The sequence below is a fragment of the Rhinolophus sinicus genome, chromosome X, assembly GCF_036562045.2.
Source record: "Rhinolophus sinicus isolate RSC01 chromosome X, ASM3656204v1, whole genome shotgun sequence".
Taxonomy (NCBI): domain Eukaryota; kingdom Metazoa; phylum Chordata; class Mammalia; order Chiroptera; family Rhinolophidae; genus Rhinolophus; species Rhinolophus sinicus.
Window position 1 is genome coordinate 97,893,390 of NC_133768.1, and position 144,179 is coordinate 98,037,568.

A 144,179-nucleotide genomic window follows, 5' to 3' on the forward strand; every position below is an offset into this window, starting at 1 on the left:
TTCATGCTCGGGAGAGCAATCTCATGACGTGCTGTGAGCCACAAAAAGAGGATCTGCCCTGGTCAATAAGCCCCATAAAGCAAAGAGCAGAGACGCTGGTTTGATCCAGAACAGGAGGTGACTGAGGCATGGCCAGCAAATAATGAGCCTGCTGCTTTTCACTCGTTCCATTTCACATCAAACCTAGGGGTTTAGAGACCAGATCTGCTTATTTGTAAAGCAAACTCTTCTTCTGGATCCCACAGTGACACGGAGGTGGGAAGTTAAAGGAATCCAATTCTCAGGTGAGTGCCTTTCTTCTTCTCTTCCTCCCTTTCTCCCATCCTTTCTGCTTCCCTCCCTCCCTCTTTCCTTCCTTCCTTTATTTTTTTAAATTATAAAAGTAACAAATAGTCATCATAAAAGGGCCAAATTGCATATAATTGTATGAGGTATAATATAAAAGTTCTTAATCTTTACTCTCCTTTCTCTATTTCTTTCTTTTCCTCCTGTCCTTATTTCTTTCATTTCTGAAAAATTATAAAAGGAATGCATGCTCATTGTAAAATAATCAAACAGTACAGAATGGTATGAGGTGTAAAGGAAACTTATTTAATTCCCATCCTTCCTTCCTATGTTTCTTGTCCCCTTCCTTACTGCCTTCTGTCCCCTCTTCCAGCCCTCCCTTTCTTCCTTTCTTTCATTTTTAAAAAATTACATAGGTAACATATGATAATTTTAAAATAATCAAGAAATAGAGAATTGCACGGCACAAAAATGAAAGATCCTCAGTACCCACCCCCTTCCTCAATCCACCTTTTCATGCCTGACAGGCATATAGATTTACCTTATTCCTTTTAATGGCTGCATAATATTCTGTAGTGTGAATGCCCCATGATTTATTTATTAAGTGCCAGGTAACTTTTTGAAACATACCTTGGAATTGTTATAAAAGTTTAGAGAAAATGCAAGAAAATGTAAGTTGGATCGTTTGCTGCTGAAAATCCCATTTTATAGATAGTAATCATATCCATTTCTATAGCACTTTATACTTTGAAAATTACCTTTGAAATCACCTCATTCGATCCTCTTCTATAGCAGTTCTGGGAAATAGGCAGATTATTATCTCCATTTTTACAGATAAGGAAACTGAGGCCCAGGGAAATGAAGAAACAGAAATACAGTCTCAAAGCTAGTTACGGATTCTCACTCTGGCCCTCTTACAGCACTGTAAATTTAAGTTGCATTTCATCTTGCAACTCGCAAAAGATTTAGACATCCCCTTACTTTTAAGCTTGTAGTTTAGAAAATCCATCCACGTCATACAAATTCCCTTATTATTCTAATGAGAATGGCAGTTGAAGGCTTGGTAAACGTGAAGAGCCTTATTAATCGCTGGAGCTCATAGCTAGTGTAAGATTCATTTGGTTTCCTAATTGGCTTCTGTTACTTTAAATGTAAAGTGAGTCTATTCACTCCAAATCTCACTTAGAAGTGGAAAGAAATACAATATGTTGCATTATCCTATAGGAAAAGAAATGTTTAAATCAGTAGCAAATCATTCAGAAGTATATTTTATTTAAAATCAGAAAATGCCCATTAGCACCCTACTGCCAAGCTTCTGTAATATATTTCCATCAGATTTGGAGTTTAAACACTGCTTTGGATAGAGAAAGGGGGATTTGCAGTGTGTTTCGCAAATAAGCAGCTTTAGTTACAACTATTTAAGGGGAGAAGCTGGGTGAATGTAATGTGTTGGTCAGGTTTCTCTAAACAGATCTGCTTTAAAAATAGAATAATTTGATGAGTTAGTTTTACCAATAAGGTCTTCTTGCATAGCGCTTCCTTAAAAAAGTTTAGGATAATTAAAACCAAAAGTTGTTGAATTGAACTTGTGTGCATTAAGGTTGAATGCATCACATTTTGTAATTATGCATTTAATATTTGTCTTCCCTTCTGGGCTAACTGCCCCATGAGGGCAGGTATCTCTGTCTGGTCTTCCCAGCACTGTATTCCCAGTGTGTAACACAGTGTCTTTCACATAGTAGTCAGTCAATAAAATTTGTTGGACAGATACGCAAATAAATCAATCAGTGAGGTTTCACCCAGGCTGCATAACTCACTCAAGTGTCTAGGTTATGGCTGGCTGACATGGCTTTAAGAATAGCAAAAAACCTTGAGTGAAATGTGAAGGAGAAGTATGGTCACATACACTTAGAAATTGTTTGTTCTGAATCTGAGCTGGGAATATTTCTGACTTCTTGAATACAGGTTTAGACAATGAAAGGACATATCATATACCAGAGGCTTTACGGATTGATTCTCATGTCAAGTTTTATCTTTTTCTCAGGTAAGAAAATGTGTTCTTATTATCTTTCAATGTCTCATGTACAGTAGGTTACAGAAATAACCCATTTGAAAAATTGCTGGGCTGCCTCTCAATGACTTCCTTTTGGTCAATATGGCTGTAGGACAAGCTGGAGCTTCAGTAAATGAATCCATTCACTCAGTACTATGCATGACTGATGGAGAGCTGGCCTCAAGTAGACTGTAGTAGCTTGGACTACTGTTTTTGACATTTCTCTCAATCTCTCTCTCTCTCTCTCTCTCTCTCTCTCTCTCTCTCTCTCTCTCTCTCTCTTTCTTTCTTTTTTTAAGGAGGGCACATCTCAGATTGGCCCATGCGGGGATCGAACCGGTAACCTTGGTGTTGTTAGCACCAAGCTCTAACCAACTGAGCAAACCGGCCACCCCTGTTTTTTGACATTTATTAATGCAACTCTGAATTGCAATTTGGTGGTTAATGCACACCTAACAGAAGCTTTGGGTTTTCTTTTGGGCCACTTTCTTTCATGCATAATGCTTTATTTAAAGCTCCCTGGAACATTATGCGACCATCTTTCTGTTTCCATTATACGTATATGACAACAATCACAGAATATAGACGCGGAAACTGAGGTGTGCCAAACACTGGTCACTGATTCACAGTGACACACAGGCATGTGTTCTGGGGAGGTCCAGACCTTACTTTGACTCTGTGACAGGTATGGAGATAGATTCTGTCTTTGTTTTGATTCTGCAGCAAACAGATGATTAAAACAGTTCAACTGAAGTAGCTGGTAATTTGGAGACTTAAGGAAAATGTTGTCTTGGAAAACTGCAATTTCATCCATATTAAGTAAACTCAGTTCTTATCATTGCTTATTTAGCTTATCAGTCTTTAGCTAAAAGGTCATCCACGCCAGTGAGTGACAATTCGTGATGAAATAGATCTGGGGTTTAATTTGAACAGCTCTCAGATTTGAGAGCTAATCTTCTGCAAAAATACCAACTCATCATCACCATCAACAACAAACACTGACTGGCTTCCTGCTGTGTGCAGGGCCTGATGGGAGACGATGTTTCTTACACTAAAGCTTGAAATGGGACTTATGGGGCACACTGGCAACTCTGTCACCTGGCCTTGACTACCCACTAAGATGTTGATTTATCTTTTCCCTGTCTGTTTCCTCAAAGGCAAGAAACTGTGTTTACTCCATTTCTTTATCCAAAACATCCAGCATAGGTCTTGACACACAGGTTAGGCATTCAGTACATATTTGCTGATTTAATAAATTAATTTAATTTGCAATTATAAAACTTTTTAAATTAAAGATTATTGGGGTGACAATGGTTAGTAAAGTTACATAGATTTCAGGTGTACAATTCTGTAATACATCGTCTATATATGACATTGTGTGTTCACTCCCAGAGTCAGTTCTCCTTCCATCACCGTATATTTGATCTTTAAACACCTGTATGGTGGTGGTGGTGTATGTGACATAAACTCTAAGTGTGTTTTTTTTATGTGTGTGTTTGTGTGTGAGGGGTCATGGGTCATGGAATAAAGGGATCTAGGAATAGGGGGATCTAGGTGTCTTCAGTAGTCATGGAAGAAAAAGTGGAAGAGTCTGTGATATTGGGAAGTTGGAATGGGTTTTGTGAGGAATGCTGTTGGTGAGTGAAAATTATGATAGAGGTGTAGATTTTAGCCCTGCAGAGGTCACTTTAAAGCAGTCACAAGGTTTTCCAGACTCAGTTTTAAATCCATGAGTCAAAGTAATGATTCTTTTAGGTAATCAGTTCGTTCTAATTGTCCTTCAGTTGATGAGAAATTCATCATTTTCTTCTTGGAAAAAATATTCTATCCTTGAAACAATGGTTCAGCCCTCTTTAGGCTCTAGACAAGTCCCCAGCCTCCCAACTGTGTGGGTCATTGTGGTAGAGGGGACTGGGGCCAAGCCTAGATTAGGCAGAGGGTGATTCAGATCTTCTAACTGGAGGGAGCCATGCACAAAACCATGTGCATGGAAGAATACTAAGGGTGAAACAGAAGAAACCAAATCTGTTATAAGGTCTAAGGGGTGAGAGTGGAGCTAGCAAGAAGGAGTGAAGACTGAGGTCAGGAACTGAATAGTTGTAGAATGGAGCAGGAGGTAAGGAATAAAGCAAAAATAGCCTCCTAATTGGTCTCCCTGCTTCCACTCTTGCTCTGTATAGCCTGTTCCAACACAGCAGCCAGAGCAGTCCTTTAATGGATTAAGTCAGATCATTCACTCTTGCCAATAAGTTTCCATCACAATTAGAATACAAATCCAAATGCTTTAATAAAACCCCAAAAATACTGCATAATCTAGTATCCCACTTCCTCGTGGGCCTCATTTACTACCATGCTTTCTCTCTTTCACTCCACCCTAGACACTCTGGCTTTCTTCCTATTCCTTAGACATGCCAAGCACAGTCCTACCTCAAGGCCTTTGCACATGCTATTACCTATGTCTGAGTCAGTCTTTCTCCACATCTCTGTAACCCTGATCTTTTTCATCTCCTAGGACTAAGTTAAAATGGTTCTTCCTCAGAGCGGCCTTCCTTAACTATGTTATCTAATGTAAACATTCCCATCTCTCCCATCCCTATCCCTCCCATCATTTAGCTCATCAGCCTGTTAATTTCCTTTAGAGCACTTTTCACAATTTGTAATTCTTTTCATTGCTTATTGACTGCCTTTCTCTCTGGAATGCAAACTAACTAAGGCCAGGGACCTGGTGTGAACATGAGTTCACTCTATGACTGTATTCTAGCACGCATAGTCAGTACTCAATGACCACCATTGTCGAGTAAGTGAATTTTCCAGGGTGCTTCTGGATTTATGATTAAGGACATCCATTTTGTTGGATAAGACGTGGGCCTTGAACCCAATATTTGAAAGAACAATCACATTACCTATATGAGGGTAATTCCTCTGCCTCCGATTTTAAGAAGGGCTGTTGGCAGGCATAGGTCCAGCATAGGTCCACATACATGGTCAGCAGCCTGGGTACTGGAGAAAGGAATGTGTTGGATAACTCTGTGGCTCATGACTGGTGACAGAAACAAGGCTCAAAGTTGGATATATGGAAGATCTGGTTTATCTAAAGATTAGTTGGTTACTCACAAGACCAGTGGGAATTGTAGGCAGTGGGTGACAGATAGTAACTCCGGTTCTCTGTGGTTGTCCATATTATGTCCCAGTGATGTGGGTAATGGAGCTCCCCTGTGTCAAGCACCTATCTATCTGTTCAGACTTAGTCTACAAAGGTTTTGAATGTTCCTAAACACTTATTTGCAAGATTTTGTGATACTAAGAGCCAGAAGAGCCCTTACTGAGGTAAAGCTTTCATAGACTATGGGAATGAGTATCTTCCTTCTTCTCTTTTCTGAGTGAGTAGTGACATTCCCAGTTGAGGCAGGCATGCTGTATCCTCACTTTCAGAGTGGCTAAATTCTCCATAGTATAGACACAGCCAATGCCTCTGGTGGGCCCCTTACACCAAATCTGTTTTGCCTCCTCTCCCTCCACTGATAGGAGGTATTGCCAGGTGGTTAACTGGACCTTGAGCCTCATGTAGTATTATGAGTTGAATTGTATCCCCACAAACGTCATGTATTGAAGTCTTAACCCTCAGCACCTCAGAATGTGACCATATTTGGATATAAGGTCATTACAAATGTAATTAGTTAAGTAAAGATAAGGTCATACTGGAGTAAGGTGGGCCCTTAATCTAATATGACTAGTGTCCTTATAAAAGGGGCAAATTTGGACACTGACACACACACAGGGAGCAGGCACACAGGTAGAGATTGAGATGATGCAGCAGAAGGCATGGAACACCAAATATTATAAATAAATAATCAGAATCTAAGAAAGAGGCGTGGAACAGATTTTTCCCTCAGAAAGAAACAACGCTGCCAACACTTTATCTCAGATTTCTAGCCTCCAGAACTGTGAGACAATCAATTTCTGTTGTTTAAGCCACCCAGTTGTTCTTTGTTATAGCACCTTAGTAACTAATATACTCAGACACGGATGGTTGGTCAGGTGCTCTGGATCAGAAGTCTTGGGTACGGTAGAGGAAAGCAGGTCATGTTATGGGGAAGAACCAGTGACCAGGTCATGCCCACACTGCCTGAACTTCATTTTTCTACTCTTCCTAAGATGCCTAGGATCTTAGTTCCCTAACCTTTGAAACACTTCAGCATTTCAAGGAAAAATTTTGCCAAGACAAAAACAAACAAACACACACAGAAACCAAGTACAGAATATATCTGATGATTACTTAATGCTGTCTTCAGAAAATAAAGGGAAAAATCATTCAGAGTTTCTATCTCTTACAGCTCTAAACCTTTTACTCACTGACTTTTAAAATAAGTGTATTTATTACTTTTGGGGCTTGACAGAAAGAGGGAACTCTCACCTGATCTTTCGCCAAAAGTTCTCTAAAACAGAGGGCAGGGCACAAGTTCAGTCTGCAGTTTAGAATTTCTCATTCTATACCAAATGCTTCACCCACACCCCTGATACTTTTGCACAAGGGACAGCCCTCCATCTGCCCACCCATTGGCTTCCAACTCAGTGCCCTAATACATTTATTCAGTTAATAGCTGTAAAGGACCTACTATGTGCCAATCATTATGCCGGGCACTGGAAATGGACAGTAGGCACCAAGACTCTGGTCTTACCATTGTCCTGAAAATCAGATAATACAAAAGTTGGAGCATTCTGGGGAAAAACTGTCATTGTTCAATGCTCAATAAATTCAATTCTGCTTAAAAGCTGCTTAAACATGGCATCACCAGGCAAAACATCTTTGGAACTTAGCAAAAAGCAATATAAAACTATATATATCAAAAAACCCATTGTGGCTAAAGTTTTATTTCCCCCCAGGCTATGTCAGAGGAAGACGTGGGGCACAATGTCTTGCTCTATCAATCTGCTAGAAAGTTAAAAAATGGTAGGTGGCAGACAAAGACATCACCAGCAAAGGAAACTACAGACTAATATCTTTTTTTTTTTAATTTTACTGGGGTGACAATTGTTAGTAAAATTACATAGATTTCAGGTGTACAATTCTGTATAGACTAATATCTTTTATGAATATAAATGCAAAAATTTTCAACAAAGTACTAGCGGACTGAGTCTGGCAGTATATTAATTAATCCAGCAGTCTATATGCCCTGACCAAGTGGAATTTATTCCAGGAATGCAACGGTGGTTCAACATATAAAAACTGATCAGGGGAGCCAGGTTCAAGATGGCTGAGTAGGTGAATGCTCTGCTTGCCTCCTCTTACGACCATGTCAAAACTTCAACTAAACTATAGAACTACCATCATTGAGAATCACCTGAAGTCTAGCTGAATAGAAGTCCTATAACTAAGGATATACAGGAGAGGCCATCTCGAGACCAGTAGGAGGGGTGGAGAGGCAGAACATGCTGGCCCCATACCCATGTATGGTGGATAAAAAAAATTCAGAGGGATATCTCAGCTGTGGAGACCCCCTCCCCGGGAGTGAGGGGTCCCAGCCCCAAACTAGGCACCCCACCCAGGGTTCCAGTGCTGGGAAATCTCCACAACTTCTGGCTGTGAAAGCAGTGGAGATTGTAGCTGAGTGAGACAGAGGGCTGATGTACTCCCAGGCATTCTTATTAAAGGGCCAGAGAATGAACATACTCGCTGATGGACTCACTGACTCTGAGCCCGAGTGTGGGAGCAGCAGCTCGAAAGTCACCAGGGAAATACGGGGAGGAACTGAATTGTCTGGCTTTAGGGCAAGGGCAGGAGAGGTAGCTTTCTCCCAGACAGATGTGCTGGCAGAAGCCATAGTTTCTTTGTTGAGCGCTCCCCACACCCAGTCTGCAGACACAAGCAGCCACCATATCTGAGTCTCCATCAACCTAACTAACAGCATTGGCCCTGCCCTGCCCTGGAGATTCTCTGAGAACCTGCCCCACCCAACTTGTGGGCCTATCAGTGGCTTTTCCACAAAAATGGCCTGCTGTGGACTGTCCTAAAACCTCTCAAAAATTCACAAACCCCAAACAAGTGTCATCTGCCCTCACCATGCTCCATACCTCTTGCTAAGCAACCCCAAGCTCAGCACTAGCAGCAGCTGGCTTAGGATCTCAGCATAGCCACTCCCAGGCACTTCTAAGCCCAGCACAAGTGGCAACCATCTGCAGATCACTTTATAACTCATACCAAGTGGTCCCTGGCAGGGCACAAGCAGCAGCTGACTTGGCCTGCAATAGCCTCCCCCCCCAAGAAGCCCCAGAATCAACCCACCTGGTGTCCAGCTTCAGACCACACCAGAGCACCACCTTTAACTGACACACCCAAAGGGCAGACTGGGCAGGCACCAGAGCCCCATTAAAGTGAATCCTGCTTGGTAGAGTCAGCTGCTGCACACCGGCTCCCCTACTGTAGTCACAGCCAGTCCTCAAAACCAATCAGCCTGAAGGTCAGGCCCTCCGAGTGATGTGCAAGCCTCAACCAAGGCTCAACTTCAACAGGAAGGCACACACAACCCACACAAGGGACATACCTGGAGCAGCCTGCTCAGGTAATAAGGGAGACTGTGCCATTGGGCCCCATAGGAAACCTACTACATAAGGCCACTCTACTAAGACTGGGAAACATAGCAGCCCTACTTAATACATAGAAACAAACACAGGGAAGCAGCCCAAATGGAGAGACAAAGAAACATGTCCCAAATAAAAGAATAGAACAAAGCTCAAAAAAAAAAAAAAAAAAAAAAAAAAAGAACTAAACAAAATGGAGACAAACAATCTACCAGATGTAGAGTTCAAAACACTGGTTATAAGGATGCTCTATGATCTCAGGGAGATCTTCAACAAAGAGATGGGAAACATAAAATGGAGATAGAAAACATAAAAAAGATCCAGTCAGAGATGGAGAATACAATAACCGAAATAAAGAATACATTAGATTATTCTTTAGGGAATAATTAGGGAACCAATAGTAGATTAGATGAAGCAGAGGATCGAATCAGCAACATAGAAGATAAGGTAGCAGAAAACACCCAATGAGAATAGCAAAAAGAAAAAAGAATCCAACAAAATTAGGAGAGTTTAAGGGGCCTCTGGAAAAACGTTAAGTGTACAAATATTTACTTCATAGGGGTACCAGAAGAAGAGAGTGAGCAAGGAATTAACCTGTTTGAAGAAACAATGATGGAAAACTTCCCTAACTTGATGAAGGTAATAGACATACAAGCCCAGGAAGTGCAGAGAATCCCGAACAAGATGAACCCAAGGAGGCCCACACTAAGACACATCATGATTAAAATGCCAAAGGTTAAAGTCAATGAGAGACTCTTAAAAGCAGCAAGAGAAAAGTAGTTATCTACAAGGGAGTTCTCATAAGACTGTCAGCTGACTTAAGAAGAAAAAAAAGTTCAAAACCATGAATAATAAAATGGCAATAACTACATATCTATCAACAGTTTCTTTAAATGTAAATGGATTAAATGTTCCAATTAAAAAGCATAGGAGGGCTGAATGGATAAGAAAACAAAACCCTTACATATACTGCCTACAAGAGTCTCTTCAGATCCAAAGACATGTATAGACTGAAAGTAAAGGGATGGAAAAAGACATTTCATGAAAATGGAAATGACACACACACAAAAAAATCTGGGATAATAATAGTTATACCAGACAAAACAGACTTTAAAACAAAGGCCATAAGAAGTGACAAAGAAGGACTCAGTAATCATACTTCTGGGTAGTTATCCAAAGAAACCCAAAACACTGCTCTCAGGGGACATGTGCATCCATATGTTCATTGCAGCATTATTTACAATAACGAAGATATGGAAGCAACCTTGGTGTCCATCAATGGATGAATGGACAAAGAAGAGGTGGTGCATATACATAATGGAATATTACTCAGTCATAAAAAAGGAATGAAATCTTGCCATCTGCACCAACGTGGATTGACCTAGAGGGTACTGTGTTGAGTGGAGCAAGTCAGACAGGGAAAGAGAAATGCCGTATGATTTCACTTATATGTGGAATCTAAAAAACAAAATAAATGAACAGACAAAACAGAAACAAACTCATAGATACAGAGAACATTTTAATGATTGCCAGATGGGAAGGGGTTGGGGGACAGGTGGAAAAGGGGAAGGGATTAAGAAGTACAAATTGGTAGTTACAAAATAGTCATTTGGATGTAAAGCATAGCATAAGGAATATAGTCAATAATATTGTAATAACTATGTATGGTGTCACATGTGTACTAGATTTATTGAGGTGATCAGTTTGTAAGTTGTATAAATATCTACTCACTATGTTGTAGAAACTAATATAATATTGTATGTCAACTGTAATTGAAAAATAAAAATAGTTAAAAAAATTGATCAACCAATGTAATACACATTAATAGATTGATGGGGAAAATACAAATGTATATCTCAGTTGATGCAGAAAACGCATTTGACAAAATCCAACACCTTTTCATGATAAAAACACTCAACACACTAGAAATAGAAGGGAACTTCCTCAGCCTGATAAAGGGCATCTACGAAAAACCAGCCGTGAATATCACACTTAATAGTGAAAGTCTGAAAGCTTCCCTCTAAGATCAGGAACAAGACCAGAATGACCACTTTCATCACTTCTACTTAACATTACACTGAAAGTTCTTGCCAGAACAATTTGGCAAGAACAAGAAATAAAAGGCATTGAAACTGTGTGTGTGCGTGGGGGGGGGGGGAGTAAAACTCTCTCTATGCACAGATGATACAATCTGACATAAAAACATCCTAAAGAATCTGCAAAAAAGATAGTTAAGTTAATAAACAAATTCAGCAAAGTTGCAGAATACAAGATCATCACACAAAAGTTAGTGGTATTTATATGCACTAGTAATGAAAAATCTGAAATTAAGTTAAGAAAGCAATTTTATTTATACATAATAACATCTAAAAGAATAAGATCTAAGAATAAATTTAACCAAGTAGGTGAAAGACTTCTACACTCAAACTACAAACATTGCTTAAAGAAATTAAAGAAGACCTAAATAAATGGGAAAGATTCTGTTCCTAGATTTAATATTAAGATAGCAAGATTTAATAATTCATATGGAATTGCAAGGGACCCTGAATAGCCAAAATAATCTTGAAAAAGAACAAAGTTGGAGGATTCACACATTCCAATTTCAAAACTTACTACAAGGCTACAGCAATCAAAACAGTGTGTTTTTGGCATAAGGATAGATATAGATTAATGAAACAGAACTGAGAGTCCAGGAAGAAACCCATAGAAGTATAGTCAATTAATTTTCTACAAGGGTGACAAGACCATTCAATGGGGGAAAAATAGTCTCTTCAACAAATGGTGTTGGGACAGCTAGTTATGTACACACATATCCATGTATCCACGTGTACATATGTACACATGTAAACACATGTAAAAAATGAAGTTGGACCTTCACTTCTCATCATATACAAAGATTAACAAAATGGATGAAAAACCTAAATATAAGAACTGTAACTATAAAACTCTTAGAAGAAAGCATAGAGGTAAATCTTAATGACTTTGAATTTGGCAATAGATTCTTAGAAATGACACGAAAGAATAAGCAGCAAATGAAAAAATAGATAAAGTGTACTTTATCAAAGTTAAAAACTTTTGTACATTAAAAACACTATCAAGATAGTGAAAAACAGCCTACAGAATGGGAGAAAATATTTGCAGGTCATATATCTCATAAGGTCCTATATCCAGAATATATAAAGAATTATATATTCTACTCAACAACAAAAAGACAAGCAGCCCAATAAAAAAATGGGCAGAGGACTTGAATAGACATTTTTCTAAGGAAGATATGCAAATGGCCAACATGCTCATGAAAAGATGTGCAAAGTCTTTAGTCATTAGGAAAACACAAATCAAGATCTCGATGAGATATCACTCCACACCCTCTAAGATGGTTACTAATTTTTAGAAAAAGGGTTTGAAGAGGAGGTAGAGAAATTGGAACCCTCATACATTGCTGGTGGGAATGTAAAATGGAGCAGCCACTGTGGAAAACAGTTTGGCTGTTACTCAATAAGTTAAACATAGAATTACTGTATGACTCACTCCTAGGTATATACCCAAAAGAAATGAAAACATGTTCAAATAAACAGAATGGCACAAATGTTCATAGCAGCACTGTTCATAATAGCCAAAGGGTAGAAACAACCCAAATATTCATTAGCAGATGACTCAATAAACAAAATGTGGTATACCGGTATCCATAAGATGGAATATTATTCAGCCATAGAAAGGATTAAAGTACTGACACATACTATAGCATGCATGAACCTTGAAAACATTATGCTAAGTGGAAGCCAGACACCAAAAACCACACAGTGTATGGTTTAATTTATATGAAATGTCAGAATAGGCAAATCCACAGAGACATAAAGCAGATCAGTGGTTGCTAAGGGCTGGGGAGAGGGGCAAATGGGGGAATGACTGCTTAATGGGTACAGGGTTTCCTTTGGGGTTGATAAAAATATTCTGTAACTAGATAATGGTGATGGCCATACCCCATTGTGAATGTACTGAATGCCACTGAATTGTATGCTTTAAAATGATGAAAATGGTGTCTTTTATGTTATATAAATTTTCTCAATACAAATAAAATGGTGCCTGGCATTCTTGGGCCTGTAACATAGGCATTTTTTTTTATTTGTTGGGGTGACAGTGGTTAGTAAAATTACATAGATTTCAGGTGTACAATTCTGTATTACATCATCTATAAATCCCATTGTGTGTTCATCACCCAGAGTCAGTTCTCCTTCCATCACCATGTATTTGATCCCCTTTACCCTCATCTCCCACCTCCCACCCCCCTTACCCTCTGGTAACCACTAAACTATTGTCTGTGTCTATGAATTTTTGTTTCTCATTTGTTTGTCTTGTTCTTTTGTTGTTTTTGGTTTATACACTACATATCAGTGAAATCATATGGTTCTCTGCTTTTTCTGTCTGACTTATTTCGCTTAGCATTATACTCTCAAGATCCATCCATGTTGTCACAAATGTTCCCATTTCATCTTTTCTTACTGCTGAATAGTATTCCATTGTGTATATATACCACAACTTCTTTATCCATTCATCTATCGAAGGACATTTTAGTTGTTTCCACGTCTTGGCCACCGTAAACAAAGCTGCAATGAACATTGGAGCACACATGTCTTTATGTATAAATGTTTTCAGATTTTTTGGGTAGATACCCAGGAGAGGGATTGCTGGGTCATATGGTGATTCTATTCGTAATTTTTTGAGGAACCTCCACCCTGCCTTCCATAACGGCTGCACCAATCTGCATTCCCACCAACAGTGTATGAGGGTTCCTTTTTCTCCACAGCCTCTCCAACACTGTAACATAGCCATTTAAATGAGGTTTATGGTAAGTTTTTTCTAACATGGAAAACACTTATGTCATAATGTTAAGTGAGAAAAGCAGGATACCCCATTTTTTGTACAGTATGGTTTTAGCTACATAGAAACAAGCAAAACCCATGCACAGGAAAAAAAAAAAGCCAAAGGAAATATACCAAAATGTTAATGGTGGTTGTCTCTGGGTGGGAGGACTCTGGCTGACTTTGTTCTCATCTTTTTACTTTCTAGTACTTTCACTTCTTCTTCTAAAAAGCATGTACAGTATCACTTTTATAAAGGAAAAAAAACATTTCTTTTTTTAAGTGGGGAAAACAATAAATGTAATTAAAAATAAAAGGAAACAGGATAGAGGCAAAGAGACACAGAGGAGACAAATCAAGAAAGAACACGCTTCAGTGGAGCAATCATGCAATTTGGACTTAAAAATTGCCAGGGAACAGGTGGTAGCATCCAAGCAGATATCTGCAATGGATAGTTAAATCATATGCAAAGACACAAGTCGTCTTTGAAGCAGACCTTAGAGAGGCCCGTCTGAGAGCGCAGCTTGCCTGGCCAAACAGAAGGGCAAAGCCACTGCTGTCCTGCCTCATCACTGTGCAGCCTCCTCCGAGCCCGGGGGGGGGGGGGCTGGTGGCTGCAGCAGGGTTCAGTGCAGACGTGCTTGCATGTATGAGGGTGCAAAAGAGTTTGTGGGAGAAGAAAGAGGCTTCTAAGAATGACTATGGCAAACATGGCAGCCGACATTTACATGGGGCTTTACAGTTTATAAACACTCACACATACATAACCTAAACGTGAGAGATTATTGCATCATCTTTCCTAACCGCCCTATAAGGTAGGTAATTATTATTCCTGTCTTACCATGGAGGAACGAGACACAGAGAGAAGTGACGTGAGTTTATTTATTTAACATTCATATAGTGCTCACTATATGCCAGACACTGCCCTAAAAGGTTTTCATGCATTAATTGTTCATGTTCACACAGCTAGTAAGGGGCAGAACTGAGATTCAAATATTGATTTTTGGACTCCACTACACCACACTTCTGCTCATATCTAAGCAGAGCTCACAGATATGCCCGCAGAATCTCAAGTATAGCCACAAGTGGATCTATCTATCTATCTATGTATCTATGTATCTATGTATCTATCTATCTAATCTATCTATTTTTTCTGGTTGTAAGTGTAACACATGATTGTATCAAAATGCAAATATTACTGAAATAAGTAACACAGAAAGTAAAAATCCTCCTAAATCTCACACGTAAAGATACTCATTCTTAACTGTTTGATGTTTGTTCTACCAGATTTTTTCTATACATATGCTAACACACATATTTTTCTCTTATTTTAAAAAATAGGATAATACTATATCTACACTTATATAACCCCCATTTCATGTAATATAAAGACTTGCAAATCTCTCCATAACTATATAGATCTACCTTGTTTGTTTTAATATTCCATTGTATAGAGGTAACGATTGCTTAACTAGTCACTTATTGATAGACATACAGATTTTCCTATTTTCTCAATTATAAACAATGCTGCAATAAATAGCCTCTACTTGTATCTATGTATACATGTACTTTAGTTTAGAATGAAGTAATATAAATGGAATTGCTGTATAAAGTATATATGCAGTTATACACAATTAAAATTTTCATAAATATTGGCAAATTGCCCTTCAAAAAAAGAGAGACTGTACTAATTGGTACTCCCACCAGCAGTGTATTAAAATGACTTGTTTTCCCACAGGCCCATCAAAACTTCCTATTCTGTCCAAAATGTTGTCACTTTAAAAGGCAATAATGGTGTCTTACTGTTGTTCTAACTTGTATTTTAAAAATAGTGAGAGGCCGTCGTTTTATATTTCTGATTTTGTAAGTTGCTGTTCATGTCCTTTGGCAACTGGTTTTGTATTAATATTTTATATTGCAGAGAGGAAGGGCCTTTGTAGACCACATAAAATTATGGTACATTCTCTTTTAAGGGACAAATAAGTCCTGGAGATTTATGGTAACCATAAAACTCATTGTTAAATGTTGTACTTGACGTCATTTTGGAGGGCTGAACAGAAAAACAATATTAACATAATCAAGACTTGGGTTTCACAGCAATTGTTGCTTTGTGGGATTAACTCTTGATTTATTAGCCACATGAAAGATGATAATATAATCATATAAGCCAGAGACAGAAATAAGCATTTGCTCATCCACCATGGGCAGTTCAGAAATAGCACCCTGGCAGGTGGATTGTATGAGTTCTGGCACATAGGAGTGTGTGTGTGTGTGTGTGTGTGTGTGTGTGTGTGTGCACGCAGGCGCATACTTGTTTGCTTTTGGAAGATGTTCAGTGGAGGAATAGAGGGAGAGAATACTGTAGGGCTAGAGAATATCTAGAAGTTTTTATTTGCGAACATCTCCCGGAAGCAAGGAAGTTGTCATTGTCATTCCCTGCCAACCTCTCTAGTGTGCTGTATGGCTGTGAGTTTTAGAGTGGTGGTCTTAATGTTACACTCCTTTTTTTTTTTTTTTTTTTTTTTTTTCTAGATTTCTTATTATTATTTTTTTTTTTTATTAAATTTATTGAGGTGACAGTTGTTAGTAAAATTACATAGATTTCAGGTGTACAATTCTATAATACATCATCTATAAATCCCGTTGTGTGTTCATCACCCAGAGTCAGTTCTCCTTCCATCACCATATATTCGATCCCCCTTACCCTCATCTCCCACTCCCCACCCCCGTTACCCTCTGGCAACCACCAAACCATTGTCTGTGTCTAAGAGTTTCTGTTTCTCATTTTTTTGTCTGGTTCTTTTGTCGTGTTGGTTTATATACCACGTATTAGTGAAATCATGAAATCACATGATTCTCTGCTTTTTCTGTCTGACTTATTTCTCTCAGCATTACACTCTCAAGATCCATCCATGTTGTCACAAATGTTCCTATATCATCTTTTCTTACCGCCGAATAGTATTCCATTGTGTATATATACCACAACTTCTTCATCCATTCATCTATCGAAGGATATTTTGGTTGTTTCCATGGCTTGGCCACTGTAAACAAAGCTGCAATGAACATTGGAGCACACGTGTCTCTATGTATAAATGTTTTCAGATTTTTTGGGTAGATACCCAGGAGAGGGATTGCTGGGTCATATGGCAATTCTATTCGTAATTTTTGAGGAACCTCCACACTGCCTTCCATAAGGGCTGCACCAGTCTGCATTCCCACCAACAGTGTATGAGGGTTCGTTTTCCTCCACAGCCTCTCCAACATTTGTTACTATTTGTCTTGTTGATGATGGCCATTCTGACTGGGGTGAGGTGATATCTCATTGTGGTTTTGATTTGCATTTCTCTGATGATTAGTGATGTTGAGCATTTTTCATATGTCTATTTGCCATTTGTATGTCCTCTTTGGAGAAATGTCTCTTCAAGTCCTCTGCCCATTTTTCAATTGGGTTGTTTGTTTTTTTGTTGTTGAGTTGCATGAGTTCCTTGTATATTCTGGATACTAGCCCCTTATCGGAGGCACTGTTTGCAAAAATCTTCTCCCATTCAGTTGGTGGCCTCTTTATTTTGTCAATGGTTTCTTTTGCTGTGCAGAAGCTTTTAAGTTTCATACACTCCTAATTCAGAGAGTTCCGTTCTGCCATAAAGCTTTCTTGTTTTTCTTTTCTTTCTTTCTTCCTTTTTCTTCTTCTTCTTCTTCTTCTTCTTCTTCTTCTTCTTCTTCTTCTTCTTTTTTTTTTTTGACTTAGGCTGTGTGGGGACTGGAATTAGGCTGATGTTCAGCAATCATGAAGTTTAACTATTGGCCTGGGTGTGAGGTTTGTAATGATGACAGTATCGTGATTAATGAATAGCTTCCTATGAAACAAAGGATGTACTCAATTTAAATCTTCATAGATATTGTCGAATTGCCCACCAAAAAACTGTACCAATGGACATGTCTTTCAGCAATGTTTGAGGGGGCTTTGCATCCATCATCTTTAAATACTTAATCTTCAAACAGTCTGGTAAGTTTAGTAGGTAGGGGTATCACCTGGCATAGACTGTAATGTGAATGGTGGCCCCTAGAGTTGTGCACGCATATAACACTGTGGCCCTGAATCCCCATTTTACTGAAGCAAACATTGAGGCATCAAGAGGTTAAGTTACTTGCTCAAAGTCACACAGCTGATGAGTGTCAGAGCTGAGATTCCAACCCAGGCTGCGTGACTCCATAGCCAGTGATATGAGGGTCCATGGCCGTCTAGGGCCTCTTAAAGCTGCTGCAGCCCCCTTTGAGGAGATGGAAGGAGGGAATCAGGATACACTCAGGGAAGTGCCATTTGTCCCATTTTAGAGTGCAAACAGAAGCCCTGGCACTTTTGTATTGTCCAGCTGGTCATCCATCAGGCCCCTGTCACTGTCTTCCGTAAGAAACAGCTTTCAGAGACAGAAAAATGAATCAGGTATTAGATTGTTGCAAAAGTAATTGTTTTTGCAATTATTTTTAACCTTTTAAACCGCAATTACTTTTGCACCAACCTAATAATTTGGCTCAGGGAAAAGCACTGGAGGAATAAATTGCTGTTGCACCAGAAATATAATGAAGCAGTTAGGTAGATGGAAATAGTTATCTTTTGATTATATGATTCGGGATCATGTGCAGTAAATTTTAAGTCCAAGCTGCCTTCTCCTTGGCTTCCCCCCCCCCACAACCACACATTTCTAACTGCCTCCTCAAACTGTTCAACTTGTGTGTCCTCGGGGAACACTAATCTAAGTTTTTATATCAGCCCAGGCAAAATAGAATTAGGAAGAAACTTCTGCCAAAATAGTCACACGCCAATGTCAAATAGAGATGACTTTTGTATGCCTACTATTTGGCTTATTTGTACCAGTATTGACTCATAATAGTATTGCATAATCTGGATTTGACTATATGGCTAATGAAGACGACAATTTTTTTTTGTGTGTGTGTGTGTCACTGAAATTTCACTTGTTTTCTCTTTCCTCTTCCCAAAATTTGGGCAGATGCACTTTCACTAAAAGGAAAAAGGCTGGATTTTTATGGAAGAGCTGACACATATGTAAGCCTGACCAACATCATTCCTGAACTCAGTCAATTCACAGCATGCATTGACCTCATATTTGTGGATGACAAATCAAGTGATTGGATGGCCTTCTCCTATGTTACTGATAACACCTTCCTGGGCAGAGAAGACATAGACCTTGGACTTGCAGGAGACCATCAGCATCTGATACTACACAACTTGGGCAAGACCTTTTATATCCGTTACCACCTGACTCCATTTCAATGGCATACAGTATGCTTGATATGGGATGGTATGAAGGGCAGATTAGAGCTCTTCCTGAATAAGGAAAGGATACTGGTAATGAGGGATCAACCACAAAACCTGACACCTAATGGGACTCTGGTTCTAGGACATTTTCTCAAGAACAGGGACAGCCAGTTTAAAAGCGTGTTGCCTCGCTTCATTGGCAGCTTGTACTACTTTCAACTCTGGGACCGCATCCTGGAAAATGAGGAGTTTATGAAGTGTTTGGATGGAAACGTAGTTAGTTGGGAAGAAGATGTTTGGCTCGTTAACAAGATCATTCCAACTTTTGACATGAGACTGCGCTGCTGTGAGTAACTTATGAATTGTCCTCCTTAGCAAGGGTAGCAACGATGCAGTACTCTTTCGCTCACTACTCCAATAACCCACTTCAAGGTCAAGGTTCGGTCTTCCTCAGAGGGGCCTAAGGTTGTCACAGTTTATATTTTATTTTATTGGGGAACATTGGGGAACAGTGTGTTTCTCCAGGGCCCATCAGCTCCAAGTCATTGTCCTTCAACCTAGTTGTGCAGGGCGCAGCTAAGCTCCAAGTCCAGTCACTATTTTCAAACTTACTTGCAGGGGTGCAGCCCACCATCCCATGTGGGAATTGAACCGGCAACCTTGTTGTTCAGAGCTCATGCTTTAACCAACTGAGCCATCCAGCCACCCCCGGTTGTCACAGTTTTGTCATTTACTTTTTAATGTAGAGCAAATACTAATTTCTTTTGTCTTTTATTTTGATATGATTTCAGACTTACAGAAAAATTGCAAGAATAGAACATAGAACTTCTATGTATTCTTTACCCAAATTCACCAACTGTTATATTTTCTTCATATGTTTTGTGATTCTCCCTCTCTTCTCTTTCACCCTCCCTCCTCCTACACACACACACGCACACACACACACACACACACAATTTATTTCTTAATGATTGGAAAGTAAGTTGCAGGCATAATGCCTCATTATCCCTAAATATTACCCATAAATATCTCAGTGTGCATTTCCTAAGAATAAGTCCACTCTCTTACATAACCACAGTGTGATGATCAAAATCAGGAAATTTAACATTGATATAATACTAATGTCTAATTCATAGTTCATGTTCAAATTTAGCCAATCATCTTAATAATTTCCTTTATAGCTATTTTTTGCTTGGTCTAAGATCCAGTTCAAGATCATGCATTGAATTTAGTTATCACGTTTCATTAGATTCTAATATGGAACAGAATCTTAGTCTTTCCTTGTCTTTCATGGTGTCAATTTGTCCCATTACTAGTGATGATAACTTTGATCACTTGATTCTGATTGCTAGATTTCTCCACTATATAGTTACTATTTTATTCTTTGTAATTAATAAGTAATTTCTGGGGAAACATTTGGAGGCTATGTAAATATTCTGTCCTTATCAAACTTCCACCCAGAGTAGTTTTACATTTATTGATGACTCTGGCCTCAATCACTTATTACTATGATGGTTGCAAAATGATGATTTTAAAAAAATATCTTTATTTCACCTTCATTCTTTTTTTTGGGGGGAAGGGAACAGCACTTTTATTGGGGAACAGTGTATACTTCCAGGACTTTTGCAAGTCAAGTTGTTGTCCTTTCAATCTTAGTTGTGGAGGGTGCAGCTCAGCTCCAGGTCCAGTTGCCGTTGTTAGTTGCAGGGGTGCAGCCCACCATCCCTTGCGGGAGTCGAAGAATAGAACCAGCAACCTTGTGGTTGAGAGCTCACGCTCCAACCAACTGAACCATCTGGCCACCCAGGAGCTGAGTGGCAGCTCATTGACTTCATTGTAGATGCAGAGGGTGCAGCACGCTGGCCCATGTGGGAATTGAACTGGCAGCCCCGTTGCCCAGAGCTTGCGCACTCTAACCAACTGAGCCACCCATCTGCCCCAAAATGATGATTTTTAAAACTCAAGTTTTTCTACACTTATTAGTTAGTATTCTGTTGTAAGGAAGAGTGTTCTCTTCTTCCACATTTACTTATTTTTTCAGTTGTTTATGTGTTTATATCAGCATGAACTCTTGGGTTCTTACTTTATTCAATGGGTCACAATCTGTTGCTGTCATTTATTTTGATATTCAAATTGGTCTAGGTGTGGCCATTGGGGGTCCTTTGCTCTGGCTCCTGTGTCCTTTTAAGGTGTTCCCATCATTTTTTGAGCACTTTCTTACTTTCCAGCACAACAAGATGTTACAGGATCATGCTGTACTTTCTCTGCTCAGTCCAAGAGTGGGCCATTTTATTAAAGACCCTTGGTTCCCTTTAGTGGGGAATGGTACTTATAAGTCAATTCATTTTTCTTTTGAGAGTAATAATGATGTTGGAGAACTGCTTGAATGGAGTTCTTGTAAGAAAACTGGCTTTTTGGAATTCCACATGTATTTGTCCCCTTCTTTCCAGTTTTGAAGAAGAAATATATCATTGTTTTTCTCTGTAGAACCCTACTGTCCACGCAAATTCAATCTTCTCCACCATCAATAGCAGCAGACCTAAACTGGGTAAAGTCAATGTAACAGCATCAAGATAGAATTTTTTTTCTCATTTCCTGAAATGTTCAGTATTCTTAGATGAGTATTATTTACTACTCTTATGGATTTGGGGTGGGAGGATTAGTGAAGGAATGGGGGCTAGATCCATGGCTAATAGTACTCTCACAGAATATAGAGATATATTTTCACCAACAGTCTGATTGTTTGAGTTAATGGTACAGGCACATTCTAGGAGGTTTCGGTGTTTCTTTGAGACCTGACTAATGCAAAGGAACAGGACAGCTATTCCTTTGAGTTACCACGTGAAGGCATTTGTTTTTTCTCTTCTTTGAATCCTTGAAAATAAAAGAGAATGGTCCTAGCTGGCTCTGATTACAAAACCAAACTAGGGACAAATAGGTTAAGCCTGAACAGCTCACACAAAGCAGTTTAAACTAACTCTATCTTTTTAAAAAAGTTTTTTACTTATTTAATTTTTCAATTATAATTGACATTCAATATTATTTTATATTAGTTTCAGATGTACAGCACAATGATTAGACACTTATACAATTTATGAAGTGATCCCCTTGATTAGTCTAGTACCCACCTGGCATTGTGATATAGTTATTACAAAATTATTGACTATATTCCATATGTTGTACTTTATATCCTCATGACTATTTTGTAACTACCAACTTGTACTTCTTAATCCCTTCACCTTTTTCAGCCAGCTTCCCAACCCCACTCCAATCTGGCAACCCTGTATCTATGAGTCTTTCTGTTTTATTTGTTCATTTATTTTGTTCTTTAGAGCCCACATATAAGTGAAATCATGTGGTATTTGTCATTCTCTGTCTGATTTACTTCACTTGGCATAATACCCTCTGGGTCCATCCATGTTGTCACAAGTGGTAAGATTTTATTCTTTTTTATGGCTGAGCAACATTCCATTGAATATATGTACCACATATTCTCTATCCAATCATCTATTGATGGGCACTTAGGTTGCTTCCACAACCTGGCCACTATAAACAATGCTGCAATGAAATAGGGGTGCAAATATCTTTTCGAATTAGTGTTTTGGATTTCTTAGGATAAATATCCAGAAGGGAAATTGCTGGGTCATAAGGTAGTTCTATTTTTTTTATGTTTTTGAGGAACTTCCACACTGTTTTCCATAGTCACTGGACCAATTTGCAATCCCACCAACAGTTTATGAAGGTTCCCTTTTCTCCGTGTCCTGGCCAACCCTTGTTGTTTGTTGATTTGTTGATGACAGCCATTCTGACAGGTGTCAGGAGGTGACATCTCATTGTGGTTTTAATTTGCATTTCTCTAATGATTAGTGATGTTGAGTATCTTTTCATATGTCTATTGGCCATGTGTATGTCCTCTTTGGAGAAATGTGTATTCAGGTCCTTTGCCCATTTTTTTATTATGCTGTTTGTTTTATGGGTGTTGCGTTGTATTATTTCTTCATAAATTTTGGATATTAATCCCTTATCAGATGTATCACTGGAGGGTATCTTCTCCCATTCAGTAGGTTGTTTTTTCATTTTGTTGGTGGTTTCCTTTGCTGTGCAAAACTTTTTATTTATTTTGTAACTACCCATTTGTTTATTTTTCTTTTGTTTCCCTTGCCCAAGGAGATAGATCAGACAAAAATATTACCGATTAAGAGCTCCAAGATGGCACAATAGATAAACACTATGCCTGTGTCCTTCTGTTAACACATTAAAATTACAACTGACTTACAGAACAGTCAACCTGGAGAACCATCTGAAGTCTAGCTGAACAGAAGTCCTGTAACTAAAAACAAAGAAAAAACCACGTCGCTGGGTAGGAGGAGTGGAGTTGCAGAAGGGTCCCCAAACCTCTATGTGCTGGTTGAGAATCAGGAGGATATCTTAACCATGGAAGTTCCCCCCAGAGGAGGGAGGGACACCAGCCCCATACCAGGCTCCCCAGCCTGGAGTACTGGTGCTGGGAAGAAGAGCCCCCACAACATCTGACAGTGAAAAACAGTGGGTATTCTGACCATGTGGGTGGGACAGAAAGCTGCAGGAAACCCAGACGTACTCTTCAATGTCCTGTGCACAGATGCACTCACTTGCAGGCACTCACCCTGGGCTCCAGTGGAGTGATGGGGACTTGGGGGTGTTGGAGGCATACGGAGGGAAGACTGAGGTGTGTGGTTTCGGTGTGAGGGCTAGAGGACAGTTGCCATTTTCCCTGTGAGGAGTCTGCCTCCCATGCAACTGGGAGGCAGGCACCATTTTCCTGTGTTGAACTCTCCTCCACAGGCCAAATATGAATCTGAATTGGTCTGGTGAGCTCCACTGGGACCCCACCCTACCCAACTTCCCCAACACCAGAGGCACTTTCTTCGTGAGCAGCCAGCCCCACCCACACTGCACTCTTTCTTGGAAAACTATTGGAGTCTGGCAGGCTCCAGGTGGGTGGTGACTGGCCTCAGTGTGCTCTGAGACTTTTGCTCAGTCTGTCCAGGCTCAGCACTGGTACCAAACCAGAGTTTGCTTTAACCTGGAGACCACAACTCTTGCCGCTCTAATGACTCCTTGAGACCTGCCTCACCCAACTTGCATACCTCATGAGGCTCTATCAGTGGCTGAACCTTAAGGGAGCCCGCAGGTGGCAGCAGATCTCTGGGTGTCCTGGCTTTTTGTGGAGATATCCCAGGCCCAATACTGGTGGCAGACATCTTTGGATTGCAGTGTGGCCTCTCCCACATGCCTCCAGATTTAGCACAGGCAGCAAACAACTGCAGATCACTTTGTAGCTCCTATCAGGTAGCCGCTAGCCATTCACAGGCAGTGGCTGAACTGGGTCTGCACTGGAGCCCCTCCCAAGGGGCCTCAGAACCAAAATACTTGGAGGATGGCTTCAGACCACAGCAGAGCACCACCCAATTAGCCCCACAGGTGGCATACACAAAGGGCAGTCACAAGAGGCACCAGAGCCTGCTGGGGCAAATTCCACTCTGTGACGTAACCCTCCCCATACAGCAGACCTTAAACTGTGGATATGACCAAATTCCACAGCCAATCAGCCTCAGGGTCAATCCCACCCACTGATGTGCCAATATCAATCAAGTCTCAACTATAATAAGAGGGTACACACAACCCACACAAGGGACACTCCTGGAATATCCAGAGAAAGTGACCAGGGAGACTGTGCCAGGGCCCCACAGGGCAGCTGCTACATAAGGCCACCTGTCCAAGACTGGAGACAAAACAGATCTACCTAATACATAGAAACAAACATAGAGAGGCAGCCAAAATGAAGAAACAAAAAATGCATCTCAAATGAAAAAAAAAGGAGAAAGCTCCAGAAAAATAACTAAACAAAATTGAGGCAAGCAAACTACCAGAGACAGCATTCAAAACAATGGTTATAAGGATGCTCAAGGAACTTAGTGAGAACTTCAACAAAGACATAGCAAGCATAAAACAGAACAGAGAAACCATTAAAAAGAACCAGTCAGAAATGAAGAATACAATGACAGAAATGAAGAATGCACTAGAAGGAATCACCAGCAGACAAGATGAAGCATAAAATCAGCGATTTGGAAGACAAGGTAGCAGAAAACACCCAATTGGAACAGCAAAAAGAATCCAAAAATTAGGATAGGTCAGGAGACCTCTGGGACAACAACAGTCTGTACAACATTTGCATCATAAGGGTACCAGAAGGAGAAGAGGGAAAGCAAGGGATTGAGAACTTATTTGAAGAAATAATGACTGAAAACTTCTGTAACCTGGTGAAGGAAATAGACTTACAAGTCCAGGAAGTGCAGAGAGTCCCAAACAAGATGAACCCAAACAGGCCCTCACCAAGACATATTATAATTAAAAATGGCAAAGGTTAAAGACAAAGAGAAAATCCTAAAAGCAGCAAGAGAATGGCAACTAGTAACTTATAAGAGAGCTCCTATAAGACTGTCAGCTGATTTCTCAACAAAATGTTTGCAGGCTGGAATGGACTGGCACAAGATATTCAACATGATAAAAAGCAAGGACTTACAACCAAAGATACCATTTAAAATCAAAGGACAGGTAAAGAGCTTTCCAAATAAGAAAAAGTTAAAGGAGTTCATCACCATGAAATCAGTATTGCAAGCAATGCTAGAAGGACTCTTTTAAGATGAAAAAAAAAAACCCCAAAATTATGGGTAATAAGATGGCAATAGCTACATATCTATCAACGATCACTTTCAATGAAAATGGATTAAATGCTCCAGTCAAAAGATTTAGGAGGGCTGAATGGATAAGAAAACAAAACCCTTACATACGTTGCTTACAACGTATGACTCACTTCAGATTGAAAGACACACACAGACAGAAAGTAAAGGGATGGAAAAAGATATTTCATGAAAATGGAAACAAACAAACAATCAAAAAGTTAGGGTAGCAATACTTATACCAGACAAAATAGAATTCAAAACAAAGGCTATAGCAAGAGACAATGAAGGACCCAGTAATCCTAATTCTGGGTATTTATCTGAAGAAACCCAAAACTCTACTTTGAGAGGACATGGGCAACCATGTATTCATTGCAGCTTGTTTACAGTGCCATAGGTGTGGAGGCGGCCTGGGTGGCCATCGATGAAAGAATGGATAAAGAGGAGATGATCCATATATACAATGAAATGTTGTACAGCTATGGATGGGAATGGGTTCTTGCCATCTTTGGAGGCATGGATGGACCTGGAAGCTATTGTGCTGACAGACAGAGAAAGGCAGAAGCAATGTGATTTTGCTTATATGTGGAATCTAAAGAACAAAATGAACAAGTGAAACAGAAATAAACTCATAGATACAGAAAACATTTTAATGGTTGCCAGATGGGAAAGGCATTGGACTGTGGATAAAAAAAGGGAAGAGATGAAGAAGTACAAATTGATTGCCAAAAAGTGGTTATGGGGATGTAGGGAATATAGTCAATAATATTGTAATAACTATGTATGGTGTCAGGTGGGTACTAGATTTGTTGAGGTGATACATGGAACAGGGTTGGGGGCAGGGTGAAAAAGGTGAAAGGATTAAGAAGTACACATTGGTAGTTACAAAATAGTCATGGGATGTAAAGTAAAGCATAGGGAATATAGTCAATGATATGGTAATAACTATATATAGTGGCTAGGTGTGTACTAGACTAGTCAGGGGGAATCACTTCTTAAATTATGTAAATGTCTAACCACTGTGCTGTACATCTAAAATTAATATAAAATAACACTGAATGTCACCTGTAATTGAAAAATTAAAAAAAGAAAGAGAAAATGAAGGGGAATAAGAGGTCCAAATTTCCAAGTGTAAAACAAATAAGTCATGGGGATGTAATGTACAGCATGGAGAATATAGTCAATAACATTGTGATAGTGTGGTACGGTGTCAGATTGTTGCTGGACTTATCATGGACTTCTTTAGATGTATAAATGTTGATAACTATGATATGCCTTTGAAACTTATATAATATTATCTGTTAGCTATATCTTTAATTAAAATCTTTAAAAAATAAAATAAAGTTTTATTGGAAAAATATTACAAAGAGCAATGACAGAGAGTTTACTGCCAATGTTTTCTTGTAGAAGTTTTATAGTTTCAGGTCTTATATTTAAGTCTTTAATCCATTTTGAGTTTATTCTTGTATATGGTGTAAGAAGGTCGTCTGTTTCATTTTTTTGTGTATCTGTCCAGTTTTCCAAACACCATTTCTTGAATAGATTGTCTTTACCCCACTGTGTATATTCTTGCCGCCTTTGTCATGGATTAAATGACCATATAGGCATAGGTTTATTTCTGGGCTCTCTATTCTGTTCCATTGATCTATGTGTCTGTTTTCTGGCCAGCACTATGCTATTTTGATTACTATGGGCTTGTAGTATAATTTGATATCAGGTAGTGTGATACCTCCAACTTTGTTCTTCTTTCTCAAGATTGCCATGGGTATTCAGGGTCTTTTATGGTTTCACATAAATTTTAGGATTATTTGTTCTAGTACTGTGAAAAATCCCATTGGTATTTTGATAGGGAATGCATTGAATCTATAGATTACTCTGAGTAGTACGGACATTTTAATGATGTTAATTCTTCCTATCCATGAGCACAGTATATGCTTCCATTTATTTGTATCGTCTTCAATTTCTTTCTTCAGTGTCTTATGGTTTTCCAAGTACAGGTATTCTACCTCCTTGGTTAAGTTTATTCAAAGGTATTTCATTTCTTTTGATACAATTGTAAATGGGATTGTTTTCTCAATTTCTCTGTCTGATAGCTTGTTATTGGTGTATTAAAATGCAATTGATTTCTGAATATTAATTTTGTATCCTGCTACTTTACTGAATTCATTTATCAGTTCTAATTTTTTTTTTTTGGGTGAAATCTTTGGGGTTCTCTCTATAGAGTATCATGTCATCTGCAGATAATGACAGTTTTAGTTTTTTCCTTTCCAATTTGGATGCATTTTATTTCTTTTTCCTGTTTGAATGCTGTGGCTAGGACTTCTGATACTAGGTTGAATCAAAGTGGTGATAATGGATATCATTTTCTTGTTCATGATCTTAAGGAGAACACTTTTAGCCTTTCCCCCATTGATTGTGATATTAGTGTGGGTTTGTCATATATGGCCTTTATTATGTTGAGATATGTTCCTGCTCTTCCCACTTTGCTGAGAGTTTTTATTATAAATGGATGCTGGATTTTGCCAAATGCTTTTACTGCGTCTATTGGTATGATCATATGACTTTTGTCTTTCATTTTGTTTATATGGTGTATCACATTAATTGCTTTGCAGATATTGAATCAACCTTGATCAAGTGGGAATATATTCCACTTGATCATGATGTATGATCTTTCTCATGTATTGCTGAATTCAGTTTGCTAATATTTTGTTGAAGATTTTTGCGTGTATGTTAGCCAGGGATATCGGCCCATAATTTTCTTGTTTTGTAATGTCTTTGTCTGGTTTTGAAATCAGGGCAATGCTGGCCTTGTAAAATGAGCTTGAGAGCCTTCCCACCTCTTGAATTTCTTTGAGTAATTTGAGAAGGATAAGTGGTAATTCTTCTTTGACTGTTTGGTAAAATTCACCTGTGAAGCCATCTGGTCCAGGACTTTTGTTTGTTGGGAGTTTTTTGCTTACTGATTTGATTTTGTTAGTAGTAATCAGTCTGTTCAGATTTTCTGTTTCTTCTTGATTCAGTCTTGGAAGATTGTATCCAATAGATAAATGGAATTTATCCATTTCTTCCAGGTTGTTCAATTTGTTGGCATATAATTGTTTGTAATATTTTCTTATAATTCTTTGTATTTTTGTGGTGTTACTTGTCACTTCTCCTCTTTTACTTCTGATTGTATTTATTTGGGTTTCCTCTCTTGCTTTTTTAATGAGTCTGGTTAAAGGCTTATCAATTTTGTTTATCTTTTCAAAGAACCAACTCTTGGTTTTATTGATCTTTTGTATTTTTTTAAAGACTCACTTACTTACGTTCTGATGTTTATTATTTCCTACCTTCTACTCACTTTGGGCTTTGTTTGCTGTTCTTTTTCTAGTTCCTTTAAGTGTAAGGTTAGATTGTTTATTTGAGATTTTTCTTGTTTCGTGAGGTAGGTGTGTATTGTTATGAGTTTCCCTCTTAGAAGTGCTTTTGCTGTGTCCCATAGATTTTGGGTCATTGTGTTCTCATTTTCATTTGTCTCAAGCTACATTTTGAGTTCTTCCTTGATCTCATTGTTGACCCATTCATTATTTAGTAGCACATTATTTATCTTCCAAGTGTTTGTATGTTTTTCAGTTTTTTTCTTGTAATTGATTTCTTGTTTCATACCATTGTGGTCGGAGAAGACACTTGAAATGATTTCAATCTTCTTAAATTTATTGAGACTTCTTTTGTGTCCTAACATGTGGTCTATTTTGGAAAATGTTCCATGTGCACTTGAAAAGAATGTTTATTCTGCTGTTTTGGGTGAAATGCTCTGAAAATATCAATTAAATTTATCTGGCCTAATCTATCACTTAAAGCTGCTGTTTCCTTGTTGATTTTCTGTCTAGAAGATCTTTCCATTGGTTTCAACACGGTGTCTATTCCCCTACCATGACTGTTACTGCTGATCTCTCCCTTTATGTCAGTCAACATTTACTTTATATATTTAGGTGCTCCTATGTTGGGTGCATAAGTGTTTACAAGCATTATGTCCTCTTGTTGGATTGACTCTTTTATCATTAGGAAATGTCCTTCTTTGTCTCCTGTTATATTGCCTTTGTTTTAAAGTCTATTTTGTCTGTTATAAATATTGCTAGCCCAGCTTTATTTTCATTGCCATTTGTATGAAATACCTATTTCTTTCCCTTTACTTTCAGTCTGTGTATGTCTTTTTTTTTTTTTAAGGAGGGTGCAGTTCACAGTGGCCCATGCGGGCATGGAACTGGCAACCTTGGTGCTACCAGCACCATGTTCTAACTAGCTGAGCTAACTGGCCACCCCTGTGTGTGTCTTTTGATCTGAAGTGGGTCTCTTGTAGACAGTGTAAGTATGGATCTTGTTTTCTTATCCATTCAGCTACCCTTATTCTTTTGATCAAAGTATTTAATCCATTCACATTTAAAGTGATTACGAAGTATGTAGTTATTGCCATTTTGTATTCATAATTACATTTTTTTCCTTCTTGTTCTTAAAGAAGTTTCTTTAACAGTTCTTGTAATACTGGCTTCGTGGTGATGAACTCCTTTAGCTTTTTCATGTCTGGGAAGCTCTTCAGCTCTCCTCTATTTTTTTTTATTAATTAAAAAAAAATTTATTGGGGTGACAATTGTTAGTAAAATTACATAGATTTCAGGTGTACAATTCTGTTTAGTTCTCCTCTAATTTTAAATGATAACTTTGCTGGGTAGAGTAGTCTTGGTTGCAGGTCCTTGCTTTTCATCTAAAGTAACTTTATCTTTGATCTAAGGAACTGAAAGCATGGCTCTACTGAATTTATATGTTTAGCAGTGGTCTTTGATAACCTAATTTGCCCAGTGAATTGCCATAACCTTTCCTACCACTTTGCTGGTAATGTGCTAGATCTAACTTTGTGTTAAAGTGTTAGATAACACTTGTTTATTTTGCTCTTTTGTCTACTTCTTAATTTACAATCTATCCTCTTGGTCTGATTAAGTCCTGGTGGGCATAATACACAAATAATACTACCAAACAAAAAAGTAAAAGAAAATACAACCTGAAATGACGATCAACAAAAGGAGTAGAAAATGTTACTCCTACTATTCTAGTTTCTTCTAATGTTCTTTCCAGACCTTAGGCCAGTGGCTCCTCACCTGATGTCCAAAATGGCCTTAATGGGTGGGCAAAGCCCTTGAAATTGTATGCAACATCTTAAAAACGCAAGGTGGATTTTTTCCCCTGAGGATAGAGTCTGTAGTTTCCATCCGATTCTAAAATAATATGATAATTGCTACCTTTTACTAAGTTCTTGCCATGTGTCAGGCATTTTATAGATGAGGAAAGAGAGGCTCAGAGAGGTTAAGTAAATTGCTTAAGTTCACCCATCAAATAAGTAGTGGAGCTGGGATTTGAGGAAAGATTTGTCTAGTTGCAAAGCCCATGTTCTTTTTCACACCCACATCATCAAGACTACCTTTAGGGAGTCTGCGGTTCACCTAAAAGGTTATGAATCACTGTCTTAGAAGCTGGTACTGATAACCTATCTGGGGAAATTAGGCTGCCAACTGCAGTCACTGCTTGCTCACCACTGAAGGAACTGTAACACCATAGAATTTCTTCTACCTCCATCTTGTCTGTATGACATCTGAGAAAATGGGGGCAATTATATGAATCAATAGGAGTGATTACAACATATCTAGCTTCAGCTTTTCCCTAATAAATTGTTATTTATGGTCCATAGAAAGATTATGAAAATAAATTTTAATGAGCACATTACTAGGTTACAAATCTCAATAAATCTATTTACACATAAATTATATATGTATGTATTTATATATTTATGAGAACAAAGCTTTTGGGGAACATTTGCTGAAAACTATGAAACCCTACCTGGGTTTACTAAACAAGTATTCACTATAGTTGGAGTTGTCTCAGGAATATTTAAATAGCACAATGATAAATAATAGTAAGAGCTTTGACAAAGAAGCTAAAAACATACAATGAATGGAGCAAAGACAGCCTCTTCAATAAATGGTGCTGGGAGAACTGGATAGCCACGTGCAAAAGAATGAAACTGGACTGCTATTTGTCACCATGTACCAAAGTTAATTCAAAATGGATCAAAGACTTAAGCATAAGACCTGACACAATAAACTGCATAGAAGAAAACATAGGTACTAAACTTATGGACCTTGGGTTCAAAGAGCATTTTATGAACTTGACTCCAAAGGCAATGGAAGTAAAAGCTAAAATAAACAAATGGGACTATATCAAACTTAAAAGCTTCTGCACAGCAAAAGAAACCATTGACAAAATAAAGAGGCCACCAACTGAATGGGAGAAGATTTTTGCGAACAGTGCCTCCGATAAGGGGCTAGTATCCAGAATATACAAGGAACTCATGCAACTCAACAACAAAAAAACAAACAACCCAATTGAAAAATGGGCAGAGGACTTGAAGAGACATTTCTCCAAAGAGGACATACAAATGGCGAACAGACATATGAAAAAATGCTCAACATCACTAATCATCAGAGAAATGCAAATCAAAACCACAATGAGATATCACCTCACCCCAGTCAGAATGGCTATCATCAACAAGACAAATAGTAACAAATGTTGGAGAGGCTGTGGAGAAAAAGGGACCCTCATACACTGTTGGTGGGAATGCAGACTGGTGCAGCCATTATGGAAGGCAGTGTGGAGGTTCCTCAAAAAATTACGAATAGAATTGCCATATGACCCAGCAATCCCTCTCCTGGGTATCTACCCAAAATCTGAAAACATTTAGAGATAAAGACACGTGTGCTCAATGTTCATTGCAGCTTTGTTTACGGTGGCCAAGACATGGAAACAACCAAAATGTCCTTCGATAGATGAATGGATAAAGAAGTTGTGGTATATATACACAATGGAATACTATTAATGATGAAAAGATGATATAGGAACATTTGTGACAACATGGATGGATCTTGAGAGAGTAATGCTGAAGCGAAATAAGTCAGACAGAAAAAGCAGAGAACCATGTGATTTCACTGATATGTGGTATATAAACCAAAAACAAAATAATATGTGCATAAACACATATTGTTCTACAATTTGGTTTGTTTTAATTTTTTTTTTAAATTAAATTTATTGGGGTGACAATTGTTAGTAAAATTACATAGATTTCAGGTGTACAATTCTGTATTACATCATCTATAAATCCCATTGTGTGTTCATCACCCAGAGTCAGTTCTCCTTCCATCACCATATATTCGATCCCCCTTACCCTCATCTCCACCCCCACCCCCCCCCCTTACCCTCTGGCAACCACTAAACTATTGTCTGTGTCTATGAGTTTCTGTTTCTCATTTGTTTGTCTTGTTCTTTTGTTGTTTTTTGGTTTATATACCACATATCAGTGAAATCACATGGTTCTCTGCTTTTCTGTCTGACTTGTTTGCTCAGCATTACTCTCTCAAGATCCATCCATGTTGTCACAAATGTTCCTATATCATCTTTTCTTACTGCGAATAGTATTCCATTGTGTATATATACCACAACTTCTTTATCCATTCATCTATCGAAGGACATTTTGGTTGTTTCCATGTCTTGGCCACGTAAACAAAGCTGCAATGAACATTGGAGCACGTGTCTTTATCTCTAAATGTTTTCAGATTTTTGGGTAGATACCCAGGAGAGGGATTGCTGGGTCATATGGCAATTCTATTCGTAATTTTTGAGGAACCTCCACACTGCCTTCCATAACGGCTGCACCAGTCTGCATTCCCACCAACAGTGTATGAGGGTTCCTTTTCTCCACAGCCTCTCCAACATTTGTTATTATTTGTCTTGTTGATGATAGCCATTCTGACTGGGGTGAGGTGATATCTCATTGTGGTTTTGATTTGCATTTCTCTGATGATTAGTGATGTTGAGCATTTTTCATATGTCTATTTGCCATTTGTATGTCCTCTTTGGAGAAATGTCTCTTCAAGTCCTCTGCCCATTTTTCAATTGGGTTGTTTGTTTTTTGTTGTTGAGTTGCATGAGTTCCTTGTATATTCTGGATACTAGCCCTTATCGGAGGCACTGTTTGCAAAAATCTTCTCCCATTCAGTTGGTGGCCTCTTTATTTTGTCAATGGTTTCTTTTGCTGTGCAGAAGCTTTTAAGTTTCATATAGTCCCATTCGTTTATTTTAGCTTTTACTTCCATTGCCTTTGGAGTCAAGTTCATAAAATGCTCTTTGAACCCAAGGTCCATAAGTTTAGTACCTATGTTTTCTTCTATGCAGTTTATTGTGTCAGGTCTTATGCTTAAGTCTTTGATCCATTTTGAATTAACTTTGGTACATGGTGACAAATAGCAGTCCAGTTTCATTCTTTTGCACGTGGCTATCCAATTCTCCCAGCACCATTTATTGAAGAGGCTGTCTTTGCTCCATTGTATGTTTTAGCTTCTTTGTCAAAATTATCTGTCCATATTTATGTGGTTTTATTTCTGGGTTCTCAATTCTATTCCATTGGTCTATGTGTCTGTTTTCTGCCAATACCATGCTGTTTTGATTATTGTAGCCCTGTAGTACAAGCCAAAGTCAGGAAGTGTGATACCTCCATTATTGTTCTTTTTCTTAAGATTGCTTTGGCTATTCGGGGTCTTTTGTGGTTCCAAACAAATCTGATGATTTTTGTTCTATTTCTTTAAAATATGCCATTGGGATTTTGATGGGGATTGCATTGAATCTGTATATTGCTTTGGGTAATATGGCCATTTTAACTATGTTGATTCTTCCAATCCATGAGCACGGAATGTCTTTCCATTTCTTTGTCTCTTCTTCAATTTTTGGAAGAGTTTGTGCAGAATTGGTATTAGATCCTCTTTGAAGGTTTGGTAGAATTCACTAGTGAAGCCATCTGGTCCCGAACTTTTGCTTTTCGGAAGGTTTTGGATGACTGATTCAATTTTGTTACTGGTGATCAGTCTGTTTATATTTTCCAGTTCTTCATGGTTCAGCCTTGGAAGGCTATATGTTTCTAAGAACTTGTCCATTTCTTCTAGGTTGTTGAATTTGGTGGCATATAGTCCTTCATAGTATTCTTGGATGATCCTTTGTATTTCTGTGGTGTCCGTGATAACTTCCCCTTTTACGTTTCTGATTTTGTTAATCAGTGTCTTCTCTCTTTTATCTTAGTAAGTCTAGCCAAACGTTTGTCAATTTTGTTAATCTTTTCAAAGAACCAGCTCTTTGTCATATTAATTTTTCTATTGTCTTTTTGTTCTCTATTTCATTTAGTTCTGCTCTAATTTTTGTTATTTCCTTTCTTCTGCTGACCTTGGATTTTACTTGTTCTTCTTTTCTAGTTCTTTAAGGTGTAACATGAGGTTATTTATTTGGGAGTTTTCTTGTTTCTTGAGATAGGCCTGTAATGAGATAAATTTCCCTCTTAAAACTGCTTTCGCTGCATCCCAAAAATTTTGGTAGGATGTATTTTCATTGTCATTTGTTTCTATGTATCTTTTGATCTCTCCTCTAATTTCTTCTTTGACCCAGTCCTTCTTTAAAAGTATGTTGTTTAGTCTCCATGTATTTGTGTTTATTTGCGCTTTCTTTTTACAGTTGATATCCAATTTCAAAGCCTTGTGATCAGAGAATATGCATGGTATGATTTCAATCTTCTTAAATTTGTTGAGACTGATTTTATGTCCCAATATATGGTCTATCCTTGAGAATGTTCCATGTACACTAGAAAAGAATGTATAGTCTGATGTTTTAGGATGAAGTGCTCTATAAATGTCAATTATGTCCATTTCATCTAATGTGTCATTTAGGGCTACTATTTCGTTATTTATTTTCTGTTTGGATGATCTATCCATAGCTGTCAATGATGTATTTAAGTCCCCTAGTATAATTGTGTTTTGGTCAATTTCTCCCTTTAGTTCTGTTAGTAGTTGCTTGGTGTATTTGGTGCTCCCTGATTGGGGGCATAAATATTGATGACTGTTATGTCTTCTTGTTGTACAGTCCCTTCACCATTATGAAATGTCCATCTTTGTCTCTTGTTATCTTTTTCACCTTGAAGTCTGTTTCATCTGATATCATTATGGCTACACCTGATTTTCTCTGGGTACCATTTGCTTGGAGTGTCAATTTCCACCCTTTCACTTTGAGTCTATGCTTGTCCTTGTAGCTGAGATGTGTCTCTTGGAGACAGCATATGGTTGGGTTTAGTTTTTTGATCCAATCTGCTACTCTGTGCCTTTTTATTGGTGAGTTCAGTCCATTTACATTTAGGGTGATTATTGATATGTGAGGATTTCCTGTCATTCTATCCTTAGTTTTCTGGTAAGGTTGTGTCTCCATTGTTTCTTTGCCTTTTTGTTGTTGTCTATTATTTCTGTGTGGTGGTATTCTATGATGTTTCCCTCTGTTTCTTCTTTTATTTCAGTATATATTTCAATTCTGGATTTATTTTGAGTGGTTACCCTTAAGTTTATGTAAAAGAAAGTTTGATATTTAGAGTATTCCATTTTCTTCAGCACGCTTACTTTCTCCATTCCCATATTCTGGTTCAGGCCTTTACTCTCCTCCTTTTTGAGTTTTGGTTGCCACAAATTGTCCCTGTTGATGGTGGTCGAATAGCCTCCTTTAGTATTTCTTGTAGTGCAGGTCGTGTATTAGAAAATTCCCTCAGCTTCTGTATGTCTGGAAAGGTCTTTATTCCTCCTTCATATCTAAAGGATATCTTTGCTGGATATATTATTCTTGGCTTATGGTTTCTCTCTTTCAATAGTTTGAATATTTGGTTCCACTCCTCCTGGCTTGTAGAGTTTCTGCTGAAAAATCTGATGATAATCTAATGGGCTTTCCTTTGTAAGTTACCGTCTTCTTTTCCCTGGCTGCCTTGAGGATTCTTTCTTTGTCGTTGATTTTAGACAGCTTCAATACAATGTGCCTTGGAGAAGGTCTGTTGGGATTGAGGTAACTAGGTGTTCTATTTGCTTCTTGGATTCGAGGGTCCAGTTCTGTCCACAAATTTGGGAAGTTCTCATCGACAATTTGTTTGAATATATTCTCTGTTCCTTCTCTCTTTCTTCTCCTTCTGGTATGCCCATTATTCTTATATTGCTCTTTCTGATGGAGTCAGAAAGTTCTTGTAGAGTTCTTTCATTTCTTTTAAGTCTCAAGTCTCTTTCTTCTTCAATTTGTGTCATTTCCAGGTTTCTATCTTCGATGTCACTGATTCTTTGCTCCATCTGGTCAACTCTACTACCTAAGCTGGTTATTTCATTCTTAATTTCTTCTATTGAGTTCTTAATCTCCAGAAATTCTATTTGGTTCTTTTTAAGATTTCAATCTCTTTCGTAAAATGCTCATGCTGTTCTTTGATTGAGTTTCTGAGTTCCTTTAACTGCCTATCTGTGTTTTCTTGTATCTCGTTGAGTTTTTCAGAACTGCAATCTTGAATTCTCTGTCATTTAAGTCACATATTTCTGTATCTTTAAGTGCCTTCTCTGGAGATTTTTCACTTTCTTTCTGAGCTATCTTGTTGCCTTGGTTATTCATGGCGATTACTGGTTTACTATTTCTCTTCCTAGACATCTACAGGAGTGACTTCTGCAACAGGTTGATAGAAAGCGGTCTTTCTTTTGTTTGCCAGTACTTGTTGGTAGAATGTTTTATTATTTCTCCAACTGCAACTTATTCTTCTTCTCCCACACAGTAGTGCTATGTTTTCTCTGCACTATTCCAACTTCTCACACAATGGGGGGATTCCCTGGGAGACGGGCTTCTCCTCTGTTAATAGTTCGTCTAGGTCACAGGGCGCAGTGTCCCAGTGGGTATGCGGAGAGCTTTTGATGTTCGAAAGCTCTTCCAGCTGCTGATTCAGAGCCTGTATATTTCAGCAGTTCTGTTTACTCCTGCAGGATCCGCCCAGATAGGTGGGGTCAGGGGGGGAGTGAGTTGTGAGAGGTGGCCCAGAGCAATGGCGGCGACCACCACCACAGCCGGTCCTGCTTCCACAGGTCTCTCCCCTTTGCCGGAACTAGTTGGGCTGTGAATTTGTGTTTGCGGTCCACAGATCTCAAAACAGCAAATTTTCTGTTGTTTTGATCTGACACTGCTACTGTTTCGCTTTAGCACCGGGCAGGAGGGGGCGGGGCGAGCTTTGGGAGGGGAGGGAGGGGGCGGCTAGTATCAGTACCTAAGGCTCCGTTCTCTGCTCGGCAGTGCGGGCTTAAACCACCGTTTTCAGCCTTTTTCCCTCAGTCTTTTCTCCGAGGTCTCTGCCGTGAGCGTTGGGTTCAGCCGTGTTATATGCTGTCCCCTCAGCCCTGTGGAGCCCTGGCGGAGCCCTAGCAGTCCGATCTCCCACAGCTGCGGTAGTTCCGGGAAGCAGCGAGCTCGGCACACTGAGCTAGGTCTGCGTCCTGCGCCCTCGCGGTTCCGTCTCCGCGCGCTTCTCACTTTCCTCCTCCCCCCGCTCGCGCGCGCGAATCTCCCACCTGTAAGTGATTTCAGTCGGTAGTGGGCCTCTTCATCTTGCTTGTCTGCTGTGCAGGGAGTCCTTTGTGGAGTTTTTGTTGTTCGATTCTTTGTAAATTCCAGGGGAGCTTTACAGAGGCTCACCTCACTCCGCCATTTTTCCGGAAGTCCGGTTTGTTTTAATTTAATATTATCATGGACACATCAGTACATATAGCTCCACCTCATCCATTTTGGGGGCTGCATTTATCCATTGTAGAGATGTACTATAATTTATTTAACTAACTCACCATTAATAGGCATTTATGTCGCTTTCAATTTTTTGCAGTTATAAACAATACTACAATAAATTTCCTTGTCATCTATATAGATGATGTAATCCAGAATTGTACACCTGAAATCTATGTAATTTTACTAACAATTGTCACCCCAATAAATTTAATTAAAAAAAAAATTTCCTTGTACACACATCTTGGTGTCTGTAGACATGTAATTTCATAGGACACATCCCTTTTCATGGGAAAAGGATATGAGCTTTTACAAGTTAGATTGATTTACCATTATTACTAGTTATTTTATTAATTTAACTATTCATTAAGAATTGATTTATTTTTAAGTTAAAAGTTATAGATACACATGGTAAAAGTTCAACCAATGCATAAAGATATAAATTAAAGGTAAAATATTTTCTCTTCAGCCCCTTACTTGACTCTCTCTAAAAGTAATGATAGTTAATAATTTCTTATGCATCCTTGTAGAAACAATTTAAAACTTGCATTTACATGTACATGTTCTTTGTTTTCCTTTTTCACAATTGGAGTCATCATTACTATATGCATAGTCTTCTGCATCTTTTCTTTACATTTAATTATATATTTTAGAGATATTTCCATATCAGAAAATACAGAGATGTTTATTGGAGTGATGCTGATTAGTATGCTAGAATAAGGGTACACTATAATTTATTCAACACACTCAATTTGAAGGACTTTTGTTTCTTTTTCCAGTTTTTAGCTGTGACTAAATTCTACAGTATTATTAAAAGGAATGCATGGTGGTAGCAATTTCTTGAAGTAACTGTCAGGGACTGATCATGAGCTAAAATTCTTCTCTATGTATGTTGAACATAATTTCCTAATCTCAGCTCAGACACATGATACAACAAAGGATTTGTTCTGACTTGTGAATGTATGAAGATGAAGAGTCTTCCTAAAGATATGCAGATTAAATTATTCTTAGTTGTATATCTACTGTGTTTCCCCGAAAATAAGACCTCGCCAGACAATCATCTCTAATGCATCTTTTGGAGCAAAAATTAATATAAGACTGGGTATTATATTATATTATATTATACCCGGTCTTACACTATAGTAAAATAAGACCGGGTATTATATTATATTATATTACATTATATTATATTACATTACATTATATTATATTATATTAAAGACCTGGTCTTAAGTTATAGTAAAATAAGACCGGGTCTTATATTAGTTTTTGCTCCAAAAGACACATTAGAGCTGATGGTCCGGCTAGGTCTTATTTTCGGGGAAACACGGTAAGAAATCCCCTCTTTGAAAAGAATGAAATAACATGAATTGAATCCATCCTGAGAAATCTATTATACAATATATCAAACCACAGGGTCCCTCTATCTGTGGAGCTATTGATTTGCTAAGATTTATTAATTGAGCTAATCCTCCAGCTGCTTTGAATTACTTTATGAACTCAACATTTAAAAAATGTATAGAGATTGATTACATAGTTTATGTACTCTCTAAGGCCTTTGGTCCACTATTAAGCCCTCTATCCAATTATCAGCTCTGACAGGAAAGGTTTGAAAAAAATTTTTCTCATCGTTTTAAAGATGCTCATTTCATATTTCTTCTATCCCACAGGCAGATCTGTCTGTGGCGTTTTCTGGTCACCATTATCTCTTATAAATCTAATAAACACACTCTGAATTATATTTACAGAGGTCGTGATTGAAAGAAAAACCAGATGTGATATGTAGGCGAGAAAAACACAAAGATTTCATATGAGGTGATATACCCAAATCACAAGCAGAATTTGGTACCTTAGCAAATGTTCTACTTAATATTCTGCTGGCAGGTACATCTGCAACAAAATGCCTCATAAATATTCAACTACTCTATACCTCTGTTCTCTAGCTCCCAATGATTGCAATAATACAATTTTGTCTAGAGTGAAGGAGCAAATGGCAATTAAGCCCATAGGCCCCTGTGAATTAGCATGGATTATCCCCACTTTAAAATACAGAGACAGTAAAGCTCATGCAAATCATTTGTGCAAGTGATCACTTGTTCACAAATGGGAACAGACTGAATGTTACGAAACATGTTTGTGAGCCCTTCAAAAATGGAGACCAGATTCCATGGCTTCTGTGGTCCCTCCAGTAGGAATGGACACTTAGTTGTTGCTCAACTACCTACAAAGTGTGGGCTTTTGCATTTGCTTTTTTAAATTGAATTTTTATTGAGATCATTGTAGGTACACATGCAGCTGGAAATCCATTGTACACTTTGCCCAGTTTCCACCAATGATAACATTTAATAAAGCTAGAGTATGACAATCAGAATATTGACATTGATAACATTCACCAATCTTATTCAGATTTCTGTAGTTTTACTTATAGTCATTTATGTGTGTGTATTAAGTTCCATACAATTTTCCCATCTGTGAAGGTATTTGTGTCTCCACCACCACAGTCAACATAGTGAACAGTTTAAACACCACAATGATTCCTCATTTTGCCCTTTTATTAACATACCCACATCCATTCTATCCTTTCCCCCACTCTACTCTGCTCCCCACATCCTAACTCTTGACAACCACTAATCTGTCCTCCATTTCTAAAATTTTGTCATTTCAAAAATGTTAATAAGTAGAATCATACAGTATGTAACCTTTTTGGATTGGCTTTCTTTTTACTCAAGCATAATTCTCTGGAGATCCAACTGGGTTGCTGCTTGCATCAGTAGTTTATTCCTTTCTATTGCTGACTGGTATTCCATGGTATGGATAAACTACAGTTCGTTTAGCCATTCACCTGTTAAAAGACATCTGGTTGATTCCAATTCTTGGCTATTAAAAAGAAAACCTGCTATGAACATTTTTGTACAGAATTTTGTGCGGACATAAGTTTTCATTTCTCTGGAACAAATGTCCAGGAGTGCAGTTGCTGGGCCATATGGTAGTTGCACATCTAGTGTTATGTAAAACTGTCTGTTTTCCCAAGTGGCTGTACCATTTTATATTCCCAGCAGCAATGGATGAGTGATCTAGCTTCTCTGAATCCTTGTTAGCATTTGGTGTTGCCACTATTTTTTATTTTAGCCATTTTGGTAAGTGTATAGTGATCTTCCATTGTGGTTTCAATCTGCATTTTCCTGATGCTTCGTGGTGTTGAACTTCGTTTCCTGTGATTATTTGCCATCCATATATCCTCATTAGTGAACTGTCTATTCATGTCATTTGCCCATTACAAAAAAAATACTGTTAAGTCTTGAGAGTTCTTTATATATTCCAGTCCTTTGTTGGATGTATGTTTTGCAAATATTTTGTCCTAGTCTGTAGATTGCTTTTTTTCCCTGATTTCATACAGGAATATTTATTGGAGTGTTGGGAGAAGGAAGTATTAAACTTGCTTCTGGCCCTTAAAGACAGTAAAAAATATTACTATTGTTTTTAATAAAAAATTTAACAACAAAAAAAAGACCTTAAAAATTTCCAACTTCAAGTATTAGTAAGGATTTCTATATCATTATAAGTAAAATAATTCAGGGAACAACAAGGAAAAGTATGAAAGAAAATCATTTGTCTTAGAAAGACATTCTTCCTTTTTTAAAAATTCAAGTTTATTGGCATGACAATTGTTAGTAAAGTTACATAGGTTTCAAGTGTACAATTCCGTAATACATCATCTATATATCATGTTGTGTGTTCACTGACTCTGGGTGGTATAGATTGCTTTTTATCTTTTTCACATGGACTTTCATGGAGCAGAAGCTTTTAGGTTTGATGAAGTCCAATTTATGAATTTTTCTTTTTGTGGATCATGCTTTTGGTGTCAAGTCTTAGAACTCTTTGCTTAGTGTTAATTTTGTATCCTCTAACTTTTGCTGAACTCACTTTTAAGTTCTAGGAGATGTTTGTTTTTATTTGTTTGTTTTTAGATTCTTTGAGATTTTCTTTTTTCAAAAATTTGTCATGACTTACTTATTTTCAAAAAGTAATAATATGAGGGAAAACTACGAATACGTATTTCATGCATTCATGCCATTTACATTTATAATTATGTGTATATAATGTATAACGTGAAATTATATCAAATTTCGGGAATTATTTTACAAACTTTGGTAAATACCTTATATTGTACTCACTTTTCAGAAAATAAGGCTTCAAACAACACAGTGAGAGGAGAAGCAGCAAATCGCAAGAAACATTTTTTTCTTGGAATTTTGTCATTGTAGCAATCTCTTATGAGTGCTGCTTTCACTATAGTGCAAATTAATACAGTATCAAACCATCCAAAGTTTTTTTTATTAGTTTCAGGTGTACAAAGCAATGTAATAATTAGATATTTACAACCCTCACAAAGTGATAACCCCTCTGACATCGTATATAGCTGTTACAATAACATTGACTATATTCCCTATGCTGTACTCCACCTCCTGTGAATATATATATAGCTAATTATACATGGAATTCAACATTATTCAACTTCAGCTTCAGGTGTATAGCGCAGTGGTTAGGCATCTACACAGTCTATGAAGTGATCTTGGGATTTGATACATGGACACTATGTAATCTGTAATGCCTTTTATTTCGTTGTCTTTCCTTACTGAAGTGCTTCTAACTTCTAGTACTATGTTGGATAAGAGTGGTGAGAGTGTACATCCTTGCCTAGTTCCCATCTTTAGTGGGAAGACATTCAATCTCTCATAATTATGGTTGATGTTAGCTGCAGGTTTCTTGGTGATGTTCTTTATCAAGTTCATATAAATACCTTCTATTCCTAACTTGCTTAGAGATTTTATCATGAGTGAACATGAGATATTGTCAGATGTCTTTTCTGTATCAATTGAACATGTTTGCTAACCCATTGTAATTCATTGCAGATTTAAGGTTTGAAAGAATCCTTAATTCTTATGGAGCCTGGTTACAAAGTTACTGACATTTGATTGATTGCCTATATTTAGGACATGGATGATTCTTTAAGGCAAATTTTGTTTTAGGGCATAGCTGTAATTTGGGATTCCCATTGGGCTTCAATCCTTAGGCTTCCAAGGGCACCTTCATATTTTGGTATAGCACTGTGATGCTCTCCTCTAAAGTTTATGTCTCATTATTTTGGGTGTTTGTTTTTTGTCAAGCTGTTCAGCATTTGTAGAACTTGATTTTTATTATCTAGGCTTGTCTCTCATTGGTTCTTTTAGGTAGAGTCTCTTCATTCTCCTGGGTTTTTGGTGATTCTGTGTAAATTGAGGGCATGCACTTATGGGTACTAGATAACTGAGGCACTGGCACACATTGTCATATTTCTTTTCTACATATTTTACCTGTGGAAATCTCATCTTCTCAACACTGCACTTCTCTGGGCCTCATCTCTAAATGAGGGGTCTGAATACAATCTCCAAGACTTAGTTCTAAAATTCTGTGATTTTAATTAAGGGAGACTTTTTATTAATAAAGACTTTAGAGGAAAAACTTGACACACTAATCCCTCTGGAAAAAAAAACAAAACCTTTCCTCTGAAAGATTCAATGGGAGGTTTGCTGAAATATATAAATCCAAGCTTCAGTTTAAAATGAAGCAATGTAAATTGCATTATTTCCGAAAAGATATCTGGTACTTAAAATATCACCTGCTTGCAATTTTTTTCTACTCATTCGTTTTTCTAAATCTTATGCTTCCTTTTGACATGCTTACTGGAAGTGTTAATAACAATTAACATCTATAGCTCAGCCCTCTCTAGATAAAAATATCATGCCTAACTCTGATCTTTTGTGTTCTAGAAGAGTTTCCCATTACTGATTAGGATTCTTCTAACAGTGTTCTTTGAATGCTGCATCAAAGAAGATAACTTAGCCTTTTGTGGTACTTAGTGTTTTATTGTTTTCCTATAAAGTGAATGCAGCTCAATCAATCATTTGTAAAGGAGACGGAATTGTGAACTCTTCTCTCAACAATTAGTGCATTCATAGAAAGCGATTCAGGCTGTAGGATGCCACACTCCTCCAATGTGATATAAGTGACATTTTAACAGGTTTGCTAAGCCAATTGGCTGTGATAAAACCATCTGCAAAAATGGAAACCAAGATCGTGACAATTTTTCTTTTACTTGTAGTTATGGACAAATTTGAAAGCAGAAAGCTTGAAATAAATATTATGCTGCTGAAATATACATTTCTTGATAAGGCCTAATATGAAGTGAACCGTTGATAATTGAAACAATGTTGTAAAATTAAATGAAAAATACTTCTTATATAACTTTGACTTTTCTCCTTATAATGTGTGTACTTTTGTCAACTCATCTACACAATTAGTGGTAGGCTTCTGGTTGTCACTCATTTTATTTGCTAATGACCACAAAATCCTAAAAAAAAAATCTACAAAAAGAGTGGGGATTCTGACCATCTGGGTGATACGGAAGACTGCAGGAAACCCAGACGTCCTCTTAAAGGGCCCATACACAGACTCACTTGCTGAAGGGACTCACCCTGGGCCCTGGTAGAGCAAAGGCTATTTGTGAGTTATCAGAGATATACAGGGAGAGATTGGGTTGTGTGGCTGCAGAGCAAGGACTGGAGGGAAAGTCGCCGTTTTCCCTGTGCAGAATTTTTGTCTCATGCAACTAGCAGGCAGACACCATCTTTCCTGTGTTGAGCCCTCCCCCACACAGCCAAGTCAGAATCTGCACTGGCCTGGTGAACTCTGCTCTCTCTACCCTGGTGACTCCCTGAGACCCTGCCCCATCCAACTCGCACAACGAGGGAGGCTCTTTTTCAGCCAGTAGCCAGCCCCAACCATGTTGTGCTCTTTCTTGGACAACTCTCAGGTGTCCGTGGGCCCCAGTCAGGCAGCAGCAGACCTCAGTGTACTCTGAGACTTTTGCTGAGTAGCTCTAGGCTCAGTACTGGCATCAAACCAGAATCTATATTAACCTGGTGAACACCACTCGTCCTACCCTGGTGACTCCCTGAGACCCCACCTCACCTAACTCGCATGACACATTAGGCTCTAAAGAAAAAAAATAAATGAACATACAAAGCAGAAACAAACTCATAGATACAGAGAATAAGCTGATGGTTGTCAGATGTGAGGGGGGTTGGGACACTGGAAAAGGTGAAGGGTATTAAGAAGTCCAAGTTAGTAGTTACAAAATAGTTATAGGGATGCAAAGTACAGCATAGGGAATATAGTCAATAATGTGGTAATAACTATGTATAGAGCCAGGTAGGTACTAGAATAATGGGTGGGGGGGAATCACTTCATAAATTGTGTAAATGTCTAACTACTGTGCTGTACACCTGAAACTAACATAAATAACATTGAACATCAACTGTTAGTGGAAAAATAAATAATTAATTATAAAAAAAGAATAGAAAAACATTTGATAGGATTTGACATTTAGAAGAATAGCACACACCCCCACCACCACGGTGGGTCTTCTGCCTCTCAGTTATTAACTAAATATTGGAATTCTTTTTTTATTTATTTAATTTTTAAATGTATTGGGGTGACAATTGTTAGTAAAATTACATAGATTTTGGGTGTACAATTCTGTATTACATCATCTATAAATCCCATTGTGTGTTTACCACCCAGAGTCAGTTCTCCTTCTATCACCATATATTTGATCCTAAATATTGGAATTCTTGTTTCAAAATCTTTTGCTTTGAGTTTCTCCTTCTCAAACTTGACTAAGTAAAAATGTAATGTTTGGGGTTTTGGAGACCAATAAATAACACTTTTCTTTTCCCCAAAAGAAAATTCTACACACGTCTCAGTATTTCTATACATGAAGTTAAAAGTAATTTTAGTGTGAAACAACTTAGTAGATTATCCACTGTTACTAGCATTCGGGTTCTTGGGTTTCTCAAGATAGAACCTGAGAGGAAGCCCCAGAAGAATTTCCAGACAAATTTTATTAATTTATGCTCTATCACAAGTAAGACAGCACAGAGGAAAGGAAGGTCCTCTGAACCGACTCTGGGACTGCTTTTATAGGTTGGCGACAAAGCATGTTTGCATGAAAAGGCAGGCTTTTTGAAAGTGGTGGGCTCTTTGAAAAAGGCAGGCTTTCTTTACAGGCTGCATTGCCTGGTAACTGTATTTGCACCTGCACTGTGGGAGCAAGATGGCAGACTCTTCATTATCACCACCCGAGGAAGATTTAAAGTGGACAAACCTTGATCAACTGCACATGCACAACAGTGGTTTAGACTCTTATATGGAAGTAAACTGGTAGAAGGGAGATAACAATCAGCTACTTATGCATTTTTGTGTAGAGAGTGATGGGGTGGTGGTATTCTTGTGGTTAGCTTATCCAGCATTCCCCAAGGCCATCTGGGCCCTGGGCCCAAGTCCCTATGCTGTCTCACTACCACCATAATTATTTCTACATGGTAGGTAATATGCACCCCAGGTAGATAAATTCAAAATGTTAATTTCCCAATGGTAACCATACATGATTTCATTTTTGGTGATTTGAACTGGAGAAAAATTATGACTCAGTCTTGAATTTTACTACCTATGCACAATTTTCATTTGGATGTTCTACCATTACCCCAAATTCCCCTTATCCAATTCTGAACTGGATGTTTTTCTTAGTGAGACTGTCTTTCCAATTTTCCTATATTCATGAATATTGCCACCATTTGCCAAGTTGCCTAAAAGCAAAATTTGAGTTCTGTCTTCTTTATCTCTTAAACCTCTTTGTTACCATATCCTGTCAATTCTTCTTTTCCAATATCTATAGGATTCCACTCATCTCATTCCAAGCCCTTATCCTTTCCACTTATTCAGTTAGCCTACAAATATTTATTGGGTATCTATCATGTGCCAGGCCCTGTGCTAAGCACTGGGGATACAATGGTGAGCAAAGAAAGATGAGATCAATGCCCATACATTGTAGTGAGGAAAGCCGACATTAATAAGCACACACAAATGTAAAACTGCAGTTGTGACAAGTACTATGACAAAGAGGTATAAGGTGTCATAAGCACCTAGAGTAGATTGGTTTGACCTAGTTATGGAAACCGAGGAAAGTAGGCTTTTCTGAGGAAGTGATGTATGAGTTGAGATCTGAAACATGAGTTAAAGAGACGAAGAAATATGGGAAGAATATTCTATGTAGAGGTAACATATGCAGTGAGTGGCCTTGTGGTGGGAAAGAGAGTGCCAAGTGTTGAAGGACTGAAGCCCAGAAAACAAGGGAGACACTGCACAAATTAAAGCTGGAAAGGAAGGTAGTGACAAAACTATGACTATATTTATGGGCTCTGTTAAGAAAATTGTTTGTTTGTTTTTTAAATCCTATGAATAATGGAAGGCCACTAAGGGGAGCTGGGTGTAAATGTGTGAGTGACATGATCAAATTTATATTTCAAAAAGATCATTCTGATTTCATTATGGAACAGATTGGAGGGGGCCCAAGAGTAGAGGAAGAGTCCATTGGGAGGTTACTGCAGTAGTCCAGGTGAGAAATTGATAGTAACTTGATCATGGTGGTAAGTGATAGAGATGATAGAAGCAGACAAAATCAAGAGACATTTAGGATATAAGATCCAAAGGACATTATGGGTTGGCTATGGCCAGTGAAAGAGAAAATGAAGGAGACAAAGGGAGAAGATTTTGGCTTGTATAACTGAATGTATGATAGTGCCATTCACTGAGGGAATACTAAAAGAGGACCCAGTTTGGAGAGAAGATAATAAGTTCAGTTGGGGTACATTGAGTTTGAGGTGTTAATGAGATATCCAAGAGATTATATGAAATAAAGAGTTGATTGTATAAATGTGGAGCTCAGAATAGAGATCTGGTCTAGAGATATAACTTTGAGATTCATCCGTGTAAAGGTGTAAATTGGAATTCTAGATGTGGAGAAACTATAGAGTGAGAAGAGAAGAAGTGCTGGGACCAAGCGTTGGGGGACTTTAATATTCAGTAGCCAGGTAAAATAGAATGAGTCTGCAAAGGAGATAAAGGAGTGGCCAGAGAAGTAGGAGAAAACCCAATAGCACATTATGTCATGGAAATAAACAAAAAGAGTATTTAAAGAAGGATGGAGTGGCCAACGTTATCAAAAGTTGTTGAGAGGTTAAGTAAGATGAGGACTTAAAGTATCCGTAGTATTTGTCTATATGGAAGGCATTGGTGGTCTTAGTGAGGGCTGTGTCATTGAATGATGACGGCAGAAGCCAAAAGAATGGGATAGGGGAGCAGGGAGACAACTAGTATAGATAAACTTTCTTTAAATAAGTTTGGGTGCAATGGCGAAAAGAGAGGTAGGGCAGTACCTGCAGAGGAATGTGGGGTTATTTATTTATTTATTTTTATTGCAGGAGATTGGAATATGTTTCAAATCAGGAGGGAAAGGCTCCTTGGGGAAAGGAGAGATAGATGACTGCTGATGTAAGATTTCTGAGACAGTAGCACAGCTAAATTTCTATCCATGGACTTGAATTATTTTTTCCTATGAAGTAAGAGGCATGGTTACTTGATAAACATTTGGGGGTAGAATTTGGAATGGGGAAGGTTTTTAAATAGTTAGTGCAGATAGTAGGAGCATAAATTGACCAGAGAAAAGTGGTAGGATATTAGGGTAGTGTGAAAAGTTTATTTGAGGTTGGTGACCATGAATTTATAGAAATATTAGTTCATCCTCTTGTGTGACTATGTCCGTCAGTACTTGACTTCTCAAGTGCAGGTATGAAGACGATGGAACGTTGGGTTGATCCAGAGTTAGCGGGAGTGAGGCAGGTAGAATAACTCTACCAGCCCCCTAAAAGGACTCCTTGCCTTAATTCTCCCCCATTCCTACCCATCCTGTACACTGCCACAAAATGTATTTTCCTTAAAGCTACTTTTTATCAACTCATTTTCCTTGCTCAAGAATCTATACCCTTCCAAATGGTGTAGTGGTGAAGAGCACAGATGATAGACCTTGGTTTGAACTCCAAGTGTGAACTTGAGCAATTCATGTAAAGTTTCCGACATTCTGTTTCTTCAACTCTGAAATGGGCGTAATTGTAATATCTATCTTACAAGTTTGTTAGGTGCATAAAATAAGATAGCATGCCTAGTCTGACATTCTTTCTCACCCCTATCCATCATGTTCCCTCCCAGCTAGACATTTTTTCACTGCCTCCATACTTACTGCCACGTGCCTTTGCTTCTCTACCCAAACCTCATAATTTCTCAAAGGCCTGCATCTTCTTCTTCTTTTTTTTTTTTAAATTTTATTTTATTAAATTTATTGGGGTGACTCTTCTAAGAGAAAGATTCCTCATTAACTTGAAGCCAGTGTTGCTCTCTCACCCCAATGATCTCCCATTGATTTCACTTTAGAGATATTTGGATTCCGATTGCATTCTACAGTTCACTTTATTATAAATGGTATTATTATTTATTGTGTTTTCATTGTTTTGTTTTAAAAATATTATGTGACATTTTGTCTAAGATATTTCAGTACTATAAGACTTTTCCAATAAGAATATCAGCTTTTTTGAGGGAAGAAATCATGTCATAAACTATACATTTCTCACAGGACCTAGAATAGTATTCATAATATTTGTTAAATTTAATTGACTTGAATTGAGACATAAGGTAGGCCCCAGTGGTCTTCAAAGTGGAATTCACAATTCTAGGAGGTACACAGACAATACATTAGAGTGCAGGAAGAAAATATTGTAAAACTTCTGTTTATACTTATTTTTATCGTATCCTTTGACATTTCTATTTTTGTGTATGTTTATAATGTACATAATACAAATTTATTATATATATACATTATTGATAAATAAATATATATACATAAGTGGTGCACGTTAAAGAAATTTTAATCTTGGGGTTCCTGATCAAAGCATTTTTAATCTATAGTATTTAGATGAATAATAGAAATTTGATCAAGAGTAAAATAGCAAGCCTTAAAAAAAGTAATAAATAAATAAGTAAATAAAATAGCAAGCCTTTACTCACAACAGTTAATTATTTTTGAGTACTTAATGTTTGCCTGGTACTATGCTATGTGTTTTACATGCATTAACTCAATTCTCAAAACTTTTATAAGGTAGGTGTTATTATCTCACATTACAGAGGAGGAAATTGAAGTACGGAGAGGTTAAGTAATTAATCCAAGGCTACATAATGAGAAAGTGATGGAGCCAGGATTTAAAACTACATCTATGTGAATCAAAGCTGGTCCTATTTTTTGGAAGATTTTGAACCACACAATTCAATTTCTTTAGTAGACATAGGACTACTCAAGTTATCTCTTTCTTCTTAAGTGAATTTTGGTAACTTGTGTCTTTCAAGAAATTGGTCCATTTCCCAAGCTAATCCTCTTAATCAGTACACTACTCTAGCATGTATACCACTTTCAGGAGTGCCTAGACATTTTTATGGAGACTCTATGGAATGGACGTCCTCCTACTTGTTGCTTAACCAGGGCATTATGAGTATGATGTATGTTTTAGAAAGTAGAAAATCCTCATAAGTAATTAAGTGATTTGATTATATCTGATACTTACCTCCTTTTAAAAATATGAGAAAAAAAACTATAGAGCTCTTTTTTAAAGAATCACCTCTGATTTCTAAATCTGAATCCAAAGTAACATATGCTTTCTATTTTTTCAGTTGTTTCTGAAGATATAACAATTCAAGAAACAAGTACAACACTTTCACCACAGATAGATTTGACAACCCCATCCCAAGTTACTGGACTAAAACCACAAAAGACTGTGTATTCTTCTACAATGATGTCTAAAAGCATGCCTATATTTGCAACTGATTATACAACCATATCATATGCTAATAGAACATCTCCACCTCTTGAAGTAATGACTGCACCAATTTTTTTAAAGACATCCATAGCTGAAACAGCTACCTCTGCAGCAGATATTTTGTCTACTTCAGCAGCCATTGCTCTACCTACCAAGAGCACCTCCATAGACACTACAGCCAATTCCATGAAAATAACTAAGTCCTCACCTTCAGAGAGCACAAGAACAACAAAAATGGCTGAAGCCATTGCTACTGAGGCCCTTCATCCAACTACAGCTACTAATTTCCTATATGCATCCGGATTTACTAAGAATTCAATAGTATCCAAAACTTCAGCAACTGGATCTCAGCCAGCCATTATGAAGACAACATCTATTGAGTCGACATCCACGTCTACAACATCTTGGCCCAAATACAAATCCACAGATATTGGGGTACTCCCTATCTCCACAGATAGCCAGGAGTTTCTTGCATCTACAGCAGCTGGAACTGTACCTTGGTCCACTGTGAAACAGACGTCAGCTGCAACTACTCACATTGGGACTGCATCAGCATCCCCACCTGAATCTGTGCTCATCTCCACAGCTTCTTCAAGAGATACTGTATTTCCTAGAAATCAGACAGCATCTACATTGGCAATGACTGATACAGAAGTATCATTTACAGTTCATTCAATGACGCTCCCAACTAAGCCTATGGAGACAACTCCTGAGCTAAGAACAGCTGACACAGAATTGACATCTACAAATTTCCAGGATGTTGCTTCACCCAGAGTAGAGGATACAATATCTACCTCCATGCCAAAAGAGGCCTCTTCTATGGCCCTTTCTTTCAGTACATCCTCTTCATTCATTGGAGCTCAGAGTGTACAGACAGTTATTGATGCTGAGACTACACATACAGCCTTGACTCCTGGAATCACACTTGCACCTACAGCGGCTGAAAGTATGTTTTCCCCCACAATCACTGGACAAGTATATACCCAGAATACACCCACAAGGGGTGAAAACATGTTTCCTTTGATTTCCACTAGATCAGCTTCCACATCTAAGGCATCTGAGTTGGGTCCCACATCTGAGCCACACCTATTCTCCACCAGTGAGATCACTTGGACTTCCAGTCCAGACCAGACCCTTTTGACATCCATATTTCATGGGAGTACTTCAGATACAGAACATTCATCCACAACTACTAATATTATTATCCAACCAGAAGTATCCACAGAGAGTGAGGCTATCACTACTGCTGAATCTTTTGTTACTACTGATGCTATCACAGACAGGTATACAACAGCTCTACCTAATTTGACATCTCCATGGTTTTCCAATTTCTCCACAGTTTCTGGAATCACATCTGTAATGAAACTGCCTGAGTTTAAACCTACCATCTTACTACTAAAATCCACCCCTATGTCCACAGTAGTTGGAAACGAACTTCTTTCAACATCAAGGGAGACAGTTGTTCCATCAGTAGATATATCTACCCTTGCTGAGGTTGAGCCACATTTTTCTACTGAGGAGAGTGCTTCTGAGACCACACAAACAGAGATAAAAGGTACAGTTGAATTTGGAGAGACAACAATCCCTGTACCAGGGTCTGCAACAACACAAAGATCTAATGCTACTGTGACAAGGAAAGAAACAACTTCCCCTTATCATAAGGGAAAATCCACTATAGCGGTGACAACTGAGGTTTCTCCATTTGCAACAATGCTGGAAACAACAGATGAGTCTGCACAAATGGTGACAACTTCTGTCACCATTTCTCATTTTCCTGATTTAGAAAAGATATCTACCTCACTGGATAGTAAAACTGCAACTACTGAGGTGAGAGAAAGTTGGCTTTCTACAAAATTGGTGAGAACCACACCTAAGAGTTCATACAATGGGATGACAGAAATCTTTAATTCCACCCCCATCTATACAGCACTTTGGACTTCAGAGACTCCACCTGAGGGGAATCTAACTCCATATCCCATTTCTGGGAGTACACAGACATTCCCTGAACCCCTGGGTGCTTCCACCACAAGGATACTGGAGAGCAGTTCTACCGCTATCCCTACCGACAGGACAGCTATGTCCTTGTCTGCAAGTATCTTGCCTCCACAGCCTACAGCTACCCATTCCTCAGCAACCCCTGTGCCTATTACCCATATGTTCTCACTGCCAGTTAATGTCTCTGCTGTCACCTCTATGTTGGTATCTGAGGAGACTAACGTTACCATGTCTGAGCCTTCTACACTGTCCAGGGCTTCCTCCACATCTATACTCTCAGGTGTCTCAACTCTGTCATCAGCTAATGTGAGCACAGCATCAGTGCCATTGTTGGATCAGACTGCTTCCATTACCAGCGACATTGTGCCTACCCACAGAGTCTCAGCTCACACCACTTCAGAGGCTACAGTGATCTCTGTCAGGATGACACCCACAGCCGTTCCCTCTCTGACAGAAACTCAAGTTCCCTCGCTGAGCCCTAGCACTCTTGTGGCAACTAAGGCTGAGACCACCCTTTTCTCCACCTCAGCTGACACAGTAACTCCATCCACACCCACTCTGGCCTGCTCTAAATCTCTCCCTGACAACACTCCTGATACGTCCTCCACTCATATGATCTCAACTATGTCTACACCAATAGCAACCCACTCAGTATCTCAAGTGGAGGAGACTTCTACCCATGCTGTAAACTTTTCGTACACTTCCAGTGGTAGTGGAGATGTTGTTAGTTTGGTTACTGGCACCACAGAAACTTCTGTTGTTGATAAGATCATGTCCTCACACGCCTCTGCCAACAAGCTTACTACTTCAGCAGATGGTCTCATTTCTCAATTTTCCACACGTCTTGCAAACACACCGGTCCCCACCCTATCAGTGATTGACTTTTCTACCTTGTCTTCTGACAAAGAGCAGATAGCCACCACCCTGGGAAACACACCTGAAACTGTGGACACCACAGAAATATCCCCATCAAAGAATCCTTTCATTTCAGAGGCCCAGAGCACTACATCCTCAGAAATGACAGGCACAGGATTTGCTGAGATCACAAAAATTCCCAGTCATCGAACACATTCACCGTCGGAGATTCCACTTGCAACTTCACGTGATAGGATTTCAACTTCATCTCCCACTTCTAAGAGTACTCCGACTACACCTACCTGGACCTCAAGTAACACAGATATTCACATTCCAGAAATGTATACCAGTTTTGGGAAAACAATTCTCCCTTCACAAGCTCTGACAATTACCACATCTTTGTCTCCTGAAAAAGAAAGTTTGAGTGTCCTTTCAGTATATACTCCCAGGACTGAGAAAATGACAGTAAGCACCAGCTCTGTGACTCACCCTTTCTCATCCAGCCAGAATACTTCATTTGTAGATACCGTAACTTCCAGAACAACCAGAATATCAAATCCTGTAAACATCAACACAACTCTCTCACACTTGCTTTCACCCAGGACTCAACCTGAGGTGACTTCAGTTGCCTCTCCCATTTCTGAAAGCACACAGACCTCCCCCGAGTCCCTGTCTCTTTCCACAACTGGACTATCTAGTACCAAATTTACAATTATCTCTACTGATGGGATCACTACAGTCCTTCCTGCTCCAAATGTAACTGCGGCACTTATTGGGAACACCTCTATGGGAAAATCCATTCCTATCTACCAGATGTCCTCACTGCCAGTTAGTGTCATTGCCTTCACCTCCAGAAGAGTTTCTGACACTCCCACAATACTAAAGACTAAATCTCCTAAAACAGCACACCCAGATTGTTTGAAAAGTCCCTCTCTAGCCACTTCTGGGCCTGTCTCTGAGGTGTCCTCAACATTGGTTCATGACTCTGCTTTCTCACCTCCAGCTGTTTCTTCTGATACTTCCACAAGAGTTGGATCATTCCCTACATTATTGTCTTCAACTACCCCTAGGACTACTATGACCATACAAACATCTACATTGGCTATCACACCTGTGACACATGCTGGACCTACTTCAAAAAGCACAATGGTTTCCTCTGCTTTCACTACTTCAGAAATGACAGAAATGTCCTCCAGGATCATGCCTACATCCTTTCCCTCTCCAACAGAGCCAACTTTTTCTTCTGTGAAAACCATTCCAACCACTATTATGACTAGGGTGGTGACTCCATTTGTAGGCACCGCTACCTCCACTGAAGCTATTTCTTCCATTCCAAAGATCACATTTTCACCATTTCTATCAACCACCCAACAATCATCCCAAGGATATGAGGCTACAACTATAGGCATATTATCTGAAATTACTAACAGCTCCCTATATACTATAAGCAGTGGTAGAATAACAGCTCTCACAAATGCTTATTCCAGAACTGCTGCCCCTGAAAGTGTGCTTTCATCTACTCCTTCAGATAGTCTCCAAACTTCCTTAAATATTCAGGTTTCCCCATCTTTGTCTAGTTTTAGGAGCACTCCTGGACCCACAAAAAGTATAAAAGCCACCACTTACTTTTCTTCAAATACAAAAAAGACGACTTCCTTGTCAGAAAATACTTCAACAGCTGAACTAATAAAAGGTGCCACATCTGTGAATGCCCCTGTTTCATATCCTTCACGGATTCCATCCAGTGCAACTCTGCCATCTTTGACATCATTTGTTTTTTCACCTCATAGTACTGAAACTGAGTTCTCTACTCCAAAGACTTTTTTCTCTCCCACATCCCAAATGGTTGAATTTCCAGTTCTGGGAACAAGAACTCCATCTAGTAACACCCAGTCTCTTCTTATGACTTCCTGGAACACATCCAGAGCTGAAGATTCTCAATTTCCAATTTTCACCACTACTCCTGTACCTACACCCAACAAGATGGAAACAGAGACTCTACACCTTGTTCCTGGGTCTTTGTCAGCATTCACAGCCCCTCAGACTGCTCTTGTATCTGAAGATGTTATGGCAATGTCATCAATTTCCACATCAGGAATTCTTCCTACCTTGGGGATGTCTGAGAGCCCTTCAGTATCAATATCTTCAAGATCTATCCCTACCACTTTGGCGGAAATTAAGCAGACATTTGAGAAGACAACCCCATCTGTAACTCCTGAGACCACACTCCCATTGAATCCTTCTGGTGCTGCTTCAGGATCTATAATTTCAAAGGCTCCTACTTCACCCATGCTGACTTGGATCTCATCTAGTCTCCCTTCGGATTCCCCTCTGGCAACTGTATCTAATACGCCTCACATCATAACTTCCTCTACAGGAGAGGTGTCAAAATCCACATTTCTGACTTCTAACATGACACCAACACACCCATTCACTAACTTTACAACACTACCCTTTGCCACTGTAAGTACCATACTCACCAAAATCACTCCTATGCCTACAGTGGGCAGTGTCACTGCTGCCTTCCCAACTTCTCTCCCTATGTCTATGAAAATCACAGATGGCAGTGTATACATTTCCATATCCCCTGAGGCTTCTTCCAGAACCACTGTGACTGTCAACTCCAGAACTGTGTCTCAACCTTCATCTTTTAGTAGAATGAGTAGGTCACCTTCTACAACTAATCCCACCCTATCTATTGGTTCCATGCTTTGGCCTAGCTCTACAATAATATCTGCATGGAGCAGAATTCCAGCTGCATCAGCATCTCCTACTTTAGTTTTTCCTAAGCCCACACTGGACTCCCTTCCAAATACAACCACCACCACCACATCCACCGCTACTGGAGCCTCATTTCCACTCATATCCACTAGAGTAACATATCCTTCTACAGCAACTGTGTCTTCACTACTGTCTTCCTTTTTTGCGACAACCTGGCTGGACCCCACCCCTTCCTTTCTATCTACGGAAACATCGACTTCACCTCTTGCCACTGAGTCTACAGGTACGTTCCACAATGTGTGTAGTGTATCACTAATGGAATGCATGCTCAACAAGCCATGTGTTTTCCAAGGTGGTCAGTTCTCTGAAGGCAGAAAAGTATAAAGAAGGGCACAGGAGTTTCTTTTTTTTTTAAATTTTATTTTATTAAATTTATTGGGGTGACAGTTGTTAGTAAAATTACATAGATTTCAGGTGTACAATTCTGTATTACATCTTATCTCCTTCAGACAGTGGGTACTGTTGGTATCTTATCCAACTACAGAATTCTCTAGCCATTTTGCTTATCTTGGCTTTATTGGAGTATAATGCACATATATCTTTTCCCTCAGTATGACATTTCTAAGTCTCCTTTCCACCTATTGTGTTTCTGATGCTCTACCTCTGATTCTGCCAATGTGAACATGGGTCAGGAACATCAACCCTTCCCAATAATAGGATTGTATAGTGTTAGGTCCGGCATATTGACCACACACCAGAAAACCCCAAAAGATATTCTAGACTGCCTTTTTGAATTCCTCTTATACAAGTCTCAGCCTTCTCCAATCTTCGCCTTCAGCTACCAGCTTGGAATGTTTATCAGAGGCCAGGGAGTATTTGGCTTGCATATTGCTCAAATTTTGGATGTTCCTTCAACTTTTAACATTCCAAAATTGAAATTTGATAGGACAGATGAGAGAGAGGGAACCACAGAGAGAAAAACCTGAAGCAGAAAGGCACAGGAAAAAAACAAATATTTTCTCAGGACAAATGATCCTGTGAGATAATATTCGGCTTGGCCATTAAATGGACTGGAAATCTTTTGGCCAATGAAAATTGAGGATTTGGGAGATTTGGAGAATGTCTATCAACTGCATAGAACTGCCCAAATAATTAAAGCAAAACTTCGATAGTATGTCCTGTTTTGCTTTTGAATATGAAGGCAAAAGTGCTGGTTCTTGACCTTGGAGTTGTATTAAGCAAAGTTTAAAAGTGATACTTCATTGTTTGATTTCTTTAAAACGAAGAGCAATTATGACCAAATTGACAGAAGTTAAGTTAAATTTCTTGAACTAAATGAATGAAATTAATCTTCTTATTTTTAATTACAGTTTCCTTCTACAATATTGAAATGAGCTTCTCTGTTTTTGATGAAGAGCCAGCAATCCCTATTACCAGTGTTGTAAATGAATTTGCAGAAAATTGGGTAAGATAATCTTTTGAATATTTATGGCACATATAAAATATGTGAATATATATATATATATATATATATATATATATATATATATATATATATATATATGAAAGATTGAATAGATTAAAACTAGGCTTTACTTTTTCTACCCATAATACATTTCACAGCTAATTGGTTTTGATTTTTTTGCTGCAAATCTCTCCAGTCTGTAATCAACACCATGAGGATGTATGAAGTTTCTCTTTCACAGTGTCAATGTTGAAAGCTTTTATGGAATGTTAATATTGTAAATTGTTTAGAACTGTACATTTCTCTCCACTGACCCGAATTCTGGGTCTTTGCCAAATTTTCCTATTTGTGGAAAGTAGGAGAGCTGTGATAACGAAGTCTATGCCATTTTTATTTAAATATTTTTGTTTTCTGCATTTTAATTTTTTCTGCCCCACACAATAAACGTTTTATTTGCCCTTACATTTTTCTGATATAAGAGTACCACATACTCTCTGCAAAAATCCAGAAACTGAAATCTGAAACCCAGAAAATAAATGTCCTCTCTAATACCAATTCTTCTATTAACTCCTCTTCAACAGTTTGAGGTATATTCTTTCAGATTTTTTCCTATACATATAATAACATTGGTGCATGTATGTTCTTTTATGAAAATAATTGGAGTCATACTAATTATGCTGTTGTGCAACTTGCTTTTATTCATTTAACCATCTATCTTTGAGCATATTCATGATGATAAATATAGATCTACCTCATACACTTTAGTAGATGCATAATATTTCACTAGATGGTTGTAACGCATTTTTTAAAAATCCAGGTATTATCCATTGGTGAACATTTATGTTGTTTCTATTTTTTCACTATTTGGAAACAATGCTGACAATAATGCCCTTGCAATAAAATCTGGGGTGCACTTGAGTATTTCTATAGGATAAATTTCTAGAATTGGAATTGCTGAATCAAAGGACATGAACATTTTAATGGCTATCGATAAGTGACTTTCCAGACAGATGATACCAACTTGCATCTGTATGAACAGTAAATGATCATGTTTGTTTCCTCTCTTCCCATCAACATTTATTTTCAAGTGTATATGACATAATTATAAGTTCTTGAAAGTGGGTGAGTACAGTCATCCACTAGGATTGCCATAACAAAGTATGATGTACTGAGTGGATTAAACAACAGATGTTTATTTTCTCATAGCTCTGGAAACTGAAAGTCCAAGATCAATGTCTCAGCAGGATTGGTTTCTGGTGAGGTCTCTCTCTTTGCCTTGTAGGTGGTCACCTTCTCGTTGTGTCCTCACATGGCTTTTTCTCTGTGTGTATTTGCACAGAGAGAGAGAGAGAGAGAGAGAGAGAGAGAGAGAGAGAGAGAGAGAGAGAGAGAGAGAGGGAGAGGTGGGGTCTCTGGTGTTTCATCCTCTTCTTATAGGGACACCAGTCTTACAGGATTAGGGCTCCACCCTTATGACCTCATTTAGCCTTAATTACCTCCTTAAAGGCCCTAGTTCCAAATACAGTCACATTAGAGGGTTAGGGCTTCAACATATAAATTTTGGAGGGACACAATTCCTCTCTAACAGTAGGTAAAAACTGGAGCTGATGGAAATGTTGAATCAACTGAAATAATGAATGAAACTTAATGATCACATCATCTCAGGTAACTTTGCTGAGATAGAGAAGTGGGAATACTAAAACTGATATGTTTTGTCTTTTACAGTTGAATTCTGTATTTCAGGATAGTGAATTTGTTCTTGCTAATCTGGCTATTCAAATCAAAAGCAGGTATGTGAGTGTCATCTACTGTGGGTTGAAGGGCAGTTTGAGGGCATTCTGGGTCTCTTCCTATCCAGAGGGGATTTCCTTTGCTTTTGTCTGAGATGTAGGAGATGCTGCATTTTGAGTTGTGCCTTTGCTTCTGAGTGGAGGTTCTCTTTGGAATGAGAAAGAAATTTGTATTATTACTGTAGGGTATAAAGCCAATGGGAGAACAAAACAAGAAAATAAGTAGAGGAGACAGTGGAATTGGACTCAGTTACCTCTAATGCCCTTTTTAGCTTTAAAATGCTATAATTCTGTGACTTAGAAAAAAAATCAAGCATTAAAGGGATGAAAGGCTCAGAATGGCCAAGCATGAGGATTTATAAGTCTTTTCAATTTTAGATAATGCAATTTCAGGAATTTAGAAATTCCAATGGGAACTTAAAATGTTTAAAGTAAGAAACACTGACTAGTCTAAGACTTGCCTGGGGCACAAATTTGGAGAGGTGACTGCAGTGAAATGGGCAGGCACTGAGTAGTATCAAGAAGACCATGACAGAAGCAATTGATCACCTGAGAAATGTTTCCTCTGCTCTTGCCCTGCATATATATGGTAGTAGTCCTCTGTTAAAGGAACATCCAGAAGAATCCCTTTGAAAAATAGGCATGGCTCTAGTATACCACAGTAAGCTGATTTTTAGAACAGTAAATGTGAGTGCCTTTCTTCCATACACTGGAGTTTTGGTTTCTATTGTATATTTAAATATAAATAGGTTCAAGAATGTTTATAGAAAGTAACAGAAATAAATTCATGGTAGGTTATTTTAAAAAATTGGGGATGTCTGGAATAGAAAACATTCTTTTAAACAATTGTGTCAATTATTTTTCCTTACTACAAAAGTATTATGTGGCCATTGTAAAATCTTAGAGCTTTACAGAAATATATAACTTGGATAGCAAAAGTCTCCAGAAACCTGCCTTGCCCCATGCCCTCCAATAACTCTGGTTAACAGCTTATTTTACATATCTGTTGCCATGCATTTACAAGAGAATGAGATCCTACTCTATATACTGTTTTACAACTTTCTTTTTTTGCTTTAGAATACATCATGTACATCTTTTCAGGCCAGCTTATTCATTTCAATGCCTGCATAGGATTCTTTTGTATGGGTGTGTCATGGCATATTTATCCAATTATCTAGTAATGGACATTTCAGTTATTCCCACCTTTATACATATATTTTTATACATCCTTGCTTTGACTATTATGAGAGATTTCTGAGTCAGAGGCTTATCATCATTTTGGTATGTAAATAGTGACCAAGCTCTTTTGAAGTATCTCCTTGGAGCCCTAGTATTATTTGAATTCCAAGCTGGGGGATTCTACAGTTTTGCCTCAGAGTTATCTTTCTCCTGAACTTGTGTCTTTGTGTTTTTGGTACTCTATTTCATTTTTCTATAAATTCTGATGCTTTTGATACAGAGACACTTCTGAGGAAGAAATAACCATGGACCGAGCTTTTGTAAGTAATTTTTGAAAATAAATGTACTTGTAACCAACCCATCCTGTACCTGATTAGATGTAAGTAAATAGCTCTTCCACCCAAGAGTATATTATCAGGCAATGCTGTATTGTGATCATTGAGGGTCAAAATAAATTACTTTCTCTGGAATCTGCACAAGAACCCATTAAGGAAACCATCCTGTGCTTTATCTGAACTATCTATGTGGCAGTTTTTTTGAGGTACATTTTGTGGGCTATGGGAGTACAGAATGACTTGGAGATTGTAAATGGTGAATGGAATTTCTTGGTTGTGGACTTCTTGCAAAAATATCCGGTTCTTGCAAGAGTGGCACAATGGTTTGTAAGACTGTCATTTATATAATAAACTTACCCTCTATTTGTGTATATTTGAAGTCAGAGTGTGTCAAAACTATCTCCCATCATCCTTGCCACAATTCTCAGTACTTATTCCAGTACCTGAAAGCTTTACAATGTTAGACTCTGAAAGGATTAGTAAGCACACAGCTTTTAAGATATTTAAATATGAGATAAATATTTTGACTATGCAAAGTACAATCAAGCCTACAGGGCATTCCAAATCATGTGCCAACACTTAAAATACTTTCTGTAAATAGCTGAGTCAGAAATTTTTAATTTACTACATGATAAATAACATGACATAACTAAAATCCCTTTCAAATAATAGGTATAAAAGCTTTTTGGTGATAATGTTGTCCGCAGAGTCAGGCTACCTGGGTTAGAATCCGTGTTCTTCCACTTCCTGACTGTGAGACCTTGGGCAACTTAACTAATCTGTCTGTGCCTCAGTTTCCTCATCTGTGAAATGGGGATAACAATATTACCATTCCTCACAGGGCTGTTGGAAAGATGGAATGGGATAATTTGTGTAAAGTGCTTAGTATGGGACATGGAGTATAGTAAATACTTGGTAGTGTTTACTGTTGTCATCACCTTGTTAAGCTTCAGATCCAGAAGGCTTAGATTCTGCTCGCAGTTCTGAGAATCATCAGCTGTGTGATACTAGCCAGATCATTAACTGCTCTGAGACTTAACTTCCTCATGTAGAAAATGGGGTGACAATCCCTGGATTGCCCACCTTACAGAGTTGGTGTGAGGATTAAATGCATTGATGTGTTTGATAGTAACTTGAAGATGAGAGTGGGTTACAATAAATATAAAGTATAATTGTGATTGTTGACAATAAGCCCTGTACTCAATTGTGATAAAGATTTCAGTGGCTATGTCCTTTCTTTTCCATTATTTGGAACAGAGAGAAGGGCAAGAGATGGCTACAATTTCCCATGTACAATACAGGTAGGAGCTGAGTTTATTCATAGCTGGTACATTTAGTTCTGACTTTCCTTCCATTTAATTCTGTAAGTGCAGCCTGTTGGTCAGAGTTGTCAGAAGATCAAAGTACCTAGTGGGGATTTTACAGAGGCTGTAATTGAGCTCTTGTTTTCATGAAATAAGTTGTTTCAGTTGGTCACAGCACAGCCTAGCAGTCTGCCTGTTGCTTCTTTGTAGTGCAGAGAAAATGGGGTCCAAAGTGGTCATAATTTGGGGGTGGGGGAATTAAATGTTTGTTGTCATCAAAAAAGTCCACAAAATACTGAACAGGGAAATTGAAAACACAGCATGGAAAGCATCCTTGATCCTGTTCAGACTGTGGTCCAGCTCCTCCCTGAACACTGGCTATTTTCTGTCTGCTTGATGCAACTCAAGAAGGATATATAGCCAAAGAAGATTCATGGAAAGGTCATAGAAGTGTTCAGGGTGTTAAGAATATAAGGTCTGTTGCAGTAAGAGGAGGAGTTTAAAAAAGAGGAGCCCTCTTCAGACTGGAAAGATGAAAGCTGCGAAGAAGTAGGCTCCAAATGAAATGTGTAAAATGAGTAGGTACTTCACCAAATATGGATAGATAGAGGGGTAGGCATGACTTAGATTGGACATAGAGAGAAATTTTGAGTAAACACAGGCACATGTAATGTTCCTGTAGGAAACATAAGAAATGTGTTCTTCAAAAAGATGCATCTACAAATGGAAATAGAGAAAAAACATAGGTACATTTCTTATCTGAAATGTGCTCTGTAATGCAATAAAGGGATTTAAAATGTTTGAGGACTTCGCTACAGAGGTTGAGGTCAGGGACAGCCCTATTCTTTCATAACATATCTTTTAGTGGTAAGAATATTGAGAAATGAAATACTAGGTCTTTGTGACCTTGGCTGAGGCTTAGTTCCCTCATCTGTAGAATGGGGATAACAAGAGCACTACCTCATAATGTTGTTGTGAGGATAACATGAATAAAAACATGTGGAGCAAGAGCTCTATAAATGTTAGCTACTATAATTATCATCATCATCATTATTATTTTATTATAGAAATAGGCTTTCTGTAGAACACATCTTTATAGACTAATTGAGCATGTGCCTATTTGCCTTATTGCAGTAATGATGGCTAAATTGGAGACCAGAAGGATAAAAGGTTTTCTCTGAAGTAATAAATCCTGAGTACTTCATCTTCTCTATTAATTATCACAAACTCCTAGAGAAATAACATGGCTAGTCAATTTCAACATAATGCAAATGTTGCTGACTGTTCTTCTGAAAATGAGTTTTGAGTTGTTTATTTTGGATATGAGAAAATTTATCAGAAGATTTCAATATGCTGTCTTACATCATTTCTTAAGATTTGCCACTTAATAACTGTAAACTGTTTGATATTTATGGACTACCAATTAAGTCATCTGTACAGAATTTCATCACAACAAATTACACTCTGTTGACATAACTGCAATATCTTTATTTTTTGTTCTATTTTTTAGATGTGCTTGTCAGGTCATCATAAAAGCCAATTCTTCTTTAGCACCCACTGAATTGATCAGCAGGATCAAAAGTAAAATACATGGCAACTCCACGCATGGAAACTTCACACAAGATCAACTGACGTTATTAGTAAATTCTGAACACGTTACAGTGAAAAAACTAGGTAATTGTGGGGGGGATATTTCCATATGCATTCACTTTTCTTTATTATAAAGCTCATAATGCACACACAGTAAGCGATCCTGAGTTCAGAGGGAGAGGGAAATGGTCTTCATGTTCCTTTTCACATCCTCAACGCTCACTTGCCCTGACAAGCTTTCTACCTTTAAGAACTTATTTAAAAAAAAAAAAAGCAGAGTTCCAGAAGGATTACCAGAGACTGTTGGTCAGCTCTGGATTTCAGCAGTGGCCAGTCCATCAATGGAATGGAAGGATTGTCTCTCTGGCATAAATACCCAGAGACCTGGAGAGCGTCCTCATTACACATAATAGCTGCCCAATAAATACTTGCTAATTTATTGATTGATTTAACCAGCCTATTCATCTTGGAAAGTGATCTGGGAACAGTCCAGAATTTCTCTCATGGGAATTTTCTTTTTAGATTAGCAAGGCTTTAATGGTAAAAGAGAAAGGCTATCAGGCCACGCCACTTCCTTCCCATTGCTGCCAGCTTTCTTCCCTTTCCCCAATAGACTGCGGTGAAAATATTGAGCTAACCCAGATAGCACACATAGGCATTAGAATGCACAGTCCTTGGCAACAAACTAATTAGGTGGCAGAGGACAGGCTGTGACTGCGAATGAAAGTGAGATGGAAGGCAGAGAAGTGTTGAAGCCACAGACAGAGCCGCCATGCAAATGATGTTAATGAACAGTGTACTGAAAGTGAGTGGAAGGCATCTTTCATCCTCATTCAAAGGAGCAGACTGGGATGGCTGGGCACGGCTGGTGGGGCCACTTCTTGGACCACTCTCTGAACATTTGAGGGAAAGATTTCAGTATCAGGGTCACAAACCCACTGAGCGGTCAGTAAAAACTGGGAACTTATCACATAAACTTAGCCTAGGTTGCATCTCCCTTAAGGTGACAACACTTGGCAGCAATACTTTGCCCTCAGCACCAATATCAGAATGAAGATCCCCTGTCTATATTGGTGATGGTGGATACATTGAGTTTATTAAAACCAAATCCACTCCAGAGTCCCTTAAGAAGGGAGGAACCATCCAGAACGAGAAGTCAGCCTTAGTCTCCTGTCATTGCACCTCACACTATTAATAGTGGGTATCTCAGAAGTTGGGCAATTGGCAGGTGGGGATTTTTGATTTTTACTCTACACCTCATTGTGTGGCTTGAATCTTTTTCAAGGCATGTGTATCATTTTTTAAAACAACAACAACAAAACCTGTCCTGTCAACCAGTAATTTTAATGAAAAGGACTAAATGTGAGGTTGTAGTGAGAGGCTTGTTTAAAAAAATAAAAAGATTCCATTTAATGCTACTTTCAGTGAAGCCTGCTTTAAATGGCCTGGTAGAAAAAGTTTCCTCTCTTATTTGCTGATGTTTGTGTGCAGGGTAAAAATGATGGGTCATAATGGATGTTCATGTTACTTTTAAGAGCCTTTTGCCCTTTAAAATGTGCATATGTCTTTTCTGTAGAGCCAGGAAAGTGCAAAGCCGATGAGACAGCCTCTAAATACAAAGGGACATATAAGTGGCCCTCAACCAACCCTACTGAGATAGCCCAAACTAGATGCCTGAAAAATGAGGCTGGAAACACTACTAGAATCTGGTATGTAGCAGCCAAGTTCTAATTACTAGTTCAGATACACAAATTGGTTAATTGGGGGCATGTTTCTATGTCATTTGTCTGAGTATGCTTTCTCTCTCCCCCTCTGCTCTCAGTCTTTCTCTCTTTCTTTCTTTCTTTCTTTCTTTCTTTCTTTCTTTCTTTCTTTCTTTCTTTCTTTCGTTCGTTCGTTCGTTCGTTCGTTCGTTCGTTCGTTCATTCTTTCTTTCTTTCATCTTTTGGACCTACTTAAGCATACAATGCAACCTAATAACATTCCAGGAAAATTTTCAAGAAGACAAAAGAGAAAAAAGTCACTCGTGATCCCACTACCTGAACACAGTTGTTGTCAGGTTGGCGTATCATATTTTTTTTCATCTAGCCTTTCACTGCATTCCTTTCAGTATTATGTAGTGGTAATCATTGTCTTCATATCAATAACCCTTTAACTCAGTGAGTTATCAACATTTTCTATGTTTCACATTTGTCTTCATAAAGACCACTTCGAAAAACTGCCTCAGAAGCTACCTCGTGGATGGGCCATAATAATTTACTAAGTTACTTTTCTATTGTTGACTTTGTCATTCTCCTTCTTAAAATCATCATTCCTTCTTTTTCTTTCTGCTGTTAATGGTTTGTGCCATTAAGTTAAGTGGGCAGACCAGAGGGGCAGCAGGTTTTTGACAGAGGCTTAAAAGCTCTCTTTTGGAGGGCAACATCTTGAACTGTAGTCTACCTCTTCCTCCCTACGTCTAATTAGTCAGCAAATCATGTGGCTTTTATGGTCACAATCAGAGTTCACATCTAGTCTTTCTTTTCCAACTCCACTGCTACTGCCCTGGCACAGGCCCTTACTATCTCTTGCCCACTTTTAGAACAGTCTCCTTGTCTTCTAACTGTCCACTAACCCCTAGCTATACTCCATACTGCTGCCAGTGTGATTTTCCTAAAATATGCTTGCTGTCATGTCACTCTCTCACTCTGGTTCACACTGACTCAAGAATTAAGTCCAAGCCTCTAAATACAGTACTCAAGACCTACAGGCTCTCTTCTTTACCACGTTCCAGGCGAAAAGGGCCATTTGCCCTTGTGGACTCAATGGGTACTTTCTCCATGTCTTTCTCTGCTTGCGCTCTTTTCTCTGCTGAGTGGGGATAGGGGCGCTTTCTCCATCTCTGTCCTTTCAGCAACCAGCTTTGCTCAAAAGTTGCAAGTGTTCCTTACTTGGTGGTTTGATAGACTTAGTTTTGTTTATAAGGCTTTCTATCTCATATCTTGCCTGTTAAATGTAGTTATATTTACAGTCTCAAACCACCAATTTACAAGCTCCTTGAGGGACCAGACCCTGCCCTATTTGTCTTCACTGCCTACTACCAATCTTAGAACATAGTGGGTGCTCAATAAATGCATTAGCTGCCTTGAAATGAATTGGTTTGAATTAGATGAGGCATAGGGGAGGGTGGATGATGACGGCCAACGAGCTACAGGGGATGCTATGTTAATTGCCTTGAGTAAATTAATATGCTAAGATAGAGACCACAGTCTAACAGGAACAGGGGTAAGAAGGAAAAGTGAGGGTAAGGAGTCATGTCCAGATGGGCAAAATCTCTGCCTTGACTCTTGGTCTGCTGGACATTGTCATGCCCCATCTCAGGCTCTCTTGCCTGTTTATACCTCGTGTATGGAGACCCTAGATTCACTTCCTTCCCAAGGACAAAGTTTTCTTTACTTTCTAAACACTGGACTCCTTTGCTATCTCAGCCAGGAGACTGGGAGTGGATGAAAGGGAGGTGAGCCAAAGATAAAACTTGATCCTTCACCATTTGCTTTAAGACTATTCTGGCCCCATCCTCCAATAAGAAAGCTTATTGTTCCTCTCTCCTCTCTTTTTCAGCTCAATCAGTATCGACACAGGCAAATCTCAGTGGGAAAAACCAAAGTTTAAACAATGCAAATTGCTTCGAAGACTTCCTGATAAGATTGTGGATCTTGCTAATATTACTATCAGTGATGGTAAGACTGTTCTGTACACATTGGAGAAATAATGGAACCTCAGTTAGTCTACTTCACCTGAGACCAGAGAGAGTACAGGCAAACCTTCACTTAGGAAAATCCACCCTACAGAAATCCAGTTTCAGAAAATGTTGATGGAGGTAGGAGTGGGGCATGACAAGTTAAGACTATCAGTATTTTTCGTTTTATATATCTTTTATTTTACAATTTTTGGCTAATTGTTTTTCATTTTAATTTTTAAAAGTTTTAATAAATAATACTTCACATAGTTCAGTATTGAAAAAAAAATAATACACAGTTAAACATCTCTTTCCCACTGCTGATAGCCACATTAGTTATTCAGCTAATATCCACAAAGATATTTTATACATCTCTAAGGGAATTTATATGTGTGTGTATGTCTGTGTGTGTGCGTATTCATATAGATATATAATAAATATACATGGTTATGTAGGTTCTCCCTCCCTTTTTGTACACAAACTGGAATCTGCTGTACATGCTGTTCTGTACCTCGCTTTTTTCTCTTAATAATATATTGGATAAATTATCATATTAGTACATGAAGAGCTTCCTCACTCTTTTTTTCACTACATTGTATTATATTGCATGGCTATGCCACAGTTTATTTCTTTAACTTGTTTCCTATGGATAGATATTTAAGTTGTTGATAACATTTTGTTTTTAGAAAGCTGCTTTAATGGATATCATTCATATGTCATATTGCACAAATTGGGTATTCTTGAAGCATAAATTCCTAAAAGTAGAATTGCTGGCTCAATCGTGCTTTTTAAAAAAAATTTATTAAATTTATTGGGGTGACATTAGTTAGTAAAATTATAAAGGTTTCAAGTGTACAATTCTATAATACATCATCTATATGTTGCATTGTGTGTTCACCACCCAGAGTCAATCATACTTTTGATGGTGTCAAAATGCTCTCTTGTAATAGTAGCACCAATTTCTTTTTTTTATTTATTTACTGGGGTGACAATTGTTAGTAAAATTACATAGATTTCAGGTGTACAATTCTGTATTACATCATCTATAAATCCCATTGTGTGTTCACCACCCAGAGTCAGTTCTCCTTCCATCACCATATATTTGATCCCGCTTACCCTCATCTCCCACCCCCCACCCCCTTTACCCTCTGGTAACCACTAAACTATTGTCTGTGTCCATGAGTTTCTGATTCTCATTTGTTTGTCTTGTTCTTTTGTTGTTTTTGGTTTATATACCACATATCAGTGAAATCGCATGGTTCTCTGCTTTTTCTGTCTAACTTATTTCGCTCAGCATTACACTCTCAAGATCCTCCCATGTTGTCACAAATGTTCCTATATCATCTTTTCTTACTGCCGAATAGTATTCCATTGTGTATATATACCACAACTTCTTTATCCATTCATCTATCGAAGGACATTTTGGTTGTTTCCATGTCTTGGCCACCGTAAACAAAGCTGCAATGAACATTGGAGCACACGTGTCTTTATGTATAAATGTTTTCAGATTTTTTGGGTAGATACCCAGGAGAGGGATTGCTGGGTCTTATGGTAAATCTATTCGTAATTTTTTGAGGAACCTCCACACTGCCTTCCATAACAGCTGCACCAGTCTGCATTCCCACCAACAGTGTATGAGGGTTCCTTTTTCTCCACAGCCTCTCCAACACTTGTTACTATTTGTCTTGTTGATGATAGCCATTCTGACTGGGGTGAGGTGATATCTCATTGTGGTTTTGATTTGCATTTCTCTGATGATTAGTGATGTTGAGCATTTTTTCATATGTCTATTTGCCATTTGTATGTCCTCTTTGGAGAAATGTGTCTTCAGGTCCTCTGCCCATTTTTCAATGGGGTGGTTTGTTTTTTTGTTGTTGAGTTGCATGAGTTCCTTGTATATTCTGGATATTAGGCCCTTATCGGAGGCACTGTTTGCAAAAATCTTCTCCCATTCAGTTGGTGGCCTCTTTATTTTGTCGATGGTTTCTTTTGCTGTGCAGAAGCTTTTAAGTTTCATATAGTCCTATTCGTTTATTTTAGCTTTTACTTCCATTGCCTTTGGAGTCAAATTCATAAAATGCTCTTTGAACCCAAGGTCCATAAGTTTAGTACCTATGTTTTCTTCTATGCAGTTTATTGTGTCAGGTCTTATGCTTAAGTCTTTGATCCATTTTGAATTAATTTTGGAGTAGCACCAATTTCTAAACCCACTTTCGAGGTATGAAAGTGCTTGTTTCAGAACACCTTCATCAACATAGCATGTTATCAGACTTTTGGATCTTCAGTGATTTGATAAGCAGAAATTGCTATCTCAGTGTAGAATAAAATTTTTATGGAGATATTCATATATCATAAAATTCACCCATTTAATGTGTAAAATTCCATGGTTTTTAGTATATTCTCTAGATTGTGTGATCATTACCACTAATTCCAGAATGTTTTAATCTCACCAAAAAGAAACCTTGTACACATTAGCAGTTACTCTTCATTCCCCCCTTTTCCCAGCCCCTGAAAACCTCTAATCTACTTTCTTCTTTTAATTTTATTTTGTTGTTGTAACAACACTTAACACGATCTCTACCCTGTTGATAAATTTTCAAGGGCCTAATACATGACTATTGACTATAATAGGTACAATATTGTACAACAGATCTCCAGAACTTATTCATCTTACTTAATGGAGACTTTATGCCTGTTGATTAGTAACCCCCCATTCCCCCTCCCACAGCCTCTGGTAACCACCATCTACCCTGTGCTTCTGTGAGTTCAACTATTTTTTTTAGATTTCACATGTAAGTGAGATCGTGCAATATATATATATTGCACGATCTCACACACACACATATATATACATATATATATATATACACACACATATATATATATATATATATATATATATATATATATATGTATAATTTTCTTTATCCATTTATCTCTTGATGGACACTTAGGTTATTTTTATATCTTGGCTGTTGTGAATAATGCTGCAATGAACATGGGAGTGCAGATATCTCTTTAAGGTAGTGATTTCATTTCTTGTAGCTATATACCCAGAAGTGGGATTGCTGGATCATATGGTAGTTCTATTTTGAACTTTTGAGAATCCTCTGTACTGTTTTCCATAATGACTGTACCAATAGTGTACAAGGGTTCCCTTTTCCCCACACCCTTGTCAACATTTACCTTTTGATTTCTGATAATAGCCATTCTAACAGGTATGAGATGATATCTCATTATGGTGTTTTTTTTTAACTTTTATTTATTTTAGTGTGTTTTTCCAGAACCCATCAGCTCCAAGTCAAGTAGTTGTTTCAATCTAGTTGTGGAGGGCACAGTGCACAGTGGCCCACGGGGGTCAAACTGGCAACCTTGTTGTTAAGAGCACCGTGCTCTAACCAACTGAGCTAACCGGCCACCCCTCATTGTGGTTTTGATTTGCATTTCCCTGATGATTACTGATGTTGAGTACCTTTTCATATATCTATTGGCCTTGTGTATGTCTTCTGAGAAATGTCTGTTCGAGTCCTCTCATTTTTAAGGTTTAAGTAAGTTTTTATTTTTCAATTACAGTTCACATATTAGTTTCAGGTGTACAACATAGTGATTAGACATTTATATAACTTACAAAATGATCACCCTGGTAAATCTAGTATCCATCAGACACCATACATAATTATTACAATACTATTGACTATATTCTCTATGCTATGCTTCACATCCACATAACTATTCTGTAACTACCAATTTGTACTTCTTAATTCTTTCCCCTTTTCCACCCATTCCTCCAAGCCCCCTCCCATCTGGCAACCATCAAAATCTTCTCTGTACCTATGAGTTTGTTTGTTCGTTTATTTTGTTTTTCAGATTCCATATATAAGTGAAATTATATTGTATCCTGTGTCTGGCTTATTTCACTTAGCATAATACCCTCGAGGTCCATCCGTTTTGTTGCAGATGGCAAGATTTCACTCTTTTTTATGGTTGAGTAATGTTCCATTGTATGTATGTACCACCTCTTATTTATCCTTTCATCTCTTGATGGACTCTCAGGTTGCTTCCATATTTTGGCTATTGTAAACAATGCTGCAGTGAACCTATGGATGCATATGTCTTTTCAAATTAGTGTTTTGGGTTTGGATGAATATCCCGAAGCAGTATTACTGGGTCCTTCTTTATCTCTTGTTATAGCCTTTGTTTTAAAGTCTATTTTGTCTGGTATAAGTATTGCTACCCCAGATTTATTTTTCATTTACATTTTCATGAAATGTCCTTTTCCATCCCTGTACTTTCATACTCTGTGTGTCTTTAGATCTGAAGTGAGTCCCTTGTAGACAGCATATGTGAGGGTCTTGTTTTCTTATCCATTCAGCCACCTGATGTTTTTTGATTGGAGCATTTAATTTACATTAATTTAAGTTAATTGTTGGTATATTTGACCAGTTTTCCCAGCACCATTAATTGAATAAACTGTCTTTACCTCAGTATGTATTCTTGCTTCTTTTGTCATAGATTAAATGACTATATGAGCATTGGTTTATTTCTGGGCTCTCTATTCTGTTCAACTTATCTATATGTCTGTCTTTATATGAATACCACACAGTTTTGATTACTGTAGCTTTGTAGTATATTTTGATATCAAGGAGTGTGATGACTTTGTTCTACTTTCTCAAGATTGATTTGGCTATTTGGGGTTTTTTTTTGTGGTTCTGTATGAATTTTAGAATTGCTTTTTCTATTTCTGTAAAAAACAAAAATATCATTGGCTAAACTAGTTCAGTGAAATTTAGTTCTCCCGCAGTGTACATCCTCTGATGCTCCTCCTTAAACGATGCAGTGTTCGGCATGTACACATTTTCCCCTGACCACCAGGGATGACTATTTCTAGCTGGGTTCTCTCTGGCTGTCTCTTTCTCTGTTCTCTCTGCTAAGTTTCTGGCTGGTCTGCTTCTATTGCTATCACTTCCAGCTGTTAGTGTCGTAATTGCTAGTTGATTGCTCTGTTGTTTTTGACAAAACCTTGGGGCATAAATTGCTCCATGATCTTATCCAATTAAAGTCTGTCCCCCTTGGCAGGGTGTGGAGGCAGAGCCCCAGAAAGCAGTTTCCAGGCTCTCGGCGTCACATAGACAGGTGCTGGCTCAGGTAGTAAATGGCCAACTGTGATTGCATGGCCATCAGCTGTGGCTAGTTGGCCGTCAGCTGTAACCAGTGAGCCATTGGCCACTAATATAACTGCTGTGGCTACGCTAGAGAGGAAAAGAGAGAAAGAATGGGGGCTAGCAAGAAGATGGTGGCTGGGCTGGCAAGTGTGGATGGCGGTTTGCGGACAGTGTGGATCCAGCCTCCAGCGAGAGTATAGTGCCGCCAGATAGAATATAGTGGTATGACTCCCCTACCTATGGCTCCGTGGGTGTTCCTTTTTGGCCTCACCATATCCTGCGTTCTTGTATGGGGAGTGGGAGCAGAGACACCACAGGCTGCCCTGCATGACACATGGCGCAGCGAGCAGGGTCTCCCACACGACAAATGGCGCAGCGAGCAGGGTATGGTGCCGGCCAAAGCTCCCCGAAGAACGGTGGAGCAGTTTGTGTGTATGAACACTCAGTTTCTGGAAGACCAGGAGGAGCAGCTGCCGGAGAGCTGGACCCCCGTGGAGGGGTGGGAGGACGTGGACGGTTCTCCCACCAGCACAGGAAAAGCCATGCAGCTGCTGGAGAGATGGAGCCCCGTGGAGAGGTGGAAAGATGTGGACAGTTCCCCAACCAGCACAGGCCGGAGAAAGCGAAGGTCGTTGCAGCCCTGTGGGCTGGGGAAGTTCCTGCTCAGGCAGCCCGGATGCAGGACTTATAGTCCCAGGAGGTAACGCTTGCTGAGTCCTCCGTGGGAGCTGAGGGTGAGGTCAAGGTCGTCCCTCACCCCCAGGACAGCCCTGGTGAATGACTATGGCTATGGGGAATTGCCTTCCATCCCTAATTTAATGGACCACTTGTGTCGTGCAGGGAGTCCGGCAGGGTCTCTGCTCCCGCTCCCCATACAAGAACACAGGTTATGGTGAGGCCAAAAAGGAACACCCACGGAGCCATAGGTAGGGGAGTCATACCACTATATTCTCTCTGGCGGCGCTATACTCTCACTGGAGGCTGGATCCACACTGTCCGCAAACCGCCATCCACGCTTGCCAGCCCAGCCGCCATCTTCTTGCTAGCCCCCATTCTTTTTCTCTCTTCTCTCTGCTAGCGTAGCCACAGCAGTTATATTAGTGGCCAGTGGCTCACTGGTTACAGCTGACGGCCAACTAGCCACAGCTGATGGCCATGCAATCACAGTTGGCCATTTACTACCTGAGCCAGCACCTGTCTATGTGAGGCCGAGAGCCTGGAAACTACTTTCTGGGGCTCTGCCCCCACAGCTTGACTGTTTGTTTGGGAACTGTTGTTAGTGGAACTGGGGGATATTTGCTTTTGTCTCTTGACTGGCCGCCATTGAGAATATGTAAGCACCTTGATTGTGAGTCGCTATTGTTCCAGCAGGGTACCCTGAGAGGCCCACAGAGAGTGGCAGTGACCTGAGAGACCCTGGCTGTGTCCAGAAAGTGTGGCTGTGCCCACAGAGAGTGGCAGTGCCCTGAGAGCCCTGGCTGTGTCCAGGAAGTGTGGCTGTGCCCACAGAGAGTGGCAGTGCCCTGAGAGCCCTGGCTGAGTCCAGGAAGTGTGGCTGTGCCCACAGAGAATGGCAGTGCCCTGAGAAATCCTAGCTGTGCCCGGGGAAACTAGTGGTACCCTAAGAAGTCCAGGAAGTCTGGCCGTGCCCAGAAGCACTGGTGGTGCCCCGAGAAACCCTGGCTGTGTCCGGGAAGACAGGTGGTACCCTAAGAAGTTGTCATGTGGGAGACTCTGTCGCTACGCCATTTGTCGTGCGGGGAAGCCTGTGGGGTCTCTGCTCCTGCTCCCCATACAAGAACGCAGGATATGGTGAGGCCAAAAAGGAACACCCACGGAGCCATAGGTAGGGGAGTCATACCACTACGGTCTCACTGGAGGCTGGGTTCACTGGACGTGCGACCTGCTGTCCCTTTTGTCTGCAACCCACCGACGACTCTCTTTCACTCTCCTCCACTCTCCTCCGTAGCCGCAGCAGTTATATTAGCGGCTAATTGGCTAACTGGCTACAGCTGACGGCCAATCAGCCACAGCTGACGGCCATCTACTACCCGAGCCAGCACTCCTCCACGTGAGGCCGAGAGCCTGTAAACTACTTTCTGGGGCTCTGTCCCCACACTCCACCCCTACAGGTTCTCGCCTCACAATCTAGGTGACAAGCGTCTTCCGCGAGGGTCCCTGTGCGAGGAGTCTGGGGGTGAATGCAATATCCTGGACACAGCCAGGCTCTCTGGGCACAGCTAGGGTTTCTCAGGGCACTGCCACTCTCTCTGGGATACAGCCCGACTTCCTGGGCACAGCCAGGGCATCTTCAGGGCACAGCCAGACTTCCTGGACTCAGCCAGGGTTCTCAGGGCACTGCCACTCTCTGGGATACAGCCCGACTTCCTGGGCACAGCCAGGGCATCTTCAGGGCACAGCCAGACTTCCTGGACTCAGCCAGGGTTCTCAGGGCACTGCCACTCTCCCCGGGCCTCTCAGGGTACCCTGCTGGAACAATAGCGACTCACAATCAAGGTGCTTACATATTCTCAATGGCGGCCAGTCAAGACACAAAAGCAAATATCCTCCAGTTCCACTACATGGTGGTATGTTCCCAAACAAACAGTCAAGCTCTCCATTAAATTAGGGATGGAAGGCAATTCCCCATAGTCCACAGTCATTCGCCAGGGCTGTCCTGGGGTGAAGGACGACCTTGACCTCACCCTCATCTCCCATGGAGGACTCAGCAAGCGTTACCTCCTGGGACTATAAGTCCTGCATCCGGGCTGCCTGAGCAGGAACCTCCCGGCCCACAGGGCTGCAATGACCTTTGCTTTCTCTGGCCTGTGCTGGTTGGGGAACCGTCCACATCTTTCCACCTCTCCACGGGGCTCCATCTCTCCAGCAGCTGCATGGCTTTTCCTGTGCTGGTGGGAGAACCGTCCACGTCCTCCCACCCCTCCACGGGGATCCAGCTCTCCGGCAGCTGCTCCTCCTGGTCTTCCAGAGACTCAGTGTTCATACACACAAACTGCTCCACCATCCTTTGGAGAGCCTTGGCCGGCACCATACCCTGCTCGCTGCGCCATTTGTCATGCGGGAGACCCTGCTCGCTACGCCATTTGTCGTGCAGGGAGGCCTGCGGGGTCTCTGCTCCCGCTCCCCATACAAGAATGCAGGATATGGTGAGGCCAAAAAGGAACACCCACGGAGCCATAGGTAGGGGAGTCATACCACTACGGTCTCACTGGAGGCTGGGTTCACTGGATGTGCGACCTGCTGTCCCTTTTGTCTGCAAACCGCCATCCACACTTGCCAGCCCAGCCGCCATCTTCTTGCTAGCCCCCATTCTTCTCTCTCTCTCTCCTCTGCTAGCACAGCCACAGCAGTTATATTAGTGGCTAATTGGCTAACTGGCTACAGCTGACGGCCAATCAGCCACAGCTGACGGCCATCTACTACCCGAGCCAGCACTCCTCCACGTGAGGACGAGAGCCTGTAAACTACTTTCTGGGGCTCTGTCCCCACAGAACTCCAGGAAGTCTGGCCGTGCCCAGAAGCACTGGTGGTGCCCTGAGAAACCCTGGCTGTGCCCAGAGAGCCTGGCTGTGTCCAGGATATTGCATTCACCCCCAGGCTCCTCGCACAGGGCCCCTCGTGGAAGACGCTTGTCGCGTAGATTGTGAGGCGAGAGCCTGTAGGGGTGGAGTGTGGGGGCAGAGCCCCAGAAAGCAGTTTCCAGGCTCTCGGCCTCACATAGACAGGTGCTGGCTCAGGTAGTAAATGGCCAACTGTGATTGCATGGCCATCAGCTGTGGCTAGTTGGCCATCAGCTGTAACCAGTGAGCCATTGGCCACTAATATAACTGCTGTGGCTACGCTAGAGAGGAAAAGAGAGAAAGAATGGGGGCTAGCAAGAAGATGGTGGCTGGGCTGGCAAGTGTGGATGGCGGTTTGCGGACAGTGTGGATCCAGCCTCCAGTGAGAGTATAGTGCCGCCAGAGAGAATATAGTGGTATGACTCCCCTACCTATGGCTCCGTGGGTGTTCCTTTTTGGCCTCACCATATCCTGCGTTCTTGTATGGGGAGTGGGAGCAGAGACCCTGCAGGCCGCTCTGCACGACACAGGGGCAGAGTGTTGCCAGTCTTTGAGGCTTTCTCCTATACTCATATGGGCAAAATATCTCTCTTATGGGGCAAGAGCTTGGGGTGGTTGTGGTAGTGATTAATGTGTCCTTTATCAGATGTGTCACCAGGGCCTTCCCTATGGAGCAGGAGCTGTGTGTGTATTTAGGAGGAAGGGGGACTTATGTCTGACACTCAACTGCTGCCACTGCCCAGTATGGATCTTCCACAACCCAGTGTTGGAAAGATGGGAACTGCCAATGTTCACCGGCTGTGAAATCCACCCCAGGGACCTGAGGTTGATGGTGACTACTACTTGACTGTCTAATCCAATGGACCAATTCTTCCACAAGGCAGGGCTGTGGGGGATGGGTACAGTTCCTGGCTCAAATGCCATGGCCTTCCACTGTTCTTACCAAGTTTCTATAGATTTTGTTGAATAAATGCATCACAATTTGTTACAAGATCTCCCATCAATCTCCAGAGACTTTGGATGATTGTCTTTGCTAATTTTTTTTTAAGTCTGATTTTCATACTTTAATGCTATTCTTTTTTTTAATTTATTTTTTAAATTTATTGGGGTGATAATTGTTAGTAAAATTGTCTTTGCTAATTTTGACCAGTGTAATACGTGTCTCTCTTGGTCATCTTATTCCCAAGCCGCTCCTTACAGCACCATTCTGAAAGTCCTGCCCTTCCTTATTGGTGTTTTTTAACTACGCATAAAAGTTTTCCTCATAGAGTTTCAGTTTATACACAACTTCTCAGGCATAGCTTTACAGCACAAAGTGGGTCCACCCCACAATGAATAGTTGGAAGTTGAGGCACAGGCATTACAGGCACTGCAGAAGAGCCAGGGCATTGCTTTGAGGCAGTGAACTTCTCAGACTCGTCTTCCTTGCAGAAGATGTAAATTTGAGATCCTTGCCAAGGGATATCTAGAAGAATTAGAAAAGCAAGCACAGCTCTGATGGTTTCTAGAACTGAAATAATGAGTCAGGGCAATAGGGAGTGTTGCAGCTTGAAGTCAGTGGGTGGAGAGAGAGAGAGAGAGAGAGAGAGAGAGAGAGAGAGAGAGAGAGAGAGAGATCTGTTTCACATTGACCTTCCTCCTTCTGAGTGACACATTTTTCTTAGACATGCTAATGGAATTTTCTCTGTGGAAGAAAAAGTTAACAAACAACCATAATAACAACAAAAGCGTTGCATTAGGTTGAGATTTTTAGAAAATTAATGGTCAGAAGTCACTTTAAAAAAATCTGCAGAAGAAGAGAACAGTTGGATGGTGGCTGTAATGAATAACTGAAAAATAAACTATTAAGTTTATTAGCTTTGGGGGAATCCTTCTTTACTCCTTGTAAGTTAGAAGCTTAATGAAAAATGAGTACAATGTAAATGAAAGAAAATACATTCATTTTGAAATAATTTTTCTTTTGCTTTCAATCTTGCTGAGAGATGTTAGATAACTTGGTTGGAGAAAACTCTTCAATTTCCCATTTAAGAGTTCATTTCTTTTAACTCCTGAATATCACAGAGTTAGAAAAGGTACCCTTATTTCAAAGGTCTGTGGGTTCTTTGCTGTGCTCATTTTTTTTTAACCTCCATGATATTGAAGATGCATCACACTCTAATGAAGTTGGCTGAAACCTTTCACAAAACTGTCTCCTGTCTGTGTCCATCCCACTGTTGGGGCAGGATACTGTGTGATTGAGACAGAACAATGTAATTCCCAGATGTCAGGGAGAACTGCAAAGCACTGGTGTTCCCAACCCCCAACACCATAGAGAAAAGAGATCAAAGAACAGATGCTGGAGTAGAAAGTGATATTGAGGAACACTAGCTTTGAAATCAAACAGGCCTGGATTAAATCTGGGTTAGAACCTCTGTGTCTTTGTTTCTTAAACTGTAGAAAGGGGATAATATTAATACACACCACATAGTGTTATTGTGATGGTTAAGTGAGAAAATTATGTATAATGCCTTGCTGTGGTATCTTGTCTCCCAAATGCCCACCATTGATTCATACCCTCCTAGTCAACTGGGAGTTAAATCAGGCCTGGCTTGTGTCGGTTTAGCCCAATAGAAATTGGCAGTGGTGACACTGTGCCAACTATGGCACTAACTTTCAAGAGGACTGGAAGTTTCTGCTTCCTTTTTCTTGGCACACTCTCATTTGGGATTCTTCTTCTCAGAGCCCATACTCCATGCCATAAGAAGCCCAAACAGCGGTGTGCTGGAAAATGTTTAAGAACCAGCTTTATCAAAAAAAGTAATGATTCATAGCATTTGGTGATTTCCTTGGTGTAATACTTACCCCCGGCTGCATACAAACTACAACATGTAGTCATGGAACATGAAATTGGTAAGAGATGCACAGATACAGTCGATATAAAAAAATAATAAGATCATAGATTATTAAAATGTAGCAAAATAATTAAGAAGTGGTAAGTTTTGAGTATCACCATCATTTTTAATATACTTTATTTAATTGCAAATTTATATAATTTAGTTTTTTTTTTAAAGATTTTATTGGGGAAGGGGAACAGGACTTTTATTGGGGAACAGTGTGTACTTCCAGGACTTTTTTCCAAGTCAAGTTGTTGTCCTTTCAATCTTAGTTGTGGAGGGGCCATTCAGCTTCAAGTTGTTGTCCTTTCAGTCTTAGTTGTGGAGGGTGCAGCTCAGCTCCAGGTCCAGTTGCCGTTTTCTAGTTGCAGGGGGCACAGCCCACCATCCCTTGCGGGAGTCGAAACCCTCAACCTTGTGGTTGAGAGGACGCGCTCCAACCAACTGAGCCATCCGGGAGCTCAGTGGCAGCTCAGCTCAAGGTGCCGTGTTCAATTTTAGTTGCAGGGGGCGCTGCCCACCATCCCTTGCGGTACTCAAGGAATCGAACTGGCAACCTTGTGGTGGAGAGCCCACTGGCCCATGTGGGAATCGAACCGGCAGCCTTCGGAGTTAGGAGCATCGAGCTCTAACCGCCTGAGCCACCGGGCTGGCCCTATAATTTAGTTTTTAATGATGGCTGTGTTTAACAACCAGCTCACAAAATTCCCACAATTTTGCTCCATGATCTTATCCAATCATCATGGATAAGTTCTCCATGATTACAGTTGGTTCTCACACAATTGGTGATACATGCTAGCTCCAGTACACCACAAGCCAGATCCAGCACACCACTATGCCTAAGCCACTGGGAGAAGCCATGTGTAGGGAACAGCAACAACTGACCCAACTGACCAGTCCATGGTAGCATCAACTGACAGCCAAGTGAGGGAGCCATTTTGGACTCCCAGTCCAGTCTAGCCTTAAGGTGACTCCAGTCCCAGCTGCCATCTGATTGCAACTGCTTAAGAGAACCCAAGTGAAAACTGCTCAGCTGATCCCAATCAATGCAGAGACCCGCAAGGGATAACAATAAATTGTTGTTTTAAATTATTAAATTTTAGGGTGGTTTGTTATGCAGGAGTAGAGAACTAGAATATTCCTTCATCAAAATTGTAGGATAAATAACAGATATTGTTTTGATTGTTGCAATTACTATCAGATTAATTGTAATCATTTTAAGCAACAGGGATCTATTTATTTTACACCAATTAAGGGAAGATTCCTTTTATTGCCTTTGCTTGGGGACTTAAATTTTTACACAGAGTGTAACTTGTCCTGAATTTTACTTGAAAACAATATAACTCTAGATGAAAAGTCTAGAATTACTTCCTATAAAATAGTCTCCTAGGGGCCTGTTGTTTACTTTCATTCTGCCACAGCAGAGACTGCATGAAGTGAAATCACACCACTGCAGCCCAAAGAATAATGACCCCAGGTAGGCAGCTCGGCTATCCCATTTACAAGAAAGCCTGAACAATTTAATAACAGCAGTGGAAAGATCTGTGAATGAGCATGCTATACTTTTCTTCCATCCCTAGTCTTATATTTTTCTCAGTTTCTTTAAGTGATCAGAAGATAGATGTAACAGGGACAAAATGTTAATTTGGATGTAATTAGTACAGTCTTGTTCAATCTCCCTGCTTCCCTCCATCTCCTCAGAGAGAACTCTCTGTCGACTCAGTTCTTATGTAAGCCATTGTTGGGCAGAGTGGGGTAATGGTTAAGGGGGGGCATTGAAAGGATCTTAGTTAAGATTGCTTAATTTACATTGACAATGACAAAGAGTTGTTGAGAGAGAGACAGAGAAAGAGAGAGAGAGAGGGAGAGTGAGAGGGAGAGAGAGAGAGAGAGAGAGAGAGAGAGAGAGAGAGAGAGAGAGAGAGAAAGAATGAATATAAAGCAAAAAAATGAGATGAAAAGGGAGAAAGACAAAAATAGCCTGTATAGGCTGTGTTGGGGGTAAACTTGGTGGGAGGCTTGGGGTAGGAGAGAGATTTGGGGAGATACTGCCAACTGCGGAGCACATTAAAATAGAGGGAGAAAGAGAGAAAGAGAAAGAGAGAGAGAGAATGATGTTCATGCTTTATTATTTTGTTTTCCCAAACAGAGTTGCTGTGGAGGCAGAGCCCCAGAAAGTAGTTTCCAGGCTCTCAGCCTCACATAGACAGGTGCTGGCTCAGGTAGTAAATGGCCATCAACTGTGATTGGATGGCCATCCGCTGTGGCTAGTTGGCCGTCAGCTGTAACCAGTGAGCCATTGGCCACTAATATAACTGCTGTGGCTAGGCTAGCAGAGAGAGGAAAAGAATGGGGGCTAGCAAGAAGATGGTGGCTGAGCTAGCAAGAGCGGATTGCAGTTGAGATGGTGGTTTGCGGATAGTGTGGATCCAGCCTCCAGTGAGACTATAGTGCCGCCAGCAAGAATATAGTAGTATGACTCCCCTACCTATGGCTCCGTGGGTGTTCCTTTTTGGCCTCACCATATCCTGCGTTCTTATGTGGGGAGCGGGAGCAGAGACCCCGCAGTCCGCCCCGCACGACAAATGGCGCAGCGAGCAGGGTCCCCCACACGACAGTTGCTTATTTGTAATGTAACCTGGGTTAAGTGTGTTATGAGTGTAATATCTCTCTGGAATCTTTCTCAACAGATTGTATTTTTCAATTATTTTCCATTATATTTTGATTACTGGACTTGAATGTGAGTACTTTAAGCTAGGAGGGTACCACAAGGGAGCTCAGCTTTATATGCGTTGTATTGAACTAAAATCTAATTTGTGTTGTATTTGTTTAACAAGCTCTTAACTTTCAAAGTGGGCAATGAGGGGTGGCTGGCTAGCTCATTTGGTTAGAGTGTGGTGCTGGTAGCACCAAGGTCGCTGGTTCAATCCCCGCATGGGCCACTGTGTGCTGTGCCCTCCTTAAAAACAAGCAAACAGACAAAAAAGTGGACAATGATTCAAACAACAACAACAACAAACAGTTTTTAAAAAGCATTTATGAGACAATTAAGGACATTTGAGCACTGACTGGATATTTGATGATTTTGAGTATTATTGTTAAATTTTTAAAGATATGATATTGGTATTGTGGTTATGACAAACAAAGGTCCTTTGTTTTAGAAGTGCATACTGAAGTATTTATGGATGAAATGATATGGTATGTGGGATTTACTTTAAAATAATCTGGAGTTGGGGGAAAGTGGGTGGGAGTGTAGATAAAATCAGATTAGCTCTTCATTGACACTTGTTGAAGTTAGGTGATTCATGAGGTACATGGGGATTCATCAGACTATTCTTTCTGCTTTTGTGCATGTTTGAAAATTTCCATAATAAAAAGTGAAGAAAAGGTGGGCGAGTTAATATCTATTGTTCTTACTCTCTAGAAAAATCTAATGAAGTTGCTTTTTTTCGTTATGTGATCCATATTTGCTTTTTTTTTCTGTGGGCTGCTGGTTCTGACAGAAAAACATAATCACCACCCTTGATTATGAAAACATAGACCGAGTGTTTGCTGATATTTGAGTACAAGTGGGATCTACTTAACTCAATCCAATACTCAAAAGTCTTGACTTAATTAGAATCTAATTGCAAGATAATTCTTCAGTGACAAAAAGGTTTCCCTGGTGTATTAAAAAAAAGGATTTTAATGAATAAAAACTACTACTTTCTGAGACTCCATGTATTGTAGAAATTGAGGTCCAACATTTTCCTTCTGTAAACTTTGTTACCTTGCTATGTATTTCCATTTCACTACCTTTACTTTTTAAAGGAAAGGAAGCAGACCAGTATGGCCCCAAACTAACTAATGCAGGTTTTATGTTTTGATTTTGTTTCTCCAGAGAATGCAGATGATGTTGCAGAGCACATTTTAAATTTGATAAATGAATCCCCCTCTCTGGATGTAGAAGAAACAAAGATTATTGTTTCTAAATTATCCGATATTTCACAATGTGCTGAGATAAGTATGAACCTAACCCAGATTATATTACAAATAATAGATGCTGCTTTGGGAAAGCAAACCAATTCAGCTTCTGATCTGCCTGAAGTAAGCAATGAGTAAGTATTAATACTTTGGTAACATACATTATTTCATGAAATTTAAAATATTTATTGTTGTTTTTTTAACATACAGTAATCACCAAATTTTAAAAGTCAGGTACTGGTGTATTGAAAAGTCAGTTAGTACCATACAGTGGGGTCATCCTACTCAAATCCCAATTGTGAAAGAATGCATTCAAATTATAACTGAATCTTAATGGTAATGACTTTCCAAATAAACAATTACCACAAACCAAACTTCTGATCTATTTCCCCAGCCCTGGTGCTTCTCTAATGTTCCCCATTTCTATAAAATGCATCCACTCAATGCTCAAGCAAAAAACTTGAGAATAAACCTAGTTACCTCCTTCTACCTAGTTACCTCCAAGCAATCAATAACCAAGACTTGCATGAGGCACTGTACATAGTTTTCTAATCCCTTAAATATTCCTGGGATCCATCTACTTCTCTCCATCTCCACCACCATCATCCTAGTCCTAACCCCATTTCTCCCAGCTGACTTTCTATAGTAACCTACTAATTGGTCTCCCTGCTCTGCTCTTGCCTCTCTATGGTCTATTTTCTACACAGCAGCCAGAATGAACTTTTAATGCATATATCAGATCATGCCATTCTCTTGCTTTTAAAACCACTCAGTGGCATCTGTTATGTTGCATTGTACACCTGAAATTAATTAAAAAACAAACAAACAAAACGAAAAACCACTCAGTGGCTTTCTGTTACATGTAGAATAAAATCCAAAGTTCTTGACCTATGAGGTGCTGAAGGATCTGGCTTTATATACAACAATTTCATTTAATCTTGAAGACAATCTTTTGAGATGAGTGCTAGTATTACCTCTGACTTTGTAGGTGAGGAAATGAAAGCTCCATGAGGTTATATTATTTGCCCAGTATAATTAGAAATTAGAGGAGCCAAGATTTTGACCTCAGTCTGTCTGACTCCAACGCCAGTGCTCTTGTCTAATAATTCCTAAACAAAATAAAGATAATGATTAAAACTCAAAGAAAATTCTCACATTGAGGAACTCTTGTAAGGAGGATGGGTTTTACATTTAAAAAGTAGAAATGTTCTCCTCTACCTGTGTTCCCTTGCAGAATTCTGAGGATAATCAAGCGTGCTGGTCACAAGATGGAGTTTTTTGGGAGGACAGCAAATCTGACGGTGGCCAGCCTGGCTTTGGCTGTCCTGCGAGTGGACCACACATTTGAAGGCATGACCTTTAGTATTCGCTCCTACGAAAAAGGCACAGACCCTGAGGTGAGTGCAGCTCAGGGGACGGACAGCCAGTCAGCCAAGTCTTGTTCTAAGTCTCCATTCATTTACTCCTTGGGAGGGAGAGGAGGCACTTTTTGTAAGGTTTTAATCTTCAACAGACCTTATGAAAATACAAATATCCCAGGGAAGATTCATATATAACCCGTAGTAGGCTAACACCTTGGCTAGAATGGTGCCCATAAGATGTGCAGTGATACCACCTTTGGCCCTGTGACCTGAAATCATCTCAAGTGTCAGTTTACTATTTGGTATCATTTATGGAGCACTTATTATATGTTGGGCATTGTGCTACTGCCTCCTTTGCTCAAGGAAATAGAGAAGTTAAGTAACTTGCCCAAGGACACACAGCCTAGTGGCTCAGCCAAGATTCAAACTGATGTCTGGCTGGCCTTAAAGCCTGGGCCCTTTCCACCACACCACAGTATCTCAGCCTGTGGTAGTCCGTAGGTTGCCGATACATGCTCAAAACAATTTGAGAGAGCAGCATTTTTAAACTTACAGTTAAAAAAATCATAAAGTTTACATACAGGGAAAGGCACCAATTCTAAGTATACGTTCTCTGAATTTTGACAAATGTGTACATCTGTGTAACTTAAACCCCTATCATGATATAGAATTTTACTATCACTCTAAAAGTCCCCTCATGCCTCTTCCCAGCCAATCCCTGAAACTACTGCCTCCATTGGCGACCGCTGTTCTGATATTTTTTCACCATAGTTTTGCCTGTTCTAGAACTTTATCTAAATGGAATTGTATAGTATGTACTGTCTTGTAGAAGGTTTCTTTCATGTAGCATTTTTGTTGTTGTTGAGATTCATTCTTTTGTTTCTATTATTCTTCTTTATTGTTTGGTAATATTCTATTATATGGATATATCACAGATTTTGTGTGTATCTATTCTCCTATTGATGGACATTTGGATTATTTCCAGTTTTTGACTATTATGCTAATGCTGCATTGGACATTCATGTAAAAGTCTTTGTGTGGACATATGTTTTCATACATCTTGACTAAATACCTAGAAATGGAATTTTAAATTTGTAAGAACCTATCATATTGTTTTCTAAAGTGGTCAGTGATGTGATTTTCCATTTTTAAAAAAATTTTATTGGGGAATATTGGAGGACATTGTGTTTCTCCAGTACCCATCAGCTCCAAATAGTTGTCCTTCAATCTAGTTGTGGAGGGTGTAGCTCAGCTCCAAGTCCAGTCACCATTTTCAATCTTTAGTTGCAGGGAGTGCAGCCCACCATCCCATGGTGGGAATTGAACTGGTAACCTTGTTGTTGACAGCTTGTGCTCTAACCAACTGAGCCATCCGTCTGCCCCTAATTTTTGTCCTGGCCATTTGTATGTCTTCTTTGGTGAAGTATCTGGTAAAATCTTTGGCCCATTTTTTAATTGGATTTTTGTCTTTCTGGTATTGAGTTTTAAGCATTTTATTTTTTTTACATATTCTGGATATAAGTCATTTATCAGATATATGTTTGAGAATATTTTCTGTGTGGCTTGCCTTTTTATTTCCTCGGTGGTGTCTTTTGATGACCATAAGTTTTGTTTTGTTTTTTTTTCTTTTTTTTAAATTAAAGTTTATTGGGGTGACAACTGTTAGTAAAGTTACATAGATTGCAGGTGTATAGTTCTGTAATACATCATCTATGTATCACATTGTGTGTTCACCATCCAGAGTCAGTTCTTTTTCCATCACTATATATTGGATCCCCTTTACCCTCATCTATCACTCCCCTCTCCCCTTACCCTCTGATAAAACTAAACTATTGTCTCTGTCTATGAGTTTTTGTTTCTTCATTGGTTTGTCTTGTTCTTTTGTTGTTTTCAGTTTTATATCCCACATATCAGTGAAATCATATGGTCTCTGCTTTTTCTGTCTGACTTATTTCGCTCAGTATAATAATCTCAAGATCCATCCATGTTGTCAGAAATGGCACTATTTCATCTTTTCTTATGGTAGAATAGTATTACATTGTGTATATATACCACAATGGAATGGGAGAAGATTTTTGCAAACAACGCCTCTGTTAAGGAGCTAATATCCAAAATATATACAGAACTCATACAACTCAACAACAACAAAAATAATCCAGTTAAAAAACTGGGCAGAGGACCTGAATAGACATTTTCCCAAAGACTTACAAATAATCAATAGACATATGAAAAAATGAGCATAAGTTTTAATTTTGATGTCGTATAACTTATCATTTTTTTCTTTTATGAATAACAATATATGGCTTGTCTAAGAAATCTTTGCCTACCAGCCGGTCATGAAGATATTTTCTTATCCTTTCCTTTACAAAATCTATGGTTTTAGCTGTATGTTTAGGACTATAATCCTAAATAATTGAACTAAATTTTGTGTATAGGATGAGGTGTGGTGTGGTATATGGTTTGGAGTTCATTTTGTTCTATATAGATACCTAGTTATTCCAGCACCATTTATGGAAGACTTTTCTTTCCCCATTGGCTTGCTTTGGCACCTTTGACAACAAAAAATCAAATACTCATGTAAATTTAGGTCTATTTCTTCACCATCTCCTCTCCTTTCCTTTTGGGACTCCAATTACATGTTTGTAAGATTTTTTGCTGCTGCCCCATAGGTCCCTGAGACTCTGTTCATGTTTTAAAATAACTTTACTACCTATTCTTCTGATAACATTATTTCTATTGATCTTCAAGTTCATTAACTGTATCTTCATGTTAATACTGAACCTATCCAATAGTTTTAAAAATTTTGATACTGTATTTCCAGTTCTAGCATTTCCATTTTGTTCTCTTTCTTTGCTTCTGTTTCCCTGCTGTTATTTCCTCTTTTTGCATTAATTGCAACCATATTTTATTTTAAACACCTGAGCATACTTATACTAGCAGCTTTAAAATCCCTGTCTGCTAATTCTAACATCTGAGTCATCTCAAAGTTGATCTCTATTGATTGTCCTTTCATTAAAAATAGGTCACATTTGTTTTTTCTTTACATATTGAGTAATTTGGGATTATGTCCTGGACAGTGTGAATGTTATGTTGTGGAAACTCTGTATTCTACTATGTTCCTCTGAAGAGCATTGATTTTTGTTATAGGCAATTAACTTGGTTAGAATCAAACTGTAGATTCTATCTTTTGAATGGCAGGTCAAATCTCAGTTAAGTTCCTTTATCCTTATTTGGAGTCTGTCCTGTGCATATGTGGTTTAGAGGTCAGGCAGAGTGGATACACAGAATTTTGTCTCCCCCTTTTCCAGCTCTCTCTTCTCCAGGATTTACCCCTGACCTTCCAGTGACTGTGATTGTCCTGACCTTTGTTTTCGGTTCTTTATGCCAGAGAGACTGCAGGTTTTGAGCATCCTTCACAATTTTAGTTTCAGCCTGCTTGGTGGCTAAAAGCTGCAAAAAACAGTTAACTCACCTTGTGATGTTACCTTTTTCCAAGTGTCTACTGTTCTGCAGAATCTGCCTCCTTTTGTTTATTTTCCAGTGCCTGAGAGTCATGGTTATTTTGTATAGTTGTTCTACAGGAGGGTCAAGTCTTTTAGGAGCCACTCGGCCATACTGGAAACAGATGTTGACTTCCCATTGTGTTTTGGTTACATATAGGGAATTCTATTATAGATCTTGATAGAGAACCAAACCAATCAACCCCAATCACATTCTTGGTACCAGACTGCTTACATGTTGAAGCTAAATCACAACCTCTCCACGGTACCTGATTGCCCTAGCAGAGTTCATTTGTGCCAGGAGAAGAGCCATATGGCTTTGGGCTCACAAGTCATTTTTAGAAATATTATAAAATTTCATCACCCCATGTTGCACCCAGCTAGATAATAGTACCTTGAGAGGCACTATGGATAATGGGGAAAATGTGGGCCAAAATCACATATTTTTTGTAAAAATATATCCCAGCTGTGTGACCCTAGACAAGTCACTTAACCTTTCTGACCTTCCATTTCCTGATAGCATAATACAACATACCTCTCAGAGTTGATAGAAGGATTAAGTGAAAGAATGCATGTAAGAGTTCCATATACCTTGTTTTGCCTGGGAGAGTCAGGACCAGGTTTACAACTGTGGTCCTAGTGTAATTACAGGTAAAGCCCCTTTTCACAGTCAAAAATGTTCCAGTACTTATCAAATACTATTACCAGTCAAATTAGCAAATTCTTCTCATAGTGAGCTTTCTAGAAGAATTGAAGAATTCTTAAGGCCTAACACGTCACTTTCTTGCCCCACTTTTTAACAAAAGCATTGCTGAATAAACTATGGGGCAAGTGTGTCTAATGCCATTGTATTGGATTTCTGTTCTGTTTTTCCCTGCTCATAATTACAGGTATGTTGAAGAAGGTGGCCTGCTTTCAAAGAGTGGCCTTTATTTTTGAGAATCATGGCAAATCACCTAATTTGTCATTCCCCTTTCCACCTCTATGAATACCCCGGTGGAAGCAGATCGAAAGGAGAGAAACTCAAGGATAGGTTTAGAAAGGAAAGGGTAGTATGTGTGTGTCCATGTGTATGTGCACCAGGTCACGTCTTACCTTGTGATTTGAGTGTGTGCATGTACACGAGCACGCACCTGAGAGTGTACGTACGTGTGTGTGTGTGTGTGTGTATAGAAGTTGGAGCATAGCTTGTGGAGCTACTTCACACCCTGCAGCCCTCCACGTGATACTCTGGGACTGAGGCTAGGGCTGGGGTAGGAGGTGAGGAGGATTTCAAGTTATGGGTGATGATTCCAGTTTTCATTTCCTGGCTTTTCTTGGCAGATTTACCTAAGCGAAGTCCCTCTGGGGAGGGTTTTGGCTTCCATATATTTGCCTAAATCACTGAGGAAAAGAATTCCACTTAGCAACTTACAAACCATCTTGTTTAATTTCTTTGGCCAAACTTCACTCTTTAAGGTAAGTTCTTGCCTCTGGTAACTATCATAGATTGGCATACAGTGACTCATAGTAATTATGAACTCTTGCTATTTTCATAGTGTTCTGTTTATTTTAGAATATGCTCTCTGATTTATTCCACAAGTTCTCCCAGCACAACCCCTGGCCTTCAACATGAATCAACATCTACTTTAATTATGTTTCACAGTTTTTAATTTTCACAGCTTTTCAGCTTTGGAAGGGACCTTAAGGATTATCTAGTGACCAATCAGAGGCCTCAGGTTGTTTTAAAGCCAGAAAAGAATAGCAAGTTCTCCTGAAGAAAGGCCGTTTCGGCTTGTCATTGCTTTCCTCCCTAATCTCGCTGGCTTCCTCAAAGCCAACATGCCCACTCTCTCAGGCCAATTTATTTGAAGCTGAGTGGTGTCTAGCAGGACACTTGCATGCAGGCATTTGTTGTTCCTTCTCATCACCTCCATAGCACTTTCTCTGAGGGCTCCAGTCCTCGCCCATTATTAATACAGAGAGGCAGTGTGATGTAGTGGTTCAGAGCATAGGCTCTGGGGCCAGACTGGCTGAACTTAAAACTGGCTATGCCATAATCTGCTTGTGTAACCTTGGGCAAGTTACTCAACCTCCATGTGCCTTAGATTTCTCCTATGTAAAACAGGATAATAGAAGCACCTCACTGGGCTATAGAAGGATTAAAGGAGTTAATACATATAAAGTGCTTATGATATTGCCTGGCACATAGTAAGTGCCATGTGTTTGTATTCCTATTATTACTTTCCTGTCTTGGGGCTCTACCTACCAAAAGGCCCATTCCTTCAGCCTGCCTCTGTCCAATCTAATGGTTAGGAAGACAACAATCAGAGTTGGCATGAAGTTGTTGATGATGATCACCGTTAATTATTAATATTTACACTTATTATCTCATATACTTCTCACAGGAAACTGAAACTCAAAGAATGCTATGGTCTGAATGTTTGTGTCCCCTCCAAATTCTTGTGTTGAAATCCTAACCCCCAAGATGATGGTATTAGAAATGGGGTCCTTTTGGAGGTGATTAGGTCATGAGGATGGAGCCCTAATGAATGGGACTAGTGTCCTTATACAACAAGCCTTAGACAGCTCCCTTGCCCCTTCCACCATGTGAGGACGCAGCAAGAAGCTGTTATCTATGAACCAGAAATCGAGCTTTCACCAGAACCCGACAATACGGGCACCATGATCTTGGACTTCTGGCCTCCAGAAGTATGAGAAATATATTTTTGTTGCTTATAAGCTACCCAGTGTGTAGTTTTTTTCTATATCAGCCTGAACAGAGTAAGACAAAGAGGTTATGTAATTTTGCCCAAGGTCAAACAGCTAGGAAGTGGCACAGCTGAGAATCAAACCCAGGCTGTCTGACTCCAAAGTTCAAGTATTTAATAGATCTGTACATTAACTTGCCCAGGTGTGTTTGTATTTTCTAAAGAGGCTATCCAAAAGAATGAATTTCTAATGGTCAAATATTCACAGAGTTATTTTGGGGAGGTTGTACTGGGCCAACTTAAATATACCACATTCCCATACCACATACTAATTGAAATATATTACATTACCTCCAGCTATGTCTGTAGGATATTCTGTTCTACTGGAAATCTCTAGCCACTCCCCTCTATATCTAAATTCTATTCATTCCTGTAAGCTTAGCTCAAAGCTCACCTAGGAAACCTCCCTGGAGTTCGAGAGCCCCTGCTCTCCTCCCCACCCCCTGCTTATATTCTTGTCTTAAACTTCTGCTTCGTTTTCTAAGTAGGTTGTGGCATATGTCATGGCTCAGACATGTTTTCTTTTCATGGCATCCAGCACAGGACTAAGTACCCAACATGTTTTCAGTAGATATTTATTAGATCTTTTTTAATGGAAAAAAATTAGGTTGGATCCAGAACAAACCAGGTGATATCAAAATTTTAATAAAAATTAAGATCGTGATTCATAGCACTCTGACCATTTTGGTAGGCTTGTGATTTCTCTCTATCATCTGAGATGCCATTATTTTGGTAATTTTTCTCTTTCTTCAGAGGGATGTGCTTGTCTCATGGAATAAAAGATAAACTTGTTTTGCATAGATTTCACACCTAATAAGTAATTTTTATTCACTAACACCTTCCACTGAAAGGGATTAAGGTTCTTTGCCAAAATTAGGCTACAGACGTCATAGCACCAGATGAAGAAGGATTAGAACTAACATGTCATCAAATTCAGAGCTGGAAGCCTCTTATAACTCATAATGTCCCATCTCCTCATTTTACCAATGAGGAAATTGAGACCCAGAGAGGGGAAAGAACCTGCTGGAGGTGACACAATTTATTCATTTATCCATACAGTTATTTATTCAGTCAGCAAATAGTTACTGAATTCCTACTATGTGTTCTGCATGGTGCTGGATGCTGGGGATACACTGGTAAGCAAGAGAGACATGGTGCCTGCATTCATGGAATTTACAGTCTGATAGGGGAGAACGGAGACCTAAAGGTTCTAACATTGAAGGGGGTGACACGAGAGTGGGACCTGTGCCACTGGTTGTTGGAGAGTGAGCACTTACAATAGATGCCACCCTTTAACTACCTTTTCCCTGAGTCCTGAGTCTCACAGCCTTACTTTCACACTGCTTCCTCTAACATCTTTTGATCAAAATCTTAACTGTCATTGCAACATATTACTTTTAAAATTGTTGATAAGATACCACTCTTGAAAAACATGTAACTCCTCCTCCATTCCCCCACTACTGGCAGTTCAAAGGGAGAGGGACAAAGCATTAGGCAAGTACAGTATGGTAAAGGGTCTCTGGAAGCATAGAGGATAGCACCTACCCTTGTCTGGGAGATCAGGGAAGACCTAATATAAATAAGAGAGGTGTCAGCTGAGGTCTGAGGTTGAGTAGGAGCTGGAAGATGAAAGACAGTGAGGAGAAGGAGGGAAGAGTGTTTCAGGCTGAGAGAATAGCTTTTGTAAACATTCAGAAGTGGGTGGCCAGTTAGCTCAATTGGTTAGAGCATGGTGCTAATAACACCAAGGTTGCTGGTTCGATCACCACATGGGCCACTGTGAGCTGTGCCCTCCTTAAACAAACAAACAAACAAACAAACATAAGACAAAAAACATTCAGAAGTGCAATAGGTAAAACTTGAGCCTAGAACACAAAGGGTGGAAGAGTGAGAGATGATTTAGTTTCTTTCCCTGCACAGCCACCATTTTGTATGTAAGGGAAATAAAGCCAGAGAACAGGTGAATTAAGTCCTGGGTCACTGTGTTTCCCCTCCTTTGGCCTTTCTACTACAAAAAACTGTATCAATTGTATCTCTTAGACTAAGTTAAGAGGGCTATTAGATATCACCTCGTCCACCTTCCTTTGTGTCAGCAATGTCCCAGAAAGGGGAAGGGACTTTCAAGGAATAGGAGGGCTTAGGCTCACACTTGGTCTTTTGACTGTCAGCCAGTGCCCTTTTCACCATATCCACCTTTACATCAGGCTACTCTAGGGGAATTCCTCTTGGAAGGGAGTCGAGAACCATTAGGCTGGCTTTAGATGAAAAGAGCTGTTCAGGAACAGGAAGTGAGGACCTTCCTAGTGGAGACCCAGGCTGCGTTCACAAATATTCAGTTCTCAGTGGCCACAGGGCTCAGAAATATGAGGGCCTGGCATCTTGTAAAAGTGGCCCAGTAGGCTCCCCAAGGGACATCACCTGGGCTAACCTCCTCTAAGCTTTCTTGGCAAGTCCTCAGAGGATTTTCTCCCTCTCCTTCCTGTCTTACACCTGCCCTATCTCTCACCTCTTCATGTGTGCCCCAGAGGAGGCAGTCTCCAGTTGCCTTCCCTCCTGGAGCCTTAGCATGTGACACTTTGGCCCTGTTAATTAGCAAGATCCACATCTCAATGGCCACATTCTAGTTTGTTTCCCTTAAACCAACATTTGTTAAGCATACCTGCTCTATATCACTCACTAGCCGTGTGAACTTTGTCCAAGTGTTTGAGCTTCCCCAAGCCTCAGTTTAACTGAAAAATACCTATATTGTTTCAGTGGACACTGAAGATAGTGGATGTAGAAAGCACTTAACAAGGTAACTGACTCACTGTGGGTACAAAATAAAATACCTGCTGTGTGCTAGGCCATGTGGGGGACACCAGGACACACAGCACCTATGCTGTGGCCTCAGAGTTTGTGGTACCTTAGGGAGGAGATAAATGCCCTCAGAGACTTGTTCCAAGCTGGATGTTGATCAACCTGCTTCCATCTCCAGTGAAAATAGAATAGGAAGTGGCTTATAACTCACCCATGATGAATTTATGTTCCTTATCAGGAAAGGCTCCCTAAAAGTAAGTAAGAATGATTGAGGGTTAGAACTGGGGTAAGTTGGGATATATCAGGTCCAGTGAGTTATCAAAGTAGGGAATAATTTCATTTTGTTGCAGTAGTGAGTAGCAGGCACAAAACCAATGCTTGTTGGATACATATTTGGATATATGGATGGATTAATGAATTGTTCTAGATTGGTATTATTGAGACCTTATGTGAAGACAGGAGATGAGATAATGACCTCTAAGAATTCTTTCTTCATTTGTGATTTTGTTTTCCATATTTCTATACTTAATGCTGTGTAGTACTTCAAAATTCCAGATTGATTATTAACATGCCAAAATTAGAAGTTTACCACCTGAACTCCTCTTTCTTATGCTTCATCTATAGACCAAAAACATCACTAAAGCATTAACCACTTATGTTGTGAGTGCCAGCATTTCAGATACATCCGTTGAAAATTTGGCTGACCCAGTGGTCATTACTCTGCAACATATTGAAGGAAACCAGGTAACATATCCATTTTCATCTCAGAATAAAAAAGCTTCAGAATTCCTCCATGATTTTCCCATTAAAAATAATTGGTTAATTAACAGATATGATCTAAGACTTAATGAAAAGTATCCCATTCCAGGTAGGTGAGGTGTGTTGTAATTGGGGCTTTGTATAAATAATGCCCTTAACCTAAAGGGATAACTAATGGTGGGCTTCTAGCCTGTGACAGATTAACAGGGGAGTGGCTAGGGCCAGGTGGATCTTTTGGTTGTCCCATCACACCAAACGGTATTTAATTCCATTTATTTTTTTCCCATTTATTTTGGAGAGAGGCAATCAACTCAATTCAAAATAATTGAACATTTTTATCCGTTGAATTTCCATCAAGAGCATGAAAATTTGTATTAAATATCACCAAAAGTTTAAACCCATAGTCATATGGCATAACATAAGGTATATATTACTAAATGATCAAATTTAGCCGTAGTGTAAGAATGAACTACTATTACACTTTTTGATGTTAATGTATGTCCAGTGTGAAGTTTTAATAGCTTCCTTCATTCCCAATCTAAAAGACCATATGGTACAGCATATTTTTCATAGGTCTTACTTCTAGAAGGGAAGAAGGAAGAGTGAGAGAGGGAAACAAAACAAAACAAAACAAAACAAAACAGATACCAAATGAAACATGTTAGGTGGGTGAGCTCTCTTAATTCCAGCTGGGCCACAGCTCTCCAAGCATTCCCCCAATAACAAATTTCTTATTGTCTCCAGTCCTGGAGATTGTAGGAGCTGGTGAGGCGTCAGGAATGCTCATTAGGCCTAATAAGAAGGCAGCTCAACCTTGTATCTATAAGGTTTGATGTCATCTGTGGGCCCCAAATTCCAAAGTTCCACAGGAACACCTACTACATGTCAGACCTGCACCAACCATCCACAGCCTCCTCCTGGGTCTTGCACCAGGAGGGTGTGGAAAATACCTATATTACCAAATATTTTAAAGGACACCCACCAGATCACCATGCAGTAACATGCTATTTCCTCACTTGTAAATCCCAAGTCACTTGGGGTTAGTCTTAAAACCAACTCACAAATGGTGTGTGTGTGCGTGCGTGCGTGCGTGCGTGCGTGCGTGCATGTCTGTGTGTGTGTATCTACTGTTTGAAAAAACATTGAGAAAAAATGCCTCTGTGTAGTTGTCATTGTATGGTAACTATCACAAAGAAAGGTGCTTATGTCTAATTTTTCTTTTTTCTAGAATTATGATCAAGTTCAATGTGCATTTTGGGATTTTGGGAATAATGGTAAGTATCTTTCTTAGTAAGCTTTGTCTTTGGCTCTCAATGAGACTTTGCCCCTGACCATTTTCCTATTTGGTGGTTGTAGGGAGGGAGTTGCATGGAAACTACTGTCTTATCAGACCCTACAGAGAACTCTGATACAAATATGAGTTTTATAAGTAATTAGAGCACGGGAGTTTAAAAAAACACTTTCTTTTTGATAAGAGATTTATTTGGGATATCAAAACCTCACACAACTCGGGGATAAGCAAAGTTGGAAGAAAGTTGGAAGATCCAGTGCAGAGTAGCCTCGAGCTGTTTGAAGACAGTTGAGGAATGAACATCTGTGGTTTCCCATGGAGATTTGCAACATTTATTAGCTCCTTCCCTTGTTTTCTTCATCTCTTCTAGCTTGACTGTGTGTCCTGGGATAGTCCATTTACTCTCTTGGGGCCCCAATCTTTTTATCTGTTCAGTGAGGGTTATCCTGGTTGGTCTCTAAGGACCCTTCCTGCTTGAGTCTTTGGGTCAGTAACAGAAGGGGTTGGGGATGGGATTGCTGAATGAGCTTGCCATCTCCATTGGAATCTCTAGGGATATTGACAAATCTCAGAGAATACTCACACATTATCAATTTCCGGGAAATGCCAGGAGTGGCTATGTGACCAGTCTTTCCACCTGTGAAAGCTGTGCCTGGAAACTTGTCCTTTATCAGTATCCTTAGAATTCTGGGAGAAAAGAGAAAGTCTCTTCCCATTCGACTCCATGGGATGTGGAAATACTACTCCATTCCTGCAACAGAGATAGCACTGTGCTTTTCTGGTCCCCTCTAAGTCTCCCAGGATAAGAGTCCTGTAAAATGATGAGCTTTGCCCTCACAGCCTCAATAAGTTGCTCTGTGTGTTCATTAATGCCAATTCCTGGGATCCTTCTAGGTTACCCTTTGCCCCCACCCCTCCATGGATTCAGAACCTCTGTAATCTATGGAGTCATTCTGGATGGACAAATTTTGGCCATATTTAGCTGTCTGCCCTAGAATAACTTCTCTGGTCTGGTGTTACCCTGGAGGTTCTACTCTAAATCTGGTCTGGTACCTGAGATCTATAGGTTATGAAAATTTGAGAGTTGGTTTTAGAACCCCGAATATGCTCAGTAATGAGAAACTCGGCAGGTCAAGTAGACCAGAGGCTTATTTGGCCCTAAAGAGCTCCAGACCATGACCTGGCTTGAGTGCAAAGCTCTTGAGATCATTTGAATTCTGGGTTGAAGTGGTTGTTTCAGATGTTTGTTCCAGTCCCACCGAGTAAGCCCAAGTGTAAACCTATATTCCATAGCTCATGTCTTTTAAAAAGTTCTAAATCTACCTGTTTCCTATTTGTGTTACTTAAAAACAAAAACAGAAACAGAAACAAACACACAAACAAAAAACCCAGTCCTTACTCTGTCATTCCAGCATGGTTGCAGGACTATTGCTTATGATTAGTCTGTCATAATCTGTACAAGAATGAGAAAAGTGAGAGCCAAGAAGTTATGGCATTTATGAAGTCTCCATAAAATCAATTTAACCTACTAGACTTAATTTAATTTCACTGTTCAATTATACCCCTATCTTGCTGTCTTAACAAACAATACTAATTATAAGATACGTTTGGAAGGTGCATGTAATAAAAAGTTACATATTTCTGAGAAAAACAAAATTGCTTTGAAATTTCCTTCTGTCTCCTACAGATGGGCGAGGTGGATGGAATTCATCAGGCTGTAAAGTAAAGGAAACAAATATAAATTATACAATCTGTCATTGTGACCACCTCACCCATTTTGGAGTCTTAATGGTGAGTTGTCTCTTAATCACTCCTTGATAGAATTTTGACAACGTTTATTAGATTATAGGCCAGGAATATATGTGTGAATTAAGTTATGGAAAGGTGGCATGCAAGTGGAAAAAAGTTCCCCCTGTGTTCATCTACAGTGGAGCAGATTGAAAGAAATATTTATTTTTCTCCTTATAATAAAATTAGTGCCTGCTCTTCAAAATTCAAACATTACATAAAAGGTTCCTACAATCTCCCTCGCAAGAGCTCACCATCTTCAACACCTTTATGTATATTCTTTCAGAATCTTTTCTTATGTGTATATTAACATGCTTTGTTTTATAAAAATGAGATCAAATTATTAATACTGTTTTTACCACTGGTTTCTCACCCAGCAATACATACTTGACACCTTTCAGGCAAATACGTATTTGTCTATTTCAACTTTTTAATATCTGTATAGTATTCCATTGTTTGGATTTAATGCAATGAATCTAACCAATCCCTTATAGGTAGGCATTTTTTTAAATTAAAGTTTATTGGGGTGACAATTATTAGTAAAGTTACATAGATTTCAGGTGTACAATTCTGCAATACATCATCTATATATCACATTGTGTGTTCACCATCCAGAGTCAGTTCTCTTTCCATCACCATATGTTTGATCCCTTTTACCCTCATCTACCACCCTCTCCCCCCTTACCCTCTGGTAACCACTAAACTATTGTCTGTGTCTGTGGGTTTTTGTTTCTTCATTTGTTTGTCTTGTTCTTTTGTTGTTTTCAGTTTTATATCCCACATATCAGTGAAATCATATGGTCTCTGCTTTTTCTGTCTGACTTATTTCGCTTAGCGTGATAATCTCAAGATCCATCCATGTTGTCGCAAATGGTACTATTTCGTCTTTTTTTATGGCAGAATAGTTTTCCGTTGTGTATATATACCACATCTTCTTTGTACAATCATCTATTGAAGGACACTTTGGTTGTTTCCATGCCTTGGCCACCGTAAATAAAGCTGCAATGAACATCAGAGCACATGTATCTTTATGGAGAAATATTTTCACATTTTTTGGGTAGATACCCAGGAGAGGATTGCTGGGTCATACAGTAATTCTGTTCTTAATTTTTTGAGGAATCTCCACACTGCCTTGTATGTAGGCATTTTAGTTGTTACTCTTTTCTCCTTTATGAACAATGTTGTAATATACATTTGTTCTGTGTTGTTGTTGTTGTTTTTTTGCTGTTCTGAATTTTTTTATTAGTTTCAGGTGTACAAAACAATGTAATAGTTAGACATTTATCATTTATATCCCTCACACAGTGATAACCCCTCCCCCATCTACTACCCCTCTGACATCGCACACAGCCATTACATTTCCACTGTCTCTATTCCTATATTCCTAATGCTGTACTCCGCTTCTTGTAACTATATATATATAATTGTAGTTGACATTCATTATTGTGCAGCTTCAGCTTTAGTGCAGTGATCAGGCATCTTTATTTATCTTCTAACACTGGTGTAAGTATTTCTGTCAGATAATTGATGAAGTATAATTGCTAGGTTAAAGAGTGTAGTCATAAAAATTTTTAACAGTTATTGTCAAATTGTAGTGTAGGAAAGATGTATTTTTTTAAAAAATGCTTGCAGTAGTTGACCAAACAGGAGTTATCTGGTCAATTCACATATCCAGGCTTAGAGCTTCAGAGTCCTTTTTCCTTTGTCTTTTGTCTTCTATCTCCTTTGTTCCTATGTTCTCCCTAACATTGGGACTTGCTGAGTTTTCCTTTGAAATGGATCTCAAATGTGTTCTTTCTTCCATGCCCACCCCTGAGTACTTTCATAGTTCTCTTAAGTTACTTTATTATATATTATATATTATATACTGTTACCTGAATGTGTCGTGTATGAGTTGCTTATTCTACTAATGGTAAGCTTCTTGAAGGCTGAGAATCTGTTTTACATTTCTTTTCTTTTTTTTTCAATTGTATCTATTCAACAAATAACAGCTGCTCCACTGATATTTACTGAATTGTAAGAATTTTGTTTAGCTCCGTCCAAAATGGTTAGAACATTACAATCAAAAGACCAAAGCTCATAATCTGGCTCTGTCAGTCACTAAGCTACTGATGTGATCTTGGTCAAGTTGTTTCACTTGTTTGGAACCTTGGATTTGTCCTCTGAAATGTGAAAGATTGCAGTAGACCAGGGTTTCTTAACCTTGGCACTATTGATATTCTGGACCAAATAATTCTTTGTTGGGAGGTGGGACTGCTCTTTGTATTGTAAGATATTTAGCAGCATCTTTGGCCCCCACCCCCTAGATTCCGGTAGCATCCTCCCCAGTTGTGACAATCAAAAATGTCTCCAGACATTGCCAAATGTCCCTAGGGGAGGGACAAAATCAATTCCAGTTGAGAACTACCAGGATAGACCAGTGCTTCTTAACCTTTATGAGTAATGAATCTCTATAACCATCTGGTGAAAGCCACGGACCTTCCTCCCAGAACAATGCACACAAATAAGAGGTCTGACACTTAGGTTCGCGAACTCATCCTAGAAAAAGTGCTACATACCTCATTGCTGAATATCACTATGATCACCTTCGAAGTACTCCCCTTGGGAAGCTATGCACCGATGCCAGTGCCTAGTCCACCCTTCAAAGCAATTTTGGAACTCTTTTTCCGAAATGGCCATCAGAGCTGTCATCATATTACTCTTGATGTCCCGAATGTCATCAAAATCTCTTCTTTTCCATATTTCCTTTATCTTCAGGTGAGGAAAGAAGTAATTGGGGGCCAGGTCAAGTGAGTAGGGAGGGAGTTCCAATACAGTTATTTGTTGACTGGCTAAAAACTCCCTCAGAGACAGTGCCATGTGAGCTGATTTATTGTCATGATGCAAGAGTCATGAACTGTTGGCGAAAAGTTAGGTCGTCTAACTTTTTCATGCAACTTTTTCAGCACTTCCAAATAGTAAACTTGGTTAACTGTTTGTCCAGTTGGTAAAAATTCATAATGAATAATCCCTCTGATATCGAAAAAGGTTAGCAACGTCGTTGCAACAAGTTTGCAAATGTAATTGTCAGACCTCATATTCAAAAAGAATTTGTATGCCATTTCAGGTCATTTATGGTCCTCAGGTTAAGAAATTACTGGATTATGTGATCTCCAAGGTCCATTTTGTCTCTTAATTTTATGAAAATTATTTAAGGTCTAAGGAAAAAGCGTATTTGTTTTTTGATGTTCTGTGCAGTGTTTTGGGACACTTGGTTCAGAAAATGATTCACGTTGCATCCCCAATCACATCTATTAGTTTGGTTATATTTTAAGTGTGGAACATGTTAATGACAGTAAAATCAAGGACTAAATGTTCTTCCAGTGCTGTTGATGGCTCTCTATGCCCTGTACACAGTAAGTTGCACTAGGCATACTCAACAAACAATACGTATGCAGTCTTGTCATATATCCATCCACATACTCTAGTTTAATAAGAGCTGTAGCAGAGATGCCATATATCCTGGGAACCTCCTGTTAGTGAGTACTGGAAGCATTTTACCATAAACTTGCTCTGGCGAATATATAAAAACCAACACATTGTGTTTCCTAGGATTTATCCAGGTCTGCGGTGGATGTAGTGAATGAAAGGATATTAATGCTTATAACATACACTGGATGTGGAATCTCCTCCATTTTCCTGGGAGTTGTGATGGTGACATACATAGCTTTTCAGTAAGTTGATGGAGTCTTGCTCTGAGTAACCTCTCTAATTTCATAAAAGGTTCTGATTCATCACAATAGGAAGAGGTCAGATCCATTCGATTATGAAGTGGGCAGGTTAAAAAATAAAACAACCAAGGCTCCTCTAAAAAAAATTATAATTGGATTTTAAAAAAAAAAAGCAAGACGGTTGGGTAGGAAAAGGCTTCTCTAACAGGATACAAAACACTGAGCATAAAAGAAAAAGTCGATAAATTGGACTTCATTAAAATTAAGAACTTCTTTCATTAAAGGACACCATTAAGATAGTGAAAAGGCAAGCCACAGATTGGGAGAAGATATTTATAATGCATATATCTGACAAAAGACTTGTATGCAGAATGTACAGAAACTCTTACAAATCAAAAAGTAAAAGACATAAAATTAAAAATGGGGAAAAGACTTGAACAGGCACCTCATACATACCTAGCTCTAATCCTTACCCAAATGGCTAATAAGCATATGACAAGGTTCTCAACAGCATTACTCATTAGAAAAATGTTAATTAAAACCACAATTATACTTCTGTGCACCCACCAGAACAGCTAAAATTAAAAATCTTGATAACAGCAAGTGTGGAACAACTTGCTGAAACTCTTATACATTGCTGGTGGGAATGCAAAAATAGCACAGACACTTTGGAAAATTCTTTGACAATACCTACTAAAGATGAGTATACATCTAGATGTTGATCAAGAAATTTCACTATTAGAGAGAAATGAGTGCATATGTCCACCAAAATATATATACAAGAATATTCACAGCAGCTTCATTCACAGTGGCCCAAAATTGGCAACAGCACTAATGTACATTAACAGTTGAATAAATTGTGGTATATTCATAAAATGGAATGCTTCACAGGAGTAAAAAAAATAATGAACTACTTCTGTACAATACAACATAATATCTAATTCTCATAGATATAGAGTTGAGCAAAGGAAGCCAAGAAGAGAAGAGAGCATATTGAATGGTTCTATTTATATGAAGTTCCAAGTACAGGCAACACTAAAACTATGGGGATAGAAGTTAGAATATTGGTTACCTCTAGTGGGGAGTATTGAACAGGAGAAGGAATCAAGGAGTATCTGAGATGAAAATATTTTACCTCCAGATCTTGATGGATGTTACTTAGGTATATTCATATGTATAAATTTATTGAGTTGTGTTCTTAAGATTTGTGTACTTTAAAGATACGTGGTACAACAAGGATGAACCTTGAAAACATTATGCTAAGTGAAAGAAGCCAGTCACAAAGGCCACATATTGTATCATTCCATTTATATTAAATATCCAAAATAGGCAAATCTATAGAGACAGAAAGTAGATTACTATTTGCTTAGAGCTGGAAGGGGCTAGGGAATAAATACTAACAGCTACAAGCTTTTATTTTGGGGGAGGGGTAGCAATATTCTAAAATTGATAATGGTGATGATTGCTCTACTCTGAGAACATATTATAAATCATTGAACTGTATTCTTTAAATCAGTGAGTTGTATGGGATGTAAATTGTATCTCAACAAATAAAGCCCATATTAAAAAAGTAAAATAAGATTTGTGCACTTTACTATTTACCTCAATTTTAAAAACACACATATACACAAAATGGAAATAGCAAAATTTAAATCAATAAACATTTAATAGAAATAAAAAAGAATCAAAAGGAAATATATATTTTTCTAATTGGAAAAATACTGGGTCAGTTTTCACAAAGCACAATTGTGATCACTTAGTGAAATTTAAGGTCATATTTCCATGATGCCAAATGTCTGGATGTTTGGAAATATCCAAGTAACCACTTGAAATGGTTTCCATAGTCATCCTGTTATTTGGTCATATGTAGATCTGCCCTTGAGTCTGCTGAAGGAGTGACGATAGAATTGTATATCCAGGATTCTCCTTTCATTCTCTCCCAAAAAGAGAAATGAAAAAGGGGACTGCTTAGCTGAGGGGCTATTATTAATCCCCTTAGTGAAGGGCACTATAATTAGGCTACTTTAATTCTTTCTGGAAAGAGGATGGGGAACTCTAATTCTCAGTGCGTGTAAGGTGATATGAGTTATTTAATTTTGATAGGCAGTTCTTTCACTTTTTATGCAGCTAAGGTGTGGCAAGGCTTGATTAAAAAGAGACCCTACGTAACTAAACATTGTGCCTTTCCTTTCAGCAAACTTCGAAAAGATCATCCTTCCAAAATACTGATCAACCTGTGTACAGCATTACTGATGCTAAATCTGGTATTTCTGATCAATTCTTGGTCATCATCATTCCAGAAAGCAGGCCTTTGTATCACAGTAGCAGTGGCACTTCATTACTTCCTGCTTGTTTCTTTGACGTGGATGGGTCTGGAGGCGGTCCACATGTATTTTGCTCTAGTCAAAGTCTTCAATATATACATTCCCAATTATATCCTTAAATTTTGCTTAGTTGGTTGGGGTAAGTATATCTGCCATTTTCCTTGATGTCAGTTTTAAGCCTGTGTGTTTTTCTAATTCTAACTCCGTTAGACAAATTATTCAGGACCAAATTCTGTTATTACCATAGGTAAGGAATTAAGGATTGTTTCATTGGTGTTTGGGTGTACATCTTTGTTTCTGCTATATTGCTGTAGGAATTCAACTTTTAACCTCTATGGTGAGGAATTGGTCTACAAATACTTAGTGACCATCTGCTTGTATACCGTGTTAAATGCTGGCTCTATCGTAGTGAGCTGTCAGATTTTATCTTTCCCTTTGCGGAAGTTAAAGTCCTAACAAATGTTTACTGATATAACAGCCAGCACTTAGTGTAGCACTTATATGCACCAGAAACTGTTCTAAGTGCTTTACATAGTCATGTAATCTTCACAATCTCTCTATAGAAAGGGTTCCCATCATCATTCCCTTTTAATAGATGAAGACACTGAGCCACAGAGAGATTAGGTAATTCGCCAAAACTCACACAGCTAGTAAGTGGCAGAACCGGGATTTGAAGCAGAGTCTGTCTCCATAGTTTGGACTTCTAACCTCTGTGATCTAATCATATTGTTTAAGGGATAGGGAAAGGACTTGCAATGTGTGAAAAGGTGCTTGGTCAGACATGCACTGATTCTCACCACATTTCAGAACTGTCACTATCACTGCTGCCCTCTGGAAAAAGCCAGGAATGGAACTCAGCATGAATATTTCCTAAATTAAATGTCATTTCATTGGTTTGCTGTCCTGTATTTCCAACTGACAAGATGAGCTCAGCTCCTCCCACCCCTTCCCCACTTTGCCTATTCAAAACAGATTTTTGGGCTCAGAAAATGTGTTGGACACATACGTGTATCTTAAGTGGGATACATAAGATACATAGGAAGACATTTTAACTTCCACTGCCTTTCTAAAGACAATAGATTCCCTACTAGCTACTCATCCTTTTAATGAGCTCATTAACAGCACAAGTTTTCATTGAATACACAGTCCGTGCTGTTACCTATGCTAATGTGGGGAGTGGAGACAGGCAAACACCACATAATCTAAAAGATTGGTTTAGTACACTTTGGAATCCATCAGAAACACAGCCAAAAGCAATCAATACTGTCCACTTTACGCCTGGCATCCTTTATCTTTAGTCAACTGGAAGACTGGAAAATGTGGAAGAGGCTTCACAAATAATCCAAAGAGCCATATAACCCACATATGACTAACTGAAGGGGCTGTCAATATCACTCGATCCTGGCCTTCCTTCTCCCTCATCGTCAATTCAATCTCAGCTTCCTTTTCAGACCCTTCCTCCTTCATTTTCTCCTTAAATATTGGTGTTCCTTAGGGGTCACTTCTTATCTCTTTGATCTTCTCAGGAAAGGCTAAGGCTTGGTACTTTGGAGGCAGGAAAAACTTGGGGAGTGTCAAGTACACAAAAGCCAAGGCCAAGGCCTGAGTGGTTTGAGCAGTAAAGGTACAATGAGTCACTTTCAGATTCAATTTATTACTTACATAGATGGTGAAAGGAAGAAGAGCTAAAGGTGCCCGCTCCCAAGTTCTTGTCCCACACACTGTGAGGAACGACACCAAAACAAAAGGGAACAGATGGCTGCCACATGAGCTGTGGGATTCCTTGTTTCTGAGGAGCCAACTCTAAAACTGAAGCTCTGTGGTTTTATGTCCTGCAGCTCTGTTCCGAGGGAGCAGAGTGCAAACCCCACACCTCAGAACCTGGGAGGCATGAGAGACTCTCATGACAGCCTCCCAGAGAAGGTAGGGAGGTGAGTAGGAGATGGTCTTGGAGCACCCCCTCACATGCCTGTTTTCTTCTGGAATTCATTGAGGATCATAAGGATTCCACCAAAATTCAGATCAGCTGTGGTTCAAGCCTTTGCCCACGTGGATACCTGCAAGGTCACCAGGGAGCCCATGCAGCCGTCCCACTACAGGCACTTTCGGAGCATTTAAGTACTAGACAAATGCAATCAGTTGTAAGGGAAATGAATATTAGTATCTGTTTACGTTTGAAGTTCTGTCTTCCTAATGCCAAAACAACCTTTTGAAAAAGTTTTATTCCTTTATTTAAATCCCTGTCCAAAGCAGTAGATTTGTCCACATTTAAAAAATAACAACCGGTAGGGATCTTTTGTTTTAATTGTTGAAGTTTAAACACAGCTTGGGGACTGCCCTACAACTTCTGGCCTAAATGTGAAGTCTCCCTGCATCCCTCCATTCTGGCCTCCAACAGGTATTTTTTCAGACGTCTGTATCATGCTGAGCACTGTGCTAGGTGAGCAGAACACATATCTGAAGGGATTGTCCTGTGTATCACAGAATAGGACAGTGGAGGGTTTCTCAAGATGCTTGGCACTCTGAGATTTGGAACAGCTTTTTACAAAGCTCCTAAAATGTATGCAGGTGTAATAATGGTCTTAGTTTAGGAGAAATACACTGTTAGAAATAAAGAAGACATTTATGTTTTGCAAATGTGCATGAAATTGGATTTTTAAACCCTGTGTCTATACTCACGTCACGTTTGACCACTTTGACTGAACTGATTGCTTTATTATAGTCTGGCTGAATTGACTGGTTGTTAACTGGTCGATCTAGTCCAGTTGTCAAACTAGTAACAAGTGTGGAAACAGCTCCCCTGTCAGAAAAGCACAGAAGGTCGCAGCTGATTGCCGGTACCCTTTGTCCAAGGTGACCGAGACAAAACGATACCAGAAAATAAGGGGCAGTATTGAAAAAGAGAAAAAATTGGCAGCCCATCATCTGAGAAAAAAGGCTTGATGTGAACTTGCATTCTGATGAATTAACTACTTCTATTGCCAAGTTGATTTTTGGTACTTGAGTTATTTTTAATATCTAGTGGGTGTTGTATTGGAGCCATTGGCATGCTGTTTAGCAGATCGGAGAACTTCTAGAAATGTTTAACTTGGAAGAATTTGCAAACATTTTGCAAACAATGGTATTTTGATGCCCGCACATCTGTGGCTCATTTCAACAGCATCTTAACGCATCAGTGCCCAGAGTCCTTGATCAGGATCTTTCAACTGCTTCCTAATGGGATGTTCTTGGCTTGCTCCCCCACTCTAGGGATCCCAGCCATCATGGTGGCAATCATACTCAGTGTGAAGAAAGATCTGTATGGAACTCTGAGCTCCACGTCTCCATTGTAAGTACCAGCTTGTCTGCTTCTCAGATGCTGCTGCTCTTGATTATCAGGGTGTGGCAGGGTGTTCCCAGCCTGAGGCTTGGTCTTGACGCTGGCTTTAGGGAAGACTCAACCTCATCCTTTCTGGCCTAAACACAGTCACGGGCACACTCATACAATGGTTAGGGTTCTGCATGACCTCAGGCAACTTACTTCACCTGTTCTGGAAAATGGGAATAATAATGTTTGCTCTCAATGTTGTATGCAAATTAAAATGATATTACGTATATAAAATACTCAGCATATGGCCTGTATCATGGTAAGTGCTATGTAACTGGCAGCTATTATAATTAGAAAGCTTGCAGAACCTGGAAGGTGTTGGAGTAGCCATTATAAGGAAATAGTGAGACAGGTTAGAAAACAGTTTCTACATTTTAACAGCAAAGGCCTTTCTGAAGAAGACTGCACCATCTGCTTTTGTAAATTGGCTCAGCTTTGTTGTCCTATCATATTCTTTTCCCTCCTTCCCTTCCTTCCTTCCTTCCTTCCTTCCTTCCTTCCTTCCTTCCTTCCTTCCTTCCTTCCTTCCTTCTTTCCTTCTTCCCTCCTTTCTTTTTCTTCTTTTTGAGCTATAAGCCTATTCACTTTGCTCTATCTTTCCAGAACCTTCTTTTATAGGCCTGTAGATCATTATGGTATAGTCCTTTAGACTGCATAATCTCATTTCTGATTGTTTTTTATTCACCCACGCCCATTTTCTTTAGCATTTCCCCTCAAGTACTTTTTCACTATACATTTCCTCTCCCACTGGACTGGAATCAAATATAGGAGGTCTTGCCCCCCAGACTCCTCCGTTTTTCACATTGAAATGACAGTTTGCAGAGGGTCAAAATTCTATTGCCCTTTCCAGCAGATGCCTTCTAATTATAATTCCTTGTTATCCTTTCTTTCTCTCCCTTTTCCCTTCCTTCTCATCTCATCCTCCATCCTTCCTCCTTGCCTCTTTTGTGACTTAAAGTGCCCCCCCATTATCTATGCAATGGTTATTCTTCTTCAAAAAGCAAAAGCAAATGAGAACAAAACCAACTCCACTCCGCCTGAAAATAGCCCTTTCATATGTGAAGTGGTTAGTAAAAGCAGACTGTTTTAAGAATTTTTTTTATTATAGTTTGAAGAAGTAATACATGCACATGGCACAAAATTCGAATGTACAAAAGGGTAGAGGATGAAAAGTAAGCTCCACTCCCAACCCCCAGCTACCCAGTTTCTCTCCCTTTGACGCAACTCTTATTACCAATAGTCAAATCTGTATAGATATTCTCTTGTACAGTTTGTTACCCAAATGGTAGATATACACTATTTGGTACTTAACAGTATGTCTTGGAGATGATTTTCTACCCTGACATATAGTGCTGCTACTTTTTAAAAGATTTCTACAGCCTCCTTTAAGGCTGAAGATGATATTCAGGGAACCCTAAGTACTAGCTTCTATTGGGGAGATTAGATGCTTTTTTAACCCACTCCTTCCCAAGATGCACAAACTCACACATATATGAAAGTATCCACACCAGCATAAACAATATGATCACAAGAGATTTTACTGGTTCTGGAAAAGAGGTCTCAGCTAAGTTGACACATAGTTAAATTAACGAAGTTTGTCTATGTTCAAAAATCAGAGGCAATACCTCCAATAATTGTAAATGTTATTAGTAAAGTGTCTGTTCTTATGAATCACCACATATTTCTTCTTTAATAGAAATGTTAGAGCCATTAATCACCTCAGTGGCCAGTGTTGCCTTCTGTAGTCCAAACCTGTCGCTGTGGTGGGAGGTTTAAAATATACATCCTATTTTAAAGCAAAAAAACCAGAGCTGTCCTCTTTTGTTGCATTTTCATTAACTCTGATAATTTCACCACTGTTTGATATAATATTCAGAAAGCCAGTCATTGCTCATGTCCTTTTACTGTGATATTTATCATGCAAAGCAAAATTTATCCTGCAAATAAAAGCTCAGGTGTAAGGTGGGGGTTGGCACTTTGGGGGAAATATATCATTTGTTTTTATGCTGTTGAGGAAGAGAACAGACTTTTACAGAATCAGAGTGAGAAGTGTCCGCATATGTAGAACAGAAATATCCTCTGGGATTTCTGGCTCAACACTTGAAAGAAACCTGGACTGGGGCTCAGGAGATTGAGGTTCCAGTCCCAGCTCTGTCCTGGGAGTGTGAGTGAGGTCGGTCAAGTCGGCTCAGCTCCCTCATTCTAGGTGTTCTCATGTGAAATGAAATCGACTAGGGGATCTTCAGAGTCTCACTGAAAAATATGAGTTTGTGTTTCTCTACTTCACAGTGGTCTTCTCTGTTTTGTCTCTTACAGTTGTTGGATTAAAGACGATTCTCTTTTTTACATCTCAGTTGTGGCTTATTTTTGTCTCATATTTCTCATGAATTTCTCCGTGTTCTGCACTGTTCTCGCTCAACTGAATTCCATGAAATCCCAAATCCAGAAGACTCGGCAGAAGATGATCCTGCATGACCTCAAAGGCACAACAAGCCTGACATTCTTACTTGGCTTGACCTGGGGATTTGCCTTTTTTGCCTGGGGACCTGTGAGGATCATTTTCTTGTATCTTTTTGCCATTTTTAACACTTTGCAAGGTAACCGCTACCTCTTTGCACTTTCTGTGGCTAGCTAGACCTCCACCAAAGCTTTTGCTGCTTTGGAAAATAATCACACCTTTCATGGACTCAAGGGAGGGAAAGATACTCCAAGAGGTCTCTGCTGTCAATGAGTCGACAGGCAGCCACTGGAAACATTAGCTAGATGTTAGGGCTTCATTAAATGAGCCCAATCTCTCTTACTCGGGGTTACAGAGAGAAGCCCAGATAGCTAATTCAACTCCAGCTAGTTGGCAATGTCTATATCAAATGCTGATTGGCAACACTTCTTATAGCATTATATCAACACATTATGCTTATGAGTGTACAGATTCACACTTGTGTTGACATTTTGGCATGCACAATCTAATTTAACATAGGAATTCCTGGACAGTAGAAACATTAAGACTATGGCTACATCAGATATTCTAACATTATGAAAAGGAGCTAAGCTAGGAAATTATAGAGTCACAGAGGAACGGAAGCGAATAGCAAAGATCAGTGGGACAAGGCAACAGGCTAAGGTTCTAACCTTGGTTTTGCTATAAGTCAACCTTGAAAAAGTCACCACAGCTGGTTGAATTATATGATCCAAACTAATGACATTATAGCTCTTTAATATCCTTCCTACTTTTTGGTGAAAGGAACAAATGATAATGAAGAGATTAAATGGTAGGCCAAAGATGACATGAGAAGTGAAAGCTAGGGGCCTGGTTAATATACATCTGAGTAATTGTTAATGTTCATTTTAACCTGATTTTGCCTATTAAAAAATACTGGGAGGAAAAGGCGTGCAGAGTGATTTTCAGGGAGTCTTAAAAATGCTCTTATCCTCAAGTTTGGCTCAGGTGATTTAGGCTACTGGGGCAGGCTGTATCGAGTTGGGCAGTCCATTGAGTTAGGGTCTCCCTTGCTGCTTTTAACTATTCATTTGATAAACCTTTTACCAGAGCACAGTCCACCTGTGGTCCCACAGGGTGTTCCAGAAAGAAAAGTGTTCTATGGTCAAAGAAGTTTGGGAAACACAGCAAACTACATTTCCCCATTTTTGCAATGGCACAGCATACATTTAGCATGGTGAAAGCTCTGAGAGATTCTGTTGGGGAAAAAAAATACCTTTAAAACTACTTTAACCCAGCATTTGAAAAACTTCAGAACATTTTGTCATTGTGGTTATTAACCCCTGAGGAACTTTCGGAAATATCAATTGGTATGCCAGGCATTTGCAAGGTACTGCAAGGTTCTTTTGGGGGAAAAACAATACCTTTAAAACTGTTTTAACCCAGCATTTGAAAAACTTCAGAACATTTTGTCATTGTGGTTGCTAACCCCTGAGGAACCTTCGGAAATATGAATTACTATGCCAGGCATTTGCAAGGTACTGCTGGGAGATGGGGGAACAATCTAGAATAAGGTAGAGTTTTTGCCATTATGTCTTATGAGTCAAGAAACCATCTCATTTTGGAGCAAGGAAGGGTATCAACTGAAACTTTGACTCACCAGCTCATGCTAACCTTATATAGCCATATTCTAATAGGCTTGTGAAAAGACAAATAATGTGTTGTTCTTCCTTCACATGCCATTTTTATTCCTTCTGGTAGTGAGGACAGAATTTTTGTGAGCTCTCTACCCCATTCTCACTTGGTTCCCTTTGAGGCTACCAGCACTTCATTATATCCTAGACCATTGACTGAGGTCCTGGTGATGATTCTACACTTTACCTCTTGACAGAACTGCCCAGCCTACACTGAGAAACCCTGGTCTCAGTATCATGATGCTTTAGGAACTAACCAGCTTTGGTGTAGAATGTCCACAGAAGTGGTTTAGGAACCAGGTTCCTATGCAGATTTCTTCCTCAGCAATAACTCTAGACTACTTTTGGGTCACTCATTCTGAGGAGAAATACACTCACTCTATGGAAAGAGAGGTTAAAGGGAAAGCTGACAAAAGAACCAGAAAGCAAAGCAATTTGGAGCATAAAAGGGGGAGGATGTTTTCAAAACAACAAATGCTACATTCCTACGGTGAAAGGGAAAGTAGAATCTAAGCAGGAAACCTACATGGGTAGAAGCAGAATCTGACTGGGGATCTCCTGAGGACTAAAACCAAAGTCCTGCAGATCCATCATCAACAGAGCCAAGCTATCTCTGTCTGTCAGATATGCTTTATGTCAATAAGCAGCAAGCGTTCCTAGTTCCTAGTCCTGCCTATAGATAGAATGTGCCACCGTGCAGAGAGGGTGTTTTCAGAGCCCTGAGTTTCAAACTCAAGTCACACACACACACACCCCAAATATTCAAAACAAGAACACAGTGAAGTAGTGAAGAAATTAGCCATTTAAAAGATAGATGACAAGTTTGCAATTCTGGCTGAAGGGGGTTGCCCTGTGGTCAGGTGTGAAAACAATTATGCTAACGATGAGCCATTTCTGAAGGAGGGATGCACAAATAAAAATACAGGTGACAAAAACCTGGCATCTTCCCTCCTGCCTATGCTCTAGTGAGTAAGCAGATCAATCTGTTATTGGAAAGAAAAAGGAAGGCTGTCACGCAGAGAGGGAGTGCTGGCAGGCAGCTCATTGGAATTCACAGAATAACCTTTAAGTCTGTGAACTAAACTCCATGCAGGAAATCAGAGCAGTAATGGGTGGTTGTTGTCGTTGTTGCCCATTGTCTGTGCTGAAGCTAGAGAAGTTTTTACCTGCTCTGAGACTAGGGTTTGCTCTCATCCTGTTGCTGCACCACCCTCCAGGTGGCTGCTACTCAGAAAAGGATGCTGGATTCATCACCATAGTTGTTTGGTGACAAATGGAGACAGAGCCCTGGGGGAGGAAGAGGAGACTTGTCGTTCCATTTAGCCTCCAGATTGCTCCCTCCCACCCGGAATTAGAAAGGATAAGGGCTGGGGCCTGGGAAACAAGAGCTTCCCAATACAACTTGATGTGAAGGGACAGGAAGTCATGTGCCTCTTCCTGAAACTTTCCAGAGATAGACAGCTCAACATTCCATAGAGCAGAGCATTTAACATCTCTTTTTTCAATTGAAATGTATTTGACATATAACATTGCATAAATTTAAGGTGTACAACATGTTGATTAAATACATTCATATATTGTAATATGATTGTCATTGTAGCTTCTAATCAGCCCTGAATCTTATCCAGGTCATCCTTTCCTGAGGGTAGTATAGTGCAGTGGTTAAGCCCTTGGGCTCTGCAGCCAGACTTTCCAAGAACAGTCTGAGTACAGTCCTGACACCGCTGGCTCAATATTAATTCTGTGCTGGGTCAAGTTTACTAGACTTCTGGACTCTGAGGTCTCTCATCTATAAAAATGAGGCTAATAGCACAATGCCTATGGTCTAGTCATCGCTTACTAGTAAACACTAGCTGTGATTTGTTACTATGTGGTTGTTCTGTAGCTTCCTCCCATTGCTGCTAGTTCTAACCTTCCTCCCACTGCACCCATACAGAATAAGCCTAATTTGTCCTTTCCATGATAGCCCTTTCAGATCTGTGACTATAGCTACCATCTCTCCCCATCTGATATTCCCCACTCCAAGCTTTCTCTTATGCAATTATAACCCCCAGGCTCTTTCACCCTTTCCTCAAGTCTTTCCCTGTTCTTGTCTGCTCAAAGTTTTCTTGAATTCTTCCATTTGACACCATCCTCTTAAAACAAAGCTTCCCAAACTGAGCATGTTGCTGGTAGGAGGAAGGGGCAAACTGGGGCAGATGGCAGGAGACTCTCACCTGCCTCAGTCAAGATTCATTATTCCCACTAATGCCCTAGCTGAAATGAACTTTGGGGGCATTTACTATTGACTCATGCTCAGCTTGCAGTGAGTTAAGACCACTTCGATCCATCACGAATCATTAACCTTCAGGACAACTGGCCAATGAGGAGACTAACTAAACCTTGTCTAGAGAACAAAGGTTTTGAAATTGCACTTGGGCCCAAAGCAGTATTTTGAGGCCCGAGAAGGTATCACTAAAGTCGCAGGTGGCTGTGAGAATTTGTGTATCAAGTGCCTTGGAGTTCAAGTCAACAAGCATCTATTGAGCTGCCACACATAGTACTGGAGGCGCACAAGGAGACAAGATATAAAGATGAAAAGGAAAGATACCTTAGCCCCCGAAGACATTACAGCTAGGTGGAGAAATGAACAATACATGGAAAATAATCTGGCCAAACATAGCAAATATTGCAAGGAACAAAGTGCTATGGGAGTTCAGAAGTAGGAAAGATGAGTTTCAGTTTGAGGCATGGAAAGGCTTTGTGGATTAAAAAAAAACAACTTTTGGCATGGAACATAAATAAAATTCAGGCTGTTGACACAAGTTATTTCTATCCATTCCACCACCAAACTTTAGGAAATCCAGTTGGCCTTCCAGGGCATTGTAATCAGGATCATCATGAATCCTGCTTTTATCCCCCAAGGAGATATTTTAGAGGGTCCGGATGAGCAATGGCCAATATTGCTGGTAGCTACCTTTAGCATCTCTATCCCACTTGCAGGACAAAATCAGGGCTGGCAGTGGAAAAAGGGGGCACCAAATCTGTGGTCTGTACACAGTGTAATTGTGCCAAAGAGCATGTGCATTAGTTATTTATTCCTGTGTAACAAATTACCCCCTAAATTTTAGCAGCCTAAAACAACAAACATTTATGATCTTACACAGTTTCTGAAGGTCAGGAATTCAGGAGAAGCTTAGCTGGGTGACCAGGGACTCTTATGAAGTTGCAGTCAATCTGTCAGCCAGAGCTGCAGTCATCTGAAGATTTGACTAGGTCTGGAGAATCTGCTTCCAGGAAGGCTCACTCACATGGATGTGGACTCTAAGTTCAGTTCCTCACATTTGGGCCTCTCCACAGGGCTGTCAGTGTGTTCTCAAGACATAGCACTTGACTTCCTTCAAAATGAGTGATATGAGAGAGAGAGAGAGAGAGAGAGAGAGAGAAGGAGAGGAGAGAGAGAGGGAGAGAACAATGTCTTTTACAATCAAATCTTGGAAGGGACATGCCATCACTTCTGCAATATCTTATTGGCACAATGTGGGAGAAGACTATGCAAGGATGAGAATGCTAGGATGTGGGGATCATTGAGAGCCATCTTAGAGGCTGGCTATTATTGCAGGCCTGATCTCTCAAGCTTTCGGATGGACAGCAGCCCAGGGGGAATACTGTGGTTGACATGAAGTCTTGATACAGACCTTCTTGCTATCACTGCTTTTGGGAGGGAGGCTAGAAAGATGAGTTCAAAAGCCGGTAATGGCCCTGGGTTCCTTAGGAGGAGTATCTATGGTGACAAGAGTAGACCTGAGTCTGGGCATTGATGACAGTTAATGAAATAAGCTGAAAGAGACTGACCTTTTTCTCCTGGCATAGGATTCTTCATTTTTGTGTTCCACTGCATGATGAAAGAGAGTGTGCGGGAGCAGTGGCAGATACACCTCTGTTGCGGGTGGTTGCGACTGGATTACTCTTCTGGTAAGATGTCAGTTTGGGTAAGTTTTTAAATCTCACAGGTTTTAGAAAACTAATCAGATTAACTTGTCTGCTTACTTGAGTTCATACAGCTTCAGCATCAAAATGGAGGCTGTTTCCATGTCATGAAAATGATTTGTACTTCTGTGCTGAGATGAATAAAGTCAAGTGAAGGATGTGACTTGGGACATATTTTAACTTAGTGAAGCTTCTCTTTTGGCCCAGATTCCTTGGATTGTTTGCCCTCGCTGTCACCTGAGTCTTGATTCAATTAAAAGAACATTGATTGAGTGCCTAGTGTGTTCCAGGCACTGGGTCACAGGGGCTTTCTGGCCCATAGCCAACAGTGGGTTGAGTGTATGTGGGAAGCAAGGAATGATGGTGCAGGTGGAGCGAGCTTGTCAGCATCCCTAAGATGCCTGGCTAGTGGGCTGCCTGAATGGACCTATGGCCCTTCCTGAACAGTGGGAGAGATAGTGGACTCTGATGTCCTCTCCGGAAATAATATCTCCAGTCCAGCAAACTGATTTTCTATGTATCAAAAGTCTCTTCCATCCAATTCAAGCAGCTTCACTCAGTCTCGATGCAAAGATCCTTCAGGTGAAGGCAGTGCTTAAACTCGAAGATTCTATAAGTAGCACAGAGATCCCACTTCTTTATGCCGGGTATGTCAGTAACCTGCTACAGATAGCAGACATCCCTGGTAAGTGAATTGGCTCTGCCTGTACCACCCATTACAGTTCAAACTTCTCACAACTTCATAGAAAATCTGACTCCTTGAGGTACCCAGAACAAACACTCTGTACATTGGATATCTTCCTTTTTAAACAGGATTTTGAGGAATAATTTACCCATCTGAAGTGTAGAATATGATGAGTTTTATGTTTTTAACATTTTTGGTTTCATTTCAGATGCGAGCAGCAGGTGTGAGCTAAATGTTGGATATAAACAGGAAAGACTGAAGGAAATCTTTGAGCACAAATTATTGACACCATCCCTCAAGTCAACTGCAACTAATTCTACTTTCCAATCTCTAGGCTCTACACAAGGCACTCCTTCAGAAATACACTTCCCAAATGGTGAGGGAAAAGGCTATGTTATCTACACTTATATTTCAGAGATACTGTATTAATGTGAGGCCACATACGTGGTCTTGGGAAATACTTCTTCCTGAAAACTAAAAGCACTTGTAGATACATATACCTGAGTTCATTCGTGGCTTAGAAAGTGTATAGAAGCACCTAGTGAACTTAGTATGTACAAATCTGGTGGGTTATTAAGCTAATGGAGTAGAGAAGAGACTGAAGGTCAAAAAAATTTCATGGGTAATTAAAAACAATTGTCATAGATTGTTAACACCAGAAGGAACCTTAGACATTGTCTAGTGCAATCCCCTCATTTTACAAATGAGGAACCTTAAGCAGGAAAAGGGAAATGCCTTATGGATAGTCACTCAGCCCATCAGCAGAGAACTGGGGCCAGAACTCAGGTCTCCTGGCTCTCAAGCTAATGCTCATCACACCCCCATCAGGAATATTCACTGAGCTGCACAACACTCTTAGATGCTCCCCTTCTTCTATAGGAAGCCAAATTTCTAGGTACAGAGACAGATATGGAGGTGGAGATGGCTGTTGAGAGGGAAAGTATAAGAAAAGGATTTGTCTAAAGGCCTCAAGTGAAAAGAAAGGCAAAGTGAGCAAGAACTTAAGAACTCAAGTTGATGTTGTGATGAGTGTTTTGTGCTTGCACTTGGATGATGGTGTTTCTACTATTTGCAAAATCCCCAATGCCACGGTTGAAAATGTTCTTTTTTTCGTTAATGCAGATGACTTTGATGAAGATCCCTATTGTTTCTCTCCCTTGAGTTGTGACGCTGTGCCTAATTGTGTGAGAAGAATATTACCTGTGGAAATCAAAATGAATTCTATTCACAAGCAAAGATTTCTTCAATAAATCCTAGCAGAGATACACACCTTTCCCTCACTCCCAAATTGGGGAAAATGTTGAATCTGTGAAGCCCTCTGCTCCAACTTCGTATTCTAAATATTATTCTGGAAGGGGCAGATAGTATTTAGTGAATATTAAAGTCAGAATAATTCTCCTATTTATCGTTACAGGTGTTTCATTTTTTAGATAAGATTTGAGATTACAGTTATGATACATTAGAGGAGAAAAGTCTACAGCATTGGAGATTGTGTTTCAAAAACACTAAGTGCCCACATTCTGAAAGGAAAAAAACCACCCAAGATCAGGGTCCTTACTGCCCTGAGAGTCAACCAATTTCAGGAGGCCAAAGTTTCCAGATACCCAATTGGCCTGACTCCCACAGAGGAAGCAAATAGGAAGAGCCACACGGTCATACCTTTGGGGGGAGAAAAACTGCTATTCTGTTGGGTTGTCATGACAAAGAACCTGAAATACCCATTATTCAAGTCACTCTTTTGATTGAAACCCCCTGTTAAAATGTAAACATGTTTTGTGAAAAGGGTGGCTCATCAATCCACAGACACCCATGAATTCCTAAGTGGCGATAAATTTCTCAGCCAAGACAGCCTGTGAGGGAACAGCAAACAGGCTCCCAAGGAATGTAACAGAACAGGAGCTGTCTGAAGCTGGTGGTTTTCCCTAGGAAAGAAAGGACAGGCCAGAATAGGATAGTAGGGGGATGGAGATGAGAAAAGTCACCCAAAAGCAACGGAATGAGCATTGAAGATGAATTTTGCCTACTTCACACTAGCACGATTGGTGGCCTTCTTAATCCCATCCCAAATACTGCCACCTAAGCTTCTCAGCCTGGCGGGCTGCTCACATTTGGCCTTGGGGAGAAATGAGTAAAGAGATGAACATTTTGGAAGGATACACAGGCAACTGGTATCAGGGGTTGCCTTCAGGAAGTGTAACTGGATATCTGGGAGCAAGAAAAGGAGGGAGATTTACTTTTCACCCTATGCTTCTTTATATCTTTCAAATCTTGTACTGAGAGAATATATTACCTCTTCAAGCAATAAATAAATGTATACATAAATAAATAAAGACAACTGGACCCTTCCAATGAGAAAGAAAGGTAAACCCTTGGGTTTCAATACCATACTTCTAGTACCCCTTTGCACTTGTGAATATGTATGGTGCAGTAGGCTGTGGAGACAGCAAAGCTGGGTTCAAATTCCAGCTCTTGATGGAGGTCTGACCGATTCCTAGATGTAAGACTTGGGGAAGTAATAATAATAGTACATTCATCATAGAGTTGAAGTGAGGCTTAAATGAGATGAGATCAATAAATTTTCTAGCATAGTAAAGCACGGTATGTCTTAACCCCTTTCTCTTTCTAACCTTCACCCACTGACCTCTCACCTCCTCATGGCCCCACCTACCATGTCTACCCCATGAAAGGTACCACATCGAATCCTCTAAGCAAGATTTAACACTGACTAATAGACTAGAGCACTGGTGCCAGTCATTGGTATAAATCTCTTAGATTTCTCTTTGCCCCTCTGCTATCCCACATATCATAACAAAGTAGGTAAGCTCTGACGCCCCTGGATATCTGCCTCAGAGTCAGTGCTCTGCCTATGAATTTTTGCTCTGATGAAATCCTACATCCATTGTTCCCCATAGGGCTTCATGTGTACTATTTTTGTAGGGGAAACTGAACGAGTGAGTAAGTAAGGACTAACATAAATAGTGAACAAAGTGTCATGAATGTTAGAAAATGCCTTTGAATTGAAAATATTGTCACCTTCTTTCAAAAACAGATTTAAGGACAAGATTTGGGTGTGATTAGCAAATCTGCAGATATATATCTTCTGCAAATGCTTTGATTTAGGGGATCATTTTTGGTGAACATGCCCATGATTGTATTTATTTTCAGCGAGTAATAGGACTCTGATTGTTCTGCTGATGCTGGAGTGATGAATATACAGCCTGTTTCTAATGACCTGACATGCTGCCAAGAACAGAAACACTATTTTATAGAAAAAGTTCATAATTACCGTCGTGACTCCTCTTGCTAATTAGTAAAACATGGGTTTATCGCTAATTAGACAAAATGAAATTGCAGGGAGAACACTGATTAAATACCTTTCAGACATCTTTGGTTTGCTCTTCCTGGGCCCACAAAATGGCTGACACTTGTGTGAAGACAAACCCAAGTGATTATGAAAAAGAGACCTTAGAATCTTTGGGCTGCTTTCAATCAACCCCCAAGCACTCACTGGGCCCTGACATGGAGAGAAAGATCCAGACATGTCATACTTGCGTCATTACCTCCAGCAGCTTACTTTTTACCTGGAAGACCAGATATACACATTCGTATGGTGAACGATTGAAACAAGGATATGGTGGAAGAGGAATGCTTCACCAGCAAGAAATGTTACAGTATTTAACATTCCAGATTTGGGGGTGAGGGGGAGAGCTTGGGTAAGGCAGGACTCCATTTCTCAATACCACAAGCAAATTCTCATTACTAAGTACTGGTCAACAAATTTTCAAAGCCCTGTGGAGCTTTCAGGGTACAGACTCTGATGGTTCATTCTCTGATGTGCTCTGAGTACCCTGTGGGCAAGCTGGCAAACAGTGACTAGTACTAACTCTCTCTGGGGCAAGTCTGAGAAAGCTCCCACCCAGTACCCTAATCCATACTGTTTTTTCAGAAGTCCCCAAAGTGACAGGGACCATCTGTGATGGCTCAACTTCCCCGTACTCAGGGATATGGGAAGGTTGGAGGGGTGGAAGGATAAGAGAAGGTAAGGCTTTTATCTTCAACAGCTCAGGCCTGTGGTAAATTGATGTGTTTCTGGTCTTGACCTTCAACAATTTAGGGGACATAGGATTTTGGAGTGATGAAGGGAGGGTCTAGTTCTACCTCTGCTGAGGCAAAACAAATGAAATGGATTAAATTCATAATTATAATGTCTGGCACCTTGTAGGCACACCATAAATATTTGTTGTGTGCATAAATGAATGAATGAATGAATGGTCTAAAATACATAAGTATATGAAAGCAATGGCTGACTTTTCCTAATTTAGGGTTTCTTATCTTAGTGCTGAATAAACCTATGTTCTCCACTATTATTTAAGGAAAGAAAGGACAGGCCAGAGTAAGTAGGACAGTCTTTCCAGCCCTTTCTGAGGGCTGGAAACTTGTCTGTTTTGTTGACTGCTGTACTCTTAGTGTTTAGCATAACGTTTCAGTCAAGGTTCTTTGGTTGCCAGCAACAGAAACTAAATGTCTTCAAACTGACAATATTGTTGGTTCTAGTTACCCAAGGAAAAGGAAATTGGTTGAAAGGGTTTTAAGAACTCAAATAATTTATGGTAAGGTTAAAGAACAGGGTTTGAAAAAGGACAAGTTCTACCAATCAGAAACCATAGAGGTAGTCTCCTAGCAGGGACTCTTCTTGTGAGGGCACCACTACTTGGAAGAATAAACTGTATTTTCTTCTAGCCTAATGTTACCAGCTTAAGATTCAGAGTCTCATAAGACTGCTTCTCACAGGCTGAGCTTAAATTGTGTGCTGTACTGAGTAGTAATTGGAGGGATGTGGCAGAAGAAACCTTCGGGAAGCCCTTTGGTTTTGGCAGTAGTAGAACAGGAGCTTGGATTTACCTTCCCACCAAGAATACCCATACTGGAGGAGAAATCATCCTGCAAAAACAAATTAAGGTGCTGTTTGGAATGGACCAGTAGGTGGTGGAAAACCCCACATATGTCCACTATATGCAATATAGGACTGAATGTATTTTGGTTGAATGAATGGCTAATTCAGTAACATGCTCCTTTTTTTCATACACAATATTTTTTTTCTTTCAATTTAATTTTTAACTTAATTGGGGTGACAATTGTTAGTAAAATTACATAGATTTCAGGTGTACAATTCTGTATTACATCATCTATAAATCCCATTGTGTGTTCACCACCCAGAGTCAGTTCTCCTTCCATCACCATATATTTGATCCCCCTTATGCTCATCTCCCACCCCCCACTCCCCTTACCCTCTGGTAACCACTAAACTATTGTCTGTGTCTATGAGTTTCTGTTTCTCATTTGTTTGTCTTGTTCTCTTGTTGTTTTTGGTTTATATACCACATATCAGTGAAATCACATGGTTCTCTGCTTTTTCTGTCTGACTTATTTCGCTCAGCATTACACTCTCAAGATCCATCCATGTAGTCACGAATGTTCCTATTTCATCTTTTCTTACTGCTGAATAGTATTCCATTGTGTATATATACCACAACTTCTTTATCCATTCATCTACAAAGGACATTTTGGCTGTTTCCATGTCTTGGCCACCGTAAACAAAGCTGCAATGAACATTGGAGCACATGTGTCTTTATGTATAAATGTTTTCAGATTTTTTGGGTAGATACCCAGGAGAGGGATTGCTGGGTCATATGGTAATTCTATTCTTAATTTTTTGAGGAACCTCCACACTGCCTTCCATAACGGCTGCACCAGTCTGCATTCCCACCAACAGTGTATGAGGGTTCCTTTTTCTCCACAGCCTCTCCAACACTTGTTACTATTTGTCTTGTTGATGATAGCCATTCTGACTGGGGTGAGGTGATATCTCATTGTGGTTTTGATTTGCATTTCTCTGATGATTAGTGATGTTGAGCGTTTTCTCATATGTCTATTTGCCATTTGTATGTCCTCTTTGGAGAAATGTCTCTTCAAGTCCTCTGCCCATTTTTCAATTGGGTTGTTTGTTTTTGTTGTTGAGTTGCATGAGTTCCTTGTATATTCTGGATACTAGCCCCTTATCGGAGGCACTGTTTGCAAAAATCTTCTCACATTCAGTTGGTGGCCTCTTTATTTTGTCAATGGTTTCTTTTGCTGTGCAGAAGCTTTTAAGTTTCATATAGTCCCATTCGTTTATTTTAGCTTTTACTTCCATTGCCTTTGGAGTCAAGTTCATAAAATGCTCTTTGAACCCAAGGTCCATAAGTTTAGTACCTATGTTTTCTTCTATGCAGTTTATTGTGTCAGGTCTTATGCTTAAGTCTTTGATCCATTTTGAATTAACTTTGGTACATGGTGACAAATAGCAGTCCAGTTTCATTCTTTTGCACTATCCAATTCTCCCAGCACCATTTATTGAAGAGGCTGTCTTTGCTCCATTGTATGTTTTTAGCTTCTTTGTCAAAAATAATCTGTCCATATTTATGTGGTTTTATTTCTGGGTTCTCAATTCTATTCCATTGGTCTACGTGTCTGTTATTCTGCCAATACCATGCTGTTTTGATTATTGTAGCCCTGAAGTACAAGCCAAAGTCAGGAAGTGTGATACCTCCATTATTGTTCTTTTTCTTAAGATTGCTTTGGCTATTCGGGGTCTTTTGTGGTCCAAACAAATCTGATGATTTTTTGTTCTATTTCTTTAAAATATGCCATTGGGATTTTGATGGGGATTGCATTGAATCTGTATATTGCTTTGGGTAATATGGCCATTTTAACTATGTTGATTCTTCCAATCCATGAGCACGGACTGACTTTCCATTTCTTTGTGTCTTCTTCAATTTCTTTCAAAAATGTCTTATAGTTTTCAGCATATAGGTCTTTCACATCCTTGGTTAAGTTTATTCCTAGGTATTTTATTCTTTTCGCTGCAATTGCAAAAGGAATTGTTTTTCGTGTTTCTCTTTCTGAGATTTCATTGTTAGTATATAGGAAAGCAATGGACTTTTGTGCGTTGATTTTGTAGCCAGCAACTTTACTGTATTCGTTGATTGCTTCTAATAGCTTTTTGGTGGAGTCTTTAGGGTTTTCTATATATAGCATCATGTCATCTGCAAAGAGTGATAATTTAACTTCTTCATTTCCAACTTGGATGCCTTTTATTTCTTTCTCTTGCCTGATTGCCCTGGCAAGGACTTCCAACACTATGTTGAAAAGCAGAAGTGATAGGGGACAGCCCTGTCGTGTTCCTGAACGTAGAGCAAAGGGCTTCAGTTTTTCACCATTAATTATGAGATTAGCAGAGGGCTTGTCATATATGGCCTTTATTATGTTAAGGTATTTTCCTTCTATACCCATTTTATTAAGTGTTTTAATCGTAAATGGATGTTGAATCTTGTCAAATGCCTTTTCTGCATCAATTGATATAATCACATGATTTTGCCCTTTATTTTGTTTATGTGATGTATCACATTGATGGATTTCCGGCTGTTGAACCATACTTGTGCCCTGGGGATGAACTCCACTTGGTCGTGATGAATAATCTTTTTAATGTATTGTTGTATTCGATTTGCTAGAATTTTATTTAGGATTTTTGCATCTGTATTTATTAGAGATACTGGTCTGTAGTTTTCTTTTTTGTGCTGTCCTTACCAGGTTTTGGTATCAGGGTAATGTTGGCCTCATAAAATGAGTTAGGGAGTACTGTTTCTTCTTCAATTTTTGGAAGAGTTTGAGCAGGGTTGGTATTAGATCCTCTTTGAAGGTTTGGTAGAATTCACTAGTGAAGCCATCGGGTTCCGGACTTTTGCTTTTGGGAAGGTTTTGGATGACTGATTCAATTTCGGTAATGGTGATCTATCTGTTTAGATTTTCCAGTTCTTCATGGTTCAGCCTTGGAAGGCTATATGTTTCTAAGAACTTGTCCATTTCTTCTAGGTTGTTGAATTTGGTGGCATATAGTCCTTCATAGTATTCTTGGATGATCCTTTGTATTTCTGTGGTGTCCGTGATAACTTCCCCTTTTACGTTTCTGATTTTGTTAATCAGTGTCTTCTCTCTTTTTATCTTAGTAAGTCTAGCCAAGGGTTTGTCAATTTTGTTAATCTTTTCAAAGAACCAGCTCTTTGTCACATTAATTTTTCTATTGTCTTTTTGTTCTCTATTTCATTTAGTTCTGCTCTAATTTTTGTTATTTCCTTTCTTCTGCTGACCTTGGGTTTTACTTGTTCTTCTTTTTCTAGTTCTTTAAGGTGTAACATGAGGTTATTTATTTGGGAGTTTTCTTGTTTCTTGAGATAGGCCTGTAATGAGATAAATTTCCCTCTTAAAACTGCTTTTGCTGCATCCCAAAAATTTTGGTAGGATGTATTTTGATTGTCATTTGTTTCTATGTATCTTTTTCTCTCTCCTCGAATTTCTTCTTTGAACCAGTCCTTCTTTAAAAGTATATTGTTTAATCTCCATGTATTTGTGTTTTTTCCTGCTTTCTTTTTACAGTTGATATCCAATTTCAAAGCCTTGTGATCAGAGAATATGCATGGTATGATTTCAATCTTCTTAAATTTGTTGAGACTGATTTTATGTCCCAATATATTGTCTATCCTTGAGAATGTTCCATGTACACTAGAAAATAATGTATAGTCTGATGTTTTAGGATGCAGTGCTCTATAAATGTCAATTATGTCCATTTCATCTAATGTGTCATTTAGGGCTACTATTTCGTTATTTATTTTCTGTTTGGATGATCTATCCATAGCTGTCAATGATGTATTTAAGTCCCCTAGTATAATTGTGTTTTGGTCAATTTCTCCCTTTAGTTCTGTTAGTAGTTGCTTGGTGTATTTCGGTGCTCCCTGATTGGGGGCATAAATATTGATGACTGTTATGTCTTCCTGTTGTACAGTCCCCTTCACCATTATGAAATGTCCATCTTTGTCTCTTGTTATCTTTTTCACCTTGAAGTCTGTTTCATCTGATATCATTATGGCTACACCTGATTTTCTCTGGGTACCATTTGCTTGGAGTGTCAATTTCCACCCTTTCACTTTGAGTCTATGCTTGTCCTTGTAGCTGAGATGTGTCTCTTGGAGACAGCATATGGTTGGGTTTAGTTCTTTGATCCAATCTGCTACTCTGTGCCTGTTTATTGGTGAGTTCAGTCCATTTACATTTAGGGTGAGTATTGATATGTGAGGATTTGCTGTCATTCTATCTTTAGTTTTCTGGTAAGGCTGTGTCTCCATTGTTTCTTTGCCTTTTTGTTGTTGTCTATTATTTCTGTGTGGTGGTATTCTATGATGTTTCCCTCTGTTTCTTCTTTTATTTCATTATATATTTCAATTCTGGATTTTTTTTGAGTGGTTACCCTTAAGTTTATGTAAAAGAAAGTTTGATATTTAGAGTATTTCATTTTCTTCAGCACGCTTACTTTCTCCATTACCATATTCCGGTTCAGGCTTTTACTCTCCCCCTTTTTGTGTTTTGCTTACCACAAATTGTCCCTGTTGATAGTGGTCGAATAACCTCCTTTAGTATTTCTTGTAGTGCAGGTCGTGTATTAGAAAATTCCCTCAGCTTCTGTATGTCTGGAAAGGTCTATATTCCTCCTTCATATCTAAAGGATATCCTTGCTGGATATATTATTCTTGGCTCATGATTTCTTTCTTTCAGTAGTTTGAATATTTGGTTGCACTCCCTCCTGGCTTGTCGAGTTTCTGCTGAAAAATCTGATGATAATCTAATGGGCTTTCCTTTGTAAGTTACCGTCTTCTTTTCCCTGGCTGCCTTGAGGATTCTTTCTTTGTCGTTGATTTTAGACAGCTTCAATACAATGTGCCTTGGAGAAGGCCTGTTGGGATTGAGGTAACTAGGTGTTCTATTTGCTTCTTGGATTCGAGGGTCCAGTTCTGTCCACAAATTTGGGAAGTTCTCATCGACAATTTGTTTGAATATATTCTCTGTTCCTTCTCTCTTTCTTCTCCTTCTGGTATGCCCATTATTCTTATATTGCTCTTTCTGATGGAGTCAGAAAGTTCTTGTAGAGTTCTTTCATTTCTTTTAAGTCTCAAGTCTCTTTCTTCTTCCATCTGTGTAATTTCCAGGTTTCTATCTTCGATGTCACTGATTCTTTCCTCCATCTGGTCAACTCTACTACCTTAGCTGGTTATTTCATTCTTAATTTCTTCTATTGAGTTCTTAATCTCCAGAAATTCTATTTGGTTCTTTTTAAAATTTCAATCTCTTTCATAAAATGCTCATGCTGTTCTTTGATTGTGTTTCTGAGTTCATTTAACTGCCTATCTGTGTTTTCTTGCGTCTCGTTGAGTTTTTTCAGAACTGCAATCTTGAATTCTCTGTCATTTAAGTCACATATTTCTGTATCTTTAAGTCCCTTTTCTGGAGACTTTTCACTTTCTTTCTGAGCTATCTTGTTGCCTTGGTTATTCATGGCAATTACTGGTTTACTATTTCTCTTCCTAGACATCTACAGGAGTGACTTCTGCAACAGGTTGATAGGAAGCGGGCTTTCTTTTGTTTGCCAGTACTTGTTGGTAGAATGTTTTATTTTTTCTCCAACTGCAGCTTATTTTTCTTCTCCCACACGGTAGTACTATGTTTTCTCTGCACTATTCCAGCTTCTCACACAATGGGGGGATTCCCTGGGAGACGGGCTTCTCCTCTGTTAATAGTTCGTCTAAGTCACAGGGCGCAGTGTCCCGGTGGGTATGCGGAGAGCTTTTGATGTTCCAAAGCTCTTCCAGCTCCTGATTCAGAGCCCGCATGTCTCAGCAGTTCTGTTTACTCCTTCAGGGATCCACCCAGATAGGTGGGGCCAGGGGTGGGGTGAGTTGTGAGAGGAGGCCCAGAGCAATGGCGGCGACCACCACCACAGCCGGTCCTGCTTCCACAGCTCCCTCCCCTTTGCCGGAACTAGTTGGGCTGCGAATCTGTGTCTGTGGTCCACAGTTCTCAGAACATCAAATATTCTGTTCTTTTGCTCTGACACTGCTACTGTTCCGTTTCTATTACCGGGCAGGTGGGGGCGGGGCAAGCTCTGGGAGGGTAGGGAGGGGGCGGCTAGTCTCAGTGCCTAAGCCTTCCGTTCTCTGATCGGCAGTGAGGGCTTAAACCACCGTTTTCAGCCTTCTTCCCTCAGTCGTTTCTCCGAGGTCTCTGCCGTGAGCGTTGGGTTCAGCCGTGTTATATGCTGCCCCCTCAGCCCTGTGGGCCACAAGCGGAGCCCTAGCTGTCCGAGTGCTTCCCTCTCCCGCAGCTGTGGTAGTTCCCGGAATCAGCGAGCTCGGCGCACTGAGCTGGGTCTGTGTCCTGCGCCCGCGCGGCTCCGTCTGCATGCTTCTCCTTCCCTCCTCCTCCCTTCCCCCCCCCCACTCACGCGAATCTCCCACCTGTAGGTGATTTCAATAGTGGGCCTCTTCGTCTTGCCTGTCTGCTGTGTAGGGAGTCCTTTGTGGAGTTATTGTTGTTCGATTCGTTGTAAATTCCAGGGGAGCTTTACAGAGGCTCACCTCACGCCGCCATTTTTACAGAAGTCCTCTCATACATTATTATTGGAGGTTCCAATTTACACAACTGGTGAGAAGACAAACAGGTACAGCCTCTTTGGAAAACTGTTCTGTAGTTTCTAATAAAAAATTAAACATACCTTAGAAAAATGCAAACATGTGCCCACAAAGAGACTTGTAAACAAATGTTAATAGTCACTTTTTTCATAAAAGCCAAGAAAGTGGAAATAACCTAAATACTTATCAATAGGTGAATGGATAAACAAATTGTGGGATATGCATACAATGGAATACTATATAACCATAAAAATGAACTATGGATACACACAACATGGATAAATATTTTTAAAAAACCATGTTGAGTCAAAGCAGCCAGACACAAAAGAGTATGTAATGTATTGTTTCATTTATATGAACAGGAAAAAAAAAGTAATTGATGATTGTAGAAGTCAGACTAGTAATTATCTCTGGTGGAAGGGTATATACTGGGAAGGTTCAAGATGGAAACTTCTGGGGTGCTGGAAATTCTACAAAAATATATAGCATCAAAATAGATCTAGATGGTGGATACATGTAAAAGTTCATTCAGCCGCACACTTAAGATAGTGCATTCTAGGCACTTTATATATGCTGTCTCTCAATTAAGAAGTAGAAAGAAAAAAGCTATATAAGTTTTTTGAGGGTCCATTAGCAGTATCCATCCAAACTTAAATGTACATATACTTACCCCAGAAATCCTATTTCTAGCATTCTATCCTAACACGGAAATACAAAGATTTATGGGCAAAGTTATTTACTGCAACCCTGGAACAGGAAATAAAGTCTAACATCATAATAGGTAAATAAATGTGTGCTGTACATAATATGGGGTAATATGCAGCTAATAAAATAATAAGTTATAGCAACATGATTAATAATATAAACATATCCACAATGTATTTTTATGCTAAAAAGCAAGTTGCAAAACAATACACAGAGTATGGTAAAGTATGTGTTAAAACAAAACTTTTTTTGTGTATGCATGTTCATATATATATACACCCAAAAAGTCTGTAAGAATACACACCTCCTTGTTAATGGTTGGTTTACTTCTGAGGAGAATGATTGGTGGGGAGTTTCACTTTTTATTTTATATACTTACGTATTGTTTTAATTTGTGTAACAAGCATATATACCTTTGTAATTTAAAATTTTAGCAATGATAAAAATAGATACAGTGCTATGAGTTTCCCTGACTTGGGAAACCAAATTGCTGATGATGCCACTTACTCACTGAGGTAGTAACAGTGGAGGTGATCAGATGGGGATTGTTGAGAAAGATGATAAATTCAGTGTTGGACATCTCATTTTGCCTGTGGGACATTCAGGTGGTGATGTCTAGAAAGGAGTTGGATATGTAGGTGTGGAGCAGTGGACAGTGGTTAGGGATGGAGACAGAAATTTTGGGATATGGATGGTAATCAAAGCCACTATAGGAATGAATGGTATTACCAAGGGATAGTATGTAGAGGAATAATGGAGGCAAGTAGGTCCAGAAATGAGGAACACCAAGGGGCAGACAGAAATGGATCAGCCTGCAAAGGACACCTTGAAGGAGTGGCTAGAGAGGTAGGAAGAAAATCAGGAGTATGAGGTGTCATGCACACCAGGAAAGAGAGATTCACAATGGACAAAGTATTCAATAGTGACAAATGCTGGTAAGAATGGAAGTATAATAAGGAGAAAAACTTGTCTTCTGGATTTAGTGACAAGGAAACTTTGGTGAGATCCAGGAATTTAAGTGTGTATGGAGGCCAAAGCAGCTCTTTCAATAAATTTAGTTGCTAAATTGCAGGAGTTGGTGGTGGAGACAGACATCCCTGGGAGGGACTGAGGTTGAGAGAGATTTTTAAAATATAGTATTCAAATCAGAAAGACTGAAAAATACATTTACATGGTGATGAGAAGTAGTTTGTAGAAGTATAGAGATTGAAACGTTGAGGGGGAGAGGGTACAATTTAGCCAATAGAGCAAGGAAGGATGGGATGGGATCCACAGCACAGATGTAAGGATTCCTTTTAGGCAGAAGGCGGGGCACTCCATTGTAACAGGAAGAAAGAAGGAAAGGATGGGTGTGCATGCAGGCAAATTTATAGATTTTGTAATAGGAATTAAGGGAACTCTCATCTGATAGCTTCTATTTTCACTATGAAGTAGGAGGTGATGTAACCTGCTGAGAGTGAGGGGAGAAGTAATAAGATGGAGAAGGTTGAAAATAGCTGCTATGGAGAACAGGAGGAAGCCCTGAGTAGAGAAACAAGAACTTGTAGGCTTCATTAAAGCTCCACTTGAGGTCAAAGACCATGTTGGGTGAATTGTGTGAGGTTATCTCCTATTAGTGAGGGTAGAGGTGAAGGGTCTACACAATGTCAAAATTTCTGACTAACTGGGTTAATTGATTCAAATAACTAATGAATTCAGTGAAGAAAATCCACTGACATAATTTCTGTACATTACAAGAGCCTGGATCCTGATTACTGCCCCAGCTGAAGTGAAGCATTTGGATTTAATTCCTTCACCTGAGGCTTTCCAGCACGTTGGAGAAGAGGAGACCCTTACAGTAGCACTTCATCATTCTAGTCACAGCTCAGAAGCAGCTCCCTTTCTTATTCGCACCCTCACCAACAATTCTTTTCTAAATTGGAAAGCTTCTTATTGAAGCATTATTTATGGTGACAGGGAGTTGGAGGCAATCTGGCATTCATCACGGCGAGAGTGGAGAGGCAAAATAATGTGGATGCACTTCTGGAGTAGTTTTCAGCAATTAGAAGCAAGGGAGTAGATGTATATAGAGAAACATGTATAGATTTTTAAAGCATAATGCTGGGTAAAAAGTAGCAAGAAACAGAATAATGTATACGACTATAGTAATACCATTTACAGAAATTAAAAAGACATTCACTGAAAATGATAATGCATTTTTGTAAGAACACATACAAACAAAAATACAGTCATTAAACGAAAGAGAATGGTTGTTAATGAGGGAGGGAGGGAGGAGAATGTGCATGAGGTGTGGGGGTGACAGGGAATAAAGAAATTGAACAAGATACCAACGATGATAAATGCGTCATGAACTGGGTTTAATTAACTCAATCCTTTGCATCTAAGGCAATAACTAAATACAGAGATAAAGAAATGAATCAAAACACTTTCTAACCTCTCGAAGACTTTGTTTCAAACAACACATTTATCTCCAGCCCAGAATAAAGGGCTCACACACAATCAGAGAAGGAGGAGAGCATGCAAGTCATCTAGGGCTGCCCCTCACTTTCCCACTTATTTTATGGATGAAAAAACTGAGGCCCTGAGAAGGGAAACAACTTGGTCAAAGTCACACACTTAGTTGCAAAGCTTAGACTAGACCCAGGTCTCCCAAGTCCAATACTCCTTCCCATGTACCATGCATATTCGCTCAGGAGAATTCTCACTTGATTTGCTGTTATTGTTGTTTGCTTCTTAAATGAATTCAACTCCATCCTATGGTTTCTATTTCCTTCATAATGTTTTTAATTTAAAAATATAAGCTGTTGATCTGGGGGGAAAATGGCGGCGTGAGGTGAGCCTCTGTAAAGCTCCCTGGAATTTACAACGAATCGAACAACAATAACTCCACAAAGGACTCCCTGCACAGCAGACACGCAAGATGAAGAGGCCCAATACCGAAGTCACCTACAGGTCAGCGAATTGCGTGAGCCGGGGAGGAGGGAAGGGAGAAGTGTGGAGACAGAGCCGCGCGGGTGCAAGACGCAGACCTAGCTCGGTGCTCCGAGCTCGATGCATCCTGGAACTACCGCAGCTGCGGGAGAGGGAAGAACTCGGACGGCTAGGCCTCCGATTATGGTCCACAGGGCTGAGGGGGCAGCAAATAACGCGGCTGAACCCAACGCTCACGGCAGAGATGGCGGAGAAAAGACTGAGGGAAGAAGGCTGAAAACGGTGGTTTAAGCCCTCACTGCCGAGCAGAGAATGGAAGGCTTAGGCATTGAGACTAGCCACCCACTCCCTACCATCCCAGAGCTCGCCCCGCCCCCACCTGCCCGGTGCTAGAAACAGAACAGTAGCAGTGTCACATCAAAACAACAGAAAATTTGCTGTTCTGAGAACTGTGGACCGCTGACACAGATTCACAGCCCAACTACTTCCGGCAAAGGGGAGGGAGCTGTGGAAGCAGGACCGGCTGTGGTGGTGGTCGCCGCCATTCCTCTGGGTCACCTCTCACATTCACCCCACCCCGGCCCCACCTGTCTGGGTGGATCCCTGCAGGAGTAAACAGAACTGCTGAGACATGCGGGCTCTGAATCAGGAGCTGGAAGAGCTTTGGAACATCAAAAGCTCTCCGCATACCCACCGGGACACTGCGCCCTGTGACTTAGACGAACTATTAACAGAGGAGAAGCCCGTCTCCCAGGGAATCCCCCCATTGTGTGAGAAGCTGGAATAGTGCAGAGAAAACATAGCACTACCGTGTGGGAGAAGAAAAATAAGCTGCAGTTGGAGAAAAAATAAAACATTCTACCAACAAGTACTGGAAAACAAATGAAAGACCGCTTCCTATTAACCTGTTGCAGAAACCACTCCTGTAGATGTCTAGGAAGAGAAATAGTAAACCAGTAATTGCCATGAATAACCAAGGCAACAAGATAGCTCAGAAAGAAAGTGAAAAGTCTCCAGAAAAGGGACTTAAAGATACAGAAATATGTGACTTAAATGACAGAGAATTCAAGATTGCAGTTCTGAAAAAACTCAACGAGACGCAAGAAAACACAGATAGGCAGTTAAATGAACTCAGAAACACAATCAAAGAACAGCATGAGCATTTTACGAAAGAGATTGAAATTTTAAAAAAGAACCAAATAGAATTTCTGGAGATTAAGAACTCAATAGAAGAAATTAAGAACGAAATAACCCGCTTAGGTAGTAGAGTTGACCAGATGGAGGAAAGAATCAGTGACATCGAGGATAGAAACCTGGAAATTACACAGATGGAAGAAGAAAAAGACTTGAGACTTAAAAGAAATGAAAGGACTCTACAAGAACTTTCTGACTCCATCAGAAAGAGCAATATAAGAATAATGGGCATACCAGAAGGAGAAAAAAGAAAGACGGGAACAGAGAATATATTCAAACAAATTGTCGATGAGAACTTCCCAAATTTGTGGACAGAACTGGACCCTCGAATCCAAGAAGCAAATAGAACACCTAGTTACCTCAATCCCAACAGGCCTTCTCCAAGGCACATTGTATTGAAGCTGTCTAAAATCAACGACAAAGAAAGAATCCTCAAGGCAGCCAGGGAAAAGAAGACGGTAACTTACAAAGGAAAGCCCATTAGATTATCATCAGATTTTTCAGCAGAAACTCTACAAGCCAGGAGGGAGTGGAAACAAATATTCAAACTATTGAAAGAGAGAAACCATGAGCCAAGAATAATACATCCAGCAAAGATATCCTTTAGATAGGAAGGAGGAATAAAGACCTTTCCAGACATACAGAAGCTGAGGGAATTTTCTAATACACGACCTGCACTACAAGAAATACTAAAGGAGGCTATTCGACCACCATCAACAGGGACAATTTGTGGCAACCAAAACATAAAAAGGGGGAGAGTAAAAGCCTGGACCAGAATATGGAAATGGAGAAAGTAAGCGTGCTGAAGAAAATGGAATACTCTAAATATCAAACTTTCTTTTATGTAAACTTAAGGGTAACCACTCAAAAAAAATCCAGAACTGAAATACATACTGTAGTAAAAGAAGAAACAGAGGGAAACATCATAGAATACCACCACACAGAAATAATAGACAACAACAAGAAGGCAAAGAAACAATGGAGACACAGCCTTACCAGAAAACTAAAGATAGAATGACAGCAAATCCTCACATATCAATAATCACCCTAAATGTAAATGGACTGAACTCACCAATAAAAAGGCACAGAGTAGCAGATTGGATCAAAAAACTAAACCCAACCATATGCTGTCTCCAAGAGACACATCTCAGCTACAAGGACAAGCATAGACTCAAAGTGAAAGGGTGGAAATTGACACTCCAAGCAAATGGTACCCAGAGAAAATCAGGTGTAGCCATAATGATATCAGATGAAACAGACTTCAAGGTGAAAAAGATAACAAGAGACAAAGATGGACATTTCATAATGGTGAAGGGGACTATACAACAAGAAGACATAACAGTCATCAATATTTATGCCCCCAATCAGGGAGCACCGAAATACACCAAGCAACTACTAACAGAACTAAAGGGAGAAATTGACCAAAACACAATTATACTAGGGGACTTAAATACATCATTGACAGCTATGGATAGATCATCCAAACAGAAAATAAATAACAAAATAGCAGCCCTGAATGACACAGTAAAGGAAATGGACATAATTGACATTTAGATAGCACTTCATCCTAAAACATCAGACTATACATTCTTTTCTAGTGTACACGGAACATTCTGAAGGATAGACCATATTTTGGGACATAAAATCAGCCTCAGTAAATTTAAGAAGATTGAAATCATACCAAGCATATTCTCTGATCACAAGGCTTTGAAATTGGATATCAACTGCAAAAAGAAAGCAGGAAAAAGCAGAAACACATGGAGATTAAACAACATACTTTTTTTTTTTTTTTTTAATTGGGGAAGGGGAACAGGACTTTTATTGGGGAACAATGGTCAAATTGTTGTCCTTTCAATCTTAGTTGTGGGGGGGTTCTGTTCAGCTTCAAGTTGTTGTTCTTTCAGTCTTAGTTGTGGAGGGCGCAGCTCAGCTCCAGGTCCAGTTGCCGTTTTTTCTAGTTGCAGGGGGCACAGCCCACCATTCCTTGCGGGAGTCGAACCGGCAACCATGTGGTTGAGAGGACAGGCTCCAACCAACTGAGCCATCCGGGAGCTCAGCGGCAGCTCAGCTCAAGGTGCCGTGTTCAATTTTAGTTGCAGGGGGCGCTGCGCACCATCCCTTGCGGGACTCGAGGAATTGAACTGGCAACCTTGTGGTTGAGAGCCCACTGGCCCATGTGGGAATCGAACCGGCAGCCTTCGGAGTCAGGAGCACGGAGCTCTAACCGCCTGAGCCACCGGGCCGGCCCAAACAACATACTTTTAAAGAACGACTGGGTCAAAGAAGAAGTTAGAGGAGAGATCAAAAGATACATAAAAACAAATGACAATGAAAATACATCCTACCAAAATTTTTGGAATGCAGCGAAAGCAGTTTTAAGAGGGAAATTTATCTCATTACAGGCCTATCTCAAGAAACAAGAAAACTCCTAAATAAATAACCTCATGTTACACCTTAAAGAACTAGAAAAAGAAGAACAAATAAAACCCAAGGTTAGCAGAAGAAAGGAAATAACAAAAATTAGAGCAGAACTAAATGAAATCGAAAACAAAAAGACAATAGAAAAAATTAATGTGACAAAGAGCTGGTTCCTTGAAAAGATTAACAAAATTGACAAACCCTTTGCTAGACTCACTAAGATAAAAAGAGAGAAGACACTAATTAACAAAATCAGAAATGAAAAAGGGGAAGTTATCACGGACACCACAGAAATACAAAGCATCATCCAAGAATATTATTAAGGACTATATGCCACCAAATTCAATAACCTAGAAGAAATGGACAAGTTCTTAGAAACAGATAGCCTTCCAAGGCTGGGCCATGAAGAGCTAGAAGGTCTCAACAGACCGATCACCAGTAACGAAATTGAATCAGTCCTCCAAAACCTTCACAAAAGCAAAAGTCCAGGACCAGATGGCTTCACTAGTGAATTCTACCAAACCTTCAAAGAGGATCTAATACCAATCCTGCTCAAACTCTTTCCAAAAATTGAAGAAGAGACAGTACTCCCTAACTCATTTTATGAGGCCAACATTACCCTGATACCAAAACCTGGTAAGGACAGCACAAAAAAGAAAACTACAGACCAATATCTCTGATGAATACCGATGCAAAAATCCTAAATAAAATTCTAGCAAATCGAATACAACAATGCAATAAAAGATTATTCATCACGACCAAGTGGGGTTCATCCCTGGGGCACAAGGATGGTTCAACATCCGCAAATCCATCAATGTGATACATCACATAAACAAAATAAAGGACAAAAATCATATGATTATATCAATTGATGCAGAAAAAGCATTTGACAAGATACAACATCCATTTATGATTAAAACACTTAATAAAATGGGTATAGAAGGAAAATACCTTAACATAATAAAGGCCATATATGACAAGCCCTCTGCTAATCTCATAATTAATGGAGAAAAACTGAAGCCCTTTGCTCTACGTTCAGGAACACGACAGGGATGTCCCCTATCACCTCTGCTTTTCAACATAGTGTTGGAAGTCCTTGCCAGAGCAATCAGGCAAGAGAAAGAAATAAAAGGCATCAAATTGGGAATGAAGAAGTTAAATTATCACTCTTTGCAGATGACATGATGCTATATATAGAAAACCCTAAAGACTCCACCAAAAAGCTATTAGAAACAATCAACGAATACAGTAAAGTTGCTGGCTACAAAATCAACGCACAAAAGTCCATTGCCTTCCTATATACTAACAATGAAATCTCAGAAAAAGAAATACAAAAAACAATTCCTTTTGCAATTGCAGCAAAAGAATAAAATACCTAGGAATAAACTTAACCAAGGATGTGAAAGACCTATATGCTGAAAACTATAAGACATTTTTGAAAGAAATTGAAGAAGACACAAAGAAATGGAAAGACATTCCGTGCTCATGGATTGGAAGAATCAACATAGTTAAAATGGCCATATTACCCAAAGCAATATACAGATTCAATGCAATCCCCATCAAAATCCCAATGGCATATTTTAAAGAAATAGAACAAAAATCATCAGATTTGTTTGGAACCACAAAAGACCCCGAATAGCCAAAGCAATCTTAAGAAAAAGCAACAATAATGGAGGTATCACACTTCCTGACTTTGGCTTGTACTACAGGGCTACAATAATCGAAACAGCATGGTATTGGCAGAAAAACAGACACATAGACCAATGGAATAGAATTGAGAACCCAGAAATAAAACCACATAAATATGGACAGATAATTTTTGACAAAGAAGCTAAAACATACAATGGAGCAAAGACAGCCTCTTCAATAAATGGTGCTGGGAGAATTGGATAGCCACGTGCAAAAGAATGAAACTGGACTGCTATTTGTCACCATGTACCAAAGTTAATTCAAAATGGATCAAAGACTTAAGCATAAGACCTGACACAATAAACTGCATAGAAGAAAACATAGGTACTAAACTTATGGACCTTGGGTTCAAAGAGCATTTTATGAACTTGACTCCAAAGGCAATGGAAGTAAAAGCTAAAATAAACGAATGGGACTATATGAAACTTAAAAGCTTCTGCACAGCAAAAGAAACCATTGACAAAATAAAGAGGCCACCAACTGAATGGGAGAAGATTTTTGCAAACAGTGCCTCCGATAAGGGCTAGTATCCAGAATATACAAGGAACTCATGCAACTCAACAACAAAAAACAAACAACCCAATTGAAAAATGGGCAGAGGACTTGAAGAGACATTTCTCCAAAGAGGACATACAAATGGCAAATAGACATATGAAAAAATGCTCAACATCACTAATCATCAGAGAAATGCAAATCAAAACCACAATGAGATATCACCTCACCCCAGTCAGAATGGCTATCATCAACAAGACAAATAGTAACAAATGTTGGAGAGGCTGTGGAGAAAAAGGAACCCTCATACACTGTTGGTGGGAATGCAGACTGGTGCAGCCGTTATGGAAGGCAGTGTGGAGGTTCCTCAAAGAATTATGAATAGAATTGCCATATGACCCAGCAATCCCTCTCCTGGGTATCTACCCAAAAAATCTGAAAACATTTAGAGATAAAGACACGTGTGCTCCAATGTTAATCGCAGCTTTGTTTAGAGTGGCCAAGACATGGAAACAACCAAAATGTCCTTCGATAGATGAATGGATAAAAAAGTTGTGGTATATATACACAATGGAATACTATTCGGCAGTAAGAAAAGATGATATAGGAACATTTGTGACAACATGGGAGGATCTTGAGAGTGTAATGCTGAGCGAAATAAGTCAGACAGAAAAAGCAGAGAACCATGTGATTTCACTGATATGTGGTATATAAACCAAAAACAAGAAAAGAACAAGACAAACAAATGAGAAACAGAAACTCATAGACACAGACAATAGTTTAGTGGTTGCCAGAGGGCAAGGGGGGTGGGAGGTGGGGGGTGGGAGATGAAGGTAAGGGGGATCGAATATATGGTGATGGAAGGAGAACTGATTCTGGGTGATGAACACACAATGGGATTTATAGATGATGTAATACAAAATTGTACACCTGAAATCTATGTAATTTTACTAACAATTGTCACCCCAATAAATTTAAAAAATAAATTAAAAAATATATATAAGCAGGGAAAGGTGTACTGCCCTGCCCTGCCTTCATAGGGGAAGAGAGGTTAAAACCAGTGAAACTTAATGTGTTTGCAAGAGTTCTCAATGATTTTTTAAATCTATGACACCCTTTTGAACACTAGAATTTTTGGCAACATACTTGAAGGGATTTCAAAAGTTTACTAAACAAGTCAGTAATAATAATAATGTAGTCCCTACTGTAGTATAACAATGCCTCACAGGGCCTGGGAAAGCATAGCAATGTTTATCAACATGTTTATTACCACATGTTAATGCTGTGTCACAGTTGGAGTAGAACAGTTCCCTGCCCTGATCATCCTCACTTACATACCCATGAGGCAAGTGAACATGCAACCTCTCTGGGCACCTGGGTGATATTGTTCTGTAACATCTGCTTGATATTGTTTGATGTTGCCCTATGCCTCTTCCCCCTACAACAAGTTGAACTCCAATCTATTCTATATTGCATAGCCTACTCAACTCAATATTCTTTCTAACTGTCATCATCATAGTATTTTTTATGCTCAGTTGTAGCAAAATTACATTGTTTCTTGGTTCTCAGGAAGGGTTCAGGGCACACATCCTGAGAACCACTGCTCCAGGCTGCAATGGGAGGCTGTAGAATGGAGTGGTTAAGGCATGGGCTTTAGTATCAGAGAGACTGGAGTTTGAATGCTAAGCATGTCACTGTGTAAGCAATTGTTGGCAAAAACGTTAAGTTTTTTGATTCAATCCAACAAACATTTATGGGCCTGCTATACGCAAGGTACTGTTCTAGGTGTTTGGGCATAGTGGCGAACAAAACAGATGAAAATCCCTGCCCTCATGGAGCTGACATTCTAGTAGGGGGAGATAGACAACAAACAACATAATGAATAAGTAAATTATGTGATATGTTAGAAGGTGGCAAGTGTAATGGACTAAAGAAAAAGTTGAGAAGGGTACTTGGGCATTGGGCTGGGGAGAGGGTGCAGGTTGTAGTACTATATAGGGTAGTCAGGGTAGGTCTTATTGAGAAGGTGACACTTGAGCAAAGAGGAGAGGTAATTAGCTATGTGGCTACCTGTGGTAGGCAGAGGTATTCCTGGTGAGATCAAGAACAGGGAGGTAGCAGTGAAGTGGGTAAGGAATGGTAGAATTATGGATAAATTCTCGTGGATCCATCATGATTTCATGACAGATTGGGTATGATGATTGAAAAAAAGAAAGATGTCAAGAAAGACCCCAAGGTTTTTGGCCTGAACAACCAGAAAGATGGAGATGCTGCCTACATCTGATGAAAGGTATAGTTTGAAGCAGGTTTTCCTTCTTTCTTACTTTTTTTATTGGGGGAAAGATCAGGAGCAGTGTTTTGGACATATTGAGATGTCTATTAGAAATCCTAGTAGAGCTTAACATTAAATGTCAACTATAATTGAAAAAGAAAAATTAAAAAAGAAGAAATCCCAGTAGAGATGATGTTGAGTAGGAAGTTGGATATACAAGTCTGAAGTTCAAGAGAGAAGTCTGGCCTGTAGGTATAAATATGGGGGTCGTGGGTATAGAATGACCATGAGACTAGATGAGACTGCCTGAGGAGTGAGTAGAAACAGAAGAGAGCTCCAAGGACTGAGTCCTGAGCCTTCACAGCACTAAAATGTCAGAGGAGGGGCACAACCAGCAATGGAGACTAAAGAGTGATCAGTGTAGTTGGAAGAAAACCAAGACAGTGTGGTGTCCTGAAAGCTAATGGAAAGAAGTACATCAAGGGAGAGGGACTGATTCACTTACATGTTTTTGATGGGTCAAGGATGATTGTGACTGAAAAATGACCCATGGATTGCGAATGTGGAGGTTATTGGTGACTTAACTGGAGCAGGTTTTATGGAGTGGTGGAGGCAAGAACCTGATTGGAGTGGCTCTGAGAAAAAAATTGGAGACAGGGAGTAGAGATAATTCTTTAATGGTGTTTGCTGTGAATGAGGACAAAGAAATGGGTGGTGGCTGGCAGATAAAGCCTTAGCTTCCTCCTCTGTAAAAAAGGATTGGTAGTATTTGCTATCTCTCAGCGTTCTTGAAAAAAATTAAAAGATATTCAGTACAATTTTTTGGAGTACTGAGATAGTACATGTAACACATCTGTCACATAGTAGGCACTCAATAAATTGTAGTTATTATTTTTATAATGTGAATGCTAAAATTAAAAGCATATTTTGATATTTTTAAAATTAATACAGATTTTAATGTCTTAGACCAACAGATGAGTCATTGTGTGTGGAACAAAAAATTTTCAGAATAAGTTTTGCTGTAGTGCACATCAAACCACATTTCACAAGATGACCTCCAAAGAACACATCAGTTGAGTTTTCATCGCATTTGTGTTCCCTAGGATATAGTAATTATATGTAACTACCAGAGGCCTAGGAAGAAAGCTTCTTTCAAAAACACAATCTTCTCTCTAAATGGGACAAGCCTCTCCATTAGCGAACATATCTCTTGAGTGTGACAAGGCTGCAAAGTTGCCCTCCTTTTTTCTGGCATATACATTATTTTTTTTCCTCTCTCATCCCCTAATTGCCAAGTTAAATGTTACAAAAGTAAACTGACATCTGAGAATGTTCTCCTGTCCAAGCTAATGCTCCTTCTAAAATCTTTTTTAAGATGGTAAACAAATAACATTACATAAGCTAAAAGTTAAAAACTGAACAGACATGAAGGCAGTTTAGTTGTGAAATAAAAGTTAAAATGAAGTTAACCTGACAAGTATGTATTGATATATACAATAGTTAGGGTGCTGTATGTTAATTAGGCATAAGTGTACTGCAGTTGGCATGAGTAATTCAAATTAGTTATTCTTTTACACACCCAAGCCTGATTGTATCTTTCCTCTTTGTTAATTTTCTGGCACTAATATTTTTATTAGTGATGATGTTTTCCAAAACAGTCCACTCTATTGTTTTCATTTGTTAATTCCTTACTGTTTCAATGTAAAGGTGTTCTTCCTTTCTAAGACACATCCTTCCATCACCTCATTACAGTCCTACCTCCATCAGTGCCCTTTCTCTCATTACCCAAATCTGTCTTTCTCTGCTCATAATGCCCAAACCTCTGGCATACTAAAATTCCTTCCAGAACCTGTTGCCTCCTCAAGCCACTACCCCATTCTTCTTTCTTTCAACACCAGCACCTCACGGTCTCCAGTTTCTCATTTTGCATTCATTCTTCTTCTCCATGCAACCTAGCTCCTTCTTCCAGCTGCACCACTGAAACTGCTATGGCAAAGATCACCAAGGACCTACTAATTGGCCAATCCGATGATTTCCTCTTAGCCCTTATCTTCACCCTCTTGAAGCATTCCAAACTATTAACAATCCCTCCATGCTAAAACTTTGTCCTCCCTCTGCTTCCTAGACACCATTTTGTCCTGGCTCTTGTTGACTTTTCCCAGGGTTCTCCCCTTAGTCTTCTCTTCTTGCTTTGTGTGTTCTCCCTGAGAGAGATGATTCACTTCTTTGGCTTTTGTTATGACTAATATGCTTATACATTTCAGGTCTGTATCTCCAGTCCAAACCTCTCTACTGAACTCAAGCCCTATATTTCCAACTCTTATTAGACATCTGCACCTAAATGACTCAAACTCAAATGCAACATCTTCACACCCAAACACTATTTTCAACCTTTCTGCCCCAGCCTATGCCATTGCCCATACTACAGATCTGGGAGTCATTCTCAACTCTCTCCAATATCTGGCCACCAGCATTCAATTTGTTCCCCAGTGCTGAACTGCCTCTGGAGTCCTTACTCCTCTCTTCTTCCCCAGGTACCACGGGCTTGGTTCAGGGTCTCTGAATTTTTTACATGAAGTCCCTCCTCCTCCTCCCGTCCCCTACCAACTCTACTAACTTCAACCACACTGATCTATATAGCCTTCGCTGAATATCCGGTAATCTTTTACACGAAGGAGCAGAGTCAAAATTACTTACATTTTTTGAAATATATTCCTGATACTGTAGGAAATGCCATCTGCACGCAATCTACAGTATATGCAGGCTCTGAGCCAATTATGCTACATAACTGAATATTCAGTACAAAGAGGCTCTGGGGCTGATGGGATGCAATGTGCTTTGATGCACTGACAGGGCCCAGACGAGCCCCTTTAGGTCCCTGGCTCTCCGACCTGTGACTCCCTCCCTCTGTCCCCCTCTGGAAGTATTATGCAGATTATAAAAGATAGACTAGTACCTGGTTTTCATTCAGGGGACTCCTACCTTATTCTGTGCAATGGAGATGTACAAGGAAAATGTCCATTCTCTCACCCAAAGCAAAATGGAACCCCACAGGGAGCTGGAAAAAGCCGGCCTAATATCTGGCAGCAGCCTTTCCCGGTGCCCTTCGCTCAACCCAGTTGGAGAGAATGGATCTGCCTGCAGTTCGCTCAGCTTATTGTTAAGGAGTATTCTGATTTAACAAAGGTGTATTTTGAAAACGTCTGTCTTGTTACATTTTTCTTTCAGACAAGAAGTCTTAGCACAGTACAGTGTTTCTTAGACCATTCCCTCGTTTTTCCAGCCATAGCCCAAATGCTGATCTTAACTACGTACATCATTCCTGGGCAATTATAAGGTCTTTCTACATCCCATGTTAGTTTGCATGAGCCCTCTTTGCAAAACCATTCACTTACTTATTCAGTCGGCCTGTCAGTTCGTCAGTCAGTTAACAAGCATTAATTAACAGTTGTGCATTGGCCATGGTGTTGGTCCCTGACATAGACGAAGGGGGAGAGAGATATAAACTAAACCAGACGCCCACAAAAGGTCCACAATTCAGTGGGGGGAGATAGACATCTCTGCCTGGAGAGACACCCTTCTCCACTCTGTGTGAGCAATTCCTCATGTTTCAACACCCAACTCAAATATCACAGTCAGAGGTATTTGCTGTTCCTCTATGCTCCCCCACTGCTGTTTACATCTTCATTGGGTTGCCTGTTGCACTGGATTGAATAGTCTCTCTTCTCTCGAGACAGTGACATCCTGGAGAACAGGAACTATGAGCCTTGGACATATAGGGCTTAGTACATCAGAGATGGCTCAAACCACATCACATGAAGTAACATAATAAGAGTAAAAGTTGATGCTAAACTGAGTTCCAAACAGAGTGCCAGTTGTTGGAGGGCAGGGGTTTCTTTACTCTGAGTGCCTCTCCTGCAGCCCGACAAACCTGCTTGTCACTCCACGGATAATCATTGATTCGCCTGTCTCCCCGAAATCCTGTTCCAGGCCTACTGCCTGTTGTAGCCCAGTGCCTCTCAAACTTGATGAGCACACAAATCAGTTGGGGATCTTATTACAATGCAGAGTCTCAGTCAGTAGGGTTGGATGTGGCACCTGAGATTCTGCATATCTAACAAGCTTTTGGATGAAGCCCATGCTGCTGGTCCAAGGACCACACTTGGAAAAGTGAAGATGCTAGCTAGCTCTCCCTAATCTCAGGCCTTCTACTCACTTAAGTCAGGGCCCCTATGCATGGTTGTGTAGAAAATGGCTGGTACCAGGCCCCCAGCTGAGGAGGATAATGATGGTTGAAATCTAAACCATGCTCACCAAGCCCTGCTCCCTGGTATGCTACTGGCCACATCTGCTGAGAGGAAGAGGCACCTTTTCTCCTTTTTTCCACTTCCCCCAAAGGCTCTGTAAGCTATGTGCACCCCCACGACTGCACCCATCAGAGGAGAGCACCTTTTTTCTAATTCGCACAAAGGTGCCATATGGTATAGCAGGCTTAGCTATGAGTGACATCCCAGCCCACCCAACTCCTGTATCGTTTGCTACTTTCTGATTAATCACTCAGGTTGATGTTTCTGTATACAATTTGATTTTACTCTGTCCCTTGCCTGTGTGCCCCTGAGTTTGTTGATATGCGAGAAGCAACAGGATGTAGAAGCGCACTCTCCTCTTTGTCACAGGCCTTGGGCTCCAGCCCTGGTTGCTTTTTTACTC

General features: G+C 39.6%; 1 protein-coding gene across 1 annotated transcript; it reads left to right on the top strand.

Moving 5' to 3' along the window:
* Positions 1-2,259: 2,259 nt before the first annotated feature.
* On the top strand, positions 2,260-117,549 carry ADGRG4 (adhesion G protein-coupled receptor G4). Its single transcript, XM_019714659.2, has 23 exons — positions 2,260-2,329; positions 18,786-19,400; positions 51,106-57,105; positions 58,193-58,287; positions 60,013-60,077; positions 61,537-61,575; positions 62,839-62,892; positions 64,406-64,569; positions 66,062-66,194; positions 68,086-68,204; positions 83,700-83,916; positions 85,017-85,179; positions 89,967-90,101; positions 94,814-94,933; positions 96,177-96,222; positions 97,927-98,030; positions 101,619-101,740; positions 103,932-104,200; positions 107,311-107,389; positions 109,745-110,025; positions 115,412-115,513; positions 116,422-116,589; positions 117,336-117,549. The coding sequence occupies exons 1-23, from the start codon at positions 2,260-2,262 to the stop codon at positions 117,461-117,463; spliced, it is 9,288 nt and encodes a 3,095-aa protein (XP_019570218.2). The 3' UTR covers positions 117,464-117,549.
* The last annotated feature ends 26,630 nt before the right edge of the window (positions 117,550-144,179 follow it).

Bases quoted from the DNA above. Each gene is read 5' to 3' on its own strand.
- ADGRG4 (XM_019714659.2), top strand. From the start codon at position 2,260: ATGAAAGGACATATCATATACCAGAGGCTTTACGGATTGATTCTCATG. The intron at 66,195-68,085 runs GTATGTAGCAGC...TCTCTTTTTCAG, and splicing joins GGAAACACTACTAGAATCTG to CTCAATCAGTATCGACACAG. The intron at 110,026-115,411 runs GTAACCGCTACC...CTCCTGGCATAG, and splicing joins CATTTTTAACACTTTGCAAG to GATTCTTCATTTTTGTGTTC.